The sequence below is a fragment of the Triturus cristatus genome, chromosome 4_1, assembly GCF_964204655.1.
Source record: "Triturus cristatus chromosome 4_1, aTriCri1.1, whole genome shotgun sequence".
In the NCBI taxonomy this organism is placed as follows: Eukaryota; Metazoa; Chordata; class Amphibia; order Caudata; family Salamandridae; genus Triturus; species Triturus cristatus.
Genome location: NC_140585.1, coordinates 526,290,527 through 526,434,705, shown reverse-complemented (window position 1 = coordinate 526,434,705; position 144,179 = coordinate 526,290,527). Strand labels below are relative to the sequence as shown.

Sequence of the window (144,179 nt, the reverse complement as noted above, 5' to 3'; positions counted from 1 at the left end):
CGATGCTACAGCGGCGACACACTTTACGAGATGCGACGGCAACAGCTCTGACGGCGGCACGCTTCTCCTTCTTGAGTCGCGCTTTCAGCTCCTTGCGACACGCAGTCCCTCAGAAGGCCCAACAGCAGCAGGCACTTCCAAAGAACTCTGGGGAGCTGGGGGGTGAAGTCTGTTGAAACTTCAGCAGGAGGCAAGCTCTCTTCCAAGCCCTTGGAGATCCTGCACAAGTTGAGCAAAAGTAAACACAAAGTTCCTTTCTCCTCTCTTTGGCAGTAAGGCAACCACTGCAGCCCAATACCCCAGGTTCAGGGATAGTTTCCTCCTCAGCTTCTTCTGGTTCCTCCCTCAGCAGAGGTTCTTCTTGTTTTCCCAAAGTGATCTAAATTCTTGGGATCAGGGTCCCAATACTTATACCCCAAAATCATTTGTCCTCGGAGGGCAGAGGGGCCTTTGCCCAGTCCAAACCAGTTCCTGAGCACTCTGTTTACCAGACTTCTCCTTTCCTTTCACAGTGTAGGGCAGAAACATCAGACGCCCCACAGGAGGTGGAGTGAGCATTGTGGAAGGCAAGTACAGCCCTGGAGCACTTTGTTGACAGGATTCCTTCTCTTCATTCTCTGTGCAGGGCAGAGACATCAGCCGCTCCACAGGAGGTGGAGCCAGCATTGTGGAGGGAAGGCACAGCCCTATTCAGGTCCCAGGGGCAACTCCCATCTAGATGCAGATCTCTCTGTTCACCACTGGGCTGACTCATCCTGTCTCTTGGAATTCCCCAGCCTTGTCACGCACAGAAACCAGACAAAGGAATACACAACCTAGCAGAGGCAGGTTTGAATGGTTAGACAAGAAAATACCTACTTTCTAAAAGTGGTATTTTCAAACACAGAATGTTAAAACCAACTTCACTAAAAGATGTATTTTATCATTTGGAGTTCAGGCATACTAAATTCTAATTTCTACCATGTTCCCTGAGTCAGTTAAGATTATAAGATGTAATAACCAAACTGCCCATTCTGGCCTATGGAGAACAGGTAGCCTTGCAATAGTGAAAAACGAAAATGGCTGTAATTCACTATTAGAACATGCCACACACACCAGGGCATGTCCTACCTTATCCTGACAATGCACCCTGCCCTTGGGCCTACCATAGGGGTGTCTGATATGAAGAAAAGGGAAGGTTTAGGGACTGGCAAGTGTGTGCACTTGCCCAGTCAGCATGACAGTACCAGACTGCACGCAGGCTCTGCAATGGCAGACCTTAGACACATGTTTACAGGCTGCTTCTGTGGGTAGCACAACCAGTCCTGCAAGCCCACCAGCAGTATTTGGATTACAAGCCCTGGGCACTCCTGGTGCACTGTACTAGGGTCTGATAGGTAAACCAAACCAATCAATCATGGAATCACAAATCACATATCAATTTACAATAGGGAGCACCTGCACTGTGGCACTGGACCGCAGTGGCACAGTGCCCTGAGCAACTAACACCAGCGACAATACATGAGGCAACAGCGAAAAATGTAAGGGAGACCCACGCCAATGTGCCAGGTCTAACAGTGAACCTACAAGTCCTATATATCCCCACAATCAGGAAGGTCCAGCGGATATAACAGTATATTGCTTTCATAGAGGTGTCATAATTAGAAGAAGTTACATGTAAAAACGTTGACACAAAAGGCAGTTTTTTTCAACTAATTTTCAATTTTTCCTATATTCAACTGTTAGTTTCTATAACGAAACCTTGAAGGATCTACGCAAATGACCCCTTGCTGAAATCAGAATTTTGTCTACTTTTCCAAAATATATAGCTTTCCTGGATCCATTATTGCTTTCATACCCATTTCTACCATTAACTGAAAGGAGGTTGAAAGCACAAAAAATAGCAAAAATAGTGAATGTACCAGAAAAATGCCAAAACTGTGTAAAACAATTTGGTTTTCTGACAAAAGTCTGCTTGTCCCTGAAAGCTGGGAAGATGGTGATTTCGGCACCACAACCCCTTTTTTGATACCATTTGCAGGGAAAAACCCAGACGCTTTCATTTGCAGCCCTTTTTTCCCCATTTTTCCCCAAAAAAACAAAATTTTGCTGTACTTTGGCTAATTTCTGGAATCCCTCCAGGGGAATCCACAAACCCTGGGAACCTTTAAAATCCTGATGAGGTTGAAAGAAAAGGACGCGAATTGGGCGTGGATACCTTATGTGGCCAAAATGTTACAAGGGCCTAAGCGCGCACTACCCCAAATAGCGAAAACAAGGCTTAGCGGGGGGGAAGGCCTAGCAGCTAAGGGGTTAACTTTGTGATGCTTTCTTCCTCAGTTCACATTACCAAATGGTATGCTATATGAACTCTATCTTCATGGTGATTCTGATGTCCCTCCTTCACAACAGGGCACCAGCATTATATGAATGACTGGAAAAAGGTTTCCAGAAGAGGTAGTCACAGAAAAGGGGCCAAACCATAAGTATTTCCTTTTAATGCATTAGACTCACCCCCTGGCCCAAAAAGATTTTTGCCAGATTTTATTTGCTGTAACCTTGCAGGGAAACAGCAAAGGGTACTCAATTTGCACGTGTAAGAGGACATGCGAAATTATTATTATTGTAAAACGCATCAGCAATCTAGAATGGTGTCCTGGCACTGTAACAGCACTTTAGTCACAGAGCTGAATTCAGCTAACTGATCAGTGTCCTAACAGTTGGGTATACAGCCAGGGCTTGAGTGTCTTCTGGAAGTGAGATAGAACAGAGAGAGTGAAGAGATTTAGGCAGGCTGTTCGAAATAGGAGTCTTGCACGGAGAACGCCTTGCCCCATGAGTTTGAATTTGCACAGTATGAGAAAACTGGCGTCCATAGAAAGCAATTGGAGAGCCGGATGATAGCGCCAACATTTTTTCTGCAGCTACACAGGTCCAACTTGATTGATAGCTCTGTGCACTGTGCATAGAGAGTTAAAGGAAATCCTTTTAGGCAGAGGAAGAAAATGGAGTTTGTCCAGGGTGAAGTAGCCGACAAATGTTGGGAAGGAGGTAAGGCAAATTGAGCTGCTGCCGCTTGAGTTCTGTACAAGCGCTTGATGATATAGTGGGGATACCTTAAGAAAATAGAATTTCCGTAGTCTAGCCAACTCAAGATAGTAGCTTGGACCACCAAAGGACAATGGTGCGATGGAAGTAGTGGTAACATTTCCTGCAACATTTTCAGTAGTGAAAAACATGTGGAGGTCAACTCATTGAGGATAAAGACAAATCACAAACCTATTTGAAGCCTAAGACTGCTGTGGCAAACGTGGGGGGAAACTCTGCAGGGGATGGTCAGAGGTCAGCTAGGAGTGGGTGAAGTATCTTATTATTGGATTTTCAGTCTTGTTCCCATTAAACTTGAGGGAATGAAGCATCACTCAGTTGGTAATTTTGAGCGGTCAGTGATGAAAATTTTCATAGGGGGCATGCACTGAATGATCCACCGAAATAATAAGCTGGTTGTCATTGGCATAATTCATGAAGGTAACACCATGGTCATGAATCAGCGGAGGTAGGGGGCCTGGTGTAAATGCTAAAAAGGGTAAGGCTTAATGATGAGCCTTGAGGGACCCCATGCCCGATGTGCCTGAACTCCGTTTGGAATGGTGGAAGAGGAGTTGCTTGGGCTCTCTTGTTAAGATATGAGCTACACCATCTAAGTACAGAACAACCAATGCCGATGTCTGGAGATCATGAATCTCACTGAGAAAGTATCAAAAGCTACCGAAAGGTCTACTAACACCAGGACACCTCTCTGCTGTCATTCGAAGATCATCCAGTATTGAGACAAGGGCGGATTCTGTTCTGTGTAGAGGTTGAATGCCTGACTGAACCGGCTCCATAAGTTCATTGCTCTGTAGATGGGTAGAAAGAATTTTGTTCACAAAGTTTTTCGTAATTTTTATTGGCAAAGGAAGGAGTGATCTCGGCCAAAAATTGCTGAGGATGGTAGGGTTGGTTGGGTGTTTTTTAACTCACGACACAACCCAAACTTTCTGCCACTCCGAAGGCACTACACCAGTGAAAACTGCTAATTGTTTGAAGATCTGATAGAGCGGCTGCTGTAAGTAAGTAGTAGGGTACGCAGAGGAAATGTAATCTCCTTTTGGAAACTGTGGGATGTGAGCTGCCCAAAGCCCCTGAGGGATGACGACATAACACTAACTTCAGAAGAGGCGATCAGATCTGCAGAACCCCGATCAGTGTACCAGCTAAAAGAGAGTAGGGTTGCACACTTTTCATTATTCTAATCATATCCTCAAAATAACTGGCAAGCTTATCACAGAGAAATGGACAATGATTCAAATCCTGTGTTACACAGGTCAGGGCGTTCAAAGAGCATAGACTAGAGAACACCTTTTCTGCCGGATTAGATGCCTCAAGTATTTCCTTAGAACAGAAGTCAGCTTTGGTATTCAGAATAAGCTTTTTATAGATTTGATTTAGAGAGGTTTTTTTTAGTTGGATTTTGCCACAGGCGTGTATCTTGTTTGCTACTAATTTTACCTCAATGCACCATATCCTTGTACTACAGAGTGGTAGGACATTTGTGTAGATGGAAGCACACTCTGCGTGCTATGGGTGCCTCAGTCTTCTACCCAGTACTCCCCTCCGCTAGTTCACTCATCTGACCGTGCCACCTTCTGCATTCTTATCTCTGTCATTCACCTCAAGTCTCAGATATGTTTGATACGATCCCTAAATGTTTTTTGGTTGGCTTTGAATCGGCATGAGATCATGGTGCGCAGTGGACTGGGTGTTACAATATGCCATATCAGTGTGCCATTCTAGTACCATTGGGAGCAGTCCCTTTGCCCAGCGCACTGCTATTTTACGCTTCGCCAGCAGCAGATCTAATGTCACCAAACATCACACAGACTTTGGGAGATCCTTATAGTAGTCCAGTAGTGCTAAAAGGGGAAATGGATCTATATGCTCCCCCATTATTTTGCACAGATGCCCTAATATTGCACCACAATAGCGCTGTATACCAGGGCAAGCCCATGCCACATGTGCAAAGCTTTCTTCCTCCTCACCACATATAGTGCCTCTCGAGTTGTCCCGCAGACCCTAGCCAAACAAGCGAATAGGTGTCTAATACATTCTGTTGATAATTTAAACCGTATCAGACTATGTTGACTGTAGGGGGGGATGCGCAGTACCTGATTTCAAAACATATTATGTAGCAGCCCAATTACAATGGCTCACGCAGAACATAGCGGGTCGGATGCGGGGAACTGCAGAACAAAGAGATAGAGCCCCAGGGCTTCAAATACTTTCTCAAATTGTGCTGAACCTCCCCATCCCCGTTGGTGGCCTCCCAGGGGACTTTAAAACAGCACGACAGTGTTGGAAAAGGAGCTTGAAAAGGGCAAAGATTGACGTTCCGTATGCACCTGATATCCCATTATCATTGTGCAAGGTATTACTTCACGGCGGGACCAGGAGGAGACTGGCTGGTTGGCAGGAGAAGGGCCTGTCTACTATCGGTGATTTGTACGAGGATGGTGTGCTACTTCCCTTTGATGAATAACAGAAGCAATCTGGTCTATTAGTGGGCGACTTTTTATTACACGCAGCTCTCACTATGGCTATTCGTAAACACTGGAAGGAGGGTCTCATCGAACCGAAAAAGAGCCTGGGGTGTCAATACATAGTAACGGCGGCAGGAACGTTCAAAGCGGTTACATGCCTATACCGCCGCATGACGCAAGAGATGCTGGTGCCTCTGACAGGACAGCGGCGTAAATGGGAGCTAGACGTGGGGGGAGGAGATCCCGGACAGGGCATTGAACGATGTTGTAGAACAGGCATGGAAGAGCACTAGGAATGCACGCTTTCAATTAGTGCACTTTCACATCTTACACAGAGCATACCTCACCCCGGCAAAACTTCATAAATATTTTGATACTGGCTCGGATGTGTGCCCACGTTGCCGAGGGAAGGGAGCGGACTTCCACCACATGTTCTGGGGATGCCCGCAATTGGAGCACAGTAGTGACTGTACTGAACGAACTTACGAACAGGGACTTGACGCCAGCTATGGGACCTTGTATACTACATTGATTTCCCCACACGGCTAAGAATAAGATCACTAGCAAATTTATAGATATGGGACTCTTTTTAGCTAAGCGCGAAATCACTCTACATTGGAAATCACAAAGGGGTCCCACTACAGATAGATGGAAGAAAGAATTCATCAAATGGGCGGAATGTGATGGAATGGTTAGGATACAATTGGCGATGAGAGCGGGAACTGAGAAGGCGCTAGATGCGACTAAAGCATGGGACACATTAGTGGTGCTCGTGAAGATTCCAGACAGTGATAGCGATGAGGATCCCGTGAGTAACGCTCCTGGTGAGGAAGACTAGGCACAATACCCCAGAAACTACTTATGTGAAGACTTTAAGACCTATAAGCAACATGTCATCACATCCACTGTGAATTACCCATTGCGTGGTTCCCATTGCCCACACTCCAGCACAACAAACTCACACTGCAACATTTTAGAAGAACTGAGAGTGACATGCCTGGGGGGAGGGGGGGAGTTATAAGGGATTAGATTAGCACTAACTTTCGCAGTATAGTTGGAACAAATGTTCGTCAATTGCAACACATTTCCAGAATAGTTGGTTTTTTTGCTGTTCATTTTAGAGGGCGGAGGAAGGGACCTGGCAAGAGTAGGAACTTACCATAACAATGTTATCCATGGCTCTCTTACTGATCCTTCTTTTGTAGGTTGACACCCACACAGTTTTACACATCTGTGTTTGTATCGATTTGTCAAAAACAATAAAATTAGTTTAAAAAAAAAAATCAGACTGTTGACTGTTCAGGGATATTTTCTTGACAACTGAACAGCAATAGGTCCATTGCTGGTCACTAATAACTACCTCCAGCTCTTTCCACCATTCATACGATCCATGGTGACTCCCAGCTGTCTCAAGTCTTGCGAGCTATCATACAATTTTGTGCTGAGAAGTTACAGTCTGCAGCAAATAAGTCAGAGCAGACAGCTTTAGAGGCTCCTTTAGTCCCTCGTCTAATAGGTCACACAACACGTGGCGCGCCCTGAAGTACTGAAACATAGCCAGCATGTTGTGGGAGTCACTGCGCGCACACCTGTTCCCAGCTACTCAACAATCCATCCTGGAAGAAGTCATCCATACATCGCAATTGCAAGCCCTGTAATACACTCGCCTTCCCCATCTCTTGCCCCACAGGGAGCCACATGGACCAATTCAGCGGCAACATTGGCGAATAGAGAAGATGCTTATTCTGAAGCTCGGAGAGGCGTTTCCAAGAATATGCCGTAGTGTTTATCAGGTCAAAGGTATTGTAGTGCATTGTAGGCTTATCAAACAAATTATTTGGAAGTGAAAGGAGGCCGGCTGCATCCTTTTCTATCCATAAATGGGGAAGACCACATGGGACATATAGCCAAGTAAGCAAATACACACTGTGCCACCCTGTCATAAGATTTCAGGTCATAAGGGAGAGTCAAGGTGTTCCAGCTTACACGCAGCTGCTTCAGTCCATGATTGTAAGCTGCCACTAAACCATCAACCGAGGGGTCAGGTGTAGCCCTTGTCCAGTCTTCACAAGTATATTGGTTAATACTTCGACATCTAGCCAGGCCATGGGTACCAGTGTAAAAAGAGATTTTAAGTTGTCTACAAAAGAGTGTTGACCTGGCACACAAATTCGGACAGTTATCAGTCCTAACTCGCGGGGTGAGGTACATAGGAATGACCAGGTCTTCAAGGCAAAAAATTAAGTTAAGCGTATGCCTCCCCACCCCTCCTCGTGCGCAGGGTCAGTAACAAATAGATTAATCCCAACGCCACTAATGAGTTGATTACATTTGTGCTGTGGGAGTTGACATCCATCTCAGCTCATGTAATGAAGCCGCCCAAGAAAAGAAAAGCAGAATGTGATAGGAGCAGAGGCAAAATGAACTCCATTAGGGCTTCCGCAAAATGTTTGGTTACTCCAGGAGGATGGATATAAATTATGCTAGCTAGGGTGCAGGAGCCAGACAGCTGTAAGGAAAGTCTTAAAAACGCAGCCTTCCGAAGGTCCTTCAAGTGTAAAGTCTTGAGGCTCCAATGGTCTTTAAAAAGTAACACTAGAGGAGGAGCCTAGCGCGCAACCAAGATGGCCGCGTAGGTGCGAGGCTCCCGAGGACCTCCGCAACCTCCTACGACTATCCTGATTTTATCCTGTCTCGGACGAGGGGAATGTGTTGGTGAGCCTGAGCTGAGGTGGCACCCGTTTCCCGTTGTCAAATCGGACCTCGGACACCGGAGTGAGCACCGATTGAAGTCTGCGGCCTTCTCCTTCCCAGACCCCGGATTTGCGCTGAGGGGTGACCCAGTGACAAAGTGAACAACAGCGGCGGGCCGGGCCTGGCGAGTCGCGTACCCCGCACTTTCGCTTTCACTTTCGCACCCCCTTGCTGTCTCTGCGGGTTTGGGTCGCGGGGCTCTTTGTGTTGGTGTGGTCTCGCGGGGAGACTCGGCCTGCCCGCCGGCTGTGACCCACCCCGCCGATCTGAGGTGGCCCCCCCCCGGAGCTTGTGGCCCTGATTGCCTGCTCTTCACGTCGTGGCTGGTGCGATCCGGGGACTGGTGGCCATGGCCACGAAACAAGATGGAGACCGGGCAAAGACCAAATCGACCCGGCGTGGCACCACCCATCAGGCCAACAGTATGGACCGCTATACCCTCCAGAAGGGATCTCCTGGCGGACCGCACAAATCCCCTGAGGGCCCTCCTGATGCCCCGGACCTGCCCACGGATCTGACTCTGCGTGATGTCATGGGCGCCATTGCCGAGATGAAGGCCTCGGTGGGCCAGCGGTTCGACACACTGGCACAGAAGATTGACTCGGTCCTCGTGGATGTTGGCCTGGTGAGGGCTGATCTTTCCAAGACCAACGACCGAGTTGATTCTTTGGCCCACACCGCATCGGGCCTTACTACTGAGGTGGCGGCACTACAAAAGGAGGTGCGCCGGCTTAGTCAGGCGAGCGCCCTCATGGATCGGCGCCTGGAGGACTCCGAGAGTCGGGCCCGGAGGAACAACATTCGCATCATCGGGGTGCCCGAGGGACGGGAGGAAGCGGCGGCGGACCTATTTGTGGAGGACCTGATCGCTACCCATCTCCAGCCACGGGGGCTGAGTAAATTCTTTGCGGTGGAGCGGGCCCACAGGGTTCCCGGGGGAGGGCCGAAGGTCGGAGCCCCTCCGCGGCCTCTCATTGCCCGGATTTTCAACTTTCGGGACAGAGACGCTATCCTGCAAGCCTCCAGACTGCATGGGCCGGTTAAACTTGACAACATGGAGGTGAACTTTAATCCTGATTTCACCCCAGCGGTCCAGAAGCAGAGACTGAGCTTCCAAGGCGTCAAGCGCCGTCTTCGGGACCTGAACCTTAAATACGCTATGCTCTTCCCAGCCAAGCTGCGAGTGGAGGTAGAGGGTCGCACGCACTTTTTTGACCGTCCCGAAGCGGCCGGAGACTGGCTGGACACTCTGTCTGAGGATCGTGATCTGGGGGGCGGGGGGGGGGGGCAGCAGGGGGGGGGGCGGCGGGGGAGACGGCACACTGGATCGGGACTGAGGGGGTAATATTCTGCTTCACTCTGGACAAAAATGATGCCGCTCTCGGTTAAGCGTTTGTCTGTATAATTTCCCCTCCTATGGAGGTTGTGTGGGGTCTACTGGGGGTTCTCCTTCCTCCTCTAGGGGGTTTAGCTAGTTTTTTACTACATATATGGGGCGACAGGCACACTGCACGTTGGGGGGGCTGTTCGGGCTCATGCAGGGGTGCAGGGAGGGGGGAGTTTTGTTGGGGCGGGTGGGCAGGGATGGGGGGGTGTTGTTCGTTTTTACCACAAGGCAAACATATTATTGTGCTGGCTCTATAGTGCTCTCCGGGGGACAAATGGTGGCTTCTGTCTACGATGGGGGGTAGGGAACTAACTTTGTTGTCCTGGAACGTGAATGGACTGGGGGACAGGATAAAACGAGGTGTGGTCCTGCAGTTCTTGAAGCGAATCTCGCCCGATGTAGTTTTTCTGCAGGAGACACACCTCATTGGCAACTCCTACTGCGCCATGAATCGGCGTGGCTATCGCCTAGTGGCCCATTCGGGCTTCACTTCTGGCTCAAGGGGTGTGGGCATCATGGTTAAGAACTCGCTCCCATTGGAGATTGATGAGGTGCTCCATGACGACAGGGGACGTTATGCGGTCTTGGTGGGAAGGATGGAGGGCAAAGTGGTCGTTTTTGTATCAGTATATGTCCCGCCGGGGCTGCAGTCGACTACCTTTGCGGACCTGGGGCGCCTCCTCCTTGACCTTCCGGGGGGGATTCTGGTGGTGGGGGGGGATTTCAATGCGGTGGTTTCCGGGACTCTGGATCGTCACCCCCCTAGGGACCTCCCCCGGGCTCAAGCGTGGCTGTCGGGTTTATTGGACACCTTGGGATTGGTGGATTGCTGGCGTTTAAAACATCCCACGCAGTTACAGTATACCTTCCATTCGGGGGCCCATGGTAGTCTCTCACGACTAGATTATATCCTGGTCCCGGCGGCATATGTTGGGAGGGTGGGAGAGGTGCGTCATTTGGCACGGGGTATCTCGGACCATTCCCCGCTCCTGTTACACCTGGATCTTTTTCCGAGGGGTGAGGGTAGGGTGGTCCCGATAAATCCCTGGTACCTGCGCGACCCCACCATTCGCGCTGAATTGATTAAATCCCTCCAGCGCTATTTTGACGAGAATGTGGGGTCCGTGCCGTCTGCTGTCTCACTGTGGGAGGCATTCAAGACAGTACTACGAGGAGAGGCCCTGTCCCTCATTTCCCACACCCGGAGGCGCGAGCGGGAGGAGGTGACCCGGGTGGAAGCTGAGATAGCCGAGTTGGAGGGTGACCTAGAATGTGGGGTGACGGATGCCGTATTACATGTCCTCCAACTCAAGCAAGCGGCCTATAGGGCCCTCGTCACGGAGGCGGCCAGGGGCCTCAGTAGAGAGCAACAGGGGAGACTGTATGATGTGGGTGATAAGGCTGGTAAATTGATTGCGTGGCTGGACAAAAGGGAGAGAGCGAGTCGTGTAGTCCCGCTGATTGAGAAAACAGATGGTGTGTGTGTTACTGAGCCGGAAGAAATTGTCTCCTGCTTCGCGGACTATTTCCGTGGGGTGTATTCCCCGGTGTCTTCCCGCTCTGAAGAGGATTCCAGTGCCCTGCTCAGGGATATCGCGCTGCCTTCCCTTTCGGAGGAGGACAGAGTGTCGTTGGACGCCGCTCCAACCTCCGACGAAATCGCCCTCGCCATACGTTCGGTCGCTTCCGGCAAGGCCATGGGTCCTAATGGTCTCCCCATCGAGTTGTACAAGTTGCGACCGGATACGCTGGCTCCACATCTCCGATCGATGTTCCTGGAGGCTCATTCGGTGGGCTCCCTCCCGCTGGACCAGCGTCTGGCTACAATCGTGGTTATCCACAAGGAGGGGAGACCTCGGGACCGGGTTACATCCTATCGGCCCATTTCGCTACTTAACGCGGAGCCCAAAATTCTCGCCAAGGTCCTGGCCAATAGGCTGGTCAGAATGGGGGGCGAACTGGTCCACCAGGATCAGTCCGGCTTTATCCCCCATCGTAGCACGGCCCTTAACTTGCGGCGTTTGCATGGGGTGCTCGCACGTGTTCAGTACATCCGGGAGCCGGCCATTTTGGCGTCCTTGGACGCCACCATGGCGTTTGACACGCTTGAATGGCCATACATCTGGGCGATGCTTGCGAAGTTTGGCTTTGGCGCTGGGTTCATCAGTTGGGTCAAATTGCTGTATTCGGGCCCATTGGCGCAGGTGGTGGTGAACGGTAGAGTATCGGCTCTGTTCGAGCTTGGCCGGGGCACGAGGCAGGGTTGCCCCTTATCGCCGCTCCTTTTTGCGCTTGCCTTGGAGCCCCTGGCGGAGTGGCTGCGGTGGGAGCCCTCCATCCGTGGTCTCCGTTGGTCCCCCGAGTATGAGGACCGCGTATCCCTATACGCTGATGACATCCTTCTGTACCTAGCTTCCCCACGTAAATCATTGATAGTACTGGTTGATGTTTTGCATTCATTTGGTCGTAACTCCGGCCTTGTCATCAACTGGGCTAAATCGTGTGTGTATGTTCTCTCTGGGGAGGCTCCTATTCTCCCGCGGGGCTGTCCGATCCAGATCGCCCCGCAGGGATTTCGGTACCTGGGTGTCTTCATTACTCTGGACCCGGAGGCCCGGTATGATCGGAACTTGCTTCCCCCCCTCCTGCGCCTGAAGGAAGATGTCACGCGCTGGCGGCGCTTGCCGCTCTCGCCGCTCGGCCGGGCGGCATTGTTTAAGATGATGTCTCTGCCGCGTTTCCTATACGCCTTGCAGAACACCATGGACCTCGTCCCAGCGCGCTATTTCCGTGAGGTGGAGAGTTTGCAGCGCCGCCTGTTCTGGGACGGGAGGCCGCGTATCGCGCTTGCGAAGCTGACGCTCCCATGGTATGACGGAGGGGTCGCCCTCCCGGATATCAAACGGTACTATTGGGCCTCCCAGCTGGCTGCTATTAATCACGGCCTGTACGGGCCCGCCTTAAACCCGGCATTCGCAATGGACAAGATGCTACTCCCGGGTGGGGACTATAATCGAGCGCTCTACTCCAGCGCGCCCGACGCTCGGCTGACCGGCCCCACGCGTGTCATGGTACGTGTGTGGCACGCGCCCAATGTGGCGATGGGGTGGAAGGACCGTTTGACCCGGGCATCGCCACTATACGCGTCCGAGCAGTTGGGCTCCCTGTGGACCTCGAAGGGCTTTGGGATGTGGGACATGATAGGCATCAGCAAAGTGGGGGATCTCTGGACGAGGGGAGGATTTAAAACGTTCGAGATGCTGCAGACGGAATTCCAGTTGCATGACAGGGAGTACTTTCGGTATTTGCAGATCCGTCATGCACTGGGCTCCGTCTTTCCGGACGTTGCATCCATCCCGGAGTATTCCCCCCTGGAGGATAGAGTGCTGGATGGACACGTTCCAGACAGCACGATCTCACTGATCTACAAAAAACTGATCAATGACCGCTCGGGATTGCTGACTGCCCTTCGTGAGGCTTGGGTTGCCGATGGACTGGAGCTGGACGACGAGGACTGAACCTCTGTGGTGGCCTCCCCGAAAGAGGTGGCCATACCGGCCCGCCTTCGCTTCGTCCAGCTCAAGATACTCCACAGAGTCTACATGACGGGGCCAAGGCTCCTGCGTATGGGTTATGCTGTGGACGGATTGTGTAAGCGTGGGTGTGGCGCTTTGGGGACCTTTCTACATATACTGTGGGAATGCCCGGAGGTGGAGCGATTCTGGCGTGGTGTGCATGAGGTCTTGCGTGTGGTTACGCATGTGGTGCTGCTACCCGAAGCGAGGAGATGCCTGTTGAATGTGTGGGAACCTGCTGACTACTCGGCGCCACAGACGTGGTGGGTGACTCTGGGATATATGGTGGCCAAGCGTGATATTGCTCAACTGTGGGGATCCCAGAGGTCCCCGACTGTCTCGGCCTGGAAGGAACATATGGATTGGTGCATGTTTCGGGAAAAGGTGGTGTATGTGGCGAGAGGTAAGCCTGGGACATGGGTGAAAGTATGGGGCCCCTGGAACGCCTACCGAGGGGGAATTTGTGCTCCGCCGTTATTGCCCGATCCGTCGCCTGCCCCATCCCCTTAGCCGACCCATCTTCCTTGTTCCGGGCATTGAGTTTACCCAGCCCTAGTCCTGATCTCTTCCCCTTCTTGATACTCCTATGGACTGGTAGGGTCCCCCTCTCAGGGGAGCACATGCTGCTATTTCGGATTGTGGATTGCCTTGTGGGTTTGTTTTTCTGGTTGTTTTTTCAGTTTAAAATGAAACCGTACAGTGGGGTCCGGATGGTGTGGCTCTCAACGCTGCTAACTCCTGTGCATTTTCCTCGGCCGCAACGCACGCTCTACAATGTGTATCATATGCTCCTTTTGTCTACTAGCGGCCGGCCGGAAGGTTGTAGGCCCATCTTTGTATATTTTTTGAGTTTTGTAATAAACGGTTTCAAAAAAAAAAAAAAAAAAAAGTAACACTAATCTTCCAACCCTGCAGCCAAGACGTGGGAGATAGATCGCTTTAAAGTCCTCCTGGCAGGCCCTTTCTAAATCTGGATTAGTGTCCATAGTAGTTCAGAATTCAGTTATAAACAGAAGGTCGAGGTTAGCTTTGAAGAACAGATCGTGAATTTCAACTGCATGCTAGGAGTTAATGTGCATTTATGTAAACACAGGGCAGTTCTGTGGTACTAATGGAAGGAATTAACAGGGGGTTAAGTGGCTAAAGTTGCCCTGCTGTTTCTTCTGTAAAATTACAATTTTAGGGGTGAAAGATGCACGGTGCAGATTCAGAAGAAAAAGACCTTGCATGTCAGGGGGGGGAAGGGGGAGTGCGTGTGTGTTTTCCCCCCGCCCCCAGGGCCAGTAGTAACATGACGGGCCTCCGCTAAATTCAATAGAAATTCTCTTGTATGCCTTATAGGTGTCATTGGGATCCCCTCAATCGTACCCAGTTGATGGCTAGAAGAGCCTGCCAACTCATGAAAGCTGCCGGGCTGACCAAGAGTGTACTCGGATGATCAGCAATTGAAGTTGGTTGTTTGAATCCAAAACCATCTTCCAGGATTCCCAGGGAAGAAGTCCCAAATTGTAATAATATTGGGGCTAGTGGAGAAATTCTGCAGTATACCTTTTTATGTTTTTTCCTTCAACTCTCTCTCCTTGGTCTTTTGCTACTCCGGACCATATAAAAAAGGAACATTTAAAAATGGATATGGCACAGCAACCTAAACTAGCGAAAGGACTGGATTATTTTCAGGTTAGAAATTGCAGCTACTCTAAACCTAGTAACACAGGTACCAAAGTACTGGGACTCTGGGAGAAGAGTATTTCAAACTCACAGGAATGAAGTCACAATGTTGATAGTTTCCTGAGGCACTAGATCGGTCTCTAATATTGATAGACATGCATCCTCAGTAACCAGGGCTTGAGGCCCGAAATAAAAAAAAACTCAACCAATGCAAGATGTGTAAGCCTGATCATCAGACATCACACAATGTGTGTTTCTTGAAGCAAGCATTCAATGGCATGCAAAGAAAACGGAGACATATTTGTATTTGGTTTTTAGCCAATAGGAAGGCAAAAAAACAAAAACAAAACTCTACTGAGAAGTTAGACATCAAAAACTAAACATGTACAGCTGTTCATTGAGTTTTCACTAAGTTCCCACTCTATAAATACCATATAGATACATTATGGAGACAAGATCCAAAAAAAGTGGTACATCAGGAGAAGCTGTTTTTCATAAACTGCTACTAGGTGGAAACAAGCATTGGCATAGCCAATAGGTCACGCTTTTGGGACCTTATAAGTATTTAGTTATGCAACTGTTGCATGGCTAAACACTTATAAGGTCCCAAAGGCGAGACCTATTGGCTATGCCAATGCTTGTCTACTAAAGGGTCTTAAAAGGCCTTAGAAATGAAGAGGTTACATGTGGAGACACATCCTTCGGCATTGTGAACTCATGCAGATTTCCCACTTAGGTGAATATCTGCATGAGTAAATGTTACTCAGTAGTAGTCCTACTTGACATTAAGTGGGATATTCACAAAGGTAAAGTAAGTAAAAAAAACATAGGTTCATGGCCAAAATTACGTTTTTTATAACTATTACAAATTGACAGAAGGATTCCTTTTGGCATAAATAGATTTAAGTGTGTAAAAATAAATTTATATTTAGGAGGAGTCATACATCTATGCAGGTACTATTCCATTCATTTTTGTGAATCTGGCATTTTGTCTGTCATAGATTTGCGTGAGTGCTCATGTGATTTGTGGATCCCCAGAAAGTTTGAAATATATTTCACATGTAGGAATAAACTTACAGAAGTAGATTTCTATCTTGGCGATTCAGAGCCAATATGCCTGTAGTACATAACCCCACAATTTTAATGTCAAAGTATGCTATCTTGTATTCCATTTAGCATCCCAAATGGCAGCTTATTTACAAGGATCTTCAAAGCTACAGTTGTGACTACATATAGAGCACTGCCATTAATCCAGGTCAAAGCTGGAATGGCTACATTTTGTCCACGGTGTGATGCGGCGGATGGAATGCCAGAGACAGGATCAATTCTCATTTTCTAAATGGAAACGACGAGCGCTGCAACAACAAGGCCATCATTAATAACTAAGAGCCAGGAGCCCTTCTAAAATTAGTTAACAGGGAACAGCATATTGCCTTCTAAACAAAAAGTAAATGCAAGAGGCGCACTTCCTTTTTGACGTGGCAAGAGTTGACATTGCAGATAATCTCTTCCAAGGGCGATAGCTGGCATTTTCATCAACAGAACATGGCCACTCATTGGCAGTCCATGTCCCCGTAATCACTGACGTCACAAACAGCTCACCGCATCCGTTCGGGTGCGACAAATACAAACACTTCTGCTTATTAAGAGGATTGACTGGCATGACTGAATATGAAGTTTACATACTTCAGTGCTCTGCAGTAAAGGATGTGGGACTGATTGCTAGTCCAGAATCTACATATAATCACATACCAATGTGCATATCTAATGTAGCAGAATATAAAATGTCCTTGTTGAGCTTCGAGCACAGTATTAGAAAATCCATCAGAATTAGGCCGCGATCAAATATTTTCTTTGAACAACTGATATATTGTGCATACCTACTTGTGCATGCCAAATAACTAGGGCAGAATAAAAAAAGGTATTTGGCAAAACCAACAGGTCTCTGCTTTCGTACCTACTAGTGTTTCCAATTGTTTTTGCCAATGCTGTGCACCATGGCTAAAGAAAAAAAAAGTGCAATGACACAGTTGTGTCACTCTGCAGCCGAGCGCATGCACATGCCTACAAAATGATGCAGGCGCCTTTTGTGTTTTTATTGAGCAAACCAGATTGGATAGGTAAACTTTAACCCCTTGAGTGCCCCGCCCTTTCCACGCCCTGTGCCGGGCGTTTCATTCGCGGGCGGGTCTCATGACGAGATAGTCTCGTCATGGGCTCAGCGCAACCGCGGCCCATGATGAGACCATCTCGTCATGGGCACTCAAGAGGTTAAAAAACCGAGCGCAAAAGTTTTTTGTTGTTGTTAAATCTGTCACTGGAGGAGCGTTTGAGGGGAAAGACCAAGGGGGAAGCAACACAGAGAGCGATGGGAAGCAACAAGGATGGTGGCGGGAGAAGGGCACAAGGGTGAACAAAGGGCAAAGGAGAAGCACACGAATGAGAGCAACACCGACGGGCGGGGCAGCAGAGAGGCACACCGGTGAAATAGAGCAACAAGTGCGCCGGAGGGAGAGAAGCTCACGTGCTACTGAGTAACTTGGAGCACACGGGGAGAGAAGCACTTGAGAGCGAGAGCCGAAGACAAATGTGCTGACAAGGACAGCGCATTGATGCAGCAACACTGTCCACCAAGTAAGGTCGACCACAAGGGCTTATGGGTTTTATTTTCATTATTTTAGGTTTCACATCAATCATTTAGGCAAGACCACACTAAAAACAAGGAAGACAAAAGACGCTGCGCGCGTGTCTTCCCGTGGTTTCGAGCTATTGAAGTGTCACTTTAATCTCGCTAAACGCGGGCTTTGAAGCGGCAAGGGGCGGGGGAGCGCTTTCCAGGCGGGGGAGCGGACCCTTTGAAGTATGATGCCGAGGGCGCCAGTGGGCTGAAGCGCTTCCCCAAACGGATTGCATGGTGGCACGATGCACGTGATTGTGCGCGTGCTCACCATGCAATCCACTTTTGGGAGCACTTTGATATGCCCCTCTTACTAGTCTCTCCTAGCAATTGCGTAAACACAATAGCTAGGCGAGACCTAAAAAATAGTAAGGGGACAGATTGTGGCGAATATACAAGTAGGGGACAAAGGCAGTACACTAGAAGAGACTCTTGCATCTGGCCCCTTTACAAAAGTCTTGAAGTGACTGTTTTTGGGGAAGATAATGCAGTAATTCGCCACAGCTGGGATGAAAGGTAGGGCACCCGAACAAAATAGAATTTCAGTTGACAACTTCTGGCTCCAGCTGGCACTCTCCCCCACAGCACACATGTGGATATCTAATAACTACTAAACAATTCCTTACAGAACACAATATTGAGATACATAGTCATGAGACTCTAAGGGACAGCCTAAAACTATTAAAAGATGGATACCACTCTGGCATAGCAGTCACTGTGAACGAAATGATGACAAATATGCGTTAGCTAACCAGGAGAAGCGCCACAAAGAGTCAGTTAAACGTTGGCTATGATTGATAGCAGTGACAGGCAAATCAACACCTTAGTGTGTCTTTTATGGGTCATCTGAGAATGCAGGGTGTAGGATAAGGTCATCCACCTATGATGGTGGAGACCTTGGGATGTATCCTCTGTTGTTAGTGTATATATTAAAACTAAAACCGCCATCTTAGTTGGGTGACAAATGTATGCCACGATATAGGGAGTAAAAGACACACAACTGATGGACGGAATGCAGAACAAATCAAAACATTCACCCCCAGTCAAGAGATCTGGGTTAAATCCATCATTCTTTTGCTCACCATGCTACCCCAGTTTAGACCTGCAAATCAGTCTTGACTCAGTGCCTCATCGGAACAGTCCAGCCCACACTGCCAAGCCAGGTCCTCCCTGGACCGGAAAAAAGCATCCTAGGACCGGTTTCAGGGTTTCACCCCTCTTCAGCCAGGATAGCTTGATTCCAGTTGCACAGTGAGGCCAGGACCCATGTCTGGGCCTACCTGGCGCACTTAGGGCGAGAAAGCAAAAGACACACAATTGTTGGACGGAATGCAGAACAAATCAAAACATTTACCCCCAGTCAAGAGATCTGGGTTAAATCCATCATTCTTTTGCTCACCATGCCACCCCAGTTTAGACCTGGCCATATGCAAATCAGTCTTGACCCTGTGCCTCACGGGAACAGTCCAGCCCGAACTGCCAAGCCAGATCCTCCCTGGACCAGAAACAAGCATCCTAGGACCGGTTTCGGGCTTTCACCTCTCTTCAGCCAGCATAGCTTGATCCGAGGGAAGACATCGCTTGGCAGTTAGGGCTGGACTGTTCCCAAGAGGGACAGGGTCAGGCTGATTTGCATATGGCCATGTCTGAACTGGGGTGGCAGAGTGAGCTAAAGAAAGATGATGGATTAAACCCAGATCAGTTGACTGGGGGTTTGTGCTTGCAATGGTCAACACTCCATCCATCATCCCCTTTGGTTTTGCACAATATAGGAAGTGCCTTTATTTGCTGTTCAAAATGAATGTGTCGTGCGGACGTCCACTTCACCCAGTGAAGGAGATTAAAGTTGAATAAAGCTGATCTATAAATGTGTCTACTAATGGAAGTCTTTTCACTTACCCTTCATTGTAGACGTGTCAAAAAGGTCAGCGTGTACCTGAGCTGTGAAGGAGGATGCACTTCTATGAGAAAAGTAAACACAAAGTAGAAGGGGTGTGTTTTTTCCTTTGAATAAGAAGGTGCGATTTTATGGCCTTTTAAACAAGAAACTTTCATACATTGTAAGGTGAAGCACTTCACAAAACATTAATATTTTACAGACACCTCGAAGAGGTGTTAAATGATTCCCCAAGAGACCCCTTCCCCTTTCAGAATGACAAAAACAAATACTTTTTAAGAACAGCTAGCGGTCCACCGGACCATTGCCTACTCTAAATTTTTTTAATTTTTTTATCTTAAATGTTTAATTTTCTTTTCTTCTTTAAACACATTCAATTTGGAAAACGGACTGCATTTTTACAAAATCTGCTTTATTTAAAAGAAATCACAGACATGGCAGAAATTCCTAATGGATTACAAATTGCGACCTAACTCCGTAATACTTGTGAAGTAGGTCAATTTGCAACCCCACTAGGAATCGCTATTTATAAATATAATCCCCAGTAAATTAGGAATTGTTATTTCCTAATTGCGATTTGCCAGGAATCGCAATTTGGAAATTGCAATTCCTAATTTTGCACATATGGCCCATAAAGAGAGGCACTACCAGACAAGGTGTCCAATGGCGTATCTTCTTCAAGTGAGAAGTTCACAGCTTTGATGAATGTTGGCCTCGATCAGACTTTTGAATGAATACCTTTAGAGAAAGACTATTTGTAAAATTGTCCTGGTGGGCAAAAAAAAAAATAGAGATGAAACCATTGTCACCTATTTGTTCTTGCTTATTTACATTGGTTTTAGATTTCAACTATTAGTTTCTTTGGGAAAACCATGAAGGATCTACGCAAATGAACCTTTACCTGATTACAATATGGTCAACTTTTCAGAAGTGTGTAGCTTTCCAGTTTCACACCTGTTTCTACCACAAACTGCAAGTAGGTAGAAACCACAACAACTGGAAAAATTGACAACTTCGAAAACTGCAAAAACTGTGGTATTTTTCTTACAGCTTTGACTGTTCCTGATAGCTGGTAAATGGGTATTCTTAGCACAACTAACCTTATGTTGTCATTCTTGGGGGGGGAAAACACATACTTTCTTGCACAGCACATTTTTCCCCACAAGATATTTTTCTTTGCAGCATGCTTGGTTTCCTCCAGGTGAATCCACAGAGCCCGGGTACCTTTAGAATCTGCAACACATGGGAAATGAACACTGGCAAATACAATAGGTCTGGCTTTGGTGCTGATATTTATTGGTTTTGACAGTGCTTCTATACATTGCACTCGTTTAGAAAGTGTCATGTCTGCCAACATCCACGCAGAGCACCTCTATTTTCTGTTTATGTTGCAGGCAGCTGCTGTTCTGCTGGTCCCTTTGCCATTTTAAAAAGAAATACTTTTGACTTTTGAAGACAAGCAAATTACGGGAGGTTCCGTTGTAACACAGCATGATTTAAGTTTCAATCCTTTTGCATGATCGATTGCCGCCGGTGCGAAGACCCGGCAGCAGTGCTACTGGATCCTTGTAAAATAAAAATAATTTAAGGGAAAAACATTTGTCCACAAGGAGTCCTTGATACAGAAGGGAAACTACTTTTAGGCACAATCTCCTAGGTGCAGCAGCCGGAGGGAACAATGATGGAGGCTCTCAAACCGGTGATGCTCTTGGGAAAGCAATGGCTTCTGTAGGTGTCAACATCATTGATTTGAATATTCATGTTACCTTTAAGCTGGCTTCGGTTTCTTTTTCAATGACAATGAATAGCATCTCCGTTTATCATGCCTCCTGCCACATGATATGGTCTGCATCACCAGAACTAGTTACATAAGCGATTTACAATTAGATAGTCCTTGATGCATAAAGATACCCCAGTGTGGCATTCATTTACCTGGTTGACCTAACAGTACACTTCTATTGTATTGCAAACAAGTTTGTGAGAGTCCAATATTCCCATAAAAATGACAAAACCTTGACAACTACTATAAATGCAACGAACGTACATTCATTAATAAACAAGCACACACTAGATAAATTAAGGTAAACATACTTTTGGAGAGGTAATGGGGGGCAAATTGAAGTTCCTGTATGAATGAACACTTCAGTACAGTGAAGAGTTTTGCTCTTTATTTGACACTGTTGTATTTGCTGTATTGTAAAACTGTGGCGGAGTGTGGGTACATCACTAAAAATCAAAGGGAAGATTTTCACCTTTAATATGACCACAAAGCGGTTTGCCACCATGGGCACCCAACTGCTACGTGGCGGGATCACATGTCACCAACAGGCCAATGAAGATCTTCTTAAAGTTGAACCCAGCGACCTCAAATACAGCAATGTCCCGCACATAACACTTGACCCATCATGCAGCAGGACTGGTAAGGAGTCAAGAGTAGGTGATAAGGGAAGAGGGGCATGGCGGGCTGGGTCACTCTGCATTTCTCGCTTCATTTTCATTTCTATGGGACTTGCATATAGTGTTCAGTATATATACAAGTCACAAATAATCTTTGTTGGGATTTAGTACATGTAAAAGGTGTTTGGTCGAAAAATGGATGCTACAGTCCCCCACAGCAGTGCCAGCTTCACACACAGCCCAACAGTATACATCAGAGTTTCTCAAGAGAGGCAGTGAAAAAGGAAGGCCCTTTCTCTAGTCTGTTCTTTGCATCTCTGTGGAGACTACCAAACCTGTTACAATATATTGGGGTTTTCTGCAGAAGATGTAATGCAATATGAAGGGGGGAGTTAAGGTTACGGTTACGTATGATTGCTATCCAACCAAAATCAACCAGCTACTCGAAGGAAAAGCCAAACTCGTATTTAGAGCTATACAACCAAGTTTGTGCGTCTCCCTTTGTGTGGTGCAAAGATGTGTACAATACTATAACAGTCACTGTTGCTTGTGGAATCTTACAACATGGCCTCCATCTCAGCTGGAACTCCTGCTAGGGCTGCAGTTTTTCTACTTCAGCTGAACAAAGAAAACTGAATGAGAGGTAAGCACAGAGAGTTATGTTTCAAGAGTAACTGTACTCCATGTTTGCACATATTTTAAACTGCAGACAGGCAAATCTTAGGAAATGGTATGCGATCCAGTCATGGACTCCTAGTTCAAAGTGAAGAGGGATTTAATTGATTTTAAACGAGGAGAACGAGTGATGCAAGTAAAAGGTCTGTGCCAGTGATCTACAGTCATTTGCAACCAATAACAAAACTCTCTTTGCACGGCTGTCTTCCCTAACTTTGAGAATACACCTGGTTTGTAACCCCTTCTTCAGTACATGCAAGCGCTCTACTGTAGCCAGAATCAAGCATGGTTCCTCACAAGGGCCTTGTGGCATCAGGCACGGTTCTCAGAGCAGGCGAAGAAGCCTGGTGATGATAGTATTTGAAGCAATGTGCACAAGGGGTACTGCATCAGGGTTTTGCTTCCCTACAGTTTTGTATGATGCTTAGTGCAGGAATGTTTTCAGTTGCTATGCCACCCCTAGAGGGCTCTCCCTCTGTATTAACCCTCAGTTATCACTCTCATTCAGGAAGTCATGTTTGACATTTATAGCTCAACCATTACAGCCTTTAAAAAGTTTGTCTTCCCATTGTTACATACCACATCCCCAGCCTGACCTTGGTTTTGGCAGTAGTAGGGCAGTAATAGAGCAAGACATTCCGAAAAGTACATTTTGGCTGATGTTCCTACCAGTTTCACTGGCGGAGAATAGGTCGGTAAACATCTTCTGAAACTCTGAGCACAAGAAAACATCTCAAGATACCAATACTCTGCAGACCTAGACAATGGATCTCTTGATCCTTAAAAGTGCTCTTGATCCATCACTCCTTCATATAACCATCTACAACCAGACCCGTTATTTGGTGCAATTGAGTTTATTAAAGAACGCCCTGGACCACCACCAATACGCGTTTCGACCTACGGGAGGCCTTGATCACATGATATCTTTGTGCGCAACAACATGGTCAATGTTTTTAACCATGAGCCTGGACTACCAGTATCGATTATATATACGATTATGGTCTTGTCACACATTCTCATTTTGTTTGAGTTTATAGACACACCTTTCACATGATCATGATTGATTTGTCATATAGTTGTGTGTGCTATGTGGTTTAGAAACCATGATAGTTATATTTGACACGGTTGCTGTCTTTTCTATGTTCATGTGGTCATATCAGTGGAGTTATTTTCCTTATGTATTTAGAATTTCTTAGCCTAGACAAAAAATGCAATATGCAGATATATATGCTGTAGATATTCTTTTTACTTTACTGGGTTCATCCAGAGAATTACCTCCTTTAAGCATTACAATGGCGTTTTATGTTACAAAGACTCATTCTGCTAGTCTGTTTATAATGTCTACTATTCATCCGTGGCTCAGAAACATGCGACTTCACTACCTGGGGCTAAGTCAAAATGCGCTCTGTGTTGAAGTAATGTAAAAGAAATTAAAAAGTGATGTAAAAATTGTAAAAAATTCTCACCTGGATAAAAAAACGTGATTTTCACGTAGCGCGTTATGTGATCAAGGCAGCAGGTTGGCAGCCGAAATGCGTCATATGGACTATGCTTGCTTAAAATAAAGCCACACATCAACTGGGGTCTGTGCCTGTGTTGTTTTTCCGAATCAGAGAACTTGGGAATTATGTGTGTATATATATATATTTATGTGTGTGTGTGTATGTATGTATATATGCCGCGTGTGGCCTCTTCAATGTTGGGAGCTTTTTCGATTGGTATATATGGCGGCATGCCCAGGTCGCAAGGAGGTCCCCTTGCTGATGAGCGGGTCCAGCGCTGTCACGAGCACGACGCAAGCGGAACGGCGTGTGTATTTGTGGGGAAATTAATCAGCAGGACATCAACTCAATGGTGCACAGGAACCCACTGTGGACATAGTAACTTTAAAGGAGACCGCAACGGCATCCACTTAAGGATTTTATTTTAACAAAGACTCAATGAACCACAATGCACTGAGCTGCCATGCCCACTGGGTGGGACTATCAAGCACCTATCAGTACAAGACTCTTCACTGCTTTTCCGTTTATGCAATTCCTGAGATTAAGCGCGAAAGGACGTCCAAAACGCGTATGGATTATTGGCGGAATTACCTGTGGTCGCTGAGTTGTTTTGAATGTTCCCTTATGAATAAAGAATTCACACTTGCCGCGTGTGGCATCTTCAATGTTGTGAGCTTTTTCATATATATGTATATATATATATAGGCTTTCCTCAGCCAGCAGGACTGGGAAGCCACTTGGTGCCGAGTGAACAATCATTGTATTTTTACTCGCTGCGGAGAGCATGAAAAACTGGCAAGGAATGGAAGCAGAGCGACAGTGACTGCAGAGGCTGGGCTAATAACATCCACCAACCAGCAGTGTACTCTAATCTTTTAAACCGGCCCCCAGGTGGAAGCACATCATTGATGGAACAGGCACTGAGGAAAGCCAACAGGCTGAAATGCGTCTGCCTTGTGTTTCATTTTTCAACTTTTTGCTTTGCGCTTTGATTATGGAATAAATCCTGTTGCTAGCATTGAGCATGTGTCGGACCAGTTTTACTTTAAAAATGGGATTGGACTGAATGTTTGACCGGTTAGCAGGCACCGGTATCCGGCACGCCCTCTCGTTCTGGAGCTTCGCGCTTTGCTTGCAGCTTTGGTGTTGTATGTAACTACAACACGGCACCCCCCCCCCTCCCCCTCCCCCTCCCCCCCACCCAAATGGAGAAGATACACACCTGGGTTTGGATGCCATTCGGGGAGAGAGGATGCAGCAGAATGCTGCATTAAGGTGCTGACTATGTATGGATTCTCCATTACTCACTCCCTTACATATTGCTGGGAAAGTGCAAACCGCAGCCAGCAGGACTGGGAAGCCACTTGGTGCCGAGTGAGCAATCACTGTATTTTTACTCGCTCCGGAGAGCATGAAAACCTGGCAAGGAATGGGAGAAGCACGACAGTGACTGCAGAGGCTGGGCTAGTAACATCCACCAATCAGGAGTGTACTATGATCTTTTAAACCGGCCCCCAGGTAGAAGCACATTGTTGATGGAACAGACACTGAGGAAAGCCGAGAGGCTGAAACGAGTCAGCCTTGCGTTTCATTTTTCATCTTTTTGCTTTGATTATGGAATAAATCCTGTTGCCAGCATTGAGCATGTGTCGGACCCATTTTTCTTTAAAAATGGGATTGGACTATATATATATATATATATAAATATATATAGACAGATTTTTCTATGCTCAACATGTTTATAAATCACTGCATAGTTTTTATATGTTATTTAATTAGATGCTATGGGTCTCTTATTTATCTATCACAATATGTAAATATTATCATAACTTATCTACAAGTGATTCACTATTAAAAAACTGAGGAAAAGATCAAAATAAAATAAAAACATGGAGTCAAACATACACAAAGAAATTAGCTTTAAGTACAGCAATACTTGAAAGTCTGAGTTTACACAATACAACTTTAAATCTAGATATATTATCTTCCTTATACAGGTATACCCTTTCTATGTCGTTATTTATCTATATATTTATTACTTGACTCATGTAGAAGAACGAAAGAAAAGAAAAAAAACGTTTACTCTCTCCAATGCACTACTCTGTCTCCCCCGTACCTCTCTCAATATCTCCGCTACCTCCACTTTCCGACTCATTCCAAACCTCATTCTACATTTAGTCTCCAAAATAACCCTTTCTAGACCCTTACCTCTTTGACTTACCCTACACCGCAATTTGCTACTACTATGATCTCCCAAACAACCCTTTGAAAATTCTTCCCTCATGAATCTCTCCTTTGGCTCATTCCAAACCTCATTTTACTAAAATGATCTCCTTAATCCCCTTCTAGAGACTCTTCCCTTCTCCATCTTTTCTTTTACTCATTCCAAACCTCCTCTTACTACTATGATCTCCCAACTAACACTCTCTAGACTCTTCCCTCTTCTATACTTCCATTCACATATTCAATACAGCTAACACACTTGCATGTCCACCGCTCAAATTAACTACTCCTATTTCCGTATAGTAATTCACCACTAATACTTTTGGGTTCGGGAGTAGCGGGCAACTTGCCAGAAAGCACTTTGATAGCTCATCAGGGGTAGTAAGCGCTATATAAATAAAATTACATGGAATACTGGGCACCAGCAAAATCCCTTTACTCACAGTAGAGGAAGTCAGTGGCTGAAATTGATGGACCCATTGTGCCCAACCAGTTTGCAGTGCCGGGCAGAAGTAAAATGTGAATGAAACGCCAACAAACCAATGGATGAAGAGGGACGACTGAAAGTCCCAGTATGAATGTACTGTTTTTAAGAACTTTTACGAAAACTAAAAGGGCTTGGCTAATGCCGGACTTAATAAAAACATGACTTGGAGATACAAACAAAATTCTTATAAAAGCTCTCCCAGCTCATGGTGCATTACAAACATGGAAAAACGAGTCTTCAATGTTTCCTGATCTTTCATTGTCACAGTAAGGACATCCTGCATGTCCTGCCGCTGTTTTAAAAGAAAAAAGAAAAAAAAAAAAAAAGAGTGGTCTGGCGGCCATCAATACAGACTAGAAGCGGTCAGATGCCTCCTGCAAAGTGACGCTATCATTCCCTGGCAGCGTCATACGACTTTAATCTAAATCAAATGGAAGCCTACTACAACAGGAGCAACTTTGTCACTGGTCAATAAATACCCGTAGTTTTTATATAGTTTTTTATTGTGCACTTCCGTTTCTAGAGCACTTTAAAACAGCTATTACAATGACTGTTTACTGGCCTCACAAGAATCGGCGGCAAAGTCAGCCTTGCCAGAAATCACATTGGAGGCCTGAAGATCCCCCCGCATCTTACAGGGGCGAGCACCATCTCCCTGTTCATACAGAAACAGTTCAAGTTTCCCTGACATGCAGCCATCTATCAGGCTTCTGCCAAGCTAGAGGTAAGAGGGTCAGAACTGTAAGTTTATCACAGCACACTACCGTTGTCTAAAAGTGTGGACCACGAATGAGTAACTATTATTGCATGTAATAATACTTGATGGAGCGAAATAAAACCTGCTCTGATCAAACTTCTCACTGTGTGGATCATTAACAAAAGTTGTGTGAAAATTAACAGTGAAACATTAAAAACAGGGAGAACATGAAATTGTGCAAATGTGTGCTGGAGATCAGTATTTCCAGTTCTTTTCTAGTAGGCCACCGTCGTGAATGATTAATGCAGAAATAACAGCCAAAAGAAAATAATGATAGAAGTCATGAGTTTTAAAAGACATTTTCTTTGCACTAACTGTCCAAACTGTGTACATAACATGTAGAGAAATGCAAAGCATTCATAATGAAGTTTTGTTGTGACATGAGAATTGTGCATTTGTTTTTCCTAGAGAAAAAGCACACTTTACTGTTCTACAGAGGCCTCAAAAGTCTTTAGGTTTAATTTGCTTTCTAAAATGTACGCTGCTAAGAAATGTATTTTGTCCTTCAAGAGTTCCTGATGAGGGCCATGGTTGTGCGGAGGAAGTAATGAATGTTATTAATGGAATGTCCTTGCCGACCGGAGAAAGTGTTCTTGTGGGCAATTGTGCTGAAAGTTTTGTTACAATGCTACTGAGCGCCATGTGCAAGCTGCGGAAGAGATTATCGGAGTTTCCTCTGCTGAAGGACGATGATGATGGTTTTCTAAATACAAAGGAACTGTTGAGTCAGGTGCACTGGAAGTGGAGTGATCGGACACCCCCTGGCCTAGTCCAATTGGAATCGTGGATTTTTGTGTTTTGATACAGGGGGGGTTGGATCTTTAGTGAATCGGGGTATAATTACTAGTGTTAGAATTTATAGTGAGGCAGGCTTGAGGGAGAGACTTTGACTTTGCGAAAGGAGAGGGCCGTGTTGCTGTTCTGCTGATCTGGACTCTTTAACTTTGCTCCTCATACCTTCGTGAGGTTGCCCCAGCTTACTCTTCTGGTCGGAGGCTAGCTCTTCTGACTATTAGCATTTTGTGCTATAGTTGTTATTAGGTTCGTATGATATTCTGAATTTGCAATGATTTTATTTGCAAATGCTCATTTGTCTCTTCACCTATCCACTCACAGCTCGTTGAGAGATGTTATTATGAATTACTGTATTGAAGTTTCTCTTGTGTGATGATCTATGATTCAAGCTGTATTGTACTTGATGAGCATTGACAATTTCTTAAACATTTGCTAAAATCAATTTGATAAGTAACCAGAGTTTGTCATTATTAATGTCATTTTGGTTATAGTATTTGAATTATTTCCTTAATTAGGTCCTCATAAGGTTATGATTCTGCCTATCGTTTGCCAATCCTTGTCTACTCTAAAAGGTCCAACGGAGAGAGAGAGAGAGAGAGAAGCACATAAATAATAATATTGGTAACCTGTTTTGGTATCCTGTTTAAAATTAGGCAGCGGAAGGAACTGGTAGGTGTTGAAATTGGTTTCTGATAGTAAAATTTGGCAAAGCCCCTTTCCGCTGCATCATACTCAAAGTAGAACTTCAGTGCGACTCCATATGGAGTCAGTCCCATCAGTTTTTTTTGGTGAGGTGGGCAGAGATGTAGCATGCAATGATATCAGAACATTACCTGACAGAGGCCAAGCAGAAGAGGTTTTATACACAGTAAACCAAGACCTCACGCTGCTGACAAACACATGGACAGAGAGGGCTCAAGGCTACCTAGGTAAATCAACATACTGAAAATATCTGGTGTTCATATTTCACAAAGCATGCAACTTTGCCTTACAGAGAAATCATAGGAAGCAGATATAAAGTCATACAAACTGGTATGCATCGGAAAAGTTTTTTGAAAAAAAAAAAGAAATCAATTATAAAACCTATTTGCTATATTTTCGAACAGTGAGCTCCCGATAATTTGCGGGATCGTGCGCAATAATGTAGCTTTTGTGCTGCACAAATTTAGCCACACTTAAAACAAAAAGACAGCCTGATTTTGGGTTTGGCGGACAGGTTATTCCATCACAACGTGAAGCATCCCGTTTGACTTACTGCGAGTTCATTCTATCCTACGGCGCTTGTCAGGGGCGTAACAATGGCCCCTGCGGTGCGGGTGCCCCCAAGCTTACCCATACTTGAGGGGGCCCTTCAATATATACTGCAGGGGGGCCCACTCACGTTTTGTTACACCACTGGTGCTTGTGATAAGGCAGATGGGCTATTCGTCATTTGTGACAGAGAAACTATTGGCCAAACTCAGCCCCAAGATGTCAATATCAGCAACAGAACTGCCCGCCTGCTTGGCAAGCAACGGATTGTATTCAGTTGGTACTGTCGTTTATAGAATATTCTCTGAGCCAACCAGGCAGCTGCAGTCACGATGCCCTGCAGAGGGCACTTGTTCTCAAACTGACCCCACATCCAGTAAACGTGGCACAGGTGGCAGCATTAACTCTCGACAATGCAAACATAGGATCAGTTTGCGGATATCTTTACTTGCCAACCTGCTGACGAGTAGTGAAGCCGGACTTACAGCTGGGTAGCTCTATAACAGTCTGAACTAGGCGCGCCGCTCAAATAGCTGGATTCCTGTCTCTGCACTTGCTGCACAAGTTATAGCTACGTCCACATAGTTGACCGGCAATTTGCATTAAAGTGGCCCACTGCTTTTAAAGCAGGAGTAAGGCAGCGCTTGCCAGTGGTGCTGAGTGAGCTCATGGTACCCCACAAGCAGTCTGAGGACTGTGGACTTAACTAGCACAGCACCTATGGACTGTAAATTAGGGGAGGCCTTGGGGTGTCCATGTCAGCATGGCAGAGGATTGCTGGAGTGTACCACGAAAGTCCAGGATGACATTAAATAGGCCTGATTTTCAAACAGTTTTTTTAAAAGCTTTTTTTTTTGTTTTGTTTTTTTTAAACGTGAAGCAGTGGGGATCGCCTGAAAGTCTAGCACGGATCCTGTGTTCCTGGACCTACCCTGGGAACACCGGAGCTGGAGAATGGTTGGAACAGCACAACGCTTCCTGCTCCTTGTTGCACTGTGAAAGCCACAGAGTGCATGTAAAGTGTCCTTTCTTTAACTATAATGCTATCTCGATTATTTAATCCCATCGCGACAAAATGTGATAAAATAAACAAGGGAACGTTGTATGCAATTATAGAAAAAAGCAGCTAGGTTATGCGTGAATGCACAGCTTGGACCTGTCACTGAACAGTAGTGAAAGTATTGCCCACCTCAAATGGCCAGCTGCTTAAACGGCCATGGATAAGACATATGTTCACACAGATATGAGAGGTAACACAAAAACAGATTCACTGTGTTAATACAGTTGAGCACTGGTTGTTGAGTCCACACAAAATGTATATAAGATTCAAGTGTTCTTTATTCCACACTTCGGCACAGTTATATTCACAGCCAACGCGTTTCGCCCAAACATGGGCTTCTTCAAGGCTGTTAGGAATCATACAAAGATATTGGTTGTATCATTGATTCGTACACATAAAACTTAATTTACAAAAATAATGAAAAAGAAAAGTAAAGAAAGAAGAAAATCAAAAAACGGCGAAAAAGAAGAATCAGCATAGTGTGAAGGGAACGTCGTAGTTAAAAAAGAAATTAAAAAAAAAAAAGGATTAGGACACATGGCTTTCCAGTCATGCATACATATGACATTCCTTAATGACTGCTCTTAGGCCAAGGAAAACAGAGTTGGAGGCTCCTGCCTGATAATGCACTCAGTTTTCACGACACCCCAGCTCACTGTGTTTGTGCTCTACAGTGCATGGTGGCAGAGCCACAGGGCCTAGTCTGACAGATCAGTGTGGGTCTGATTTATGGCCAGGTGTTTACAGATGATTTCTCTAGTATTACAACAACATTGCCTGCAGGAAGCACAAAGGCTGTAGTCTGCGATACCTTGCAAAACACCTTCCACGGCGGTCTTTACAAATTCAAACTATGGGCCACTTGTTTAGTAATCTGATTGGCTAGTGTGGGCCACTTCGGTTTTGGGGCCCTGTCTTATTTTTGTGCCAGTCCTAACTTGTTCGTGCTGGTCCCATTACTCGCCACTGCTCTGCTGGTTAGCAAGAACAACGTTGTTTTGCAGACAACCTCAATTGAACATTTTGGAGTGAACGGATATACCTCGAAAAGAGGGTCTGAATATCTGCAGACGTCCCGTCTTATAAATGAAGGCGCCATCTTTAAATGTCAGTACTACAGGCAGAGTGCATACGGCGCTGGTTGCCCACCACCCGGACACTGAAAAACCAACTAGGCTATCTCCTCTGTTAATCCTTTGTTGGCTTTTGGGATATTGAATATTAAATGAGCAGTACGGAGTTCAATCCCTCTTTCTTATTTAGTATTTAATATCCCAGAAGCCCCTGAATGAAAAACAACTCCTCAGAAGAGCTGCGAGCTGACAATAGAGTTAATTACGGCTGGGAGTCAGAAACCTAAAAATAATTTAAAAAAATAAGTATATATATATATATATATATATATATATATATATATATATATATATATATATATATATATATATATATATATATATATATATATATATATATATATATATATATATATATATATATATATATATATATATATATATATATATACTTATTTTTTTAAATTATTTTTAGGTTTCTGACTCCCAGCCGAATATTCGTCCTTTCTTTCTTTTTGACAGAATCTGTGTTAAAAATGAGATGTATTGTTAACCATATTTAATCCATGATACAGGATATATTTGTGTTTTCGATTGTTAATCTTTTTTATCAATCTCCCTGCTGAACGTATGTTTGAGGCTCTGATTTAAACTGAGCTCTAATGTGGAATTATACATTATAAGATGGCCGCCGTTTTTCACAAGGTCAAGGGCATGTTCACCGTTTGTTTTTATGTTTTACACTGCATTTAAATAATGTGCAAAAAAACGCCAGTCACTCAGCGTGATCAAGGCGTAAGCTGAAACGCGTTGCTGTGCAGCCAGAAATAAAACTTTTTTTGCTGCAACTACCTTTGTGTCCGTGATATTTCCAGAATTGGAAATGGTGGTGGAGTAATATATATATATATATATATATATATATATATATATATATAACATTCGGGGAGGTTCGTGGAGCAATAGATGGGGGCGCAGAGTTAAGGAGGGTAAGGTTAATCATTATTTTTTTTTTAAAAATAAGCAAGTGGGGGTGGGAAGCAACGGTCGAGATAGGAGGGCATGGATAAGCAATACAAGAGCAAGATGGAGAAAAGTGGAGGAGGAAGCAGCACATCCGGGAGTTTACAAGAACCACACGCATTTCCGTGGAGAGATGAAAGACAAGTATTTTGCAAAACTGTACAAGGAGACAAACTTTGTGTGCCCTAATTCACAGAGAGGTAAGCATGTGGCCAAGTGGGCTGACCCGGTGCCCCACGCTGTTGTGGGCATAACAAAATGTCAATGACAGACTGATGGCTGAACAGAGCCGTCTGAAAGTCCGTATAATTACGAATATATATTTTCATAAAATCAAAAGGTCTTTGCTAATGGTAGACCTAAAAATAAGGACATACATTTGGCCTGGAAACTTGGGGGGGGGGGGGGGGGGGGAGAGGAGGAAGGAGGGGGGAGAGGAGGAAGGAGGGGGGAGCGGCGTTTTGAAGGCTTAAGTAGGAACTATCCCAAACATCTAAAAAACGGCACATGGGTGAGGGTGGATTGCCTCGGCACATAAGCAGTTAAAAAAAAAAAAAAAAGTACGCAAAACAAAACCATACAACTGAAATTGTATTTTTACGATGAAATCCACCTCTGAAAATTGACAGCGAACATAAATACAGTAAGTATAATTAATGTTTCAAGGTATCTTACAAATGACTTGTAAATGCAGATTTTACAGGGCTAATTGAAAGATCGAAGATAAAAGTACACACTCGAGCACAGAAGTATGCATCCCCGTTCTACAGAATATAGAAAACGCAGATCAAAACTGACCAAATGCAAGGATGTACCAGTACACCGTACGCATTAGCTTGGATGAGTGAAATTGTCGATGTGGCACACCATTACTTTGGGCTGCAGGTACTTGATGTTTGACCTACAATCTAGAGCCGTAAACAATTATCAGCGTAGTCCGGTGCTGCCCCCTGCTGCTAGGACTCGGGAACAGGCTGCGTTTGTAGTCCACTTCGAGTTTTCAACTGTGACTGTGCGATGTCGGCCAGCGCGCTCTGTATCTTTTCCAGCAGCATGTCACCGCGATAAACCACCTCTTCAAGGCGCGAGGCTGCCTCGTGGTTCTCCTCCTCGAGCTGGTACAAGCTTGCGGCCTATGACAAATGTAACAGATGGAAATAATGCATTAACAGACGTCTGCTGCACGACATTTCTGCAAGAGAAGTATTGCTTGTTAAACATATAACCAAGATGCAGGAGACAAATATCGTTCAAAATAACTAAATGCGCCTCACCAATTCTTCAAAATTTCTTCACAGTTTTCCTTCCGTTTAAAAACCTAAACCGGACGTTTGAAAATTAACTTTATCAGGCTTGAAAAAGGCTTTTTCACAGGGGAATTTAAAGTGTCTCCGGGCCATACAATGTGCACTATACCTGCCACCACTTAAAACTATTTAAAACAAGCATTGGCATAGCCAATAGGTCTCGCCTTTGGGCCCTTATGTGTTCAGCCAGAGCTTTTGGCTTTGCCAATGTCTTTAAGCTATGCTGCTGTGCAGCATGTTGAAAAGTTATAATAAAAAAAAGTGTTATAAGCTTTTTTGTTACCTTATATATAACCAAGACATTATGTACAACTTGAACTACCCTATTCAAAAAAAGAATTAACATAACAAATTTCTTCTAGTTTTTTTTTCTCCTAGCAATGCTGTTAACTTTTGTTTGCCTGTTATTGCCTTTTTTTGTTATGTAGCGTGGGCATAAAAAACGGGAGGGTGTAGAATGGGAAATAGTACCTGAATTACAACAGGAACAGTGGACGGACACTAGTGAAGAATCCACAGATGCCAGATTTCGATAGCAGACTGCACTTATGGCAATGGACCTCATTAGAAACTGTGTGGACAGCGTCAGAAATCAGTATAATATATATAGAAGCATTGAAGTCAGAGAAAGAGAATGAAACATGGAGGTAAGAGGGTGTGTGTAGGGGGTAGAAATAAACATATGAGAAAGACAGAGTTAGTTAGTATGAGGACAGCAATAGAATAGAGAGAATGATACCCAGAGGAAGGACAAAGGGTGATAGAAAAAGAGAAACAAGAGAGAGAGAGAAAGAAACGAGAGAGAGAGCAAGAAATTATGTATGTGCTTGAGAGAGAGATCGAGGAAGCGAGAGAGAGAATGAGCGAAATAGAGGGGGAACAGATAGTGCGTGTCAGAATGAGACTGACTACAGGAGAGGTTTAAAAAAAAAACAGAGGATGAGTGCCTGGGTGATGGTCGGACAGAGAAAGAGCTTCAGCAATTATGTACATAATGCATGTGACGCAACGAGTTCCAGGGCCTGTGTTTTTACTCTTTTAATGCAAACCTCCCATGAAACAAATAGAAACCGTATTAAACTGTAGTGCGGTTATATATTTTGACAATTTTTACATTGCGACAGACCCTCTAACCTCTGAAATTTTACACTCTGCAATTCTGCCTCAATTACCTGCCCTCTTCAATCCCCCAATGCAGACACACATTACAGTTCCTTACTGGCCACAGGCTAGCGCTCTAAAGGCACAGGCACCACAACTGCGTCTCACCTAGCCACTCGTGCTGCCAGGTGTGAAATCTCTCACACACACACCACACACACACCACACACACCACACACACACACACACACCACACACACACCCCACCCCCTTGAAAAGAAGTCCAAAACAAGAGCAAACCCTACCAAAAGAAATACAAAACAAACCAGCCCACAAAAAGGCTTAAATGAGGATAGAGAACGTTAAAGTCTGATAAAACCAAAAATAATGTCTTGCTATTTTTATCACAAAGACTCTTGAAACTATAATTAGAAAGCATTAAAAGCTCAAACATTCTCCATTCTTAGTTAAATGTGATGAATTCAATCAGTAATTTGTAGAGCGCACTAATCACCCGTGCGGGTATCAAGGCGCTAAGGGGGTGGGCGTTGCACCTACTGCTCGAACAGCCAGGTCTTGAGAATTCTCCTGAAGGTTAGCAGGTCCTGGGTCTGTCGCAGCTGTGTGGGGAGGGTGTTCCATGTCTTGGCAGCGAGGTAGAAGGATCTTCCGCCAGTAGAGGTCCTGTGGATGCGCGGGACGGTGGCAAGGGCGAGGTCAGCGGAGCGAAGCCGGCAGTTAGGGGTGTAGAAGGTGAGACTTTGTTTAGGTATGCTGGTCCGGCGTTGTGGAGTGCCTTGTGAGCGTGGGTGAGGAGCTTGAAGGTGATCCTCTAGTTGACTGGGAGCCAGTGCAGGTCTTTCAGGTGGGCGGTGATGTGGGAATGGCGGGGTATGTCAAGGATGAGGCGAGCGGAGGTGTTCTGTATGCGTTGGAGTCTTTTCTGGAATTTGGCGGTGGTTCCTGCGTAGAGGGCATTGCCGTAGTAAAGCCTGCTGCTAACAAGGGCATGGGTGATCGTCCTTTTTGTTCCGGTGGGGATCCATCTGTAGACCTTGCGGAGCATGCGGAGAGTGTTGAAGCAGGAGGAGGAGACGACGTTGACTTGCTGGGTCATTGAGAGCGATGAGTCCAGGATGAACCCCAGGTTGCGTGCGTGGCTGGTGGGTGTGGGTGCAGCTCCCAGGGTGGTTGGCAAACCAAGAGTCGTCCCAGGCGGAGGGGGTGGAGCCTAGGATGAAAACCTCGGTTTTGTCCGAGTTGAGTTTCAGGCGGCTGTTTTGCATCCAGTGGGCGACGGCCTTCATTCCTTCGTGGAGGTTGGTTTTGGCAGTGGCGGGGTTCTTGGTGAGTGAGAGGATCAGCTGAGTGGCGTAGGAGACAATGTTGAGGTTGTGTGCGCAGACGATATTGGCGAGCGGTGCCATGTAGACGTTGAAAAGGGTAGGGCTGAGGGATGATCCTTGGGGAACACCGCAGATGATTTTGGTGGCTTCGGAACGGAAAGGGGGAGGCAAATCCTCTGGGTTCTGTCGGTGAGGAAGGCGGTGGTCCAGTCCAGGGCTTTGTCACGTATTCCTGCGTCGTGTAGGCGTGTACGTAGGGTGTTGTGGCAGACAGTGTCGAAGGCGGCATAGAGGTCCAGGAGGATGAGGGCCACGGTTTCGCCGTTGTCCAGTAGTGTCCTGATGTCATCTGTGGCAGCGATGAGGGCTGTTTCGGTACTGTGATTGCTGCGGAATCCAGATTGGGACGGGTCCAGGATGTTGTTCTCTTCGAGGAAGTGGGTCAGTTGCCTGTTGACGATCTTTTTGATGACTTTTGCCGGGAACGGAAGCAGGGAGATGGGCCGGAAGTTCTTGAGGTCCTTCGGGTCCGCTGTGGGTTTTTTGAGTAGTGTGTTGATCTCTGCGTGCTTCCAGCTTTCCTGGAAGGTGGCGGTCTCGAAGGAGCCGTTGATGATCTTCCGGAGTTGAGGTGCGATGATGCTATTTGCCTTGTTGAAGACGTGGTGGGGCAAGGGCCGGATGGTGAGCCGGAGTGGATGGTGTTCATGGTCTTGATGGTGTCATAGTCGTTGACGTGGGTCAGGAGGTCAGGCGGTTGGTGATGCTGGGTGGTGGTGGGTCTGTGGTGTCGGCATTTGTAGGGAGGGTCTGGCCGTCGTGGATGTCTGCAATGTTGCGGTAAAAGTAGGTCGCTAGAGAGTCGCATAGGTCCTGCGACTGCGAGATGTCGTTGGCGCTGGAGCTGGGGTTGGAGAGTTTCTTCACGGTGTTGAAGAGCTCTTTGCTGTTGTGAGCGTTGTTGTCGATGCGTTCCTTGAAGGTGGTCATTTTGGTGGCTCGGATGAGTTGGTGGTGCTTGTGGCTGGCATTCTTTAGGGCTGCTTGGGTGTCCGGGGTCTGATCATGGCGCCACTTTCATTTGAGTCTTCTGCAGGTCCGCTTTGACTCCTGGAGGTCAGTGGTGAACCAGCTGGCCTTTCTGTCGGTGCATCTGTTTGAGGGTTTTTTTTTGATCGGTGCAAGGGTGTTGGCGCAGTCATCAATCTATTGCCTGAGGTTGCGGGCGGCTGTGTCGGTGGTGTCTGTCGGTGGGTGTCGGGCGAGGTTGTGACGAGCTGGTCTTCGGTGACCTTGTTCCAGCTGCGGTAGGGGATCCGTTGCGGGTGGTGATGCGAGGTGCGTTTCTTGAAGGTGAAGTGGACGCAGCGATGGTTGATCCAGTGGAGTTCGGTGGTGTGGCTGAAGGAGACGTGGTTGCTGGCGGAGAGGATGGGGTCAAGCGTGTGTCCGGCGGTGTGGGTGGTGGTCGTGACGGGCTGTTTGAGTCCAAGGTTGGCGAGGTTGTCGAGTAGAGCGATGGAGTTGCTGTCGTCGGCGTTCGAGGCGGAAATTCAAGTCGCCGAGGAGGATGTAGTCTGTGGAGGCAAGAGAGTGCGTGCTGACGATGTCGGAGATGGCGTCTATGAACTGTGGCCAGGGTCCGGGGGGTCTGTACACAAGTGTACCTCTGAGGGTGGTGTTGGGGTCTGTGCGGATCTGGAAGTGCAGGTGTTCGGTGGTGCTGGAGGTGTCTGCCGTGCTGGTCAAGACCCTATGGGTGTTTCTGTAGACGATGGAGATTCCTCCACCTGGTTTGTTGGTGCGGTCCCTTCTGGTGATCTTGTAGCCATCTGAGATGGCTACTGCGATGTCGGGTGACGAGGAGGGGCTCATCCAGGTCTCTGTTAGGAAGGCGACATCCAGGGAGGCTGAGTTGAGTAGGTCCCAGAGTTCGATGGCATGCTTGTGGACGGAGCGGGTGTTGAGTAGTATACATCTGAGGAGGTTCTGTTCTGACGGGTGTGGTAGGGCATGCTGGGGTTCGGCGGCTGGTGTAGCTACAGCAGGTGAAGGGTCCGTTGGTGAGTTTCGGGCTGGCTTGGAAACAGTTCGAAGAACGGCCGGTGTTGAGTTCACGGAGGGTGTTCGCGTCGTAGCAGAGATGGACGGTGTGGCGCTCGCGGGGGCCAGGGGTTCTGGCGCTGGGCGCGGTCCAGGCGCAGACAGGCTTGCCTTAGGCGCGCCTTTGGCGCACCAGCTGCGCACGACCACACAGCGGTCGCCATATGTAGGGGAGGGGGGCGGGAGCAGAGGCGGGAGCGGCTGGGTAGGGGTCGGGGCCACAGGGGCAGCAGCAGCGGGAGACAAGGGGACGGAAACAGCGGAACAAGCTACAGAACTTACTGTTACAGATCACAAAAAACCAACAGAAGCAGTCAGCAAGGGAGCGGGAAAATACAATGCAGCGGGAAAACACAATGCAAAACGGAGTACTGGACGAGTACCGGAGGGTGCCTACATGGACCTGAGGAGCGGGCTGCTGGCTCGAACCCTGCACTGGAGGAGGCTTAGTGCTATCTCGGTCAGGCGGAGCTGCTGGGGAAGAATACTGGCCTTGGCCCAAAGGTCAAGGTTTCACGCGCGCTTCCCCCGCAGCGGTCGCCACATGGAGGGGAGCAGAGGCGGGAGTGGCTGGGTAGGGGGGTGGGGCCACAGGGGCAGCGGGAGACAAGGGGCGGAAACAGCGGAACAAGCTACAGAACTTACTGTTACAGATCACAAAAAACCAACAGAAGCAGTCAGCAAGGGAGCGGGAAAACACAATGCAGTTGGAAAACACAATGCAAAACGGAGCACTGGACGAGTACCGGAGGGTGCCTACGTGGACCTGAGAAGCGGGCTGCTGGCTCGAACCATGCACTGGAGGAGGCTCAGTGCTGTCTCAGTCAGGCGATCAGGCGGAGCTGCTGAGGAGAGTGCTGGCCTTGGCAGCAGCAGCAGCAAAGGAAAAAGTATATTCGTACACATTGATATTCTAAGCAAGTGTGGCAGGAGATGAGGGAGGAACAGTGTGAGGAAGCCAGACATATGGTAAGAGAAATAAAATAAGTTTGGCAGGGGGCAGGAATGGACAGGGATGCTGGGCAGTGGAGAATAGTTTCTTTGGGTGCAGACTCTTTGCTGGGTAGTGGAGTGAACTATCTAAGGGATGGGAGAAGAGATTTTAAGTGGAGGGCGGTGTCTAAGAGACACAGTGACTGGGTTGCTAGCAGTGTCTGGAGGAGGGACAGTAAAGGTTGGAGAGGCAAAGGAGACAAGTGGTTTGGTGTAGGTTGGTGTGCCACAGTGTGTGGCTGAGGGAAAATCCGATTTCACTGGTTGGGAGACCATAATAAGGTGGAAGACTGACGCACTAGTTACAGGGGCCTGGGACTTAACAGCTGGGTGAAGGACAGTTTGCAGCAGGTATGAGGAGAGCAGGCATAGATGAGCTGTGCATGCCAGACAGTGCGCCCACCTGAAGAAACTAAATGTCGAGTGCAGACATTGCCACCTCCTACCACCACTAACCAGTACTTCTCCACTGAGCCATCCTTCCAGTTTGCCATGTAGTAGGGAAGCCATCCTGGCGCTGCCACAGGGGCTACAGTGCAGAGGGATAGAGGGACAATTCCCAAAGCCAAATCGGGCTTATTTCTGGGCTGCCTCCACCTGTGTTTGGCAGGCTAGGACTTTGTGTCTGGACCTACACACTCAGCCCCCTCCGCACACCTTCAATCCCGGCACTGCTCTTGTTACTGCAGAGATAGAATTGCAGTGAAGAGCCAGTGGTTTCATCTTAGCGGAAACCAAAAGTAGTGAATCACACAGTAGAAAATGCAGTCCTTGGGGAGGTGGAAACCCTGCAATTTGCCAATACACCTAGACATTGAGGACTACATATAAAACAGCCATCGACGAAGTCACTGTTGAAAAGTTTACCTTAAATAAGCCCTGTTACTTCGGGTTCATGCAGCAACTCATACTAAAATTGTAAATTGGTGCTTAATTAAACGGCAAGCAGCCATGAGAGTGCGGCGATTGAAAAGAAGAGTAGCAACAATTGTGCAGTGAGGCTGGGAGCACAAACTGGTGTTTGCAGTAGGAAAGGCGTGGGGATAGTGTGGGAAGGCAGACTCACACGGGATTAGTGGGCGATTCAACTATACGAAGAGAAGTACAGTAATTAAACAGTAGCTGTAGTAAAAAAAAAATATACAGAATCCGTCTCTCAGTAGCTTCCAACAGCTGCTGCAGAGGCTTGCAGATATTCCAGAAGTAGTTCCAAAAGAGGGCGTTCCTGCTGAAGGAGCCGGCGAGTCACTTCTGCTTTGCCTTCTCGGGTTCTTCCATCTCCGTTGCAATGCTGAAGATAGCCCCACGTGCACCAACACAAACCACTTCCGGGTAACAGTTATGGAAATTGAAAGGAGAGTATTGAAAAGCAGGGAAGCAGATGAAGGACGGAACACTGACTCAGTTTCCACAACACTAACTAAAGCGGTCGTCTTAGACGCGCTATTTTTAGTTACAGGACACAGATTTACAATTATAATGTGCGGTGTGAATGGAAAAGATTTTTGACTTCCCGAATGCAGGGAAAGGGTACTGACGAGCAGAGGCAAAGGCAGGTATTAACTGTTATACATAAGCATTTTGTATTTTATCTCCGACCGAATAGCTGCCAAGGTTTCAGATTTCTATGTGTGACATTTTCATGATTTCAATGTAATTATATGGGACATTTCAATGACTAGGAGTGACACTTTCTTACAAAACAACTTTGCACTGCAATTTCAAAGTGCAGTGGGATTTCAAAAGAGAAGGAAGGCGGGTTGGGGTGAACGGGGATTTATAGTTTATAGGGGGCGCCGCGTGCAGGGTGCAAGTTGCCAAAATGCCTGCCGGTCCGGAAGACAAAAAGAAACACTTCACTTACTTGGTCATGTCAGACCGACCCCATTGACGGTACAGGTGCGACGATTGCCCTGGCTCCACAGACAGTCCCGGGCAGCGCAGCGGCCACAGTCTGGATCAGACCCGGACTCCTGCGTCTCCGACCGACTGGACTTCAAGCAGCAGCTAAGGCAGTAGTCATCATGCTCATGCACCACCACCAGCACAGTCGAACCATTACGCCGGCCGGGCCAGCGGCCGCATTTAGAGAGCTGCAGCGGCAGGCCCAAAGCCTGCTGGCTGTGAAAGAAGTGAAACTATGCCGCGCAGCTGCGCCCACCCATGGCGCCTACAGACCAGGAAATAGCTTTAGCGTTCTTGAAGGGGAAAGGACAACCGAGGGTCGATAAGGCACAGACATTGGGAGGGGGGGGATAAAGCACGCTGCGTGTAAACAAAAAGGAGAGTGGTGCAGGGGAGGAGGCACTGCAGCTGCCAGCCTGTGCGCAGTATTATCTTCAACAAGTGCTTTTATTTTGAAAGAAAGGGAGAGGCTGAGGATAAGTAGGGGTCGCGGGAGAGAGCAAGTGTAACGCTGCGCGCTCGCTCCCGAGACACATAGGCTAGGGGAGTAAACATTTAAAGACAAGCGCGGAGCACGCGCACTGCCAGGAGTGCAAGGTATGCAGCTGGCACCCGGCTGCGCTGCTGCTCGCTCCCGAGCACCCTAGGCCAGGGGACTGAGAAGGCAGGACATGCACCCACCTTGGGCCAATTGGTGCTGCCTTTCTTAGAAAGACGCACGCAAAGGCCAATAGCGAGAGATAAAAAAAAAAAAGTACACGCGTGTGTTCAGAGATCAAAAGCCCTTAATAAATGCCTCGCAGAGCAGCGCATGCGCGCTGGCTCAGGCGAGACCTAAAAAGGCAGAAGTGATCGTGATGTAGGCTTTAACTTTCACACATTAAAACAGTAAACACAAGATCCAGGGACAGCCATGCAGGGCTTTAAGTGGGCCAGGTCTGGCCGGTTCTGAGCACCGGCAGTTATTTTCAGGGGGCCTCGAAACAGGTCTCTATCGAGCTCTATTTTCAGGCCTCTCAAAGGTAGTCAGTTTTCTTTTTTTTTTTTATTGGACTGCAGTGAGAGCTTGCACATCGCTCACTACTGAGAAGTGGAGAAGTCATGCCAGGTGAGCCGTGTTGTAAGGGAAGGGAAATCCTGTAAAGACAGCCATTTTCTCTCAGGATTTCCCTTCTTGCAGCGCAGGAGCAACATCATTATGGGATGATTAGAAGAGAGACGACCAGGCGCGCAACACCCATTGCCCTGGGCTGAGACAGCTTCCCGGGTGCACACACACAGCCGCACCAGAGTACTTCACAGGTCTTTAAAAGACCATTTGCTTGTAAATGAGGCTCTGTTGTTTTTCACCCCTTTTTAGAGCCCCTGCATCCGCTTCGCCTATTGCTGGAAAAATTAGCCTCCCCCGAAATTTGGCTCTAGTTGTGCCTCTGGAGACAACCACAGGCAGCCAACTCCAGCATGACCCTGGTCCGACCTTTCACAGTGTTTTGTTTTAGTGCTACGAAAACACACGCTTTGCCTGGCTCACTTAGTTCTCACAACCCCTCTTTAATATGCAGATAGTGGCGTTGGAATTACCTTTATATTCCTATACTGCGCTTCACATGGAACTATAGAAGGGCAGGTTCTCCCCACCCCAAATTAGCTGTTTGGTATACTCTCTCAAATGTAAGAACTGCGGGTATTCAGTATCTGTCAGTCACTGCCAATTTAAAGCAGTGTTCCTATACAGAAATGGACAAAAAGGTTAAGTTTCTGAATTAGCATCTTACTCTGAGAAGCTGGTTTACATTTCTTTCGCTGGATCAAACCTTTGTTTAATACACCACCAGAGAAGGGTGGTGAACTATGGTCCACAAAGAGCAACTGAAAGCTTTCTTGTTCTTTATCAGAAACATCTGCCTGTCAATGGTTATCATCAGCCTTTTCGGCCTATTAAGAGGCTGGGCGGATGAGTATAATACGGGGTGTTTAGGATCTGGGGCAGAGGGTGCACGGAAAGAAGGACGGATAGGTGAATAAAGGGCGGATGGATGGATGGATGGATGGATGGATGGACCAGTACTTAGGATAGGCGGGTGGGCTGATAGATGCTTAGGATAGGTTCTGGGACAGATGTATGTATGGACGGATGGATGGATGGATGGATGGCTGGCTGGCACAGTGCTTAGGATAGGCAGGTGGGCTGATAGATGCTTAGGATAGGTCCAGGGACACATGTATAGATGGATGGATGGCTGGATGAATGAATTGATTGATTGCTGGATGAATGGATGGGTGGATGTATGGACCAGTACTTAGGATAGGCGGGTGGGCTTATACATGCTTAGGATAGGTGCAGGGACAGATGTATGTATGTAGGTAAGAATGTATGGATGGATTGAAGGTTGAATGGTGCAGTGCTTAGGATGGATGGACGCAGGGCTTTAAGTGGGCCGGGTCTGAGCACCGGCAGTTATTTTCAGGGGGCCTCGAAATGGGTCTCTATCCGGCTCTATTGTCAGGCCTCGCAAAGGTAGTCCATTTTATTTTTTTTATTTTTTATTGGACTGCTGTGAGCATGCACATCGATGTGCGCATGCTCATTTTGCTCACTACTGAGAAGTGGAAACGTCATGCTAGGTAAACAGCATTGTAGGAGGAAGGGAAATCCTTTAACCCCTTGTGTGCCACGCCCTTTCCCCGCCCTGTGCCGGGCGTTGCATTAGCGGGCAGGGTTCATGACGAGCTGGACTCGTCATGGGCACAGCCCAACCGTGGCCCATGACGAGTCCAGCTCGTCATGGGCACACAAGGGGTTAAAGAGAGTGTTTTCCGAAGGCAGGATAATTGGAGCTGATTTTCTTAAGGACACAATGCTAGTTATCTTGATTTAGACCACGCTCCTACTTGGATACACCACACCCCTTTAAGGGGTTTGCCCCGCCCCTTTTAGAGCCCCCCCCCAGTTTTTTCCCCCCACTTAACGCGCTGCAGCCATGTATTTTATGTAAACACAGAGCGGCTCAGCAAAAAAAAGTCAATCTTCTGCCTGACTCTCCTCGATCATGGCGCCCTCTGTTCCCTTATTTCATGGAGCACATTGGAGGCAGCTGTAGGTCAGCCAGGATGTGAACCAGATAACCCCACTGCCCACTTAGCTAGCTGCGGCGCGGAGCCTTGCTGTGTGCTTGGAGGCGTGTCGGTATAGTTTGGTATGGGTTTATCAGGCGTCTCGTATAAGGGCGTGGCAGAAGTGTCAAACTCCATAGGTCTGGGATGCAGGATCGGTCCTGTGACCGCGTTCAACATCCCTGCACGTTTGGACTTCCGTTCATAGTGAACACCTTGATTAAAAGTTCAGGCCTTTTTTTCCAAAGGACTAGATAGTATATATTTGCAACCTTGATTCAGGGTATGCTGTCTGACCACATCTGCTTGGTTGGCACATAATAAAGGCCAGCTCCTGTATGGCACCCACCTAGTGCTTGGCGCACAGGATCTTTGTTTGGTTTCTACACTCTACTGGGAGCCAGCACTGACTGTTGGAACACACTTTGGGAGATCAGAGCTCACCCTAGACACCAAGTTTTGCAGAGGCAAAAAAAAATATGTATAAAAAGAGTGCGCCCCTCCAGGCAAGCAAAACTGCATGTTTTAATGGGGCCAACACTAGTCTAAACGGACCATTTGATAACATTTTGGTCTCGCATTGCAAAAAAACTCAGTGCAAAACACAGTCGACGGTATTAATCCACGGAGCTGAACTCAACAGTTTTAAACTGGCTGCTCTTTGAACTAACTCATAACTCATGTATTTTACGCCCATCGCATTGCAACGAACTGTACATTCATACGTCTGAATTTGACAATATCTTAACCTTTTTTATATATTTATATCTTTTAAACAATGTACTTTTATGCAATGGTTTTTATTAACTAAGCATATAATATACATTTGAATTGATTTCTCTCTATCTTGCCTACATTAGCAATTTTATTTCCGACAGTATCTATAAATAAGTTTAGCTAAAATCAATTTGCTTTCATTTTGAACCATCAACCGTGCGTTCGGGGATCCAACACTAAATAAAAGTCTGCTTGCAGAATACATAAATGTCTGATCATTTAAAATCTGAAAAGGTTCAAACGCTAAGAAGTCTATTACGTACTTATAATGTTAAGTCACTGAAAAAGTCATATGCAGATTCCAAAGGCACATGTAGTTAACGTGTCCAAAATTCTTGTGATTGCATGCTGTTGGATGTATTATTTAAATCTATAGGTAATACGTCTTTAATAGTAAACGTACCTGCAAAGCAGCTGTTGATTCTTCACTTGGCAGAGAATCGATCAAAACATCAATATCCTTGGCAGTTCGGGCAATCAGTGCTGCAAAAAGCTGTGCATATTCTACAACGAAGACAGAGTCAAGCAATGCACTATTAATGCAAAGTTTATAGTTCATGCTTCTCATGAACACTGGACACTATTCTGCTTCATAGTGTCTGTAAAACTGCAGTGCTCATAACTAGTCCTTACGCAAATAAAGCACCCAACAAACATTAATGACAAGCGGCTTCTCATACAATGAAGCCAAAAGCTTCCATTACTAATCAGTCACCAATCGATGATAAACAGGTGTTTCATGCTCCTTATTCATCAAACTCAATACATTTTAATCTCTCTCCTCCCTAACGATCATGCGGCTTCACATCAACCCCTACTCATCACTTGCTTTACATGAAGTTAATCTTCCATTGTGATGCAACTTTAAATAAATGAGAAAGCAAAAGGAGTTTCCAGTCATTTACATTTTTTGTTACATAGAACCAAAGAAACATTGCATTTAAGTATTACCACATTGAACTAACAGACAACATTTCTTAAAGTACTCCAAGTACTTGCTAACTGATAGAACAACACTTCTGGTGTTCCAGTTCGCTCAGACTTTATGCACTCTTTCGGGAAATCGTCCATATTGCATATTTCCACATGTGCATCTTTCAAGTATTGGCAGTGTAGCATTAGATGAAGATAAATGTCAATTTCCACCATGTCCCAAAATCTAGTTTCTTCATATAAATGAGCTTCTACCTATCTATTTAAACGTTGTTACTAGACCTAGTCTTACCCATATTCATCCGGATCTAATCTAGGTCTTAACTTAGTCAAAAGATATCAAATGCGATGTGGCAGCATTTTGATTAAGATGCTTGCATTTCATCAAGAAACGTCCATCTTTTTTACAAGTCCGTGGTTCCAAGAGTGTTTCAAAGTGAAAGCCCGCTCTAATTCAATTCATTATCTCATGTTCCTCAAACATTTTATATATGTCCATCCGACCAAAACATGTTTCATCCATCATGCTGGTATGCCGGTGAGTACCTTAAGGCGCAAATAATATTTGCAGTATATGGTGGATAAACATTCCAGCTAATACACTGGATCCGCGTGTTGTACCCTCAATATGCTATATGGAGTTCTACCAGGTGATAATTTCAAGTATGAGCAATGGCAGTGGTATCTCATGCACGTCCACAGAGTTTATCAATACATGTAATGGTGTCATGAGACTCTTGGGGTAAAAAATGCCTGTTCATGACACTGGTTCCATGGTATACAACCAGTCACTCTGCTATAGTGTCTTGTTTGAAGCAGCTCTTGCAGGTGGTGTGGAAAGGCTGCACAATCATAGTTTTGCATGTGCTGCATAAACAGTCTACCAAACTAAAATCCAAAGACCCTGGGTTTAGCGAGGGTGGGCAGCAGAATGTTCCATTTTTAAAACACTGAGTGTGAGAAAGTGGCTCTGTATATACTGTTCCCTAATAGGTACAGGGTGTACAGAGTCCACAGTCCCCCAGAGGCTGATAGAGGTCAAAGTTAGGTATGACCTTACTCTCAAAAGTGGTAGCTTGGTCGAGCAGTAAGGCAGTACCAGAGGACAGTGTAAAGCATTTATTGTACACACTCAGTCAGCAAATGGTTTCACACACTCAATAACTGAACTCTAGGCCAATGGTTTATATATATAAAATATATGCTTGTTTTATTTTTAGAACCACAAAGGGGATAAAAATATACTTTCTCAGAATGAGAGGTTGAATATAAATACTTTTGTCTTAAGCAATACATTTTTGTAAACAGTCACAGTTGGTTGCAATAAACAATCCTATTTCCTAAACATTACAATGCATTGAGCTCAATGGTAAATTCAGGTTATTTGTAATAAATTGCATTTCAGATTACTTTTGGAATTCCAGGTCTGGCTCCTAGATCCAGCCAGTATTCAGAATCAAGTGATGAAAGTCGACGTAATAACTGTAATGATTTTTAAATACTATTTAGCTATTTCAAAAGTTAGCACTTAGAAAATATTTCAAAGAAAACATTCAATGGACCTCTATGGCAAGAAATTCAAATTGCAGGTAGAGTACTTTATCGTTACTTGGTTTAATAAAACCTGTAGGGAAGCAAAGACACTGCTCTTGATAACCCTCAAGAATGGCAATTCGCTGGAAATTAAGGAAGCGAGGGCCTTCTTTAAGAAAATGACGCATGATGCGAAGCAAGAGTGGGAAATTACTAGATGGGAGGAGATCTACTCTGCACTAAAGAATAGGGATTTTAAATCCTTCTGGAACTTGGTTAAGACAGGTTCATCTGCCCCCACGCAAGCACTCCAACCTAACCTTAGTGAAGAAATCTGGCGTAAACATTTTAAAAATCTATACGCCTCTAACGTACCCATCGAAAATAACCATTCCATTAGCCCTTACGCCAGCCCCCACACTTTTCCGGGGCAGGCTGACATGTGCACCTTCAGCGAAATCAGAGTGGCTCTTAGCAAAGTACTTCCTAATAAAGCCCCCGGCCTAGACAAGATCCCAGGAGATCTTTTTAAAAGTGAGCCTGATATCTGGGTCCCATACCTCCATGGCCTCTATAATGCAATCCTACGAGGAATGCCATTACCATCCACATGGGTTGGAGCCGAGATAATACCAATCCACAAAAAGGGCTCCCCACTAGATCCGGCTAATTATAGGCCTATTAGCCTCATCGATGTAGCACAGAAGATCTTCGCCCGCATCCTCCTAGGGAGACTTCAGACCTGGATGGAGGACTCCAATATTTTAACTCCCCTACAGGTGGGATTTAGAGCTAAGATGTCAACTGTGGATCAATTGTTTAGGTTGCAATTGATCCACTGGAAAACCATCATTCTCGAAGGGGGCAGCCTTTACCTCACGTTCGTTGATCTAAAGTCTGCCTTCGATATGGTGGACCGCAGACAGCTCTGGGAGCTATTAAAGGAGATGGGTGTACCCCTATATCTTTGTGACTTACTAGAGCGACTCCATAAAGACACCTTTGCCAGGGTCAGGTTTGGATTAAACGGTGAACTCACACTCCCATTTGGGGTAGAAAAGGGGGTGAGACAGGGGTGTGTCCTTGCGCCAACTCTCTTTGCCTTATTTCTAAACGGGCTGGTTGAGGAAATTCTGAGCCTAAGAGATATCGATGCCCCCAAGTTGGCGGGAAGGAAAATCCCTACATTAATGTTTGCTGATGACACCCTGCTTCTCTCCCGTACTCCTATGGGGATGGGAAGAATCCTGGATGGCTTTGCATCCTTTTGTAGAAAAAGGAACTTAGTCATCAATGTAAGCAAAACCAAATACATGGTGTTCCATGCAGACACTACTAATCACCCTATACCCAAACTTGATGGCCAGTCTCTAGAACAAGTCACCACTTTCGATTATTTGGGTCTGACCCTTAACAATAAAATGACTTGGGGACCCCAGATCTCTAAAGTAAACTTGAAACTTGTCCAAATAACTGGGGGCATCACCAAGATGCTTAAAAATAGCCACCTTAAATTGATCAGCCCACTTGTCGAGATTTATAAATCTCAGGGACGGGGTGTTGTAGCCTATGGAGCCGAACTATGGGGCCATATCCCCTCCCCAATTTTACTTAAGTCAGAAAACAAATTTTTTAGAAATATTCTTGCTCTTCCAATGAGCACTCCTATGCAGCCACTTAGGATGGATTTAGGCCTTCAACCGATTACGGACATGGTTGCTTCCAGACCAGTAATGTATTGGCGCCGCCTATGGAGCACCCCTGAATTGATAAATTTTCAGGAGGAACTGAAGTCTATTTTGTTGATTCCAACGGCTGGCGCCATCCCTTGGCTAGCTTATATTAAGAAATCACTAAGGGAGATAGGGAGAGAAGATCTCTGGAATTCGCCAGAGTATGCATGTTCTTCTCTTCCAAAGAGATCCCTGGCCAAAATTCTGGAGGAAAGATATTTGACCGATCTGATTTGTACTGCCTCCACTACAAATTTGACCTCTGTATATTTAGAGGCCAAAATTAGCTACAAATTTGAGTCCGTAATAGACCTGATTCAACCAATCATGGCCAAAAAGTTATACCTACAGTTCAGGCACGGTTCCCTCCCGCTTTTTTCAAGAACAAATAAGTGGTTGGGCTCAGTCCAGCAATCCTGTCCTGGCTGTGGTACCCTGGAAGAAACTGAGGTACACGTTGTTTTTTTCTGTCCGGCTTATATTTTCCCGCGCAGAAAATGGATCATCCAATTGGCCAAGAATATAGGGGCTAGACATTGTATGGATCTCCACAGGTTGTTAAAGTATGATACCTCTCCCCTATATGCTACTGTGATTGCAAAATTTCTTTTTTCAATGTGGCTAATTAGAAGAAAACTGCTACCTCATCAAGGTTAATTTGATTTTATTATTCGTCTTTTTATTATCTGTTTTCATTCATTGATATGATGAAAGAGTGTCACTAGATTATTGTTGTATTAATTTTAATAATATTATGTCTTTTATGCACTTTTATGGCTAAAGCCGAAATAAAGTTTTTCTGACTGACTGTTACTTTAGTAATCCAGGACTGGGTACCTAGACCCAGGACTGGGGTCCTTATCAAAAACAGGTAAGTAATTTTGTTTGCAGAAATGGTACGATTTTAAAAGAATATTTCAAATTTGCAAAAATAGACACTTAGAAGAAATTTCACAGAAAAGCAGACAATGGTTTCCTATGGGAGAAAAATGAGTTAGAGGTAAGTATAGTTGTGGACACTTTTCAGAGTCAGGGCTGGGCACCAAGATCCAGCACTGGGAGTTCACCTAGGAGCAGGTGAGTAAATTCGTTTTTGTCACTTGGCTGATTTTTGGTGAATATTTGCAGTTTTGAAAAGTTCACACTTAGAAGATTTTTGAAGAAAAAGCCAGCCAATGTTACCCTATGAGGAAAATGAAGTTAGCGGTTTAAGGGTAAGTACTCGACTGGCAGAGTTGAAATTCCGTGCATAGACTCAGGGGTCCCCCAGTGTCAGGTAGGTACAGTTGGTTCACCCTCAGCGGTTTCAGGACGGCCGGGTGCAGAGAGAGTTAGGCCCAATGTTATCCTATGAGGGATAGGGGGGCCTTGGTTGGTGGCTGCTGTCTGGCAAGCCACGCGGCTGTGGGAGCTGGGCTCCTGGTCACTTACTCAGCGCAAGTGGGGAAGTAAGTTAGTGTAGAGAGTGCACTGCCAGGGCCACTCGGGCGGCTGGGTGCAGGGTGCTTTTGAGCCTTCGGGCGCTCAATGGAAATCAATGGGAATGTTCCGGTTTGGAAAAAGGCTGCAAGCTCGGGGACGAGGATGCTTCAGGTGCCACCACCACTTCGAGAGGTAAGTTGGGTAGTTGTAGGTTAGGTGGGTACCCCGGGATTGGGCACAGGGGGGCGCCGGGTGCAGGGGTGCCTTTTGATGTTGGAAATCTTACCCTCTTGTTGATCGCGGTTGGGGTGGCACTCTGTTCTGAGGCTGCAGGCTTCTTCCGGAATGTCGAGGGGGGTCCTTGGGTGCCGGACTCGGGGTCACAGTCGCCGTGGGGTCGTCCTCAGGGTCTTTGTCCACTCCGGCACTGGCCAGGCTTGGCTGGTGCAGAGTGTGTTGGGTCCGCGGTTCCGGGCCGCTGCCAGGGGTTAAAAATAGGTTTCTTGAGTAGAGCCTCTACTCATGGGAGTCCCAGGGGCTTAGAGCCAAAAGGTAGCCAGGTCCTCCGGGGTTGGTGAGGTTGCTGGCCACGAGAGATGCCACGCTGGTGCAGGTTCGAGAGTCGACAGGCCGGTAGGGCTGGGGCCAAAGCAATTGGTGTCTTCTTCTCTTTTTAGCAGCTGCAGGGCAGGTCCTTGTTCTTCTTGCTCTTCTTGTAGTTTTCTATCTGGAATCTGAGGAAGGAAGGTTCAGGGTGCCCCTAAATACTAGATTTAGGGGCGTTACAGGTAGGTGAAGGCCAGGGACCAATGGGTCCTTGTCCTGGGGTGGGTACACCCCCTATCCTGCCTCTCTCCTGTGGGAGGGGGGCAGTAGCCTAATCCTGATAGGGTAGGGCCTCCCATCTTCAAGATGGCGAGAGCCCGGAGATGTGCTTCACCTCGCCTCCCCCACCTGAGGGGTGGGGTGGGCAGGCTGGCACATCCCCTGTCCTTGTATGGGGTTTCCGGCCAAGCTTCCCGCCAGAGTGGGGGGTTGCAGTGGCCTGGGGTAACTCCAAATGGCGGCATGCCTTTGAAGCTTCCCTTTGCTCGTCCTGGGGGAGGAGATTTCTCACCTCACCCAGGATGTGCATTGTTGCAGGCCCGGGAGAGCAGGAGCTCTCCCACCCAGGGGTCCAGCAACGTGTCTGCTGTGTGGCAGCCTGGGCAGCCTCAGAGCAGACGTGAATTGTAAGTTAGCTGTAAGGGGGCATCTCTAAGATGCCCTCTGGGGTGCTTAGTACAATAAATACCACACTGGCATCAGTGTGGGTTCAATGTGCTGAGAAGTTTGATACCAAACTTCCCAGTCTTCAGTATTGCCATTATGGTGCTGTGGAGCTCGTGTTTGACGCGCTCTCAGCACCATGTACTCTTAAATGACAGCACTGCACTTACAGTGCCCAGGAATGGACCCGGGTACTGTAGGGGCACAGGGCTCCTGCTCCTGTGCCCACACCATAGGCGTAATGCACCCAGCTAGAGAGGTGGCTGACATATGCCTTGGCAGTGTAGGTGATGGGCATGGTACACAGTGATGTGTGCCATGTCGACTCTTTGTTTTGTCCTGCACCCAGACACTCAGCCTGCAAGGGCAGTGTGTGTGTGTAAGGGTACAGGGCCTCTGAGGGTGGCACAATGAGTGCTGCAGCCCTTAGAGGCCTTCCCTGGCCACAAGGCCCTGGGTACCTAGGGTACCATTTACTAGGGGCTGACATGTAGCTAGGGTTTGCCAATTTGGAGTTTGTGTGGTTTAAGGAAGGAACATAGGCCCTGGGCACCTGATTGGCAGGAACCCAGGGTACACTCAATCAAAGTACATTCAGCAATTTAGTAAAAAGTGGGGGCATACCATGCAAGAAAGATGGCACTTTCTCACACTGAGGCCAACCATTGAGGGCCTCATTCCTGCTGGCACCTCACAGCGGACGTGCACGTTCTACTATACTGGAAGATAACGCCCAATGAGCTGCCTGTGGCTTCTTCTGCATGGCCTATTGAAAAACATAGTCACGGAGGGTGGCGGGGCAATGCTATTCCTGCAATTTGTTACTGATCCACAGCCAACTGCTCGGAGTGAAAACTCGAATGCACCAATGGCATGGTCCTTAGTGAGCGAACCCAGGTGGCTGACATTTTCCATGGGCAAAATAATGTGGAAAAAATGTTTTAAAAAAAAATTATTATAATTAATTTTTACAAATGTATTTAGGGTAATCATGACCTAATGGGGGTGCCTTCCAAAACTCCAGCCTGAGGTGCAAACATTTTTTTCTTCTATTTCTTGAGTACTGTTTGTATGGAGTGACGGCCAGCGCCCAGGAGGGCAGACTGCCGCTAAAATGCAAGTGTGAACGGTAAGATCTGTGTGAGAATACGGTGTCGTGAGGGGTGTGAAGGCAGTACCCTTTATAACTAGTGAACAACTGTGACGTCAAATCCCATCAGTTGGTAGCGTCATTAGTGCTGGGGAAGCATCGGGGAGGGAGGTTTAAAGAGCGAGCAGTCATCGTTGGCAAAGTAGCGTGTGAGTGAGAAAGGACATGCAAAATCTACCATGGAGGGCTGAATACAAAAGAAATGAAAGTTCCCTCAGGTGAGCAGTGTAAGGACAAAACTCATCCAATCAACACACCGCGAGAGCAAAAATCTCCTGGGTGGGTCAAACACAAGAATAGGGAGGAGTGCACTGAATCAAAAGCAGAAAACCGAGATAGAAAGGGATTCAATCATGAACAAAGGCAGGCTCAAAGCCCAAGCTAAGTATGGGTAATGTACAACAGGTCTGACAACAGAGAACTAAAGCTACATTTAGCAGAGATTTAAAACAACAACATGATTAGATAACTAAATTTCTGCCACTCAGGCGTGAGATTACTTTCTATCAATTTCGTTGATCGTGTCTCCCCTTTGAAGGTTTGGGGAATAAAAAATAGGGCGATACCAAATCCCTCAAACATAATGCAATACATTCTGGTAAGAAGAAAGTGGAATGTTGAATGGACTTCCATTTAAGGTGGTAAGCAGTCCAGACAAACCCATCAATCTATCAACACCACAGTTTTGTCCACTCTAACATCGATATTCAGGAAAGGTATGTAGCAATGGTTTAATGCAGTAGTTAAACAGAAAACGTGAGCTCTACCATTTCAGGTAAAGCATAAAACCAGGGGTGTCTAACGTAGATCCAGGAAGCTAGGTTCTAAAGACCTGTTGCGTGCTATACCAATGTCAAATAATACCAGATTACATTTGCATAATATTAATTTACATATGTTTCGTTTAAATGGAAATCATTTACAGTCACCAGTTAACCTGGTAATGGTAATCTGACTCCTGGTTATTCCTCCCTTCTTACACCGTTTGGGTGAGTAAAATAATATCTATGCCCATCTGAAACAGATACACACAAAACAACCTGTTCTTTTTACTTCCTTTTCTAGTTATTTATCACATTTGTTTTTTAAAAGGACAGGGTACGTAAAATGTCAATAATCCATAAATTTAATAAAGGACCAGGAATAAATGAGCGATCAGTCTTTAAAAGTGCAGCTACATCTCCAGAAGTCCTTAGTCTGTGGGAAAGAGGGAGAGAGTTCAAGTGTTGCACACTAGTACAGTGGGTGTGCTGTGATCATGAAAGAAAATAATTCAAGGCATCCCATATGCACGTTCACACCTTGTTAGAGATGGGGGGTCTCTAGTTGGCAGGTTGTTACACTGTCTAAGCAGGGACCCTTCTTCCTAGTCAGGATAAGGGAAATGCACTACTGAAATACCCCCTTCTCACCCCCTTGGTAGCTTGGCACGAGCAGTCAGGTTTATCTCAGAGGCAGTGTGTAAAGCATTTTCACATAACATACAGTAATATAGTGAAAACACTACAAATGGATACCACACCCGTCTAGAAAAATATCCAATATTTTTCTGTGTAAAACAAGACCAAAACAATAAAAGTCCAACATACAATAATCATAAATCTGTACTTGCAAGAACAACCTTAAAAATGCAGTTCCTTGAAGTTGGAAGCTCCGTCTGGTGCTACAGTGGTGCTGAAAACAACCAAATCCAACAGTCGACCGAGTCACATCGGTGTCAAGACCACTTGTGAACAGTACGTTTTGTTCCAGCTGACTGCAGAGGTGTGTTAAGGCGACGGTCATCTAGGCTGTGTTGTGAAGTGGAGTGGTACAGTGTGCAGGGCCCTCGGGTTGCGGTTCGGTGGCAGTCGTGCAGCGGTGCCCTCTGTGGTGCCTTCATGTCCTGGATCCGCTGGCGGTCTCGGCGACTGGTTGCGATTTCCCTCTGTGGCAATGGAGACACGCGGTTCTAGAGGCAGTACCCAAAGGAAGGTGAAGTCTTTACTGTTCCTGAGACTTCTTGAACAGGGGGCAAGCTCTACCTCAAGCCCTTGGAGAAACTCAAACAAAAAAGCTGCAGAAAGTCCAGTCCAGTCCTTTCTCTGCCCAAGACAGAAGCAGCGACTGCAGGTCAACACAGCAAAGTGGTAGTTCCTCCTCACAGCTTCGCCAGCATTTCTTCTTGGCAGGTTTCAGAGTTCAAAAGAGTTCTAAAGATTTGGTGTGTGGACCCCAATTCTTATATAGCCTTTTCCTTTGTTCTTTTGTGGCAGAGTCTCTGTGCTTAGTCACAACCAGTTCTGTCCTCTCTTGCCCAGCTTCCTGGCAGGAGGTGGAGAAAGCATGGTGTAAGGCAGACCCGGCCTATTCAGGTGCAAGGGAATCTCTTCCCACTACTCTAAATGCAGCCCAGGTCTATTCGGAACAGCACGACTCATCCAGGGAAGGTAGGACACACCTCAACCCGCCCAGTGGCCGTCAGTGAATGCACATCCCCAGCCCCTGTCACACCAAAGCCAGCCTGTCGATCCACAACCCAGCAGAGGCACACAGGATGGTTAAGCAAGAAAATGCATCTTTTCTAAAAGTGGCATTTTCAACCACACAATATAAAAATCATCTTTACTAAAAGATGCATTTGTACATTCTGAGTTCAGGCACACTAAACTCAATTTCTCCATCTGGTCCCCATGGGAAGTTATACTTGCAAGATGTTACAACGTATCTCCCATCCTATGGGACAGATCGCCTTTCAATAATGAAAACCGAATTACACTGTATTCCACTATCAGGACATGTCCTACTTTTCACATTCACTGCACACTGGCCATAGGATTACCATGAGCCTACCTTAGGGGTGACCTACATGTAATAAAAGGGAAGGTTAGGACTTGGCAATTGGGTGCACCTGCCAAGTTAACATGGCAGTAAAACTGCGCGCAGACACTGCAGTGGCAGGTCTGAGTGCACCTTACTAGGAAACTACCAGTAAATCAAACATGGCAATCATGGAAACACCAATTCATTACATACAGTAGGAGCACTTGCACTTTAACACTGAACAGCAGTGAGAAAGTTTGCAGAGATGCCAAACCAGCAAAACAGAGTCAAAACCAGGAGCTCAGAAAGCAAAAAGACTGGGGAAACACACCAAAAGATGCCAGGTCTAACACACCTTCTCCAAGGGTAAGGGATGATATTGATCCATTATCTTCTACCACCGCAATAAATTAGAGGCCATACACAAAACCTTGCTTCAGTAATTTGCCTGCCTATGCAAGAGCCACCCGAAGGATTTAAACTGTACAGTTCAGAAGATACTACTTGGTTAAAGATCTAAAGATAATGGAAAGAGTAACTGTGTACATGAAGGGACATGACAATTTCAGTTATATTCTACGTCACCTGCAATGCAAACCCTTCATGTAAAGGGTTGAAAACCAATGACAGGGTTTTTAAAGACTTTCTTTCAACTTTAAAAGCCTGTCACATATATACTGTGCACAGTTTATAAACTGAAGAGGAGATAGAGATGTGTGAATTTCAGTGGCATTCCGTATTCTCTGAAAGAGGTCAAACATAATACTTGCTACGAATTCCGCTAGAGAACGAAGGAAGCAAGCCTGACTTCTTGCTTCCTTCATTCACCTTCATAGGGGTGGAAGGAGGAGGTGGGGAGGGTTCTCCTTTCACAATCTCCTTCAAATGTATTTATTTTTTTAATGCTGGGTTAAGTAGTGCCTTTTAAAGCACACGTTTCACATAAATAGACTCAAAAGCCATATGCTTTGAAAAAAAGAGTCTCAAACCTTATTCTTAACTCAAAATTAGATATCCTTTCCTGAAGTAATCCTGACTCCAGGGGTGGTCCAACCCTACTCTATGTTTACAATACCTCCTGGGTCTAATATATTAGATAGTATTGCTGTAAAGGAAGGGCAGGGACTGGGTCTGCCTTGCGATTATTTGTAGGGAGTTTTTAGCAATAACAGATCTCCCTTAGAAGACTTTATATCAGCAGAACTCCTGGTCAACAAAGTTATTCTATCATTGTTTTCCACACACAAAATTGTTACAGGAAATACATTACATAGAGTGAACAGGAATTTATTAGTCAATTCACTGTATTTTTATCTCGCATTGTTTTAAATTAATCTAATTTATCAGTTTTAGGTGATATTAATTGCTGGGTAGACTGCCCATCCCATGGAGGTTCTGTACAGTTTTTAGAAGCATGCTTAGCCCTAGAACTTAAACAATTTATCTCTGACCCCACTCTTGTTAAGGGCTACTCTTTCATATTTGTTATCAAACCAAATGGAATGTAAGACAGACCAAGTGTATTGCTCTACCTTGACAGATCACACATTAATTACCCTTTTCTAGGATGTAGTTGTACATTAAAGAATTTTCTAGGCTACTGAAAAAGAAATGTGCTGAACACAAAACCTCTGCAGATGCTTGGGACGCTACTTGGAAGAGACAGCCAAACAGTTCGATTTTGAGAAAGATGATGTGGATGTATTAAATGATTCAGTGAAAAAGTGGATCACCGCAACAATGCAACCCCAGTAAAGAGCCGGGATGCCCCAGAACAAATCATCATTGCCTTTGCTTTCAGAGGAACAATGCCAAGCCAAACAGTACTGTAAGAAATTAGAAAGAACGCGGCGTGGTACTATGCATCAGAGAAAAGATTCTAATAGAGTGGCTCTTTTTAGACAGAAAAAATTATTTCAGCCGGTAAATAAAAAAAAAAAAAAGTGTATTCCATGGACCATATTGCACTCTCTCCCAATTCAACTATGGAGTTATTTAAAATTATCAACACCCATATTAACCCTAGTTATGTATGTTTAAGCATCCAGAATGCACAAGAGGGGCATGATAGGTCTGCAACTTTCTTTCATTCTAAAATTAAGACCCGCGATACATTCATTCCTGTAAAGGCCCAGAAGACAAATGGAGCTTAGACATCGATACAATATTCAATCAGGTAGATGAGTAAAGTTCTGAATATGTTGGAGGATTTATTGCTTCTGGTGAAGCCCAGATCTCCTGAGGACCCTAGCCCTGCACAACGTTTGCATCTAGGTGGTACTTATCTTTGGACCAATCCGGATGAAACTTTGTAATAGCTCATAAACCTCTGAAGTGGTCTCTGAGCTCGAAGAAGATTGTTAGTACCCCATCTTAATGAAACCTACATCAAACTCAGCTGTCCCTGCTAATTACCGACCAGTATTCTTGCTCCTGACACAGGTGAAGCAGTTAGAAATATAAGTAAACTCCACTCTTTCCACTTATATACACACACGACTATAACATACTAGACGCTACTGTCTAATTTGTAGTGAGAGCTATGCAAAGCACTGAATCTCCTCATGTATCATTGGTGGATGTGATTAGATGGATAATGAATCAATGTGGTAATGCAGCTCGGATATCACTGGATCTCTGGGCTCTTTCAACGCCATCTCTCATAGGATCCTACTTCATAGGCTCCTTGAGAAGGTTGTCAGAGGGCAGGTCCTATTTTGGTTAACATTCTATCTTCAGAGGCACATGCAAAGAGTGAATTAATTCAACTATGTCTGAATTACTTCTAGTTTAACACAACATCTTTTTAGGGGGTCTTGATTAAGTCCGACCCTTTTTTTAATGTGTATGTCACCCCGGTGGTACAACGGATTAGGTCTTTTGGATAGATTTGCAAATGTACACGAATACACAGTTTAATCTTAGATTGGATGGTGACGAGATGCTAAATGCCATGCAATTTAAGAACGTTCTTGCCACCGCAGCTAACTGGATGCATAACCATGCCTTGAAATGCAACTCAGGCAAGAATTAAGTCCAAGACTTTGGCCCGAATATGGCTATCTGGCCAGATTATTGGTGGGCCAGGGAGTTGGAAATTCCACAGGCACTGCAATCAGTAGTAAATACCCTTGGGGATTATTTAGATCAGGCGCAAGCTTTTGAGTCCAGGTAAAAAAAAAAGAAAATCACATCACCATGATTCTTTCATCTTAAGAGGCTGAAGAAGATTGCTCAGTTCTGGACTATCAACTCTTAAGAGTGGGAAATTAGCTGCACAAATACTCATTCTGTCAAGACAGGATTATTGCAATAGGTTCTATCTTGACATTTTCAAAGGCTGGGTTCTCCCATCTACAGGTACCACAGAATTCAGTTGTCATTTGATATTTGGATTTAGGAGACAGAAGACAATGTTTGTTTTCAGACTGGCTGTCTATGCAGAAAAGGATCCTATTTAAGCCTTTTTGCCTGGTGCATCATTCAGTCCATGTAAGAGGGACGCTCTACCCACAGGCCAAGTTTCAGTGGTATAAATTCTTAGCCTACTCTGCTCGACCAGTTCTCAATGTTGTGCTCACCAAGATGAAGAAGAGTAAAATGGTAGGTCGTGCTTGCAGCTATTTAGCAGCTAGAATATGGAAATCTTTATTAGTAGAATAAAGGAGAACTCTCAACACGTTTCCTTTAGAAAGGCTTTGAAAACCTTGATTTAAGAATAATCCAGAGATGTGACATGTGCAACGTTGCCTCTAAGCCAGCACCAGGATGCTCTTTTTGAGTAATAGTTTGCGCTTAATAAGAATCATTATAGAAACATAAACAAGGTGGGCCTAGACTATGAAGCTAGACATATAACTATCTTATAATATCTCGGAAACGAGTGGGGGTCAAAGGGAAAAAGTTTACAGACTCTAATAGTTGTGAAATCCCCAAATCAACATTATAATATACTAGAACAACTATGAGTCTCATACAATTGAAGACCTTGACACAAGAATAAAGGTGATGCTGAAAACTAGTAAAGCTGTGAATTCAAGTATGCATATGTGTATGTATGCATAGGTGTAAAAATTCCCATCATCAACCTCAACAAGGCACTAAACACATTTTATTAAATCGCTACCTTGTTGGCAAGATATAAAAACAGTGCTATAACAGTTTCAATAATATAATAACTGTGATGGAGAAAAGAGGTCTACATGTTTCTGCTATCGGGTGGGATTCACCCAAGCATTCGTCAGGACCAATTTAGCTACTGCAAAGATGAAACAGTGCTCAAACCTGGACCCAATCGAAGGGCCTAGAGGCTCTGTGGGAAGTACTTCCCACAGAGCCTCTAGGCCCTTCGATTGGGTCCAGGTTGTATTAATCACTTCACTGCTCATTTGAGCACTGTTTCATCTTTGCAGTAGCTAAATTGGTCCTGACGAATGCTTGGGTGAATCCCACCCGATAGCAGAAACATGTAGACCTCTTTTCTCCATCACAGTTATTATATTATTGAAACTGTTATAGCACTGTTTTTATATCTTGCCAACAAGGTAGCGATTTAATAAAATGTGTTTAGTGCCTTGTTAGACAATTTTTATCCAGCACTCTTACACCATCACGTTTCACGAGCACTGCAACTATCACACTTTTCCATCATCCAACAACAACAATATACCAGCTACTGGTTTGGGACACATAAGAGACCAAGATCTACAAATTGCCAAGTAGAAGATGGTACTCTTTTAAGTCCTTCACTCCCAGATGATGAAGCTAACCTCTTGAGGTTGATGATGGGAATTTTTACACCTATGCATACATACACATATGCATACTTGAATTCACAGCTTTACTAGTTTTCAGCATCACCTTTATTCTTGTGTCAAGGTCTTCAATTGTATGAGACTCATAGTTGTTCTAGTATATTATATGAAGCTAGACACTCAAGAAGTTGACCCAATTTTATGAAAAATGTGCAGTGGGTTCCCCTCCATTGTGCCATTGCAAGTGTTTTATCTTGGGCACCTCCTTGTGTCAATAATGACATACAATATACCAGTGCCTCAATTTTGCCATGAATGCCATCTGTAGAACACAGTTGATCCAAATGTCAAATAGTGACTCTAGTATGTTAGGGGGCCACATTTTGTCATTGGTGCCTATACTCTTACCACCCCACCACATATGCCATGGCTCCCTTCCTGAAGGGAGATTAACAGACCGTGCCAGCATACCACTATAGGCATCACTACAGCACTTCACAAATGGGATGGCGTCTTAAGTGTGCCGGACCCCAGACGCTAGGGATGGGACTTCACCAGCCCTGGAGAATCTGTATGATGGCTGGCATGAGTGTCTCCAGCCATCACACAGATTCACTGCCTAAGGCTACTGCTCAACCCTCACTCGCAGTGATGGTTGGCACTTTCTTATCACACTTGTAGTTAATAATATCGTATTAGTCACTATTGGTATAATGAAAAATGGGGCAGAAGAGTCACCACACCCAATTCAAGGTATATAAAAATGCTCTTCCATCTGCCAAAGTCATGTTCGCATGTTGTTAAATTCGAAAGAGGCACAGACAGAATACTTTACACTTTGCAATATTTAAGATACCCCAAACTTTACCTCAGGCAGTTTTGCTCTAAGTTGATCTGGTCTTTAAAAAAATAAAAAAAAGGCACTCTCCCCAACATGAATTTAGTAGAGTAGCAAAATAAATCATTGTGACCGCTCAATACACGAGTTCTGTATCAGAGGACAGAAGGGTTTTATTACAAAATTCTCAAAATCAAGCAGTACAGAATAAATGCCATGAAGGCTTAAGTGCAGAGTTATATAGAGTACTCAAAATCTGAAATAATTCTAAGTACCAAGTGAGCATCAAATACCAAGAAAGAAATGAAAATCACCCCTAGTAGGAAAATCAAAGCCTCCTAAAACCGGTCAGATGTACAAAGAAAGAACAAAGAAATTGGACAGCATCTCTAGTGTATACGTAAATCTAAAATAATCTCCTTAGTCCCCCAAACTCGTGTTTTTTTTTTTTATACGCAATCCTTGCATATCAAATTAGTAAAACAACCAACTCATTGTGGCATGATTGCAAGTAACTTCTGTCTCGGCAAATCAGAATGGTATACATCATTACTTAAGTTCATAAGAACTGTCCCAATTTTAAGAAAGCATCCAGCAACTTCCATGTTATTGCTATCCAGAGGTGTTTAAATTAATTTGAAACATTCAGACAATGAACCTTAAGACAAATGAATAAGACAAGGCTCAGCAACTGAACTACAGTGGAAAGGCCAGAAAACTACATCAACTTGTCTTCGTTCTGTGGAGCGGAGGGGAGAGAAGACGCACAGAGGGAGCAGATGGGAGGGGGGTGAATACAGGAGAGTAAACAGCACCAGAACAGCATCCATTTTATCCAAGATGGAGTTTCATGTAAACCTGTGGCATAACTAAATTACTTTACTAAACACACTTCTATACGTCCTATTAAACTTGTTTTAACTACAATCATTAATTCAGCATTTATTTATTGGATCTCACATAAACATTATTCACCATTATCATTTTTCCATGAAAATATAAACCCAGAAAAAGCTACTTTTTGCAAGCACAGAACATACATTTTTTTTTTAAACTATTTTTTGTTAACCTAGAACAAATTACTTCCTTACTGATACAATACATTTTCATTTTACAATTGTATTGTATTAGAAAAGAGTAGCGGAGGGATAGAAGAGTGAAAAAGGTTTGCATTTATATAGCGCTTACCACCCCTGACGCGGCGTCAAAGCACTTTTTCAGCAAGTAGCACGCTACTCCAGAACCCATTAAGAATTAGTGTTGAATTAGTATTGTGAAATATGAAAGTAATTTGAATGGTGGATAGGTTAGTCAGTTATTTGGATTCAGAAGGATAGCGGAGGGATAAAAGAGGGAAAAAGGTTTGCATTTATATAGCGCTTGTTACCCCTGATGGGGTGTTGAAGTGCTTCTTTGGCGAGTAGCACGCTACTCCAGAACCCATAAAAGATTCGTTTTAAATTAGTATAATGAAATCTGAAAGTCATTCGAGTGGTGGATATGTTAGTAAATATTTGGATTGGGTAGGGAAGGGATAGAAGAGGAAAAAGGGTTTACATTTATATAGCACTTGTTACCTCGATGGGGTGTTGAAGCGCTTTTTTGGCGAGTAGCTTGCTACTCTGGAACCCAAAAAGGATTACTGGTGAATTAGTATAGTGAAATATGAAATTTGAGAAGAGGACGTTAGTCTGTTATTTTGATTGAAAAGGATAGTGGAGGGATAGAAGAGTGAAGGATTTAAACTTTGTTTGTTTTGGAGGTCATAGCAGTAGTGGGAGGCTTGGGATGAGTAAAAAGGGATGTGGAGTGGTAGAGTCAGAGGGAAATCGGTATAGTAAAAGAGGTGTCAGATGATGCAAGGAATGCTAGAGTAGGGGAGAGTGTAGAACGGGTTATTTTGGGGATCATAGTAGTGGTATGGGGTTTGGGATGAAAGAGTGGATGTAGAGGATATATTGATAGAGGAATAGTGTGAGAAACAGGATAGTGCATTGAAAGAGTAGTAGAAAGAGGTTTGAGATGAGTCAGAGTTGAGGTAGAAGATATATTGAGAGAGGCATAGGGTGAGAAATAGGGTAGTGTATTGGATATGCTGAATTAGAAGTAATAAATATATAGATCCACAAGTACATGGAAAGATGCATAAAGGAAGTGAGTATAGGTAAATTAAAGATACTGGTTGAGGTATAGGGTGAGAAATAGGGTAGTGCATTGAAAATGTTTTTTTTTTTTTTTTTTAGGGAAAACGTAATAAATATATAGATCCAAGAACATGGAAGGTATATAGATGCATAAAGGAAGGAAGTAAAAGTAGATTAAAGATGCATTAGATAAACTCTGCTTTTCAATTGTTGTACTTAAAAATGTTTTTTTTTTTAAACAATTATTCTACATGTTTATACAAAGCAATACACATATATAGGTACATATCTATAGTACAAATAAATGCTTATATACAGAGGGATATGCTGTATATTTCTGTTTGCGTATGGTGCTTATGTGGGGAAGTGCTAATTCTAGAGTAGTTTTCTGAAGATAAGGTGGTTGTCCGTGGATCTTATGTTGGGTGGTAAAGAGTTCCATAGTTTGGCTGCTTGAAGAGAGAAAGATGTGCCACCTATGGTTATTTGCTTGTATCTTGGGGCTTTGAAGGGAGTTGCCACTCTATAGTGGAGGTTCCTTTGTTGAATATGTTTGGTGATTTTATTCCTGATGAAGAGGGGTCCAATTTCATGTATTGCTTTGTGGGTGATACAAAGCAGCTTGAATGTGGATCTTCTGGCAACCAGTAACCAATGCAGGGCTTTCAAGACTGAGGTCTTGTGGTTTGATATGCAAGAGTAGTCTGGCAGCCGAGTACAATACTTCCTTCAGGACGTTCTTCCAGCTATCATTTGAGCCTTAATTACTCTTACTTCTTCCCTTTTCTCCTCCCCCTTTAACAGTGCTTCTGGGAACTCTACCTTTGGACATCATAACCATCTACTGATCCACTCCATCCATGGATTGCTTCGGTGAACCCAAGTTATGGCACTTTGTTACTTAGCTCTCCCACGCTAACCTACTGGGTTTTTTCCAGCCACCCCAGATTTCTTTAAACTTCCCTGGGAAACCTCTTCCAATCTAGACCACTCTTTCTGCTACCATGGCAATGTCTCTTTTGTCTACCATGAAGCCCAAGTTATAAAATAACAGATTAGACCATGTAATGACGACATCGCATAGATTAGCTAACAAGAAAAATGGAGGTGCTAACTGGATATCTATATCCATTATTGCTTCTAGCTCCTTGGGAATGATGCTCCAATACTTACAAATTGGGGTGGGGGGGGGGGGGGGGGGGGGATTGGAGGGTTTCGTTTTTTTTTTTTAACTCCAATATTATGATGAATGTGCCCTCAGCTGCATTACATCTCAGACAGACAAAGCTCCAAGCCCTGCCCATTTTAAATAGCCTATTCTTGTTGTATAAATACTATGTAGGATTTTTCATTGAACTAACCTCAGTCTGGACTTGATCGCTACCGCTCTACTGTACATCCCAATCAACATCTTCCAGGGGCCAAATTCTCTCTTCCATGCCTCTGTGTTTTTGAGTGTATCAGGTTTATCGTTAATGATGGTGATATATATTTATTACACTACCCTAAAAGTGGGCTCCTTTTATAGCAATCTACTCTCTAGAGAACTGCAATCCACGACCTCTTCCCAGTCGAACTTCAAAACTCGTAGTGCATGTTGCAACTGTATGTACATATATTTCTGAGCCGGTCTCAGTTCAGATTTTTATTGTTGGATCTCAAAAGATTTTATCCTCTCTGTGAACATCACTTACCCCATTGTGGAGATGTTTTTATCATCCGATTGGTGGAACCCAGACAAATTTCAGAATTTTTTCCAATGTGTGTCCCTTCCACAATGGTGTTCACTTTATCACCTTTCCCTGCCAAACCAGATATTTAGTGGCTTTGTCCCATGAATCCAAGGTCACTTGAGTGGGCTCTAGCAGGCATCATCTCCTATAGAGCTTACCGTAGAGATAATGAATGCAGGTGTGGTTTTCTAGTCTCATTTAGTTATTTATTTTATAAAGTTTTGTTTAGCGCGAACAAGACCACAGAGGGTATCAGAGCGCTTCACATTATAGGGTAGGTAGGATACAGTTGTAAGAAAAGACATTTGTTACATATATGGGAATAGCATGGCATAGCTGGAGTTCATGGTTGCACATCAATGTAGTGGTCATTCAAGGTAAGTAAGTAAACAATAGAACCTAAAGTATCTTAGGGCGGAAACTTGTTCATTATTGTTGTTTTCACGTCATTTTTTAATGAAACGGTAGATATTTGACGGCCATCCGGTGGCAGAGAGTTCCAGATCTTCGGGGCGATGCCCGAAAAGGATCGGTAGCTCGTTCTCCTTCTGTGGAAATTCAGTGGTTTCAGTAGCAGTGAACTTGCACTTCGTGATGGTCTGCTTCCGCCTGAGATCACTAGCCTTTGTGCCAGATATATGGGGGTCTTGAAATGTAGGGCTTTATGAGTCATGCAAGCAATCTTTAGCTGTATTCTTGCTTCGTACGGCAGCCAGTTCAGGGTTTTTAGGGATGGCGATCTGTGATTATTTCTTTTTGTGCCGGTTATCAGTCCGGCCGTGGCATTAAAGGAGGCCGTTAGCGGGGCTAAATTGTATTTAGGTAGACCACAAAGAGTGGAGATTCAGTAGTCTAGCCTCGGCAATACAAGAGCTTGGACTGCCAGCTTAAAGTCATCCTGTCGTACGAAGGGTTTGAGTTTCCTTAGTATACTTGTCTGGTATTTAGCTCCCTTGGTGGCATTGCTGATAAGATTCTGCATATCCAAGTATTTGTCTAGTGTGATTCCAAGGGATTTAGCGGACTCAATGTGAGGAGAACAGTTAAAGGCTGTGAGATGCTTCATCCAGAAGTCAATCTTGGGAGTGTGATTAGGAGGAGCGATGAGGAAGGATTCTGTTTTGGAAGTGTTGAGCATGAGATGGTTATCAGTGAGCCAGTTTTGAGTGTTCAGCAAGGTAGAGTTGAGTGAAATGAAGTCTTCTGGGGAGGAGATTTTCAGATACAATTGTTCTTTCCAAACTTGATGTGGAGTCCTCTCCCAAAGAAAAACCCCTTTCATTAACAGTTAGTAGCCAAAAAGTCCACCAGTACACCCTGATATTCGGGACTGCTATCCGCCACTGTATACCGACCTCCATAGCGATTGCAGCGCAATTTGGGACACGCTCCCATCCCATAACATGGAACGGGTAATCCTGTCAATCTTATCAAAGTATGGATATGGCATTATAAATGGAGTATTTTTTAATAAATACTGCACTTCTGGTAATGTGACTATTTTAAATATTGCTATTCTACCCATTAGGAACAACAGACACTTTCTTTGCTTCTCTACGTCCGTCTGATGATACTCTCGAAGGACCACCTCAAAGTTACGCTCTAAGAATTGCAGTGAGTTGGGCGTTACATGAATCCCTAAATATTGGAATTCATCCCTTGTGACTGTAATAAGTGTCGCTCAGCTGCTCCCAGGTGCCCAGCACACATAATAACGATGTATTCCGATTTATCCCTAATCCCAAGTATTTCTAAAAAGGCAGGAGTACAGCGAAAGCCAATGGAATGGCTACAGCTTAGTTTGTATGATACTGGGTCTGGTGGCTTAGTGGATTAATGCGTCCACTGTAGGGGTCCAGCATTTGACAAAGGTCAGTTTAAATCCCTGTGGGTCCACTCATCCTTTCATACTTCTGAGGTAGATAAAATGTGTAGCATTGAGTTGGGTAACAATAAACATCTATTATTCAGCACTAAAATACCCTTCTGGGTGAATGTGTCCTTTACAAATACACATATTATGTACCATTTTAAGGTGCAGCAGAAGGTCATCCACATAGAGTGAGGTTTTTTCAGGTTGACCACTAATGTCAGGGAATCCAGTTACATCTGCATGTAGTAGGACTCAACATGCCAAGAGCTCAATGCATAGGGCTGTTTGCACTGTTGGGAGAGGTGTTATAGCTCCGGGGGGCTGTAAACTATATTTCACGGGAACCTTAGGCTCAGGTCAGAGATATAGGCACGGACGCTTACGCGCATGCCCGACTTGAAAAGGTGCGGATGACGCGACTGCACAGCGGACATGCCGCTGGCGCACCGCTGGCGTGCCTAAGGCAAGCCCGCCTGCGTCAGTCCGCGCCCGACCGGGACCAGGGGCTAGAACCCCTGCTGGTTCTGTAAGGGAAAATTACTCGTATACCACAGATCAGCTCAACCATCTCAGAGGGGTAATTAGGAGTAAGTGTGCTCATTGAATTATCCGACAGCAATATCAATCATTGCTCATTCTGTTTTTTCAAACTTTGAACCGCTATCAAAACTCCCACAGTTATACTCTCTCAGACTGTTCTTAAAATGTTTTTACTTAACTGGCGATCGATCTCTAAGCATTCCACAGAAATTAATTTACTATTGGAAGAAGAGGACCCTGACGTGCCATTTTTAACAGAAACATGGCTTAATAGTGAGGCTGATCCTGCTATTGTTCAAGCTCTCCCCTCTGGTTACGCTATTCAGAGGCCTGACCGGGAGCCAGGCAGAGGAGGAGGCATAGCAATTATTGCGAGTCTTAATTTCGCAATCGGTTTATCCCATGTCTGTACTCTCTCTGGGATCTTAATATATCACCCTCCAGGCGCCCTTGGTCAATTTTGTAAGGATCCGTCTGATATAGCAGCCAATCTTGCCAGCCCCCTCCCTAATTTTACCCTATTAGGGGATTTTAACCTTCATTTTGATGACATCTCACACCCTGCCACGTGTGAGCTGGTTGATGGTCTGGGGGCGTTTCAACTTAATCAAAAAGTTGATGGTCCCACTCACTCCAAAGGCCACTGTCTTGACCCCATCTTTTCGAACATCGAAAATCTTCTTGACGGGGACCCCATTCCGGTGCCATGGTCTGACCATTTCTTGATTCCGTTTACCTGGGTTTCTCAGGTCGCTATCACGCCGGCTGTGGAAACCAAAAGACAGGTTCGCACAAGGTCAGAACTTCCAATAGAGTCTTGGGTGTCAACTCTTCAAAATACTAGACCAATACCTGATTCAAACCCCACCACTGCGAATGATAAATTTAATGAATGGCTGGAGTCATCACTGGACACTTCCCCCTAAAAAATGGATTTGCAATAAGGTAGGAGCCAATCGAACTGCTTGGTACTCTCCCAAGCTTCGTGCGGTAAGCACTCCTGCAAAAGACTTGAGAGAAGATGGAGAAAGGATTTCTCTGCAATTAACAAAGATAAATATAGGGAGGCTATAAAAATCTATAAAGTAGAAATAAAATCTGATCAGGCTCTCTATTATGAAGAAAGAATTACATCGGCCTCCAACTCTCCACGCGAAATATTTCGCATTGCGAAATCTCTCCTCATAACCCCTTCCCCTCCCATTGTATCTGATGATACTTTATCTCACTGCAATCAAATGGCAGAGTTTTTCTTTCACAGAATACAATATATACACATATACATCTTTTCCCCAGACTATAGCCCAATTTCCTCCCTAAAACATTCTCTGAGTTGGGACCCGTTATCCATAGGTAGTGCGTTTTGCACGACCTATGGATAACAGGTCCCAACTCAGAGAATGTTTTTGGGAAGAAATTCCTCCTCTGAACCGGATGCCTCTGCAAGGTATTCTTAGCCAATTAAAATTGGGCTCTCCTATAGATTCTGCCCCTCCCATCATTTGAAATCTTGTCATTGATACCGTGTCCTCAGTTATCCTGGACTTGATTACTGCCTCATTTCTGACGGGACTGATTCCCCCCTCTTGGAAACGGTGAATGGTCAAAGCACTTAAAAAAAAAAAAAACTAATATGGACCCTGAGGTGTTGGGGAATTACCGCCCCATCTCATTACTGCCAGGAATCAGCAAAATTGCAGAGAAGCATGTTAATTCTGCTCTTCCTGCTTTTTTGGCAAGTAACAACTGCCTGCATCCTTCACAGACTGGATTTAGACCTCAACAAGGTACAGAGACCGCTCTTCTGGCAGTAGCAGAACAATCTTAGAAAAATCGTAGATGGCGGAGGCTGTGCTGCTATTATTCTTTTAGATCTCAGTGCAGCCTTCGACACGGTTAACCATCAGCGGTTGATCCAGAGACTTAGGGATGTGGGAGTGGTCGGGACATCTCTGAAGTGGTTGCAGTCCTTTCTGGAAGACAGGTGTTTTGAAGTTTTTGAAGATGAAATCACCTCCGAACGGAAGCCCCTTAGATGTGGGGTCCCTCAGGGATCCTCCTTGAGCCCCACTCTATTTAATGTTTATATGAGTTCCCTGGCAGAAGTAGTGCAACCTTTTGGAGTCCAGATTGTTACCTACGGTGAGAACACTCAGCTGGTTGTCTCTTTCAATTAGCAGGACAATACCGGGCCTGGTCTAACCTTGTGTCTGGAAAAGGTATCAATCTGGATGGAATGCTCATACCTGAAAATCAAGAGGGCGAAGACGGAGCTGATGCTCCTTGGGAAATCTGCTACTTTGAACGTAGAATCATTCTGGCCCAGCTGTCTGGGCCCCCCCAAAGAACAGATTAAGAGCTTGGCCATCTGGCTTGACCGCAATCTTGATTTTAAGGAGCCAGCACGGAAGGTTGCAGCCAGTGGTTATGGGATTCTGAGGATGATACGAAAAATCCTCCCTCTGTTACCTTTTCCTGCTAGAAGACTGATGGTTCAAGAATTGATCTTTTCCCGGCTTGATTATGCCAATGCCATTTATCTAAGAGCCCCATGCTTCACCACCAAAAAACGACAGATTGTACAAAATTGCGCAGCACGCTTTCTCCTGACATCCCCCATCGCCTATCGGCAAAGCCTGCCCTTGCCACTCTTCACTGGCTTCCCATTCATGAGAGAATCCAGTTTAAGGTACTGTGCCTTGCACACAAGGCACTGTCAGGCAAGGGATCGCCCATCATTCTTTCCATCATCCTGCCCTACTGTCCAAACAGGGCCTTGCGGTCGGATAACAAACTTCTAGCAGCAGTTTCCTTTTTTTGTTTCCCTACTGCTCGGAGTTTATGACTGCACTGCTATCAGCGCTGGGATGCCCTCGGGTAACCACACGCTTTAGAAATGCTGATCCATTCATAGGGCAAAGAGAATAGGGGCGAGCAGACATCCCATGACTAGTACCCAACCCCAGAGAGGGTTGACATGACTCCGCTGACCATTACTGCAGCCGCTGGTGCCTTGTACAACAGCGCCACCCATTTTCAAGAAAGTTGGGTTTGACTCTAAACGCCCTGCGTGTCTGGCAGAGATAAACCCAGTCAAATGAATCAAACACTTTTTCTGTGTCCTGTGAAAAAGTATTGCCATCAGCTCAAGCATGTTACACCTCATCCAGCCAGTTACGCAATATCCAAAGGTTTAATATGGTCACCATTGTTTCAAACGGCATAGTCTTGTTCTGCATTTGCTCAATCCTTCTGTATTTGTGAAAACTGAAGATTCGAGGTACATGGTAACAGCTCATTCCTTTTGCTCATTTTCAAGTAAGATAGAATAGTTTCACTGGACCTCTTCTTCATGAACTGTTGGATGCACAGAAAAATACTTCAATGATCTAAGAACTTTGCTTGCCTGGTAATGAGCGAACCCCCATCTCTAAAGTGAGACAGTTTTCACTCTAAATGCCCCGTCTAGCCTACGGACATCAAGGTTCTCATTAAGACAACATCCACATGAGGATTTAGTTTCAGCCCGTTACTGCTTACCAACGAACAAATATTCAAAGATGGGGCCGGCTCTAGGACGGTGCGATCGGTGCCACCGCACCGGGCGCTGACTTAGGGTGGGGGCGTCATTTTTGCAAGTATATTCTCATTTTAAAAGCACCTGCCGCTGCGTTCCTGGCCATCAGCAATTTTCAGGCATCAATTAAAATGTCAAGATAACTCCGGTGATTATTCGTCTACCTGGAAAGAGAGGGAGGTTTGTCTAGACAGTGGAAGTTTTGACTCATCCAAAGGTAGCGCAGAGAGTTAAAACGCCTGCTGCTAAGAACGTGTACCATGCAGATAACAAAGTGCATATAATGTAAATAGGTCAGTGGGTTACTACTTCTGTAAGAGAGCTCCTTTAGTTACTTGTGTCTTATAAGTCAAAATCCTAATACAGAACATTGAGCTGTTAACTGTCATCAAAGAGCTACATGCAAACTGCAAGGTATATGTTAGAGCGCTATTTTTTTTGCCCAGTCTTTCATTATCCTATTCTTGCCAAAAGTGTTCATTTGGATAGAAAACAATTCTTATTATTAAAGAGAACCCCTAAAAATGATGTTACCTTTTAAAATTCAGAATTTGTGCATTTCCAGAATAAGGACTCAAACTATATTGCCTACCAGTATCGATGACCTATCACTCCTATACTGCACCTTGTAGTCCTATCTGATGTAACAATTCCTATACACGGATTACACACGATTGTCTCTGTGCAATGTGTGTGTGATATAAAGCGCTCTGACAACTCACACTAGTATGAGTGGTGCTATAAAACTAAATGAATCTGAGAGGCAGTGGTTATGGAGAATTTAGAGGCACTGTTAAAGGGTGCTAGTGAGAGAATCAGCGGCAGAGGTGGTCATGGGGTGTGGGGGCGCCAACAAACAGTCACTTTGTTTAAGCCGGCCGGCCCTGTTCATAGAAGCGAAATCTATAAGAACCATAACAAAGGTGATGATCCAAATGGAGGACCAGCCATGATTCTTCAGCAAACATCAAAAACCTACCCAAAACATCTTCCACTGCATAAACATCTTCCATTTCAAATTGCTAAAAGTAAAACAGTAAATTAAGTAAAAGAGTTTATCACACGGGGGACTGAAGTTCTGGAAATCTGTAGGAAAAGCCCCCAAACAACGTATGCGTGGTAAGGATGGGTCAACATAGGCAACCTTCTCTTTCACCAAATTCGAAGAGTCTGTGTACTATATTAAATTTCACAAGTAAAAATATGTTTACAGAAATAAGTTCACAAGAGATATATTTCTTTTATACATATTTGCGTGCAATACTTTGCAATCGGTATTCCATCTTTTAATCTTAGAACTACAAATTAACAATTAGATTGCAAATATTTATGCTAGTAATGACAGCATGATGCTGCAACCTGTCAGTCTACATTAACTGTCTCAGTTAAATGCTCTGACGTAGAATTACCTAGGACACACAGTTCTACAGAATATCAAGCTGGCCTGCTTACCTTCCGTTGGATTCGGAGGTTGGTCTTTATTAATCGCCGTCTGAATGTTGGTGAATGAAGCAGGTGGTGCGCACTGCTGTAGCACTCCAATTGCATTACAAAACTGATCTGCAAGCTACCGAAATACAAAAGCAGCAAAAAATAAAAAACAGGCATTAGACAGAGGCTTTGTTAGACTGCTGAGAAATTTTCACTATAAAATAGCATTTCAGATTTTGATTAACAACTTTTCATGCAAGTAAAAAAAGAAGAAAAATAACATTGACAGAACAAAAACGTGCAAGTGGCGTCTTTCATTAAAATTGCGCTTTAAATGCCTGTAGTTCTAAAAGAAGTGTCACATGGAGCAACAGAGTAGAATACAAAATAAACACTGGCAAATGCTATAGGATTTACCTTTTTGTGCCTTGCTACAGACAGCTTTAGCTGCCTGGTGAGAGCTCATTGAAAGAAAGAAAGACACAAAGAAAGACAGGCACTGACTTTTGGACAGACCCTTTCAATTATGGACATCTGTAGTCCAGCTGGCTTTATGCATTGTGTTAGAACTGGGAGTCTCTAGTTGGCCGAGGTAGGTACCTTAGTCCAAATAGAGACACTTGCTTCTAAGTCAGGGAAAGGAAGGACAACTTCTCAGATAGCCCCTGCTTACCCTGTTGGTAGCTTGGCATGAGCAGCCAGGCTTATCTCTAAGGCAAATGTGTAAAGTATTTGCAACCACGCTCTCAGTAACCCAATGGTAACACCACAAATGAGCTCCAGACGAGTTTCATAAAAACAATTATATGTTTATATAAAAAGATATACAATGAGACCACACAATAAAAATCCAACATATGCGTATTTGTAATATTTCACCTTGCTGGTTATTAGGCCAGCAAGCCCTGGTAGGTTCTTGCAGTATTAATGAGCAATTATCGTTGATCCAATGCAGTCCTAATGCAATGCTATGCAGTTCGTAATGCAAGAATGAGGCACTTCGTAATGTAAAAATAATGCAGTTCGTTATGCAACAATCAGGCAGTTCGTAATGTCAAAATAATGCAATTCGTAATGCAACAGTCAGGCAGTTCGTTATGCAAAATTAATGCAATGTGTAATGCAACAATCGGGCAGTTCGTAATGCAAAAAAAATGCAATGCGTAATGCAACAATCAGGCAGTTCGTAATGCCAACAATAATGTACTCCGGCACCGTTCGCGGTGCTCTGGATGGACTCTATGCCACTCGTACTGACTCGCGATCAGTTACTGCCAAAATAGAACCCCAACACGGGTATGGTGTAAAACAAAGTGCAGCTCCATACTCCAGCCCCGGTACTGCCACTTCTCGGCAAGTACAGGCCACGATACTAACTTGAGCGGAGGCTCGCACTGCAAAGATGGGAAAGGCCAAGAGCGTTTCTCTCGGAGACCGCACCCCGCCCCTGGCGGCGACACATGCACGCTCACTGAGCATTACCTAGGGGTGCGATCTCATTCTCCTCTTCTCACGGCTTGGGCCTACGGTGCGACTTCGTTGATCTTGGGCAGTGGAATACAGACCCTCGATGTGATGGTTCGAGGTCTCTCCTTGGCAAAGGCAAGCTCCTTCTGGAGATGCCGGTCCGGGCCAAAGGCAATGACGATCGCAGCACTTCTGGTCATGCTGTCGACCAACTCAGAGAACACGACTGCTCCGGGACACACAGTCACGTGGCAATTTCTCACTAAGGTCTCAGGCTGCAACAAGGCACACAGCATCGCGGAGACTCACTTAAGCTCCGGGTGCACACGATCACAGGACAATACTCATTAAGGCCTCAGGCTGCACGAAGCACACAGCGTCGCCGAGACTCCCTTGGACTCCGGGTGCACACGATCGCAGGACAATCCTCACAAAGGTCTCAGGCTGCACAAAGTACATGCGCACAGCATCAGTGAGACTCACTTGGATTCCGGGTGCACATGATCTCGGGACAGTTCTTACGAAGGTCTCAGGCTGCAAAAAGCACACACACACAGCGTCGCTGAGACTCTTCTGGAAACTTTTATGTTCCTGAGTTTCCACAACAGGGAGCCAGCTCTCCTCGGGCCCTTGGGGACAAGTTACTTCAGGACACAGCAAAGTCCTTTCAAGCAGGGGGACACAGCAAAGTCCCTTAGCCTCTCCTTGGTTAAATTGGCAAACTGCATGCCATCCCCAGAACACACAGCAAGGGTCAGTCCTTTCCTTCTGTCTCTTCAGCTGTTTCTTCCTTGACAGAGGTTCCTCTTGACCACAAAGTAGTTTCAATCCTTTTCAGTCTTGGTCAGTTCCAACTTTCAGGGGTGTCAGCTCTCATAGTTATACCCCTAAATGTCTTGGAAGTATTTGTGTTCAGGGGGGCACTGACTCCTGTTCAAACCAGTTGTGGGTGTCTCCCTGCCAGTGACACCTTCTTCCTTTGATAGTGGGGGTCTGGATCCTTAATCACTCAGCTGGGGATGGAGCCATTGTTTTATGACAGCAGCCCAGGTCTCTTCACCTCCAGGGGCTACTCCTCCCCCTACACTCCAGATGCAGTTCAGCCTGTTGCTGTCTCACCTCCTCCCCAGGGTCAAGACATTCCCCAGATTCTATCGCTTTCAGATCCAGACAGTCAATCGACAACCAGGCAGACACACACAGATTTGTTAGAACACAAAAAACCAGCCACTTCTAAAAGTGTGGTTTCTAAACACACAATGCAAAAACCACCTTCACAAAAAGATGTATTATTAAATTGTGAGTTCAGGCACACTAAACTTCACCTCTCCATCTTAAGCCTATGGATATATAGGCTGGAAACATTACACAGCCTGCCCATTCTGTCTATGGGCAAGATGGCCTTTCAACAGTGAAAAACAAGAGTATTTCACTGTTAGAACATGGTACACACCTCAGTACATGTCCTACCTTTCACAGACACTGCACCCTGCCCTTTTTTCCAAACCACCCTGCCCAGGGGGCACCTTGGGCCTACCATAGGGGTGTCTGATGTGCATAGAAAGGGAAGGGTAAGGCCTGGCAAGTGGGTGCACTTGTCAGGACAACAAGGCAGTTTAACAAACTGTGCACAGGCACGGCAGTGGTAGGCCTGAGTTCTCTCTTTAGAGCTACTTGTGTGGGTGGCACAATTAGTGCTGCAGGCCCACTAATAGCATTTGCATTACCAGCCCTGGCACACACAGTGCACTTTACTAGGGACTTTACTAGTAAGGCAAACATACCAATCATGGGCAACCAATTACCATTACACAGGGAGCACTTGCACTTTCACACTGATCAGCAGTGGCAAAGTGCCCAAAGCATCTAAGTTGGCAACACCATGTCAGAAAAAAGGTCTAAGGAAGAAGGCTAAAAGTTTAGGGAACTTTGGCCAAGTCCAACACCTTGGCTGAGAGGGTAATCCATCAGCATTGATGTTAATAATTTGCTTTTTATTGAGAGGGCCTCCGCTGCCTGTTTGTGTTTCAAATCCCCCCACCACCACACAACCCCTTTCTCATAAGTTTCCTATTAGCAGTCCCCGATCGGTCACAGTCCCATGTTAATCATCTTAATTTTCAAATTTCCTTTAATTCTGAGGGCCAGATGAAAAGTTTAACAGGCTATGCTGTTCCTACAGACCGGTTTAGCTGTCTGTTGTCGAAAGACTGCTGTGCACAATAGTAACAGTGGGCTTTCGGTCAGTCCATTGCGGATCACTGGTTGGCTTTCTTGTCACTCATTTGTTTGTTTGCGTCTTATTTGATGGCCTTCTTTCCTAAAGAGTTTCTCTCGCCTAGAACACAGCTTCTTTTCCATCCTTCTGACTGTAAGAGTTATATTCTTCCACTGCTTATATTCAGAAATAACTTTTTTTTCCTTTTAGCCCTCAAAGGTATTGCATGTGTTTTCTTTCTCTCCGGTGTGCTGCTTCCCCCTTACATAACCACCCCTGCCCTCTGAGATGCAGCAGCACATTCCAACTTAACCGTTGCTTCCCCTGTCTCTTCCAGTCCTGTGTTACTTTTTCTAGTGTTTTCTCCCAACAACCCTGCTCCTCTTCACCGATGAATGTCTTTCCCAGCTTTTGCCTAGCTTCTTTTCATTTAATTGATAAGGTTTTCTTTTTCGGACTGCGATGCAGTTACAATTTGTTACTGGGCCTCACCTTTCTCAAAAAGAGCTTTTGTGCATGTTTTTTTTCAAGATGGGCATCCACCATCATGGAATAGTAACATATTTATATATTTTTTTTTAAGATGGATGCCACAGTGCCTGGACTCGTGCACATATGCATCATAACACTGGGGCTCACCATAAAGTTAAAAAAAGAAGAAAATAAAGACCTCCATGGGGTCATGACGCATACACGTCAAAGGTAGACTAGCCCATTTTTGTTTTCTTTTTGTTTATACTGTTAATAAATGGCAACGAGCATTTACAGAGCCAAAAGGTTTGCTGATGCTTGTTTATATTTAGGTTAGCGTACCAACATGCCATTGTCCTACTGTTGCAACAATAGGCAAAAATAAAAGACAGCTAAAGTGGCCGGTGGAGCATCACAACACATGACCTTGCTTGTGTGCCCACAGTGGCCATCTTGGAATGACAGGAGTCGTGATGCACCACCAGCACCAATTCAAACTAGCAGTGGCATAGGCAATATGTCACGACGAAGGTGAGACCTGTTTGGCATTGCTAGTGCTACATTGCAGTTCCGGGGTCTCACCTGGGAGAATCAACGGTGGGCAGTATCACTTGTGCAAGCAGTTGCATGTGTTTTTCAACAGTGCTCTTTTTTGGAGATCAATACTTATTTTTCATCATCAGATAAGGACCCACAACAAGGGAGAACAGATATTGGTATTGCCAATAGGCCTCGCTTTTATCCATGCTACACCATCATGGCTGCTGGGCAGCATGACTCAAAAAAGAAAAAAGCTTTTTTTAAATGTTACGCAAATTTGCTTGTTTAAAAAAACAAAAACAAAAAAATGATGCACAGGTTGTGGGGAGGAAGTGAGTGCGAAGTAGCACGGTAGGTGGAGAAGCAACATGAGACAGAGAGCACGAGGCAAAGGTACAAATGGGCGAAAGAGCAACGTGGACACTAAGGCAGGGACAAGCAAACGGGTGAAACCGGAACACAAAAGTGTGCATGGGTGGAAAGGAGCAAATGGGTGAGAGAGAAAGGTGGAGGGAGAGGGGGGGGGGGGGAAGCACCCGAGGGGGACAGCTGGAAAACATGCACTCTCATGGAGTGTTTTAAAAAAGAAAAAAATAGTTCCCTAAAAGCAAGCAGTGAAAGTGTAGAAACCAACCATTGAGTGAGATGGTAAAGAAGTTAATTTAATGTCCACGCCAGGGACAAACACAAGACGGACCAGCTGAAACAAAAAAAGTTATTGAAGAAAGAGCAAATTCAATCTTGGGCCAGATGTTTTGGATCAAAAATGCTGTATAACATCTTTATCCCCCAAAGTACATAGGCAATCATGGGACAGATGTGCGACCTATTTACAGCGAGAGACTTTGGTTGCAAAATTTCCTAATCATAAAAGAGCCCATAAGAGAGAGAGAGACACAATTAGTACACGTGGGTGGTAGAAAATCCAAGAGGTGGAATTAAAACTAGCCGGACTTTGTATTCAGCAACACTGTTCTTTAACAGTGGGCTACTGTACATATTTATGTATTTAATCACATTTTGCAATGGCAGCAGGAGTCACGGTTCATGTTAAATTAGAACGGGAAGACAGACCTGGAAACTGCTAATGTGTACTAGTGCAGCTTTTCCCAAACTAAAGGTTGCGGCCCACAAGTGGGTTGCCAGGCAATTTCTGGCGGATGGCAAAAGAACAATAAATAAAGAGGCCTTTATTTACATTTTGTCAAATTTGCTGTCCTTCCAAGACAGAGGCCAAATGTCAGGCTATGTCTTCTAACAAACTGCTGCTTATTCTTTTAACATGGAGAATGGGGTTTACTTATTATTCGCGGACTGCAAAATGTGTATAGTTTGTAAAGTGAACTATGTGGCAATCTTGCTGGGGTACACGGAGTATCAAAGGAAAGGCTGTAGGACAACACAAAATGTAAATACCTGTAAATGTACAATACAGATATTTCAGAATATATCAGTAATCAGGAAAGTAAAAATTAAGTAAGTTTTGTTGAAATTTTGAAGTGTGATGGAAGCATTTTAATAGGAGCAGAACAAATCAAGATGCTTCACTTGGTGATGTGGAAATGATAAATAGTCACTGAAACCTGATTGCCACACATTATCATTTGCATGCAATATACTTTTATCTGGAACACTTTATGTTTGTGCAAAATTAGTGGCCATTTCAATGGAAATAGTGTTGTCTGTAAGTGACAGTGTACTACTGCACGGTCCTTTAGTAATATGTTTGCGACGGTGTGCTAAAGAATGCACCACCAGCTACATACTACCCACTTACCTCTCTCCTGCTGAATATATTTGCTACACTTCGCGAAAAGCTAGGATACTTAAGTGCTGTAATATTGGTGTACCCACCCCTACTCTGAAAACCGTTCTAAAACCACTGGTGCAAAGGTGCTGTACAATGTCCTTAAATCCAGTTTTCAAACAGACAATAGTAAGTATTCCTAAGCAACACCCAGGGTGAATTTTCCAGTATTTATGCTGCTGTGTTTTTTACTTCCTAAAGCAATTTCAACAAAGAATGTGCTCACTATACGTGATCATACAAAATCATCACACTTGTGAATGACTTTCACACACAAATTGAGAAATATGGATGTGGCCCAACAGCTAGAGCTGCCGACTTTAGATCTGGGAAACCAAATTTGAGTCCCGGAGTTAGCTTTGGGCAAATCACATAACCTCCAGTGTTTAACATAAAATACATCTGACCATATGTAATGTAATCTGTTGCTCATACAAAGCGCTCCAATGCCCTTCGGCTGTGTTCACACTATACAAAACCACAATGCACCATTCGGCCTCGTTTTAGCACAGAAGTGGATAGGAGGCCATACTCCGCTGCTGAAGGGGGATTTCAAATTTGCTAGCATCAACACCAAGAGTTTTCAGAAGCCTTGTGATTTTAGAGAACAGGTGCCACATCCCAGCACCCCATTCTGAAAAGTTTTCCAGTTCCAGTGCAGTTCACCATCTGCAAATCAATATCTTGGCCATAGTCCGATAAAGACATATCAAAGGGCGTGGTCAAGGTGGTGACATTAACAAACAACTGCTGTTAGCATGGAACACAAAATAAATTGTAAAAAGATAATTTTAGTAATTCACAGCATTTTTAAAGCGTGTGTACTATTACATAAAAAGATTGTTGCTGCCTCATGTCCATTGAAGCTAGGTGGGTCCCAAAGGTTTGTTGTTATAAAAAGTGGGTCGTGTTCTAAAACATTTGGGAACCACTGTACTAGTGTAAAGTGAAAATTGAATGAAGCCAAGCTGTATGGGAGAGAATGTTTTTCCTGCTTCTTTTCCCCAGGAAGCCAAACCCCCTTGATTGTTCAAAATATGCCCAAAATCTTCTAGAACAAAAAAAACCTCTTTCTATATACTGTACTGTCAATAACAAATATACTGAATGCCTTTGAACAAATGCACAGCCCCACCATATTGGCGTTTCTGGATTGCAAAAACACCTACAACTTAACACTTTCATATATGAAAAATACTTATACCTTTACTTGCATATATACTTTAGTATGTATGGTGAAATTTGATTGAGCATCCATAGTTATTGGCTGGCAAAATTTGCTTTTTAACCTTAACTAGGGGGGGAGGAGCTTTTGATCACCCACTGAAGTCAAAAGAACATATTTATTTCACACTGTTCAGAAATATCTTCTCTGCAGGAATCCAGCCTGATTAGGTTACACATCTATATCAAGACCGGAAGCTCAGATTATGCTTTCTCACTTGTGGAGAAGTGTGGCTCAATGGTTAGAGCGGCAGAGTGGAGAAGTGTGGCTCAATGGTTAGAGCGGCAGAACCTGATGCAGAGGTCTAGCCCGGGACCAGGGTTCAATTCCCCGCCTCGGCGGGTCTTGGGCTCAAAAATTCCACGGACCTGATAATTCTCGCCTCGGTGCCCTTCCAATCATGGAGACCCACTCTGCAACTCTGGGCAATAGCTTGCTTAATCTCCACAACGGCCCCCACAACGCTAAGGATGCCTGGCATCCACCTTGGGGGTGCCCAGGAGTGGACGCCTCACAGGGAAAGCCAGGATGGGTTCCACAGCGGTCTTCGTACAAGCGCCTTGAGACCCTTACGGGTGAGTAGTGCGTAATACAAGTATCAATTTACATTTTACTTTGCTTTATTTTCTCCAGCAGCTTCAAAGCAATATCATGTTAACGAGCTACCAGTACCATGAACACTAGGGACAGTGGCAGGTTAAAAGAACCAACCAGAACATAAGCTGACTCCACACTACTGTGAAGCAATCATATCTCCCTCGCTTCATTTGCTGCTCCAGCTGCCAGTGTACATGGTCTCCTCGCTATCGGTACTAGAACTGTGTTTTCTTTTTTTTTTACTATGAATTTGTAAAGCTTTGTGTCTGTAGATGCACTGAGCGATCACTGTGTGGAGTGGCCTCCACAGGCTGGTTTATTAAACCTGGGTCCTATTGCCCAGCGCCTATGTGGTATGAGGCATCTCGACAACCACCCGGCACGTGGATGCCTCCGGCCATGAGTCTCCTGCACTGTTCAATTGCCGTTCCACGACCGATGCTGGAACGATGGGTGCGGCAACTCTGGAGAGGTTAATTCAGTTTCCAGAGGTCTTCGCACGCATCAAAAGCCTCGGTCGTGGGTGTCCGCATATTCTTCAATAAAGCTTCATGAAAACTCACCTGCCTCTCTGGAGACGCATTATTTAACAGCTTGGCAACGACCCGTTCTCCACGCTCATCGGACACACACTGACCCACATCCACCTCCAGTCGCTGCTCCCTGCGGCCTGCCGCCACCACTGCGTGCCGCACCCCGGCTCAATTGCCTGCATTGTGCTCAACTGCCTGCTTGGTCTCGACGGCAACCCCTCAACAAAATTTGGGGACCCGCAGACCTATCAGAAGCGGAGCAGCTGTCTGACGTCACCACTTTCAATGTGCGGCCATCTTGGATTGGGTTCACATCGTAGGCCCAAACAGGTGAGTGACGTCAGCGCATTGAACATGCAGCCATCTTGGATTGGGCTGGCATTGTAGGCCCCAACACAGCTCCTGCTGTTCTGCCGTCTCTGTTTTTACCAGACCTTGGGCAGGATTGTATCTGCCTGCACCTACGGTGACAGGCACACCTTACTTTTTAAATACTTTAAAGATTCAGTTTTAGGATAATCTTCAATGCATTTGTTTGGAGCCTTCACTCTCGGTGATAGGCTTACCTCAAAGTTTTAAAAAGTACAAGCACTATACAAGTTATCTTACTAACTTCAGCCTTAAAAGTGCTATATTGTTTTAACTATTCAAAGCTCTATTAACCCCTTGTGTGCCACGCCCTTTCCCCGCCCTGTGCCGGGCGTTGCATTAGCGGGCGGGGTTCATGACGAGCTGGACTCGTCATGGGCACAGCGCAACCGCGGCCCATGACGAGTCCAGCTCGTCATGGGCACAGAAGGGGTTAAATAATAGATTACCTACTGACTATCTGGCTATACTTACATCATGGCTACTTCGCAACAGTTTGCCCAACCTCCCCCATTTTTCCAACATCCAGAGAAACCAAATATTGGGTGGCGACAATGGATAAAGATTTTTGAAAAACATTTGGTTGCAATCGATGCCGTTAAATTTTCACCTGCCCGCAAAGTTGCAGTATTGTATGGTTGTCTTGGCCTTGCAGCACAGCAAGTTTTTGAAAACTTGTCTTCCATTCCTCCTCCTCATGGAAGTTCTGGCAATAGTGAGCACTGGGATGCCTACAAAGAGGCATTGGCTCGCTTGGCTAAACAATACGACCAGGAGCCAGGTATAATGCTTGAGAGACATCATTTTTTTTAGGGGGAAACAGAGTGCTGATGAAAGCGATCAGCTTTACATGTTCTGGCATCTACTTGCGAATTTGAGGCTCACACTGACATTTATATTTGCGATCAATTTGTCTTTGCTTGTTTCTCAAAGAAAATCCAAGAACGCTTAGTAGCAGGAAACCTTCTCTCTTGGAAACAATTGACATTGCAAAGAGCATTCAGCGCTCAATGATTACTTCAAAAGCACTTCTCAATGAACAATCTGTAAATGCAGTGAAGTTCCCTGTGAATGCAGTACCAGATTGTGTGAATGTTGTGAATGTACCTAGGCATGTTAAGCAACCTCCTATAAGAAGTAATACCAGTTGTTTTAGGTGTGGGTCAAAGTCTGATTCAAGCAATAACCCCATTTGCCCTGCCCTAGGCAAGAAGTGCATGCTTTGCAAAAAAAAAATATAGGCCTCTTTCTAGGGATCTGTAGGTCAGGAAGAGTCACTACAAGAGTAAACAGTGTTGAAGTTGCTGAAGCGGTTGAAAAGTGCACAGAACAACTACATGATGTTTTATTAACAGTAGAATGCAATATGATTCAGGACAGCAAAAAGTTCAAAGGACCTTGGTGTAATGCATTGTTTGGCAGAATTGAAGTTGCATTGTTTGGCAGAATTGAAGTTCCCATTATGGCACATTTGGGTTCACCTATCCCAATTTTATCAGAACCTTTATTTTTAGACAAGTGAAAGGGTTCTGTTACTTTAATGAACATTGATGTCAATCCAAAAGCCTTTGGCGAATTCAATATAGATATGTTAGGTTATTTCATGTCCAGGGTGGATTGTTTGGGAAGGTCGATTCGCACGAAGGTTTACGTCAAAGGACGCAACATAATTGGCTTGCAAAATCAAGCAAGAATGGGTTTACATTTAATTTCGAGTTCAGACAATCCCATTATTTTAGGAGAATTACCTGAAGGTTATGGTGAGTCGGATTTGATGATGAAGAAATTCAAGTGGGTTGTTTAGGAGTGGAAGAGCGCACTATGGATGTAAAAAGTGTCTTGGGCCGTTTTCCAAGCTTGTTTGCTGATAAGCTTGGAACAGTCAAAGGTTTTCAACATCAGAATAAACTCAAAACTGATGCCCAACCCATTGTTCAGAAGGTACGTCCCCTTCCCCTAAGTGCCAGGAGTGAACTTAAGGCACTTCTTAAGTCTTCGTGTGAGGATGGTGTTATTGCACCTTGTGACTCCTCGGAGTGGGTTTCCCCCCATTGTAGTAGTCAGGAAGAAGTCAGGAGAGGTCAGATTATGCGCTGACTTGCGCTCACTGAATAAGAACATTCTCATTGTTACACACTCCCTAAAATACAGGAGCTCCTTGCTAGTCTTGGGTGCCCCAATTTATTTCTGTAATTGACTTATGTTCAGCATATCATCAAATACCCTTATCAGAAGACTCTCGGGAGCTCACCACATTTGTCACTCCTTTTGGAGTGTACAAATATCTCAGATTACCTTTTGGCCTGGCCTCCGCAGCCAGTGTCTTCCAGAAGTTAATTGATATTCATTTTGGAAACATTCCGGGGGTCCAGGCCTACCAGGATGACATCTTGGTGTTTGCGAGCGATTGGGAATCACATCTGGTTAATCTGAGCAAAGTTTTGGGTGAGCTGGCCAAAACAGGTATGACCATCAGAATTGACAAGTTTGGCACTCAAAAATTGGACTATTTGGGTCACACAGTATCTGCAGAGGGCATAAAACCCAAGTTGTCCTTAGTTTAGGCAACTGTCAAGGTCGATTGTCCCAAGGATAAAGATGCTCTGCTATCCTTTTTAGGATTGGCAGAGTACAATGCATGATTTGTAAAAGGTTATGCTCAGGCGGTTGAGCCTTTGCGTGCCCTTTTACGAAAAGTTCAAAATTTGCCTGGACAGATGAAATTTCAACAACTTTTAACCAAATTAACATTTTTATTGTTAAAGCACCCTCGCTACATGCTTTTTAAGATGACAGTAAATGTTTTCTCATGGTAGACGCAGTTCTAACTGGGTTTAGATGCAATCCTGGGACAGTGGGTTGCTGGTAAGGAGCACACAATAGCTTTCCCTCCAGAATGCTGAAATTATCTGAAACGCATTATAGCACAATTGAACCCGAAGCCCTGGCTTGTGTGTGGGCAATTCACAGTCAAGAACTACAATTGGGGGCGCGAATTTGAAATATTCACAGAACACAAACCTCTCATGCACATACTTGATGGTACTTGATCAGGAAAAGCTTTGGCTAGGTTGGTGAAATGGTTGTCTAAATTACAAGAATTTCATTTTTCTATAAAGCACATTCCAGGAGGAAAAAATTTCAGGGCCGACTGCCTATCACGGATGGCCTTGCCAGATGAATCGGACCATGGTGATGGTGTGGACAATGAATGTGTTTTAGTGGCTTTAGATGAGGTCAAGGTGTGTTCTCTTATATTGGAACAATCTTGGCTGATAGCTTATGACAAAGACAACAATTTAAAACAAGTCCAGGAATTCATCGTAAAGGGTTGGCCGGAAGGTAGAAGGCTTACTGGCGAATTAAAAGCTTTTGCTATAGTTGCCTCCGAGTGGTCACTTGACAATTATATGGTCATGCGTCATGACTTGGTTGTCTATCCAGAAAGTCTTAGGGGAGACATTATCAAGTCAGCACATCGTGGCCATCTGAGTATCTCTAAAACGTCCCTACTCATCAAATCCTATTATTGGTGGCCCTCTTTAGAAGCTCATGTTACATTTTGGATAGATTCCTGTGCAGAATGTCTTCTTTCTGATAAAAAGTGGAAATTGATGGATACACCCTTGCATTTTGTTCCTTTTCCAGTCAAAACTTGGGTCAAGGTTGATCTGGATTTTTCAGGCCTTTAGGATGTTTTGCCTAGCAACATCAGGTTCCAAATTTTGATGATTGATTATCATTCAAAATGCATATATCATATGTTTTGTGACGCACCTAGTACGGATAATGCAGTCAAGTTTATTAAAAGGGTTTTCGTTATTGAAGGATCACCCTCCATTATGGTTACTGATAACGGCACACATTTTGTGTCTCACAAAACGGGCACATTCCGGACAAGCAACGACGCAAGGCACTTCAAAGTTGCTTTATATTCTCCATCTTTTTTATGGATTAGTCGAGAGGGAAAACAGACTAGTGAAGGAAGATATTCAAGCAGCTCTATCATCTTGCCAGGATGTTCAAGATTTTGTTGATACCAAAGAGTGGTCGTATAACATTTCACCTCACAATACCACAGATGTTTCACCTTTTTCTCTCTTAAGAGGAAAGAAAGTACATACAGCTTTGTGCCCAAAATGGCTTCTGAACAAACAGTGTGTCAAAAAAGCAGGTAATGAAGGTAACTGTCTTACGACTCATGTTAAACAAAAGCAGCAGACCATGAACTTTAGGCAGGATGATAGGAAAAGTTTTAAAAATACGGATTTGAATGTAAATGACTGGGTCGTTATTAAAAACCCCAGGAAGGTCGCTCAAGGACTGTCACAGTTTTCCTCACCAGTTCAAGTAACAAATGTAAGCAAAGGCTACGCCCTACTTGGCAAAAGAGGTTGGTGGAACAAGAGGACGTTGGTTCGCCTCTCAGATACTCAAACTTGCTCTTTGATGAAACTTAATAAAGGAGAGGTTGATACATGTGACTGGTCTAGTTGGTTGCAGGATACAACCTCAGTGGTTTCTCAGCCATTGAATAAAAGTGGCAATATAGTGATTACAGATGGTCAGTGCAATATTTCACCTGGGCAACTCTATTATATTCCTGTTGTTGAGAGGTCTGCTCAAAAGGTTCACACATCTCCCAGGAGTGTTTATTTAAAAAATGATGGTGTGAGCAGTCGTCTAAGGAGAATGCCTTCTAAGTTTAATGATTACGTTTTAGGTTAAAAAAAATGTAATCCTGGAGTTATTTCATTGTTACTTTGTATTTCTTCATTTTGTTATTTGTGTTTTTCACTCTCTAAAGGAGGGAAAAGTTGTGGTATGAGGTATCCCGTGCCAACCCGGCGCTTGTCTCGAGTCTCCTGCATTGTTCAATTGCCGTTCCACGACCGATGCTGGAACGATGGGTGCGGGAACTCTGGAGACGTTAATTAATTTTCCAGAGGTCTTTGCACACATAGGGAGCCTCAGTCATGGGTGTCCACATATTCTTCAATAAAGCTTCATGAAAACTCACCTGCCTCTCTGGAGACTCATCATTTAACAGCCTAATTGCTGCGATGGGTCCTCGAACATTGAGGTGGCCCGGTGTGGCGTATTCTGCAAAGTTCTTTTCACTCAGCACTCATCATATACAGTTGGGTCCTTCACCTCCCAGGTGGTGCTGCAACTTGCGCTGTCAGTGTGGACAGTACCCCCACGGGAAGCAATCTTCTTTGAACTTGACAGGAGGCGCAGAGCTCAGGGGAAACTTGCTGAGAGCTGAATAATTGGAGTGTTCTGCTCCTTGCCCAGAAGCGAAAACCCTGTGATTGGGAACCGTACTTGCACTGCTCAGAACTGCTTTCAGTGGTGAAGAGCTATTATCCAGGGACACTTGTAAGCAAAGTACCTAAAGAAGCAAGTGGGTGCTTGTCCCTGGGCCCTCCTCCTGCATTAAATTCACCCAGGTCTGCCTTCATTGTAAATTCATAAAACTCAACCATCAGTGACATAGGATACATTAGATAATTGAGCTCTGTTTTCTACTATGCACAGAGCCATCGAAGAAAAGGAAGAGGTAGAGAAATTGATCCCCTTGGTTAGGCTGCGGGGGCAGTATATCAGAGGTGGTTGACGCCTCAGTACAGTGGTTGCCTCACCACTGCCCGACAACCAACCCATCTAGAAGCAACTATTGTTCTTGGCCGCTCGCCAGCCTGATCTTCTCCCTCGGAGGGAAGACCCTGCTTCTTCTTTTGGAATACGCTAAGAGACATTGTTGTATGTTGCAGATGTTCGCCCTAGTCTCTTTAGGGTTTATAGGCCACCTCCTGTAGTCCGACACCGCTCTTCTTTTGGACTAGCTGAGCCCCGGGGACAAAAGGGTCAGAGTAAAGCCAAGGTGAAAGTCCAAACAAACTGGGAGCCGCCCTCATTAGTAGACACCTTTGGTTTGCTTTTAAGCCTTACTTTCATAGTCCAAGTCAACTCATGAGGATAAGAATGACATGTCCATGATTTCCCTGGAATCCACTGATCAACCCGACAGACTCCGATACATTAGACCTTGTGGGGCATAACTACTGGGAGGAGGAAGAGTCCCCTAGGCTTTCAGACGATGTGCAGCATATTGGAAAACCTTGGAGGCTGGCTCTCAACCCAAAATCCCTAAAACCTGAAGGACCAACCACTTCAGTTGAACCCCCAAATTAATGGTGGAACCGGAAAACATTTTCCACCCCCGGTCCTCAGAGTGGATCCCAGCAGATAAAGCAGCACAATATGTTGTTCCATCACAAAGACCCTTAGAATCGGAGTTCCGGTACTGCCTTAGGGTGGAATACCCCATTCCTACGAAAGATGGCCATGGATCCAAAAAAAAGGGGTTAGATAGAGCCTGGTCAAATCATCAGAATAAGTTACTCAATTCTGCTGGTCCCCTTTACAAGGATCCTCGACATCGCTGAAAATGCCAGGGAGTCAGGCTTCCTCATTCACCCCAATGTTTGCCTGGCTGGGCCCAATGGGCTATTGTTTTTCTTGGAAATGTAAACTATGCAATTTCCACAGAACTAAGGAGTTCCCGCCTCATAAAAGTGGACCACAAGCTAGGCAACCTATCCTCCTCGGAGGCAGAATCAGAGAACCAGGAGGGTGCAGGGGCTCTTTGGGGATCCATTCTTTGAAGAACTGAGAAAATACACATCAGGTTTTGGTTACATGAACAAAAAGCGAGATTTGATTAAGAAAATATTTAGGAAAGAGGTTTTGGTGGGAATGGGAGAGGCAGAGGACACTCTCCCGGCCGCTTCTACAACTAAGGTTCTCTACGTGCCAAGGATACCAACGAGGTCAGTGGAAAAAAACAATCATTTTGAAAGCGGTTTCCCCTCTTGTGAGGCGAACAAGGGTTGTGGGAACCTGAGATCCTTTGGCGAATCACACAACATGGCAGCAGATTTCTTAGATGATTCCAATATCTAACAGAAGTTCAGATCAGAATATTGGGTTTTATTTTGGCAAGTTCAGTCACAAATGGAGGGAGTTATCCAACAACGCCTGGATCCTCCAGACAGTCTCATGTTTCCGCACAGAATTTTACGTGCAGCCCAGGGAATGGCAGAAACCGAAGCAGATTACCTTTATGGCCAGCGACCGCAAACTCATAGATCAAGAGATAAGCGCCTTACTCGCCATGAGCTACTGTCCTGGCACAACTGCACCCAGAAGTGAGTGCCTCAGCAACATTTTTCACGAGACAAAAAAAGGACTTAGGACACCGTCTGTTAACCTCTGGTAGTTCAACGAACGTATGACCTTCGTTCACTACAAATTGGAGGGAACCCATCTGCTCAGGCGTGTGCTTCTTCCTCAGGACTGGATGGCAAAGCTAGGTCTCAAGGAAGCCTCCCTTTGCAGTTCCTAGCTTTGCCCCTATCACTGAGTACTAAAGTTTATTTGGAGGCACCAGGTGTTTAGATTTGCTGCTCTTACCTTCAGACTGTAATCAGCACACTGGTGCTTTATGAAACTCCAGCAGCCTGTAATGAAACATTTCAGGGCATGGGAACAAAACTCTGGCCATGGAAAGGTCCAAGGAGCAATATTGGGAGACAGTAGAGATGATTATTTCCCTTCTTCAGGATTCCTAACCAACTGGGACAAATCCCAAATGAACAGTCTCGTCAGAAAACATTCTTGGTTTTCATAATAGACTCAGTACAGGCACGTTTGAAATGTTCCAACAAGATGAACAACTTTAAGAGAGAACTGAGGAAAGGCTTGGACAGTCCCTGGATATCACCATGACAGCTAGCCCGCCTAGTCAGACTACTTTCAGTGTCGATTCAGGCAATCTTTCTGGGCCCACGGCACTACCGGGCCCTTCAAAGGCTAATGATATCCCCTCTCCAGAAAAGTCTCACCTACTTGCAACAGATCGACCTCAACCTGGAAGAGAAGATCTCCTCATGGTTGCGACACATGGAAGCATGGAATGCAAGAGCAATCTTCGTCTCTATCCTGGACCTCAACATGGAATCAAGACGCCCGTAGATCCAGCTGGGGGTCCAGATGCAGAGAGTTCTCCACAGGAGGGAAGTGGTTGGAACAGGAACCGGCCCTGCACAGCAATTGCCTGAACTTTGAGAGAGTTCCTTCACACTCAAATGCTGGTCGAAAAGACAAAGTGAGCTGTTTTGTGTCAATGGAGATGAACAATGCATCACTGATGAGTTACATCAACCAACTGGGTGGCACATGATCAAAAGCCTCAGCAGATCTTGCAAAGGACTCCTTGCACTTTTGCCTTGAGAACCAGAGTGCCAGTCACAGCGGAGTACCTGCCGAGGGAGCAGAACTTGACAGCAGACTGGCAATCCAAAACATTCAGGGATTCCAGTGCGTGGAAGCTTCCCACAAAGATGTTTCAGGCTATCTCAAGACGTTTAGGTCCATGCCAGACAGATTTGCTTGTTTCATGGTTTAACTACCCGATACCCCGCTACTTCAGCTGGAGACCAGAACCTGGGGCAGATGCAACAGACACATTCCTCCACCACTGGGGAACAAAAACCATGTGTGCCTTTCCCCCATTCTCTATGATCACCGTAGTAGTGACTCAGATAAGGCGGCAAGGAGCGGCACTAGTACTGACCACTGCAATCTGGAAGTCACAGGTGTGAGTGATTTCTGCTACTGATGGAACTATTCTCAAATGTAATGATCAGTTTCACCCCTTCTTCAGAACATTCTGCTGGATACACTAGGTCAATGGTTCTTAACCTTTTAACTTCTGTGAAGCCCCACTTCATCAATACAGGAACCCAGGCACCCACACTGAATTATTACTGAATCCGGGGACCCCCACCTAGTAGTTACTGGAAGCCATGGACACTGGCCTAAGCATTTTTTATGATCTGGGCTGCAAAATATTACACACAAAAAAATGCAGAAACAAGCATTCATTAAAAAAAATAGACAAATGTTGAAACCTTTTAATTCGCAAACAAATAATTAAAAAAAAATTATAGGAATTTTGGAACTCTTCTAAATTCAACTGAGGCCACTCATCGTCCATACTATATGATATTTGATTTTCTTGCACTACTCCCACAAGTCAATCTGAGGATACAGATTTAAATGTTAGCCTCCAATTTTAAATTCCTTCATATTTACAGAAACCTTGAAGTTTTTCAAATTTAAATTTTGCTTTTTTATTTACATACACCTTTTCAATCTGTTAATATTTAATTTTCTTAAGTCGTCGCGGATCCCCTTAGTAGGCTTTGGGGACCCCCAAGGGTTACCTGGACCACAGGTTAAGAACCACTTCGCTAGGTCAACCTCACTACCTGCTGGAGAAAGGCTCATTGAAGCTTATGGTATGGAGAATTACAGGGAAAGCTGAACAATCCCTGGCCTTTTTAAGTATGGTCAGGAGCTGACCAAATGACAGCACTTTCAGGCAATACAGATCGGCTTGGAGTCAATGGGCATCTTAGTGTTTGGAACAGGATCTCGATCCCGTGGACACTGACCATGTGAAGTTGCGACATTTTCAATCTGAAGAGTCATAAGCAGGTAGAGCTTACAAGTTGGTAAACTCATTTCTATCGGCCATCCCAGCAGGCCATGTACCCTTCGATGGTGTAGTGATGGATGAACCACAATTGGCATGCAGACTCATCAAGGGAGTAAGGCTGTCTGTAGCCCCACTTCTGAGAGGATGTGGGACTGTGGGGTGGTAATAGGCTACTGAATTTATTTCAGTCAAGGGAAAATAACCAATACCCTTTTCGCAAGGAATTGTCAAGTAAGCTCGCAATGCTGTTGTGTCTAATTTAATGCAAGATGGTATCAGGACATCAAGGTGATGGAGTCACTCTTGCTATTTCCAGACGTACCCAAGGAAATACCAAAGTTGTGTCATATGCAGAATTCAAGGACACTCCTAAGCTATGTGTGGTACAATGCTTGAAAGATTATGAACGCATGACAGAAGAGTCCAGGCCAGCTGGAATGAGGCAATTGCTGATCACCATAAAGAAATTATTCAGGGCTTTTTCTATCCCAACTGATGCTAGATAGGTTAAATGGGTTACGCAGGAAGCAGGCATTGACACCTCCATTTTGAGGGCTCATTTTGCAAGGGGTGCAATGGCCTCTGAAAAGTTTTCAATGGGAGCTTACTGGGAAGATCGGAGGGCAGCTGACCGATACTCTCAATCCACTTTCAAGCATTTTTATTTTAAACTAATGAATAACATGGCTTCTCTAGTCATGGGTAAGCTTCGGACCAGCATAATATGAGCCTCTGGACCTGACATAGAATACATTTCCTAGCTATTGTGAAGGAAAGTTTCAATTCTATTAAGGACATGGAGGGAAGGATTATTCCCCAAACTCCAGGGGGATTTTTTAAAACAGATTATGGAAGATAGTGACCCAGATACATACTGGGAGTATTAGTAGGAGTATTATTCTTAAAATTACCAATAGATACCTTGTTATATTGTATTTGATGTATTAATTGGCTGCATTTGATTGTATTAGCAGTAATGAAAGATTGCGTATGCATTGTGAAGTCTTAATAGGGAAGTTTACTTAAGCTGCTTAGTTTTGTTTTAATGCAAGAAATGATAAGAAACTAGAATAACGGAAGATGTCACAGCCAACTACCTGATGTCACACACAAAAAGACGGGGAGATATAGTTTTAATACAGTTTTATTAATTTATGTTGTGTTCTGATTGGTTCGGTTAAACTAACACTATCCCTTGTGTTCGTGGGACTGGTAGTTCGCTAACATGATATTGCTTTGAAGCTGCTGGAGAAAATAAAACAAAGTGAGAAAGCACTATTCCCGCCACTGTATCCTTAACAGAATTGAAACTTTCCTTCATAATAGCTAGCAAGTGTTTTATTATACATTGCAGTTCATGTGTGAACACATCAAATTATATTTCTGAGTCAGCACATTTTTTTGCCATAATGAACACAAAATTATATTATGGGTTAAAAGGGAACATGTTTTTCATCCCAGGATTCGGAGTTAAATGATAGACAACTCGAGATTTGCTCTTGTTGTCTTTTTCATGTCAAGCAAAACCCCTTGGTTAAAAACAGGTGTTATTCACTGTTACCCATCTAGAATTATATAGATTATATTTACAACCCATTTTTTGCATGCTTAGGTATTTTCCTTCACTTTGCATCCAAAAGCTTATGTGAACTACATATTGATTCCAAGCTGCATTTCTTACACCCCTGCCTTCCAACCCATAGAAATTCAGCTAATTTCTACAAAGCTGCAAGCCGTCTCATGCCATGTGCAATCCGTTAATTGAACCACATCCTTTGAGCCAACATCGCTTTTCATTCCTGCTATACAAGTATGTGCCTATGAGCTCTTGAACAAAGAGTGCTAGTTCTCTAGCCTTTGCTGGTTAGAGCTAATTACACTTCTAGTTGTCTGGCAAGTAGCTTGCTAAAAGTTGGGAGAAATTGACTAGCCACCAGGCATCCCTCTAGGCCTACACTTAAGTGCCACCGCTAGATGAATTTGAAAATAGGATATATTCTGGGAAGTTGCACATGTTTTACCAGTAGCTGAGATGCCAACATGTTCGGTTATCTGTTTTAAAACATAAATGGAGAAGTTTATTTAGAGAGAAAAAAAAAAAGAGAAAATCTTACAAGGTAATATCTCCTCTCCCAAGGAAGGTTAAATGTAGATTTAGTATTTAAACGTCCTGCTCCTAATACAGAATGGAAAGCCTGGATATTCAGTTAAGATGAACTAATCATCTGATGAGATTTTCAGAGAAGATACTAAGGCGTGTGAGGAAAGAATCAAGCTGTGAGGTTGACACTCATCAGGATCTTTGCACAGTCAGAGACAGATACATTTAGAAAACAAGGCAGCAATGTAAAAAAAGATTTCCAGAGTTTCATATAGCGCAAACTTGACCCGAAGGTAGGGGGTATCAGAGCACTTCACATAGCACCAGTTGCGTTACATGAAGACACATTCATTTTTGTTAGGCACGGGGTGATTAAGTGATTTGCCCAGAATCACAGGATGTTCAGCGTCATTGCCGAGACTCGAACCCGGTTCCCCAGATTCGAGGTCGACCGCCCTAGCCGTTAGACCAACTCCTCTCCCATGTAATGCTAATAACAGAGGATGGCGACAACCAGCAGAAAGAATACAACACCGTAAAGGGGCCTCCTTGAATGCTTACCATGCAAACATTCAGAGGCCACATTACCGATTTGTTTTTGCCAAATATATTTTTCAAAATTTCTCTTTTCTTCTCCCTAAGGATCCTTAATTCGAGTAGAGGGCTAAGACCAAACAAAGTTCTACCTCTCTCAGCAATTAAGACTCCCTCTTAGCGAGGGAGAGTGGTGTGTGTGTGTGGAAGGGGGGGGGGGGGGAGGGGGTTCACATTTGTCTTAAGCATTGACACTGTGAAAACAAAACTTAGCGCAAAATTATGTATGAAGTCTTTTTTCATGTGCATGATGACCCATTAAGAAAAGTGAGGTACATCAACATTTAACAAAAGGTTTCCCAATGACCTGGTTGATACAGCATGGATAAAAAAAGTAGGAAGGTCTGATGCTAGTGTTATGTCAGGGCGTGAAGTGTGTGTGAACAAACCGAAAAAGGTGATAAGAAATAGGAAGGAACATTTTGACAGAAGAATGGCAGCAAAGGAAACTAAGATGAAAATTGGCGATTAGGTCAGAATAAAAAAACCCTAGAATTGGTGATCTGTTGGGAAAGTTTTCACAACCTATAAGGGTAATAAAACTCTTTCGAAATGCAATAAAAACTGATGATCACCAGATTTGGATTTTGGGCAGGGTTGCTGTGTGGAAAGGCGTGGGCCAGGGAGTTTGGTCAACTGACTGCCATTCTATCACTGGGGATGCTGCTTTCTCTACTACCTCTGATGGTGTTTCTCAAGACCAAGTTAAAAAAAGCATTAGCATAGCCAATAGGTCTCGCCTTTGGTAGGTGTAAGTCGTTTTGCTGTGTCTGAGGTCTATGTGCAAGTCTATTCGTTCTCCTATGTGCGTGTGTTGCACTTGTTTTGATAGCCAGAGACTAGGTTCACAGAGCAAAAACAGCCAATATAAACATTGGTTGAGTTGTGTAATTGCTGAAACACTTGCTTTTAGACATCGGCTTCCTACAAAGTATTTTTTTCAACGGCATGATGATAATTTTAGTGGAAGATCTTATTGGAAGGAGCCACTTGCCCACAACAAACCATGTCACCCAAATCTAAGAGCTCCTTCCTGTTCTTTCTACTGTCACTTTGACGGAAATACAGAGACACCCGCTGACAGACCACAGCGAAACATGGATACAATATTTCACAGCGGCAGTCAGTATGAATGCAGGCTTGGTGAGTTCACCTGCTAATTTGTGCAACTTTCCCTGAATGGCAGCTCCCTGTTCCGATTATTCAAACCTAGGTAAACTTTACGAGAAGGTTGGGGCCCAAGTCATTCACTTCAGAGGCATGAAACGTAAAAATTACAAATTAACCAGCACAGGTAAGGTAAGGAAAATACTGTAATCGTTATTCTTCCAATATTGTTGGTCTAGCACTACGTAAATTTAGAGACCTAGAGGAGTGCATAATACATTGGCCCCTTTCTCGGACAGTGGCCCCGCCCCTTCCCCTGTCGCTCCTCCCGTGAAGCTCGCGTGCTCTTTCCAGGGTGGACTCGCCTTTTAGAGGCAGGAGGGCGCCTTGAACGCGTGCTTGAAGAGACATAAAGACTACAGATGTTACAAGGAATGGAAACTGCCCCAGATTACAGGAGCAGACTAGGCGCATGCTCGAGTTAAGGCTCCACCAAAGAAGGAGGATGGGGTTTTACTCACCAAAGAAGTAACATTTGTAGTAAATTGACCTGAACGAGCATTATTTGCAATTGCTAAAAACACTAAAATTCATGAAAGCTTTAGACAACTTAGTCTGTAACCCTTTCATTCTTTGATTCCTTGACGTTACTTTTGGTGTAGCTAGATGCGATTTACTTCTCAAGCTAGCGCTACAAATTAACAAGGAAAACATTGATCGGCAGCCCGACAAGACACTTAAAGGGGGGCGAGCCTCATATGTTACTGGCTCGTATGCTAATTGTGGTGAACAGTATTAAAATGTATTGTGACATTGCAAATTTGTATACAGGGTCACGACGCGCATCATTAGGTTTCTAATGTAGCAAACAACTTGTATCCCGACACAGAACCACTAAGGTGCACTCATGACTGCCACCCCAGTGCCGACTCACGAGCCTCGAAGCGCCAGGTGCAGTCTAGGCCCCCGCAGCGCTGCTGGAGCAGTGCCACCGAGGCCCAGGGATGTAATGGCCCGATGCAGTCCCAATTACCCAAGGAAAGTGTCCTGTGTAGCTTCTCACACTCGTGAGCAGAGTCGAAACCGAGTAAATCTATTGGACTGGGACGTGTGACTGAGCAAAGGTGAGACAGGGCAACAATGTGACAGCAGGATGCACACACAAGCGTGAAAGGAAATAGCCCTAGATGATACCAGTGTCTTCATCTCCGCCCTTGAAACGGATTGGCCTCAAAAGCTGGGAAGCCAGACGTCACTCGAAGAACATTCTGGAAGTCCCATTGTTGTAGACCGCTGCAGGTACTATGTGAAAAGAACTTGCATTTTAATTTGTACCGCGTGCTACTGGGTGCCCCTTTAAGGTCGCATGCCAATCTGCAAAAATGTAAATGAGTTTTGAGTACTCAACTGTCTAAAACTATTATTTTTCCGCTCACCAGCCTGCTTTTCTGCGATACATCTGTTATGGAAAGCAGTGCATATATTTTTTAAATTACAGTAACAACTGAACAACCTTTGGCGTGTACACGAGTACTTGGTAAGTGCTCGATTCATCCAATGGTTGGCGCACGCTGCCTCGAGTACAGACAGAAACAACTACCTGCCACGCCCGCATCCTGCCCCAAGTGCGCGAGTATTGTTCATTCACTGCCAGGCAACAAGCATCCACACAACCATGTATAGATTCTGAAACTCACACATTCAAGTGATGTTCGTAATAAATGCATATATACATGTTACAAAGGCAGACAACGGGTTGCTTGAAGGGCGTTTAGAAAACAAATCTTATTTGTCCCTCTTTCAGTCAGAAATGCATTCTCTGCGCACTGATGCCACTTATAGCGCTGTTTAGCGTGAATATTAATATCTGTGCTATAACTATACAGTGGGACACAATCTCAATGCAAGACGTGACTGACTATAGGCACAATGAAATAGGCCACGCAAGTGTTTTTCTATGACGTGCTTAATGCCTCATGTTCATTGGAATTGAGCTTCTGTGGCATGCAGAAGGCATGCACTCGGTTTTAAGTCAACAAATGTAACAAGGACAGACTAGCCAAGGGGCATATTATCAAGAAACAGAGTTAAAATTATCGCTGCTTTATCGGCAAAAAACTGCAGCTAAAGCGGCGATAATGGGCTTGATAATTTGCCCTTGAGAATTCCCATAGAAGCCCATTGAAGTATTCCTCTTTAAATGAATCCAGTACTCAGGTATACAAGTGCAAGATGTTTATTCCATAAGAGAAGATCCCATCCATCAGCCAGCAGTCATTCCTGTAACTGAACATTTACAGAACTTTTCTATATACAACAATCCATGACATCAGGAGATTCTAACATGACATAGTCTTTGCACATAGCAACATACCCCAGTGTGGAATACCACATATCACCCTTCCTTAAAAGAAAACATATTTGTAAGTATAAAATCAAACAATAACTTCAACAAAATCAGCAAGATAACTTGGTCTTTTAACCCATGTTTTGGTGACAATATGGGCTTCTATTGGATTTCTCTGCGGCATATTATCAAGCCCATTATCGCCGCTTTAGCTGCAGTTTTCTGCCGCTAGAGCAGCGATAATTTTAACTCCATGCTTGATAATATGCCCCCAAGAGATTTCGTCCCCCTACACGGTGTGCTGCGCTAGCCCCATAAAAGGAAGCTCTGAATTACATTTGAAGGCTGATGGTACAGACATTTCTTTATTGCTCTGCTGTTAGCTCATTGTTGTGATACTGTATTTGTGCGGCCCTTCACGGTTGTTCAGGTCCGTCATAAAAGGATACGCGGGGCAGGGGGTGATAAAGGCAGCTGATTAGAGTAGCGGTATGAATAGGTATGTTTGTTTGAGTTTTACTACAGCACGAACATGCTGGTTCACAGCTGCTGCGCGGTGCCATCAGACATAGCTGACAAAACGATAAGCGAGGCAGCCGCAACGGACAGAGTGAGCAACAGGCATCAGAGGCTGCAAGCAGGGCACCGCCAGGACTCAGGAGGACATGGAACCGGGCAGTGACGTTAGGGCATGCGCGAGCAGGAGGCTTAGAGGATGCGAAACGGTCGGTCAGTGATGTGTGTGAGGGCACTCTAGTGGGGCCGTGATATGATGGCTTGTGACCAGGACAGTGAACTGAGGGCCTTGAGTCAGGCAGTTGAATTGAGGACTCGTAAGGTGAGGGCACGTGAGAGCAGCAGGCATTAGAGGGTGCTAGATAGGCAGAGGCAGTGGTGTGACAGCGTGTAAGCTGTCCGTGGTGTGAGGGCATGAACGAGATAGGGAGTGATTTGAGAACACGCGCAGTCTTGGACATGATGTGAGGGCGCCTGCGAGCAACACCCGTCAAATATTGATCTGAGGGCATCCGTGAGCCAGACAGTGATGTGAGGGCACTAGTTAGGAGGGGGCGAGAGCCGGGCATTGATGAAGGGCACACGAGTGCCTGGCAGCGGTGTGAGGGCTCGCACCTCGGTTTAAAGAAAAGTCTAAATATTGCAGTTGTGCAAATTAGTCACGAGGTTGCGACGCCACTTAGCGGTAACGTGTTTCGTTCCTGTGTCTCTGCTCACATCACCCTAATGCTCTGAAGGCCCGCAAAGCAGCTGCCAGCCTGGATCATAGGAGTGCATAATACATTGGTGAGCAAACGCTTTGGAAGAAAGCCAACAACCAACCCAAAGAACGAAGCTGCTGCTGTGAGTGCACGAGCAAAAAGAAGACAGAGAGGGCGGAACGAGGGAGTGGCCGGGAAGTGTGGACGAGGAGAGAGGCGCTCGCGAGAGCAGTATGCTCATTTTCAAGCACTGCACTCGTGCTTGTGGCACGCCGCTGCCTGCTCCCGAAAGGAGGATGCTGCCACAAGCACGAGTGTGTGCTTGAAAATGAGCAAAGCGATGGCTAAAGGCCCTCCTATTCAGCGCATGCGAGCCCTAAAAGACTAAGGCCATATCTTGTCCCTTGGATTACAGTGCTACTGGCGCCTTGCAAGCAAGCGCAAGGAAAAGTTTAAGCATAATAAGTAAGAAGCCTGCACATCTTCAAGATTTTGAGTGGTTTTAGATCGTACTGTTGGGATTTCTAATTTATTTTAGTTATAGCATGTACTAGCTTTATTTACATCAGGGGTGTGGAATGTAATAAAATATCTACTTGTCCATGGGGCAGGTTGTTTCATAAATCTACTTGTCCTTTAACAAAATCCACCTGTCCCTTTTGTGCATTGTAATGCGGTGACAAATTATGGCAGCAATCTCAATATATAGGAGCTCTGAAATAGCCTCTCTGATTATGCCAGGGCTCCTTCCATAGCAGGGGTTCGAATACTAGCAATTCCCTTATGTTGCCACGTTTCCACAGATCTACATACTGGGTCTGAAGGTAAGCGACAGTTCCAGGGTTTGAATGCCCTTTTGAGTCTGTGGAAACCTACTAACTTGCATGTTTTAAGGGTTTTCACTAACTCTTTTCTAATCTTTTCCCATACGGAGAGAGGTTAAATATGTACTCCTCACAATCAGGGGCGGCTGGTGACATTTGAAAATGGCGGGGCGTAAAAGTGCCCCGTAACAAAGTCGCGTCAAAACGCACTCTCAAACTAGGACCAAAACACCCCTTCCCCTCCATGGATTTTCTTCAAAACACTTGCAATCAAAATTAGACCTTCCCAACTCTGATCCCAGCTAAGTACATATCCCGCCATTTACAAATGTCACCAGCCGCCCCCATGCGTCATAAAATAACGCGCGACCAGAGGACCCTCCAACTAAAGTAAATAACTGTATTACAAAAGAACTTACACGCTAGCAATGCACAGTGCACAGGTACATCATAGACAAATCATAAGAAAGCCAGTAAACAGAGCTCTCTGCTATGACAATGTACAGGTACATCATAAAAGAACAAACAGACAGCAAGCACAAGAATGATAAACTCCAGATGCATCATAAAATAACCCACAAGTAGAGCACCCTGCCATACATAGGAATCGAAGAATCATGAAATAAACCACACAGCACCCTGCAATACACTGTAAAAGCACATCACCAGACAACTCATAGGCAGCAAGCAGAACACAGTACAATAACACTGTACCCGACAAACTGCCATAGCAGCGTTCTCTGTTGCTGCCTGCTGCAATAGCGACCTCTCCTGAGCAGCCCCCTTGTCTTCAAAATTATACTCTCAATGTAACCCTCCACAGTTTATTTGCGTCTGACCCGCTAAACTCCGCTAGTAATAATGTAAATACTTTCCCTCACTCCTTATGTCAGGGAACAATGCCTGGGAGCGCTCCCTTCCAGCCCCGCGTGGCTGGGTGCAGCTTCCTGACAAGCAGGTACAAAGGGCACGGGATTGACTCTGTCACTCACGGCGCCCAATGAAGATGGCATCATTACTTAACAAAACTGATTAGCAAAAAATTCATTTCACCCCAAGATGCTTTCCGGCATTCTCGCTGATTAGTAAGACCCGTAGGGCACTGAACAAACATTTTCAAGAAAATAAACTATACCCAGAGGCCACCCGGCATCTCATGGTCAGAGAAAAATATTCACTAATATTGAAAAAGGATTCGAGCAGAAAAAAGAGTAAAAGCTGCACTTCATGTATTATTAAAAATTAAAAAACACTTACCTGACCGCCTCTTCTCCTGGTCCGCGTTTGGCGCCTCTCTCTGCCCCTTCAAACGGTCCAAAACACCACGTCCACGTGACGTGACGCAAGTGACTGTAACCCGGCCCTCAGCCAATCCTGGCGCTGCAGCAGCGCCAGGATTGGCTGACGGCACCGCCTACTCCTCGCCCGCCGCCTGCCCATTAGGAGACCGAGGGGCTCCTAATGGGCATGCGCAAGACAGCAAAAATACAAGTACGCATGACTGGGCACGGAGTAAAAATTAAGCTCCATGCCCACTCATGCGCACTTGTGCTGACTTTCCCAAATGCCTCTGACAATGATGTCAGTCAACATGACGCCGGACCGCCCACGGTCCGACGTCATGCTGACTGCCATTCACAGAGGGAGCTAGGAGGGAGCTGCGGGCGCGCGGGCGGGGGGGCTACGCCCCCACGCCCCTATGGACGCACCGCGCCTGCTCACAATGACACACATAAAACTTCTTCCTGGGTTGGGAAAAAAGTGGTTTGAGGGGGGGAAGTAAACTTGCAAACACTCAGATTTTCGCATGAGCAAATCTACACCTCCATATTTGCTCATGCTAAATTGCAGTTCACAAATATTTTCTAGGATTACTATTTCTTGGCCTACTTCTGTGAAAGTATTAAAGTCGTATAGCTGCACTCAATTCAAGGACATGGATTTAATTAATTATTGGGCCCCTAATTAGGTCTGGCGTTAACCATGACTTTTTGTGTTTATTAAAATGTTGTTTCTTTCTCTATCTGTATCAGCTAGCTTCACTGTGAGTGACATCATTCTGTTCTTACACAAGGAGCATATCACCACACAGTTGTTTTGTTCAGTGCCAGGAACTACAGCACAATGTGTGCCTTTTGAGACCAAAACAATTTTTGCTTTTGCCAGTGTTTGTTCTAATTATGAGGGCCCGGCAGCTCCCACATCAATAAGGTTTCACAAAACCATGCTAGTGACGCACTGACAAAACCCAAAGGCTGAGCAACAATTTCAGACCTACTGGCTTTACCAATGCTGGTTTCTTTTTATGTTTCCCATAATCTTATTAAAACTTGTTACGCTGATTTTCCATTATGAATATTTTTGGGAAAAACTAGCGTACATCAACACATTTTACTAAATGATGCTGCAAAGAATTGGTACCTAAACATTTTCAGTAGTTTAGTGAAATGTTTTAGCATTTTTTTTGTGAACATTTCATTTTGAAAGTAAAGAATCAATCTTGCTTTCAAGCTTCTGCAAATATTAGCATCTAATCAGAGAGCATTATGAGAGCAGTATACATAGCCTCATATTGCTAAAAATTGAAAATGTGTGTACATATTTTTATACCTTAACCACTGTCAGTGCAGTCTAAACTTACATTTACTTAGAGCGCTCGCCCTAATAATAAAGCCTTTGCATTAATGAACCATATATACAAGTTTGAACAGCATTAACACATGGATATAAATATTACCTTAACTGCAGGAAATGCCTTTCCCTGATTCATATTAGGTTACTGTAAACTGGCAGCCAAAGGGTTTATGCTGTAGGGGGCTGGGCCAAGGACAAAATACACATGAAAACTTGTTGCCCTTGACCCCAAACAATATATCCCGGGCGTCGAGCTATAGGAATTCCACATCCCTGTACACAGATGCCTGTCCATAAGTTTTAATCGGTCATTATTGTAAGGGGGAGGGGAGGTGTGTGGTATGTTGCACCTAGTCCTGTCAAGAACCCTGCGAGGTTTTAGAAAGATTAGGCATGGAAAGCTCCAAGGGGGAATGTTTCCATTCAAACCAGGCGGTAGTTGAGCTGAAGACGCTGGTGATGTTAATGTTGGACTTAATAAATACGTGTTGAATCTTATCTTTGGTCCATGGTACTTCACATAGCCTGCCATGCTACACAACACAAAGACCGTACAATTAGATACATAAAAGGCTAAATGCAGGAGCGGTCCTGAAAGAGCAGCAACATTGGTATGCCTTACTGTTATGCTGCAAGAGACCCGCCACCCGAGGCTTAGGCCAACGTAAATATGCACGCTGCCTCTAAGTTTGCGAGGAAGGTCGAGTTGAACGCTGACACCTAAGGAGAACGTCTGCACTGGGGACAATAGAAATTACACAAGTGGGTTGCCTTACACACCCAGTGTCTAACAACGTACTATATGGCGTAACACGTTACAACCTACAAATGTAATCAACGGTGTGTTTAACATAAATAATATAAAGTTGTTCCTCGAAATTGTGTGTCGTAATTTAGGGTTTTAAGTTTTGTTTTCTTGGAATACGAGGGGCGAGCTACGCTTCCTAGGATCCGAGAAGCACTACGCTTTTCCACTTTAAGCAACCGGTGAAGGTAATATCGTCTTCCTCTGCCCCTTGCATGAAACCGAGACACCATATGACACTGTTAGTCCAGATAATTGTTGAGGGGGTGAAATGACGAAGCGACACCAGAGATATGTACATAACTGATATGCCATAAAGACTATAACTCACACAGTAAACCACTTACCGAGTTCACTGCATCCTGCAGCTGTGTCAGCCGGTCCGCCATGACCCTAGCTTCGCTGTGTAATAATATTCGCAACCAGACTAGTGGCGCTCACACCGTAACAGCCACAGTGCACTACGTGAGCCAACGAACACACTGCAACGAGCTGCCATCTTTAAAGAGTACACGTTTCCTTGTTCTACAAGAAGATTAAAAAAACACACTTTTCCAACTAACTTTTGTAATTGAAAAGGTACTTGATTTAGAATATTATAAATAAATAATGATTTTCTATCACTATTCACATCATAAATACATTGTACTCAATAAAAATAAGAATGTGGTCTTTATTTTACGTTCCTGGTGTATTCATAGTTCTATGAATAGTAGGGGAAAAACTACAAAATGGCCGCTGCACTACTATCAAGGGTCGCGGAGCTTCCCAGTTCTTTTGCTTTCAGCAGTGCCCTCGAGGCAGCACGTTTTTCATTGGTTCACATAAAGCTAGCCCTCATTGGCTAAAGGCTCGAAGAGGGAAAACGGAAGCTTGAATGCTGTGTTTCGAAAAGAACAGAGGGACAATTTGCCTGTTACAAATGCTTCTTTGTAATTTTTCACAAATTCTATGTCAGGACAGGAAGCTCCGATTATGCTTTCTCATTTCTTTATTAGAAATGCTCAGCAGCCAATTAGAAAACATTAGATAAAAAGAAACTACAGTACCCATGAACACCAGGGTAGCAACAACCATAGAGACCACATTATAAAAGGTCATGTAGATACTCTTTCTTTGCTGCTCCGCAGCCAGTTAAGTGCTTCTTTACCTTTATTTACTTGTACTTTGACATTTGCGTGATGCTTCTTTGTATTCCTTATGTACATGGCTAATTAGCGCTGGCTCTCGTTGTATCCCTCGCGCCCCTTGCAGGTATCGGTTGCTTGTTTATGCGAGGTTCGCCGCTTCTGTGTCATGTTGAAGGGAGCGTGTGTTCACCTCCCTGTGTCCGGGCGAAGCACCCGTGTCTATGAAATATTTAAGTGGAGTGGGAGAACGGGGACTGGAGGACTCGCGCGCTATGCTCGTGACCTCCTATTTTTTGTTTACGGAGGCGGCCGTTACTGCGCCTGCGCGGCGGCCATTTTGAGTTATTCTTCCGTGTTTTCTCATGGAGATTTTGCTACCGAAGGTTGTTTTCAACAACGCTTGCCCACAGCCTCGTATTCTCAGCCCCAATTACGCCTTTTTGCTCTTTTCAAAGCATTGGGCTGTATAACAAAGCATAGGCTCTGCCTAGAGTGTATATATTTTTTACAGCAAGCCCTCCCCCCACATTTAATTATTTGCAGTGTGTGCAGGTTCTACCTGTCCTGCTGGCTTGCTGTGGGGTTGTTCACTTGATGGAGCAGGAAAAATAAGATTTTTAGTATACCCAATCCATTTATATAAGTTTATATTAAAACGACTAAATAATTAATTCTAATAATTAATTGACTGATGTGATGGTACTAACCAACCTGATTAACCAAGAGAATACACGTGGGAATGCATTTGCACGGCTCAAATTAATAAGTGAACTAAGTTGTATGCATATTAAAACGATAAGTGTTGCTTAAGCAGTGTTAATGTGATTTACGCTTAAATAAACCAGCAATAATGGCTTTAAATGTCGCATATGGCTAGATAAATGCATACACATAAGGGTATTAGTAAGGGAATAACACTGTTTGAGTCATTTCCATGTATTAATTACGATTCTTGTGTCTCTTTACTTAAGTTAACTATTTCGGCCTACTAGAAGATGGCTGCTGACAGAATCCTAACTAAAGTACATGACATCACGAAATTAGCAATGGAGGAAGACGCCTGTACTGACTACGTCGTGTCCTCTCCTTGAACCTCTGAACCAGGTCTATGAAGACTACTCTGGGTGAGATGCCGATGTCCCTGAACTTGAACCAAATGTTGCCATCCGGGAACCAAAAGTCATCTACGAACAATAGACTGATACTTTCCCGACCTGGGAACATCCTTTCCCATGCGCCTAGTTTATTCATCATCCGTATGTGAAATTTAGAAGATGTTTTTTAATGTATTTAGACGTGACTGAATTCATCCAATCAATGACCTGGAAATATTGAAATTGTTACATGTATATGTAAATTTTGGTATAAATATTAGTAGTCTAGAGAGGGAAATTAGGTTACCACCCAAAGAGCTTGAGACGCACCCTGATCGATGCTACTCTATGCGGCACTCCATGCTGACAGCAGAGGACGGGACGGTAGAACTCTGATGAATTTCTGAGGACCAGTTTTCTGACTTAGAGAACGACGATTAGCCAGAATAGGTAACTATGACAAAAGATAATATTTCATTGTTAGGATTTAACTGAAAATTTAATTAGATAAAGAAAAATCATTGTTTGAAGAACTGTGTCGGGTGGTTATTTCTGGTAATGTTTATTTGCGTTAAATGAATGTTAAAGTGATTTCCATCAAAACATATCTTAACTAAATGATCTAGTCGACCACTGGATGGAGGAACTAGTAGGGTAAAATCGATAGATGTGGTTCTCCTCTATCCAGAGTGTAGAAGGTGTAGTTCGTAGGAGATTGAAAATCTCCTCTGTTAGGCACGGATAGTGTGATGAGAATGAATGTTGGTGTTATGGGCCCCACCAGCGTGTGATGTGTGTATGTGCGTGTGACTGAAATCATTCTGTCCGTGGAAGCAGGGGAACATTTTATGTTCAGAACTGCACCAGTTTCTTTCTGGTAGCAAGAGGATGTTTTTTATTATTTAGGTTTGATGATTCATGTGTATATATCTATCAGTATTTTTTTGGTAGCTAGAAATGAGTTTTATTGTGTTGGATTGATGATATTGGCATGTATATAGCTTATCGATTATTGAATGGTATTGATATATGTACTAACACTATATGTTGAAGTCGTATTGAGTTTTATGTCGTCTGTACGGCTTCTGGGATGTAAGAAGTCGGTGACAGTTCCGTAGTAGGGCAGAGGTAAGTGCTGCTCTTGAGAAAGACGGAATTGTGGTTGCCCGTAGGTACACGGGAAAGAACGTGTGACAATTAAAGTTGCGCGTCACATTGTCTGGGTTCGATTTGGTGACATCGTCGTGTGTTGCCGTCAGGGACATTCTTTCTGTGTGAGAGAAGTACGTATGATAGCAAATGGGTTACCTGTGAAATTTTGGTCTTAGGTACCAGGAAACCAAATTGGTATGCCAATAACGCTTATCACTGAAAAGGTAGCAGGTGTTCTCTGAGCTTGTAAGAAGGACAAAGTAGAGGTAAGCGCTGCTTTGTTAACGTATGTTATAATTCTGTAGTAGGACAGACTGTTCGCTGTTCGCGGAAAGGCAGGATTCTGTGTGAATGAACAGCATTTCCTTGTGTGAAAGTGCGTGAATGAAAATAGCATTTGGATTAATTGTGGAACTCTGGTTTTATCTCTCAGGAGCATTGCGTTTCCACCTATGTGTTTTAAATCCGGAGAAAACAGTTAATTGATGCTTGATAGAAGGGTGAAGTAGAGGGATGTGCTACTTTACTAATGGATGTAATTATTCTGTAGTAGGGCAGAGGTAAGCGCTGTTCTCGGGAAGCAGAATTCTCGTGGGAAAGGTCTTTTTGCTATTCTGTGGTTAGCGGAGCAGACAATGGAGATGTTTATATGTTGTAACTAACAAGTATCGTAAAAATTGAAACAAAAGTCTACAGAGTAGTTTTGTAAAGGAGGGGTAGACTGGAGACAGGAGTCAGGAGCAAGAGCAGCTGCAGCGACTGTTGACGTCAGTAGGACCGCGCTCGGATTGGACAGCTAGTCAGTGACGTAAACGCTCCAGGATTGGTGCATTGGTGTGAGTCGCGCAGGGATTGGAAATTGTGCTAGCGACGTAAACGCTCCAGGATTGGTGCGTTGGTGTGAGTCGCGCAGGGATTGGAGATCGTGACAGTGATGTAGCGACGCTAGGATTGGTGCGCGAGTAAGAGTCACGTTGCTATTGGACTAAAGATCGTACCGTGCAGGAAAGACTAAAAGGGTTTACGAAAGAAAGGAGAATGTATTATCATTCACCTGAAAAGAAGAAAAAATCTTTATTTGGGAAGATGAAGAGGTGGTTTGTGAAAGACAAAAAGATTGTGACTAGGGAAGGACAGTTACTTCCCCCAGCGAAAACCACTGCATCCTTTATGGCTGCGAAGTATGGGTATCATACTTGCATTTGGTTAGACAACTAGGCAAAATATACAAAGGAAGATGGAGTTCTAGCGTTTCCAGAGGATGGGTCCTTTAATTTGGCAATCTTGAGGAACTTACGGGAAAAGATGATGAGCTTGGATCCGCGACCTAGGCCTACGCAGTTTGAGGCATTAACAGAGTGGGAGGATGAGATGCATGAGCGAGAGAAGCAGAGAAATGGCAGCCGTTATAGGTACATGTTTGGACGGCCAAACGATCGTGAAACTCATAGTGATCGGATGAGAAGGTGGCGAGATGCTAGTATGACTGAAGGATTGTTTCCCCTTAGAACAGATGGAGAAAGTGAAGGAAGAAAATGCCTAGAAAAGAGAAATCATGTAGATACCCGGAGGTATGGGGCTAATGAGACAGATGATGATGTCCTAGATGATATGTTTTACAAAAATCCACCTCCATACAGGCAGGAACCAGAAACGCCAACCTCAGGTACACCAGTGAGGGAAACTCTGAGAATCATTAAGACAGAAGTTGTGACCCCAGAAGTAAGAAGAAGAAATTCTCTTAAGGAAAGGGGAAAGGAAAATAGAGCTGAGAGTGAAAATTCCAAGGAACTAGCAAAAACCACATTAGAACTGACAGAGAAAATAAGAGAATTGACAATAAATCTAGAAGCAGTCACAGTCCCTGTGACCATAGGTCCTGTTATGCCTATTTTTGAGAAGCAGAAAGGCAGTAAACACGGACTAACAGTTCCATATGTGAATCCAAGACAGGCAGAACAGCCCCTGATGAGAGCGAAAGAGAGTTCCTGGGAACATACTATGGGTAAAGGTGAATTACATGTGTCAAATAATCCATTTTATTGTCCAGACACTGATGAGAGAAGCAGAATGGTAGAAGGATCGATGTTAGAACCACAGCGACTGACAGAACCAGGGAATGTAGAGAAGTCAGTGAGCATAACTACTGTAGACTTGAATGACTGGTTAAAAGTTCTGCAGGATAAGGAAAAGGAATCTCATACTGTTGATGTAGCGAGATTACGGATGATGTTAGAAGAGTTGATTGTAGGGACTATTCCCACAGAAAAACTGAAAAACTTCCAAGATGAGGAACTACTGTTCCTCTGTAAGAGTGTCACTTGGAGAGCAAGGAATTTACATGACAGACTAGCGGAAATAGCGAGTGAAATGGGAATTGACATGGACAAAGTAAAAGCTTTACAAAAACCATACCGAGTGGACTTCACAGAAAAAGACATTGAGAATCTGAACGCTGCAGGGCGAATAGGGCAGATTAGGGACATAATCACGGTATTGAGGAAATGGGGAGATGTGGACAAGTGGAAGAGTAGGTGGTATAGGAAGCGGGATGACACTTCAGACAGAACATTTTCAGCATTTCCTGTGAGAGAAAAGGAAAAGGTGGTGATGGAGTTCCCTATGAGAGAGATTCCAGGAGGGGGATATGTGCATGTCCCATGGACTAGACAGGACATCTTGTCATTTACCAATGACTTCCCTCGATTACGGGAAAAAACGGTCGAGTGGTATAGACAAGTAGACAGATTTGTAAAATTGTCAAAAGTGCTGTGGATCGATTTGAATAGTCTGTTTGATATAATTGTGCCAGCAGACTTGTGGGCAGAATGTAAAATAGTCATAGATTGGCCTACCAAAGAATACCCAAGAGATCCCAAAACAGGAGCCCCAGATCCCGAAGTTATGAAATAGTACGAGCAGGTCATGGTGTTCTTGAAAAACAAAGTGCCTCCAAAAGAAACTGACTGGGTTAAAATAGATCGAACACATCAAGAAGCGAAGGAGTCAGTCCACGCATACTATGAAAGACTAATTCTAGCTTTCAAACAGTTCAGTGGGGATGACAGTCTGGGAGAAAAGGACCTGAGTCATTTTGTGTATAGATTTGTGTATGGTCTGCGTCCCGAGATTGGGGACATGATCAAGCAACACACTGTGGACTGGCAGAGCAAGAAAATAGATGAGATTTTGAGACATGCTAAATACTTCAGTGATGAGATTGAGGCAAAACAGCAAAAATTAAAGGAAAAGGCAATGTGGGCTCAAGTGAAGGTTGCAGAGAGACAGGAAGCTCAGCTGGTGGAACAAGCTAATAATCCAGGTATTAAATCAAGATTTGGCCCAGGAAAAGGAAAGGGTAATATAGAAGAGGCAAAGAAGAAGTTTCCTTGTCACAATTGCGGAAGATTAGGGCACTGGAAATCCGAGTGTAAATATCCACCAGGTACTAATAATGAAAATCCATCATTGAATCCACAGGTGCAGTGTGAGGAGAGTGGCCCACCGCCGCAACAGCAGAAGGCTGTTAGTCCGCAGAATCAGGTGCCAAAACCACCCTTACCACAGAGCCGGAGTGTACAAAGATATAGCAAGGAAGCGGGATTCTACAATGAGGAACAGGTAAACAAACCGACCCGCGCGAGCGCTGTGTCACAATATTGGCTGCAAAATGATGAAAGTGAGCCAGAGGAGTTTTATTGACGGTGCCGAAAAGAGGAAGCAGGGTGCGTACTTGGCGCATCTTTAGAAATAGATCAGACAGGACCATTTGTGGATGGAAAAGTTAATGATGAAAACATTACTTTTCTAGTAGACACTGGAGCTACACGATCCACTGTCAGATCAGCAGATGTGAAGAATCTTCCTCATTCGGATGAAACAATCCAAGTAGTTGGTGTATCAAACACCCAGATTAAAACGTACCTTACTGAACCGGTAAAGGTCAGAATAGGGAAATTTTCCGACATGCACCGATTTGTGGTGTGTGACACCAGTCCTGTGAATTTACTAGGTAGGGATTTGTTGTGCAAAATGAATTGTACCATATTCTGTACACCAGATGGTATAGCTTTTGAAACACCAGATGAAGATGTTCTGTATAAAATGACCATAGCTAACCGAGAATGTGAGGTTGCTGGAACCTATGCAGTATTCAATCCAGATGAATTGCCCCCAGCATTAAAACAGACAGTGGAGGCAGCAGTCTGGGATTTCACTGGCGAAGATGTAGGCCTGATGAGAAATGTAGACCCAGTAAGAATAGCTGTAAAAGAAGGAGCAGCCTATCCGAATATTCCACAATACAGACTGACACCTGAAATAATAGCAGGAGTAACCCCTCTGATTGAGAAAATGATTCAGCAGGGAGTGTTAAGGGAAATAATGAGCAGCCCATGTAATTCGCCAATAATGGGACTGAAGAAGCCAAGTGGGAAATTCAGGATTGTGCAAGATTTGAGAAAGATTAACAAGATCGTTGTCTCATGTTGTCCAATTGTTCCAAATCCATCAGTGATTTTATATCATATCCCACAGGATGCAGAATGGTACACAGTAATTGATTTGTGTCACGCTTTCTTTTCAATTCCGTTACATCATGACAGCCAGCCACTTTTTGCATTTCGGTTTGGAAACAGTATTTTGGCATGGTGCCGAATCCCACAGGGGTACACAGAGAGCCCCTCCATCTTCAACCAGTTGTTGAAGAAATCTCTGGAAAGTCTTACTATGCCAGAGAGTTCAGTTTTAGTCCAGTATATTGACGACCTATTGGTGGCGTCAAAGACACGTGAGGCCTGTGAAACAGATACCATAGCATTGTTAAATCATTTGGCAGATGGAGGACTTAAGGTATCTCCAACAAAATTGCAATACTGTAAGAAAGAAGTGACATATTTGGGTCATAATATTGAGAAAGGCATGAGAAAAGGGACCATAGACAGAATCAGAATCATTAAAGGAATGAGAGCGCCAATGACCCAGAGAGAAGTGAGAATGTTCTTAGGAATGGTTGGCTACTGTCGTCAGTGGATAATTAATTTTTCCCTGATTGCCAAACCATTGGTGAAACTGACAAAAAGTGAGGTAAAAGACCCCCTTGAGCTGAACAAAGAAGAATTGGCAGCTTTTAAACAGTTGAAGAACAGTCTGTGTGAAGCCCCTGCACTGGGTATGCCAGACTATGAAAAGGAGTTTGAGCTATACTGTAGTGAACGAAATGGATGTGCACTCTCAGTGTTAATACAGAAACATGGAAGACAAAGGAGACCAGTGGCCTATTTTTCGTCAATGCTAGATCCAGTGGCGATAGGTCTGCCAGGATGTTTGAAAGCTGTTGCGGCTACATGTCGAAGTCTGGAGCAGAGTGAGGGAATTGTGATGGGATATCCAGTAAGAGTGTTTGTACCTCACAGTGTGGCGATCCTTTTAACAAGGAGTCAAACACGGTTCATGTCACATAGTCGGCTGACTAAGTATGAAAAGGTCATTCTAGGTGCAAACAATGTGAGTCTGGAAAGATGTGTGAATGTGAATCCAGCTACACTTTTGCCTGATGCAGAGAGAGTGGAGATAAGAAAAGAGGTTGATCATGATTGTCTGGATGTGCTTGATTACTGCACAAAACCTCGACCTGATATAAGAGATCTGCCACTGCCAGAAAGTGATCATGTGTTTTTTGTGGATGGATCCTGTTTGAGAACGGATGAAGGAGTGTTGAGTGCAGCCTATGCAGTATGTACAGTTTCAGCAGTTATAGAGGCATCACCCTTGAAAGGAGTTAGATCCGCTCAAGTAGCAGAAATAGTGGCATTAACCAAGGCCTGCAAGATTGGGAGAAATGCGAGAGTAACTGTGATAACTGATAGCCAGTATGGCTTCGGAGTTGTCCACGATTTCGGCCAACTATGGCTGCAAAGAGGTTTCCTGACCTCAAGTGGAACTCCCATAAGGAATGCAGAAGTGGTTGGAAAATTGCTTGAGGCAATACAAATGCCCAAAGAATTGGCTGTTGTGAAATGTGCTGCTCATGGACAGGGTAGTGATTACATCACTACCGGCAACCGTTTTGCCAATGACATGGCTCAGTATTGTGCCCGAAATAAATATTCAATTAATCGGTCAAAAGAAAAGGAAATGTCTTCTTGCTCCATATTGTTTACTAACGTTGTGGGGACATGGGATGAAGTGAGGCAGTTGCAGGATGAGGCAGTTGATGAGGAAATGAGGCAGTGGGTAAAAGCAGGATGTGCACCTAGGGAAAAGGATCATGTGTGGGTCTATCGGGATGGAAGACCAGTAATGCCTGATAGCATGATGTCAACCATGGCACGGATGTATCATGGCCAAGGACATCTGGGAAGAGATGCCATGATAAGGGCTTTTAAGCAGACCTGGTACAATCCAAAATTTAGGTTGATCGCAGAAAGTCTCTGTCAGAGATGCCTGACATGTCAACAGTACAATCCTGGAAGGAAAACTGTGGTGAGTCTAGGCACCATAGGCCGGGAGGGAGGACCTTTCATCAGGATGCAGATAGATTTCATTGAAATGCCTCCTTATAACAAGCTGAGGTATGTTCTAGTGGTAGTTTGTCTGTTCTCTCGATGGGTTGAGGCATATCCAACCAGAAGAAATGATGGAATCACAGTGGCCAAGCTATTGTTGAGGGAATTCATCCCAAGGTACGGGTTCCCAATAACCATAGAATCAGACAGAGGAGGACATTTCTACAATGAGATCATGAAACTAATTTGTGAAGCATTGGATGTACAACAGAAACTGCATTGTGCCTACCGACCAGAGGCTTCTGGTGTGGTTGAGCAAATGAATGGCACTATCAAGAATAGAATAGGCAAAATGTGTTTGGCCACAGGTTTGAAATGGCCTGATGTCTTGCCTCTGGTTTTGATGACCATTAGGTCTACTCCAGACAGAACTACAGGTTTAAGTCCACACGAGATCATCATGGGACGCGCCATGAGACATGTGTTTGTACCAGTCAACAAGCTGATGACTATAACTGATGACATGATTTTGGATTACTGTAAAGGCCTGGCTGACGCAGTTCATTCTGTGTTTCACCAGGTTGGAGCGGATGCCACCACACTTGAAAAGAAACCAGCCCATGATTTAAGCCCAGGAGATTGGGTGAGGATAAAAGTCCACAGAAGAAGAAATTGCCTGGTTCCAAGGTGGGGAAGGCCAAGACAGGTCATCTTGACCACAACAACTGCTGTGAAGTGTGCTGGACTGAAAAATTGGATACATGCAAGTCACACTCTGAGAGTTCCAAATCCAGCCGACGGCATTGGAAAAGAATACTTTGACGAATCAGAATCAAGTGATGAGTCAAGTTCTGAGAATATAGGTTCAAAAGAAAATCCTGAAAGGGGGAAAATGAGCCAAGACTAGTACAGACCCCCAGAGGAGAAATTCTGAGGAAAAGATTGCAAATTTCCGATGGTTCAGATTCTGGAGATGAGCAAAACGCTAATGGTGAACACAGAAAGAATAAAAGAAAAGAAAAGAACATCCAGTCAGAAGTAACTCCTACACCAGATGAGAGAATAGAAGAAATTCCAGCTGAGAAAATACTGGAAGATACACCAGATGAGAGAATAGGAGAAATTTCACCTGAGACAATACTGGAAGAAGAAGAAGGGACAGTCATAGAAAGAGAGGGACAGATTGCGGAAAAACCCCGAGGAGGTGTAGGGAACTGCAACACACAGCTAGGTAAAGGGACAAATAGTCAGCAGGAAGATTGCGTGCCGGAGATCCGAGGAGGGATAGAAGTAGGGCCAACTCAAGAGGTGGAAAAAGAGACTTCTGAAAAGGAAAAATCAAATGAGACAGAATCTGAGGACAGTGAAACTGAAATACCAGAGGGTCGAGTTCTGAGAAAGAGAACTTGGATTGAGGAAAGAAACGGCAAACCAAGAAGAAATGCTAAAGGTGATCTTTGGCCAAACAAAATTAAGAAGCTGAGATATCGATTGATACGAGCTAAACCCTTAGAGGCTGAACAAGTGAATGAAGTAACTAGTCAGCATCCAGAGAAAGAGGGAGAAGCAGAAGTATCAGAAGCAAACAAACGAACAAGAAAACCAAACCAGAAGTATAAGTCACCTGAATGGACGTACGTGGCACTGCCTGAACAAAGGGAAGAGGCAGAAGAGGCAGATAGTCAAGGAAATCCAGAGGAGACTTTGCTGAGATTTATAAAGGAAGAAGAAACAGGGGAGATCCTGAGAGTTATCTTATCCGACATCGGAGAAGAAGCGGAAGATCAGGAAATCCTGCATGTGGATGACGAAAAAGAAGTGAAAAACGACAAAAGGCCGAGCTGAGTGAATTAAATCGATCCTTGTAGGAATACACAGGATTGAATAAGAAAATTGAAATAGTTGAATTACCTGATAAGATCTTAAATCTTGTAGGAAAGCTACAAGAGGTGGAGTAGAAGAGGTTTAGTCAAAAGACACGGTTATTGCTAACAAAATGGCTAACATAGATGATAACAAGAATAGATGTACCTTCATGAGAAGATGGTGCAAGACATGCTGCTGTTGTACAGGACTATTAATGCTTCTTTGGAGCATACTTGCTCTTTTGATCTCTTTCAAAGTAACTTTAGATACACTAGCAGGACATACTGAGAATATAACTAATATAGTGAAAAACTCACAAAAGGTAATACCGGTTAGAACAAGCACAGAGCATGTGCATCAAGATAGGTCAATAAATGATTTTTCTAGCAATGTGTTTTCAAAATTGTTGTATGAATATGTTAAAACGATGGAAGTAAGGGATTGCTATGTCTGCATGCAATTACCTGCATCTGTTTCAGAAGGGGTGACTTATCATCACCTCCCAGCGACTTATGGAATAACATGTAGCGTTTTAACTAGTATACTTTATCAAGTAGGAAAATTAGAATATAATTTGTCTAATATAGATAATATTCTTGGACGATTGCCCATGAATAAAGAATTAAATCCAGCTAAAGAAGCTAATGTGTTAGGAGAAATTTTTATAGAAACTAAAGGACTAACTCTAGAATATATTTTTAAGAACAATTTAACTTGTAATTTAAAACCAGAAGAGAAAACATTCCAGCTCCTCTGTCTTTGTGCCCGCTCGAGGATTACCATTGTGTCATTTACACTGACGGGTCTGCGCAACCCGCAACTGGATCAAAGCACGCCTATTCAGCGGCTTGCGCAATTGTGGTTGGTACATTCGTAAATGGTGATTTCCAATCCGATGTAGTACATACACAGTCATTGGGTGATTGTACCGCACAGTTGGCGGAGCTTCGTGCTCTGGTGCTTGCACTGGAGTTTGCTGATCCTCGAGTCACTACTCTTATAGTGAGTGACTCGTTTTATTGTGTACAAGCATACAACGACAATCTACATTTTTGGTCTCAAAATGACTATCGTGATTCCAAAGGTAGCACAGTTAAGCATAAAACGCTTTGGGATCGAGTGGCAGATCTTAAAGAACGTCTGCCTCTCGTGAATGTAATTCACACAAGTTCGTGTGGACCCCCGTTTTGAATCTTCTCACACTGTAACTACCTACTCCGTGGGGAAGTTATGCCAATCTTGGCTGCAACATTCTACCTTAGCATCTGTTAAACTTCATTTATCAAAATTAAACAACAAAATAGATTTGAATGATTTTGTTAAGGGTCCTGCGATGGGCAGGTCCAAAAGATGGGTCTATGCTGTTTACAACAAAGTTTGGAAGCTGTCACAGATTGAGGCTGCGTCCAGACTACGAGCTATTGACCAAGCCAATATGGAGAAAGTATTGGCTGTAATAGATAATAGCATTAACACCCTGTATTCCAGAATTTATACCTTAGATAATATTGTATCATCTGTGTTAGACATTGTGCAGGATGATTTGTCTGTATTGTATCATGGTCAAAATCAATTGCGTTCTATTATGCAGTTTGCATGGACGTTACAAACGTTAAAGGCAGGGAAAGTCCCTTGGGATTACATGAATGTTTCATCTTTGTTCCTCCCTTTTAATTTAACTGCGAAACAACAGTTCATGTCCATGAAAGATGCTACATACTCACTGCTGCACATTGAGAAATTAGAACCTTTACCTTTCTCTGTTGCTGAATTAAATTCTGCTGTGTGGCTTATTCACGGGTTGATCACGTTACTGTTCCCCCTGTTTAAGTTCAGTTCGTGCATGAAACATTATGCCCTTGGCAGATATGAACAACTTGGTACTGCCTTCCTGCACGAAGTTTGGTCACTCCCATTCACGTATAGATGTGTGAGAGATGGTACGGGGGTTTATTTGAAAGGTGAAGAGTGTACTTCCACTCCGGATCACTCTGTAGTGTGTAGGCATATTCAGTTACATGGTGCTTGTAATATACACGCTCCTAATTTAGCTTGCATCCTGAAAGGGATTCCGGTGCCAGTTATAACACCGTCTTTTACGCTGCTTGCTAACGGTAGTTATTTGCTATTAAATAATGAAGCTTGCTGTGGGATGTTAGTGGGAATTTCTTACATAGTAACTGTATCACAGCGAGTAGTTTGCTGCAATAACGTCCTTTTCCCACCCCCGCATGGCCGGCTCGATGTATCCATCTGGCCTTCTATTCCAACCTTGAAAGCAGAGTTCAACAAGATGAGCAGAATAAGGGCTCTATTGTCTCAAAAAGAAGTCGCGTTGACTTCATCCCGTGAAACATTTGTCCTTCACGTAGCTAACACATGCACGGAAGTACAGGCTCTTTTGAATACTGATTTCCCACTTCATTTTGGGACCCTGATTCAGACTATCTTTAATGCCTCATCAACAAGTGGCCTGGTTCATTTTTTTAAAATTGTGGGCTCCGGCCTCGTGACCTCCTTTCAAACTATTTTTGGTGTGATCCCCGCATTTTTTCATTTTATTTTTTCCAGCGTCTTCGGAGGTCTCCCTTTGCTTCTCGCCCTCGTAGCTGAGGTACTTCTATTGATTTGCATACTACGCAATGGCTGCGCAACTTGTGTTCCAAGGCAGCATGCCCCGGCTGCTCCATCTGCGTAACCGAATGCTTGACTACTATGGCACTTTACCATTGGCGACCTTAAGCAGCGCCTATGGATTGTCCTTCCGGTTTCCCTTCTTTACTTGCGTGCAACCTGTCTTTCATTGCCTAGATTGTCCGTTCCAATGGGCTCTGGATTTGTGCTTGTCGACCTCGGTGTCTCCTGCCCCGGATTATGATCAGCTAATGAGCCCCTTAGTGATTCATGAGTTGGACTGTTCTGGAATCAGGATTATGGCCTGTGCGGCTGCACATGGAGTCGTTGGGAATTGGGACATCGGAACGGCAGCTGCTGACTTCTTGGAAAGGAGTTATCGTGAAGAACCCGCCTGCTGTCCAAGTATGGTGCTTGAGTCTCCATTAATCGAGGAACACGTGTGTTCCTTCCCCTTGCTGGATTGGATGGCTGATAATTTTGCGGAACGTTCCAATGATTTCCTCTTGGAAGCTGTTGCAACTTATTGTGCTTACACCTTGATGGATTGACTGTTTGCCCTTTTTCATTTCATGGTGCATCCATCGATGTTATATTTGTTTCCCTTTTTAATGGTTTTTTCCTACAACATCAATTTTCTTTTTATTTTTTTTCTCTTCGAACTTTTTCACTTACCTTATATGGACTTACAGGTCATGCCCTTGGTTCCGTTCTATCGGACTTGAACTCTGCGTTCTTGAAAGTGCGCCCCTAGTGGTTAGTGGTCCGATCAAGGGGGGGTGTAGTGATGATACCTATCTCCCTATGTACAATGCTAAGTTAGCACAACCGCGTTAGATGTTAGAAAGCCATCTTGCCGCTTTTGCACGCGGCACTGTTGTTGCATGTTATTATTTGAGAAATGCTTACTCGACTTTGCTTCACATGAGAACTGTCTGTTGTTAACATCCTTAACAGTAAGTAGCGACCTTGGTCTGTACATTGTGTAAAGAAACAGTCTGGGTCACTAGACGGTGCATGTTGTTGAGTGCAGGTTGATTGGCCCACTTCTTAGCCATAACATGCACGCAGCTGCAGATACCTGAAAGACGAGTGCTTTTAATATTGAAGTGCAGCATGTTTTAGATTCATTCGGCAGAAGAGCGCTCCCAGGAGAGAGCCTAGCTGATCCTGTGATGTGATTCCACTAAGCTGATCTATACGGTATGGGGTTCCCCATTCAAGCCTATAGACCTTCTATTAGTCTAATAATAATACTATTAGTTTACTGGCGAAAGGAAGGTGGCTGAATTCCACTGTCATTTTATTATGATTGCTCCTTTCATTTTCTATGGTATTGTAACAATGCTGATGGTTCTGATCTTGACCATTTGTCTGCTTATGTTAGCCAAAATACTGCATCTTAGGACATGAGGTTTATAAATTAAACTCTTTAAACTTTAACCGTGTCTCTGTTTATTCTGTTGTGGACTGATATGAGAATAATAACAAAAAGGTATTTCTGATTCCCACCATTCCTGAGAATATTCTACGTCGCTTGTTCTGGGTTGTCTATACATTGGGACCGCCGAGCTAGATCTCGATAACGAATGGGACACTAAGCTAGTCGGATAAGGGGTTCTGGGTTCTGTGGGAGTTTTTGGTACACCACAATTCTCTGAGGTCCTGGGTTCCTGCACATAGTTCTGTGCATAAGCAGAATCCCTGCAACAGAACTTACGAATTTTGTAGCAACTTTCAGTGGCCTTGACAAAGCTCAAGCTTCGCTGCCGCGAGCGCTTCGTCCAGTTTTTGCCAGGGCCGGACGACATAGGGGACGCTCGTTTGGCCGTGGCTCTCAACAAATCTCCCAGAGGGGATTCCAGTCCCAAAGGGGCGGCGGTCAAGATACAGGCTACAACTCCCGTTCCCACTTCTATCCCTCTCGCAAAGGGAGAGGGCAATTTCGAAAGGGACGTTCCGGCGGAAATCAAAGTGGCTACCAGGATTCCAACACTTCAGGTGAGCTTGATTCCGGTTTCCGATGTGGTTCTGGGGGGCAGAATCCGATTTTCTCTGCACAATTGGCGTCTAATCTCCAAAGATGCTTGGGTGCTGCAAACTGTTCAGGGTTACAAAATAGAGTTTTATCAGCCCCAAAATCAAACCCACCCTCCCAGTCCTCTGTTTTTCTCTCTTCAAGACCAAGAGTTCATTTCGGCAGAGATCGAGTCTCTTCTACAAAAAGGGGCAATAATTCAGACTGTTCGCCATCCCCATGGGTTCATCAGCACGATTTTTCTGGTACAGAAGAAAGGGGGCGGTTCCCGCCTGGTTCTCAATCTGAAGGACTTCAACGGAGGTGTAGTTTACAGACACTTCAAGATGGAGGGGATTCATCTGTTGCGCGATCTTCTTCGCGAGGGGGATTGGATGGTTCGCCTCGACCTCAAAGATGCGTACTTGTCGATTCCCATCTTCGAGCCACATCGTCGGTTCCTGCAATTCCATTGGCAGGGGACTTGCTACGAGTACAAAGTTCTCCCGTTCGGCCTCTCGACAGCACCTTGATGCTTCACGAAACTTCTGAGGCCCGTCGTGGAATGTTTGCGCATTCGGGGTGTTCGTTTAATAATATACCTGGACGACATTCTAATCATGGCAGACTGTCCCCTCACAGTCTTGACACAGCTGGAGTGGTCTATCGACCTTTTACAATCTCTGGGATTTCTGGTGAATCCACAGAAATCAGTCTTGATTCCATCACAGGTGATAGATTTTCTGGGCTTCCAGGTCAAGGACTTCGGTTATTTCCAGACAGACTGTGTCATTGAGATCGTTAGCACGAGTTGTCGGTCTGTTGGCGTCCTCCATTCAGGCGATTTTCCCGGGTCCTCTGCATTACAGGGCACTTCAACGTTTGAAGATCCGCCATCTCCAGAAAGGTCTTCGCTATTCCGATCTAATTCCTCTTTCAGAGGAAGCGAGAAGGGAGATGCAATGGTGGTTAGACCACATACATGCCTGGAATGGGCGAGCCCTGTTCGGCTCATCTCCGGATCTGGTGATAGAGTCCGATGCCAGTCTGTGGGGTTGGGGAGCCCGGTGCGGTCCCGTCTCGACGGGGGGTCAGTGGTCCTCCCAGGAGTTGTCTCTCCATATAAATTGCCTGGAACTCCTGGCGGGATCATTTGCGGTCCGGTGTTTCTCTCCTCTTCGATCCAATTGTTGCATTCTTCTCCGCATGGACAATATTTCGGCGGTCTGGTATGTCAACAAGTTAGGCGGAACGAAATCCAAGATATTGGCCGAGATCGCCAAAGATTTTTGGCACTTTTGTCTGCAACAGAAGATCACTGTTATTGCCGAATATCTTCCCGGTCGCCACAATCAGATTGCGGACTGGAACTCTCGCTACCTTCGCGACTTCAGCGACTGGCGGCTTCATCCTCGCATTTTCCGTTCTCTCCTTCGGATCTGGGGTCAGTGTCACTTAGACCTGTTCGCCTCTCGCCGGAACACTCAACTTCCTCTGTTTTTCAGCTGGAGGCCGGATCTGAAAGCCCTGGCCACGGATGCGTTTCTACAGACTTGGCCGTCGGTTCTGTGCTACGCTTTTCCCCCGTTCATGATGATTCCCAGGGTCTTGGCTTGCACAAAACGTTATCAAACAGACTTAATTCTGATTGCTCCTCTGTGGAGGGCTCAGGCGTGCTTCCCGGTTCTCCTGGAGATGTGTTGTGCAGTGCCGCTCCTTCTCCCCCAGAAGTGGAATCTCTTGCTGGATCCACTCGGCAATCCGCATCCCCTGATTCTATCAGGCAATCTCCTTCTGCTAGCGTGGCGAATGTCGGGGAATCGCTGGTCGGTCCCAGGCCTTTCACGTGACTTTTCCAAGTTTATCAGTGAAGCCTGGTCTCCCAGTACTCATAAACGATACAGAGGATCATGGCAACAATGGTGTGACTGGTGTGTTCAACGGGAGGTTGATCCCACTTCAGCGGATGTCTCCCTGATCATTAATTTTCTAGCCTCTCTCGCTTCGTCGGTTTGGCTTATCGCACTGTCAACAACTTTCGTTCTGCCATTTCGGCGGCTCATCTTCATATTGATGGTAAACCTGCGGGTGAGCATCCTTTGATTGCCAAATTGCTTAAGGGTATTCGTCTGTCGAATCCTCCATGTCCTAAGTATGTCTCTCTTTGGGATGTATCCATTGTTTTGAAGCTTTTGGAGGCCTGGCCTTCCAATTCTTTGCTTTCCCGTAAGCAACTGTCAGCCAAACTGACTATGTTGTTGTGCCTTGTTTCTTGCAAGCGGGTGTCTGATGTTCGTTCGTTGGACTTGGCCGGTCGCAGTTTTACACCTGAGGGTGTCTCATTTCTTCTTTCCAAACGCACCAAAACGAATACTACCTCGATTACCTCCTTCCTTTCCTAATCATCCCAACCTTTGCGTTGTTCAATGTGTCAAGGGTTATGAGGTATGTACTGCTCCTTTACGTTCAGATATGCATGGTCAATTATTGATTGCTTTGCAGAAGCCTTTTCGCCCTGTTACCCCAGCTACTTTGGCTCACTGGGTTAGATGGCTCATGTCTGAAGCTGGCATTGATGTTTCCATTTTTGGTGCTTATTCGGCACGTGGGGCTATGGCTTCTAAGGCATTCTCGATGGGTGTTACGTTATTTGACCTCATGAAGGCCGCAGATTGGTCTTCTGACTCAGTGTTCAAAACCTTTTATTACAAACCAATTGATCATATTAATTCTGTGTTGGTGGATCAGCTTTGAACAAGCATAATCGGAGCATCCTGTCCTGACATAGAATTCAAAATTTGCGAACATACGTGACAAGAATTTTCAATTCTATTAAGGACAAGGAGGCGAGGATTATCCCACCCATTGTTATTGTTTATGCACATGTTCTGCATTTATACTGTTATTTTTGCATATGAATCATGTTTAGTGCAATTCCTTGTTTTCTCTACCCCCCCTATTTTTGTCTTCATTCTATTTACTGGATGTGTATTACGGCTGCATGTCTCTTTTCAGGTTCTGACCCGAAGTAGAGGTTTTTCTGTTCCATCTGTCTTATCCTGTTTTCGATGGTCCTCTGTTTCCAGTGATCTACTGATGCCGGGTCCTTTGTTCTTCGAAGTGGACTACTGCTGTTGCTGATGGTCTTCCTCTCCCTAACGTTCATCGTTTTAATTGGACTTCCTGTTTTAATTTGAACTGTTTCCTCACCAAAGAAAGAGGATGTAATACTATCTACATGACCTTTTATATTGTGGTCTCTATGGTTGGTCACGTGTTACCCTGGTGTTCATGGGTACTGTAGTTTCTTTTTTATCTAATGTTTTCTAATTGGCTACTGAGCATTTCTAATAAAGAAATGAGAAAGCATAATCCTCGCCTCCTTGTCCTTAATAGAATTGAAAATTCTTGTCACGTATGTTCGCAAATTTGGAATTGTTTTTCACATATATTAGCTCTAGTAAGTTCACAAAATGGCAAAACGAAGAAATCACCGGTATTTTTTCCTAAGAAAGGTGTAGTATCGTGTAGTACTTTGTAAGTTGTATTGTATCTGGTAAGTTGTATTTAATTGCACTGCTTAGAGCCATAGCTGCCAAGGTTTCTGATTGCTATGTGTGACATTTTTATAATTTCTGTGAGATCATGAGTGACATTTCAACCACTATGAGTGACAGACACTTTTCTAGCAAGCAAAATCAAGCAGTAACGACAAGGGAAATTTATATAAAGATTAGAAATTACACCCATTTGCGCAGCAATAAACTAAGAAAATCTTAAAACTGCTGCAAATGACAGAAATGGAAGGGCACTAACCACGTGGCCTTGTAAACTATCGTAGTTTTGGGAATATGCAATGCATCATTGGTATATTAGAGTTCTTTCAACAGGGATATTTAGCCCCTCCTTTGTGCAAAATAACTGTGGTAGCGTTAATTTTATAGTAAAGTGACAACACTACACTGGTGCACCTAAGTGGGGAAAAATAACAAAAAAATGCAGCTGCCTTTGAGAAGGGTCTCTGTGAGTCTATGACAGCCACACTCACTGGCTCAGCCAGCTGTATACACTGGTCTCTCAGCTGCTGTACAGTAAAGAAAGTCAGTATGTCCCCAGTCATGATGCAGGTGAGCAGCCCCCCTCCCACCAAGAGCTCTCAATGCAGAACTGGTGACAATGGCACTGCTTGGCTAATATGAGAGGTGTGCCTGCCCTTTACACCACCTGCTCAGCCTCTCCCAGACTCAGAGCAGAGTTCTAGTGTTGCTAGGAGAGCCGACAGCAACAATCAAAGGGGGCACAGGCTGAGGGAGTAAATAAACATCGGAAAGCACTAGTACCTAGGTCTACACTAACCTCGTCACATAGCTCAGTTCCATCACATTAATCTATACATGGCAGCTATGGTGAAGTATTTAAAAATATGTAATTGATCATTCCAGTTAATAGATTACCTGCTCTCTCAGGCACTTACGGCTCTGAAAATTGTAACTGAATGCTGCAGCGGCCTTAATTATAATGGCCTACAGCAGAGTGTGGCCGCGCCATCAAGTGCAAGCAACGGCGCTGCCCCATAATTATTTGCGGCCGCCTTGGCACCTTCCTGAATAATAAACTCCCAGCCCTCGGAGCCAGCAGGATGTGACATACCCACGTGGAGCCCTAGCTTGAAAAGCGGACGTGACGTCATGCAGGCTGACACAGAGCCGCGCGGCACCGTGGCCGCGGGTGATACATTGTAGTAGAGAACCTGGGACTGGCAGGCGCCTAGCTTGGATCACTGCCTCAAGAAGACCACGGAATCAGCGCACCAGCGCAGGCAGACCACAGGCAGTGCCTGCAGCCAGCTGCCACACTCACGTTTGCAGCCATCAGAAAATGTACACCTGAGACTGCCACTATGCATTATGCGCGACAATGCATTTCAGTGCGGTGATGCGGAGCACCACACTGAAATGAGTTAGTGTCACATCTGATGCGTAATAATTGGCAGGACTGTAGAATTTTCTTGTAGATTTTGGAAGTCAGAATTTCCACACTATGGTTCTATGTTCTCCATATATTAATGTGTGTGTAGAATGTTAGGGTCAGCTGTTACGCTCTCTTTGAGAGTCATGCTGCTGCCCTGCGGGTTGACCATAAAGAAGATGACTCTACTTTGATTACCTTCTGTGTATTATTTACATACTGATGCTACAGAAAATTGGCGACGAGCTGGGATCGTACTGCTCCTGACTCATTTCATCGTTTGGACATCGTTTTACCGTTCACCACCCCTGCTGCGTGTTTTACCCTTTACGATTATTTGGTGCCGTTAAAATTACACCGTTAGCTTACCGCTTCATTTGAACAGCGCTCCCATATTCTCCTGTCTCGCTCCGCTGTTCGTCTCTTCGTTCTTTCTGTGAGTGTTCCGACATCTTCATTCTGATCAGCCTGACGCCTTCTCACTAACTTTCCTGTGGTGCATTCTGGGATTCCTACGCAGGTCACGTTGCGTGACCTTTGCGTGACGCCATTTTTTTTTTTAAACACCGTCAGTATTTCTCCTGCTGTCGAAGTGGTAGAAGATTTAGAGGCTTTATGCCGAGATATCCATTTGAGAGGCGAGAAGAACAAATGAAAGATGGAAAAGAGCTGTAGTGACCGAGGGTCTATATCCAGTTTTGACAGTAGGGAGTCAGACAGGTACAAAGTGTAAGGAGAAGAAGAAAAATATAGAAACGGCGGGAGAAGATTTGGATGAATCTGATGATGAATTGTTGGAAGATATGATGACTAAAAGACCTCCACCATAAGAAAACATTTCAGGGGAGGTGATTCCAAGTGCCCCACAAATAGTAACTCCGTTGACTACCCAAGTTACCGAAATAGCTAGAATAGTGCGAGAAAATGAAGTGAGTTTGTTAAATAAAGCTAGAATGGAACAGTTCCAGAAAATAAATCAGCTAAATCTGAATGCAGAAGCTTTGACGGTGCCAGTGACAATTGGTCCTGTGGTCCCATTATTTGGAGAACAATCGACATTGCCAAAAGTGCACACATTGCTAGTTCCTAGAAGTAGTGTAAGGAATGAACTAGTGTCGGTAACAAATAAAAATAGACAAGATGATCAAAATAACACACTGTTAGACCTACCAGTTGGTGACTTATTAACAGAAACCCTGAGAAGAGGAATTCAACTAGACCCAAGAAAAATAGGCCTGAATTTCACTCCAATAGCAGGGAGGTCTGCAGGTCCCTCCCCAGAAGATTTAACTAATTGGATAAAAGAAATGACCAAGCCAAAAGCTCAACCACAGAGTTTAAATGTGAGCCAGTTGAAAGTAGATTTAGAGGAGATGATTACTGGAACGGTAAGTCCAGATACACTAGGGACATACAGTGATGAAGAGTTACAGTTTTTGTGTAAAAGTATTACTTGGAGAGCGAAGAATTTTCATGAAAAACTATCGGAAGTTGCTAGTGAGTTTGGTCTAGATATGGAAAAACGGAAAATGTTGCAGAAAATGTACAGAATGGCTGTCACGATGGCCGGGGAATTCTCTCCTCAGGATGACGCTGAAGATAATGGGGTCCACCTCCCATCCGTCCCCAGTCCGGAGAACGTGTAACACACACGGACTATGGAGACAGGTGGGCGAGGGAAGGAAGGGAAGGAGCAGCTGGGAGAGGGATCTGGAACGAAACAAGCACACCGTCAGACACCCGTCAATAGTGACCCACGTGTTGCCTCCCCCCTCCCGCTTTGCAGTGGTTTCTCACCTGTCACCTTCCAACCCGGGGTTTTGAGGGTTTTCAGGCCTGGCCTGCGTGACGCTCAGTTGAGGTTAGCACTGACGAGTCACCGCAGAGCCTGGGCGGACCCGTGGGATCGAATCCGGAAGGGCAGAGGGACGCTGCCCACTGGGAGCAAAAGCCAGCACTTGGATGTCAGTGCTTGATGCCCCCCAGAGCGCGTCCTGGATCAGGGTCACTCCTAAAAGAACGAGGAAAGCGCCTCCCTGAAGGCTAAAGGAAAGAACAGTACTCACAGTTGTGTAGTGCTGAAAAAAGGAACGGGCGCTGCTACTCTAAGCCCGGAACTCCATGGGCCGAGGAGCGCCCCAGTTCGCGCTTCCACTCTGGACCCGGTTCTCCGAGGGCAGAGGAGCGCACCAGTCCGCGCTACCACTCTGTACCCGGAACTCCTTGGGCAGAGGAGCGCGTGGAATGGACGAGGGAAGAAAACAGGAACGTGGAAGGCTGTTCCGACGCGTACCAGCGTCGGGGCTCACCGGCGAGGTTTTCACCTTCGCGCTACCCCTCTGGACCCGGTAATCCTTGGGCAGAGGAGCGCTGATGGAGTTTTCCTGGAGTCTGGATACAAGGACGAGGGCAAGGCCGAGGACGCAGGGCTGGAACGTTGTTTCCGGAACAAGAATGCGAACAGGACTGGCGGGAATCATCGGCACCGCTTGGTGTTTGTTGGCGGTTTTAACCGCTGTCGCGCTCGGCGCCGAACACGTGGGGCGTGTTCTGCCGGGCGTCCTGGGAAACGTAGTTCCCGCACGTGGCGGGGATGCAAGCGGTGTACTACCGGTTCTCGCCACCTGACAGTACACCCCCCTACCCACCGAGTCAAGCGCCACGAGGAGCTCCGGGCTTCCCGGGGCAGCGGCGGTGGAAGGCAGCCACCAGGCGGGGGGCGCGGATCGCCGATGCCGGCTCCCAGGAATGCTCCTCCGGCCCATACCCCTTCCACGCCAGGAGGTACCACACCCTGCCCCGCACCAGCTTGGAGTCCAGCACCTTCTCCACCACGTACTCCCGCTCATGCTGTACCCAAACCGGAGGAGGGACACGTTTCACAGGACACAATGAGGGTTTGAGCAACGAGACGTGGAACACGGGGTGTATGTGCATGTGAGGTGGGAGACGGAGCTGTACGGCCACGGGGTTGACGTGGCGAACCACCGCATAGGGGCCTATAAACTTGGGATTGAACACACTGGGTTTCTTGAAGGAAATGTGTTTTGTGGACAACCATACTTTATCCCCCTTACGGTACACGGGATTGGGCCTACGGTGCTTGTCGGCCTGCGCCTTGTACCTGTCCTTTGCTATGCGGAGGTTTACGCGGGCCGTTGTGAGGGTCGAGCGTATCTGCGCGAGTCGGTGTTGGAGATCGGGCAGAGTGACGCCAGAGCGTGGGAGCAAAAAAGGGGTGAAACGAGGGTGAAACCCAGAGGAGAGGTAGAACGGAGTGTGTTTTGTGGAGGCATGAACGGTGCTGTTATAAGCTATCTCTGCCACCCATAACCACTCCACCCAGGCTTCCGAGGCTTTGTTCACATAGCAACGGAGGTACTGCTTCAGGGTTTGGTTGAGGCGCTCGGTTTGGCCATCGGATTGGGGATGGAAGCTGGTGGACAGGGATGATTGAATCCCCAGCTCGGTGCACCAGACCTTCCAAAAGCGGGCTGTGAATTGGGACCCCCTGTCTGACACGATCTCCAACGGAAGGCCGTGGAGCCGTACGATGTCCTTCAACATGAGTTTCGCTAAGGCCCCCGCTGTGGGTATCTGCCTGCACGGGATGAAATGTCCCATTTTGGTGAGGTAATCGATGACGACCACAATAGCCGTGCAGTTCTGATCTTTCGGCAGTCCCACTATGAAATCGACGGAGATCTTTTCCCACGGAGTCATAGGGGTCGGTAGTGGACGCAGGAGGCCTTGTTGCTTGCAGTGGTCGGTCTTCATCTGAGCGCAGACGATGCAGTGCTTGACCCATCGTAGGACATCCGGTCGAACCGACGGCCACCAGAACTGTCGCAGTACTTTTTCCAGGGTCTTGGATCCGCCCATGTGACCGGCGCTGGGGGCGTCGTGGCACCAGCTGAACACGAGCTTTCGGAGGCGGAGTGTAGGGACCAGAACTCGGGAGCCACACAAGGGGATGCCTTGCAACAAACGCCACTCCTTGTGGCTGCGCAACCAGGACGACCAGGCGAACGATTTGATACCCCGTTTCACTCCGTCGAGGAACGATCCGGTTTCCACTCTCCCCACCACGTTGTCGGGGGTAATGATGGCTCGTTCGGCGTCTGCCAAGGGGAGACAGGTCATCCCCTGGCGGGATAAGGTATCCGCCTTTTGGTTCTGGGTTCCTGGTCGGAACGTGACGAGGAAGTGGTTCTCCGCGAAGAAGAGCATCCACCGTTGTTGTCTGGGGGTGAAATGCCTCGCAGACCGCAAAAACTGGAGGTTGCGATGGTCGGTATAGACCGTGACCTGGTGTTGTGCCCCCTTCAGCCAGTGTCTCCATTCCAGGAAGGCTTCCCGAATCGCTAGCAGTTCCTTCTCGGCGATCGTGTAGTTCTTTTCGGCGGGGTTGAGTTTCCTGGACAAGTAGGCCACTGGATGGAGGTGGCCGGTGTCTGGATGCCTCTGTGACAGAACCGCCCCGACTGCGATGTCCGACGCGTCTGCCTCCACTATGAACGGGAGTTCAGGTTTGGCATGGCGTAGGACCGGAGCGGTGGTGAAAGCGGTCTTGAGCTGCTCGAACGCTCTCTGTGTCTCGGGTTGCCAGGAAAACGGAACGCCTTTGCGAGTCAGTTTCGTAAGAGGTGCCACCAGTTGGGAGAAATGATGGATGAAGCGCCGGTAGAAGTTGGAGAAGCCGAGGAAGCTTTGCACTTCCTTGACAGTTGTAGGTGGCGGCCACTTCACCACTGCTTGCACCTTCCGATCCGACATGACTTGTCCGGCGGGAGTCAGGAGAACACCCAGGAATTCCACTGTCGTCACGTGGAATTCACACTTCGTGAGCTTGCAGTATAAACGGTGCGCGCGGAGGGCTTGCAAGACCTGTCTCACGTGGACGACGTGCTCCTTCGCGTTGGCCGAATAGATAAGGATGTCGTCGATGTAGACTATGACGGACTTATCCAGGTAGTCTCTTAAGGCCTCGTTGAGGAAGAACTGGAAGGCGGCAGGGGCGTTGCAGAGCCCAAAGGGCATCACGAGGTACTCGAATAACCCATACCGCGTCTTGAATGCCGTCTTCCATTCGTCCCCTTCTCTCATTCGAACCAGGTGGTATGCCCCACGGAGGTCCAGCTTGGTGTACAGGGCTGCTTCCCTGACCTGCTCGAGCAGCACCGGGATCAACGGCAAGGGGTATTGGTTCTTTACTGTCACTGCGTTGAGCGCACGATAGTCAATGCAGCAACGCAACTCACCGTTGGCCTTTGGGATGAAGAAGAGCGGAGAGGCTGCGGGCGATCGAGAGGGGCGAATGAAACCCAACGCGAGGTATGTGTCCAGATACTCTCGGAGGTGGCTCGTTTCGGGTCCTGTGAGAGCATAGACACGGCAACAGGGGATGACAGCTCCAGGTTCCAGGTCGATGCGGCAGTCATATGCCCGATGGGGTGGCAGCTCTTCGGCCTTCCATTTGTCGAAGACGTCCGCATAGGCGCTATACCAAGCCGGGAGCACTACGTCTTTCTCCGCCGCCGTGGCGATATGTTGCTGAGAGACCAACGGAGGGGGTGGAGGCGAGTCAGGCGCCGTACAGTGTTGACGGCAAAAGGTGGAGCAAAAGGAAATGGTGTTCGCGGACCACTCTATGGTAGGTTCGTGTTTCCTTAACCAGGGTAGCCCCAGAATGAGTTTGCACCGGGGAGCCTTGATGATGTTTAAGGCCAACCATTCGCCGTGGGTCTTCCCGATGGTCATCCAGAGGGCTGGGGTGACATAACGGATAGGCCCCGAGTCCAACTCTTTCCCATCTACAGCATAAACGAGTTGAGGTGTGTGTTTGGGGAGAAGAGTAACCCCCAGCTTCTGTGCTTCGGTCTCGTCCAGAAAGCATCCTGTTATGTTATGTTATGTTATGTTATTTATTCATTTCTATAGCGCACGGCTACTCAAAAAGAGTGTCCCGGCGCTTTAATGGAGAAAGAGATAATACTGCAACATAAAAAACATAACACCAATTAAAACTAACAAAAGAATGGGCCAAAGATTCACGGAGAACCAGCTACTGAGAAAACAACCAGGTTTTAAGGCCTTTCCTAAAAGCTAATAGGCTGCTGGCTCCCCGCAGGGCCAGTGGTAAAGAATTCCACCGCTGAGAAGCCAGCAATCCAAACGAGCGGCCTCCGAGGCGCGCTTTATTAACCCGGGGGACGACAGCAAAATGCAGGGCTTCCGACCTCAGGGACCTGGTTGGATGGTAAAAAACCAGTCTCTTTTGGCCCCAGAATCAATCATGGCCCGAATGGTCCGAGTGGTATGGTCTATCACAACTTGAAGCGTGAGGAAGAAGTGGTCCGGCTCTGCCTCAGCATCGGCTTCTACCGAAGGGATAGAGTGGTAGCTTGAAGGCTTCCCTTCGAGGTCCTTCAAGCCTGGGCGTTTCCCGCCTCCCCTTCTCCCGTCACTGCCGCGGCTTGGCCTGCGCGAGGCCTCCCGACCTTAGGACGGACGGGACATTCTCTGAGGTAATGGCCTTTCTTGCCGCAGTACAGACAGAGGCCCTGCTTCCGGCGGTAATCCTTCTCGCTCGAGGTGAGGGACGCTCTCACTGCCCCTATCTCCATGGGTTCGGGCCGGGCCGGCCCGTGATCCGGTGCTCGTGCCAGATCCGAGGACGGAGGGGGTCTTTCCTTTCCCCTATGGTCTCCTTTCCTTTCTCGAAGACGGTATTCCAACCGCGAGGCAAGTTCCATCATCGCGGCACAGGAGCGTGGTTGGGGATCTATTTGTGCTATGACGTCTTTCAAGTCTTCCATCAACCCCCTGTAAAAGATGGCTGACTGTTTTGCTTCAGGCCAGTCAGTTTCCGCTACCAGCCTCCTGAAACTGTTGAGGTATCCGAGAAAATCGGAACTGCTTTGTTTGAGGTCGAGAAGATCGCGATCCGCGGAGAAGGTATCGGCTCTTCGGTCGAAGGTTTTCTCGAACTCCTCGCGGAACGTATCCCAATCATAGAGCAGGGCGTCGTCCCTCCTGACGATAGGCACCGCCCATTGGGCCGCTTCTCCTGACAGGTACGAGATGAGGAACGCTACCCTAGCCTGGTTAGTAGCGAACAGCTTGGGTTTACAATGGAAGTTGAGGAGGACCTGAGTCATGAAGACCTGTACTTTCTGCATATCCCCATGGAACCGTTCAGGAGGGGCCAGGGGAACATGCGCGGGCATCTCTACCACTACCTGGGGCGTGGAGGCTGGGCCGATACTCCCGGCATCAAAGGGATTCCGTTGGATACGGTCCATCCGGGAGTGTAGGGCAGCGGTTTCTTGACGTGAGGCGGCTAGTTCCCCCTGGACAAGAGCCAGGGCTGCCACCACGTCCTCTAAGGTGGTCATCCCCTATGACAGCGTGATCGGGAGGAGCGATAATTCGTGGGCCGATGATTCTGTCACGATGGCCGGGGAATTCTCTCCTCAGGATGACGCTGAAGATAATGGGGTCCACCTCCCATCCGTCCCCAGTCCGGAGAACGTGTAACACACACGGACTATGGAGACAGGTGGGCGAGGGAAGGAAGGGAAGGAGCAGCTGGGAGAGGGATCTGGAACGAAACAAGCACACCGTCAGACACCCGTCAATAGTGACCCACGTGTTGCCTCCCCCCTCCCGCTTTGCAGTGGTTTCTCACCTGTCACCTTCCAACCCGGGGTTTTGAGGGTTCTCTGGCCTGGCCTGTGTGACGCTCAGTTGAGGTTAGCACTGACGAGTCACCGCAGAGCCTGGGCGGACCCGTGGGATCGAATCCGGAAGGGCAGAGGGACGCTGCCCACTGGGAGCAAAAGCCAGCACTTGGATGTCAGTGCTTGATGCCCCCCAGAGCGCGTCCTGGATCAGGGTCACTCCTAAAAGAACGAGGAAAGCGCCTCCCTGAAGGCTAAAGGAAAGAACAGTACTCACAGTTGTGTAGTGCTGAAAAAAGGAACGGGCGCTGCTACTCAAAGCCCGGAACTCCATGGGCCGAGGAGCGCCCCAGTTCGCCTTCCACTCTGGACCCGGTTCTCCGAGGGCAGAGGAGCGCACCAGTCCGCGCTACCACTCTGTACCCGGAACTCCATGGGCAGAGGAGCGCGTGGAATGGAGGAGGGAAGAAAACAGGAACGTGGAAGGCTGTTCCGACGCGTACCAGCGTCGGGGCTCACCGGCGAGGTTTTCACCTTCGCGCTACCACTCTGGACCCGGTAATCCTTGGGCAGAGGAGCGCTGATGGAGTTTTCCTGGAGTCTGGATACAAGGACGAGGGCAAGGCCGAGGACGCAGGGCTGGAACGTTGTTTCCGGAACAAGAATGCGAACAGGACTGGCGGGAATCATCGGCACCGCTTGGTGTTTGTTGGCGGTTTTAACCGCTGTCGCGCTCGGCGCCGAACACGTGGGGCGTGTTCTGCCGGGCGTCCTGGGAAACGTAGTTCCCCCCCGTGGCGGGGATCCGAGCGGTGTACTACCGGTTCTCGCCACCTGACAATGGCTTTTACTGACAAGGATTTATAGGGTTTGAATACGTCAGGGGGAAGATTGCAGATAATGGAATTAATTAATATTTTGAAGAAATTTGGAACAATAGAGCGATGAAGGAGTAAATGGATGAAAAAGAAAGAAGAGACTACTGGTAAAGGAACTTCCATGATTCCGTTAAAGGAAACCGAGCAAGTTGAAAGGGCATGTCCCATGAGAAAGGTTCCAGGTGGTGGATATGTTCATGTACCTTGGACTAGACAGGATATATTGTCATTCACAAATGATTTTCCCAGATTACGAGAGAAGCCTGTTGAATGGCATAAACAAGTGGACAGATTTGTAAAAGTTTCAAAGATGTTGTTGAAAGATTTAGATGGTCGTTTTGAAATAGCGGTTCCGAGTGATTTGTGGACAGAATGTAATATTACTGTCAACTGGCCGAAAGATGAATATCCCAGGGATGAAAAAACAGGTGCACTATCTGAAGAGGTAACAAAAAAGTACCATAAGGTCGTTGCTTTTTTTAAAGGAAAGATCTCCCCATAAGAAACGGTTTGGGTTAAGATTGACAGGACGACCCAAGAGCCTAAAGAGTCAGTGCACGCATATTACGAGAGATTGCTACAGGTGTTTAAGTAATACAGTGGGTTTGAGAATATTGGAGATAAAGATATGGGACATTTTGTGTATCAATTCGTATACGGATTGAAACCAGAGATTAGTGCAATGATACAGCAGCATAGGCTATGCTGGCAAAGTAAGTCAATAGACGTAATTTTGAGGTATGCAAAATACTGTAGTGATGACATCGAGTCAAGGCTTGAAAAGTTAAAGGAGAAAATGATGTGGGCACAAGTGAAGATGGCAGAGCAGCAGCAGGAAAATAGAAATGTACAACAAAGTCAGAATTAGGCTGGACAGGTAAACAGTGGAGGTAAGAGAAAATTTAAAATGAGTAAGGAGGAAGCTAAAAAGAAATTTCCTTTTCATGCGTGCGGAAAGTTTGGCCATTGGAAGAACGAGTGTAGATCTGGACAAAATGCTAATGAAATAAATAAAAATGTAAATCCACAGATGCAGAATGAGGTGGTTGGGAATCAACAGCAGCAGCAGCATGTAGTTACTCCACAGTTACAGGTGCCACAAACTCCTATACCCTGTAATGTGAATGCTCATATGCAGATGTACAGTGCAAGTTCTGGATTCCGAGGAGAAGAGCAGTTTGGTAAGAATCCACTAGTCTCACGGTATTTGGTGCGTTGCAATTAGAGTGATTCCGATTCATCCCAATGACGGTGCCTGAGGGGGAGGAATAATAATAATAATCCACATTTGTAAAGCGCGAACAATCACCCGTAAGGGTCTCTAAGCGCTGGGGGCTGTCGGGAAGATTAAGCAAGCTATTGCCCAGATTCACATTGTGCTGGGCTAATCTGCCGCCGGCGCCGGGGATTGAACCGTGATCCCCAGGTTCCGGAGTCAGTCGCCCTGGCCGTGGCACCACACCTCTTCGCGTACTTGGCGCATCTTTAGCGGTAGATCAGTCGGGTCCATTTGTTGATGGAAAGATAGAAGGTTAAGATATCACCTTCTTGTTGGACAATGGTGCTACCCATTCCACTGTGAGAGCAGCAAACATTTCACACCTACCCCTTTTGGGAGAAGCTATCCAAGTTGTAGGTGTTGAAAATAAACATATCAGAACTCCTGTCACAGCCCCGAAAGAAGTTCACATTGGAAACTTCAAAGACATGCATCGGTTTGTGGTAAGCGATACCAGTCCAATTAATCTCCTGGGCAGAGATTTGTTGTGCAAAATGAATTGCACTATTTATTGTACACCAGGATGGTGTTGCATTTATGACACCTGATGAGGATGTTGAATACAAAGTCATGATGGCCCAACGAGAGTTAGAAGTGGGTGAGTTATATTCACTGCTCACTGAGGAAGATTTGCCTGAAGAGTTAAAAAGTATAGTGAGATCACTACCACTGTCCTGATGAAGACCCCGGCGTAAGGGATTCACTTACCTACAATCCTATAGGGGTTGAAACATCGACATCTGATATACTAGCCAGTTACAACAAAAGCGATGAATCACTGTGTTTTGTGTTATCTGATCATGGCTATTTGAATTATGGATATTGTGTGAATAACCTGGCTTATATTTGAGCCTTCCTGTTGTGTAAATAATATACTGTATGATTCACACTTCCGTACATTCCCTCCCTCATACTCACCCTAATCACAACACCACCGCCTTCACTCTCCCCTCCTGGGGCACTGTTTTTTAACACTGTTAACAAATGTATGAATCAATATGAGTTCAGTGTGATTAAATAACACTGTACACTAAGGGGCCGATTCCAATCCGGGTCGGAAAGCACTCCGACCTAGTCGGATCCGGAGTGTTTTCCGACCGAGCCGGACCCCTACAGTCTGACCGAGCGAGTACGATGCGCACGTATGCTGTCAGACTCGGTTCGGTCGGACTCCCATAGAAGTCAATGGGAGCCAGTTGTACGACGCGTACATGGGCTCCCATTGACTGAAAGGGTACGTCTCGCACAAGGGCGCCCCCAACAGTGGGTACGCGTCGGTGCCATCAGCGCCGTACATGCCTGTGTGGGGGAGACCCATGTGTCTCCCCCTGTGTGCGAGTCATACGGCTGCGGGTGTCGGGGGGTCTGACGCGGACCCCCGAATTCTGGCCCCGGGAGCTTTTGTGAGCCGGACACTCCGGCTCGCATAGGCTGTCTGACGCGTGCATCGTACTGGCTCGGTCGTGAAACGCATCCATTGCATGCCACGGTTAGCTTACGACTGAGACGTACGCGAGCGGTTCGGACCCGGAAATGACTCGGCCGGTGAATTTCATGTAGCTCGCATCGTACTGGCTCGCTCGTACAGCTGTGTGAGTCGGGCGGAAAACACGCATACGGCTCGTAGTTTTTCCGTCCGGATCGCGTTCGGTTCCCTTGCGACCCGGATCGGAATCGGCCCCCTAGTGCGAAACATTTTTTTATTTCTTTCTGTAAAATAATGTTTCTTTTCATGTATATGAAACTATCCACTGGGACCACTGTTCCTATGTACTGTCTGATACCCAGGTCCCAGTGACTGCTTTTTGCTTCTAGGTAACTACCCTGGACTCAGTGGTTGCAGCATTACCAGGCTGCTTAATAGCAGTAGCCGCCACTTCTGTAAGTCTGGAACAGAGTGAAGCAATTGTGATGGGTTACCCAGTAAAGGTATATGTACCGCACTCTGTTGAGATCTTTTTAACTCGCACTCGGACTCAACACATTAACCACTAATCGGCTGACTAAATATGAAAGAGTGATTCTTGGTGCTGAAAATGTGACAGTGGTGAGGTGCACTACTGTGAACCCTGCTACTTTGTTACCAAATTCAAGATGTGAGGAAGTGAGAGAGGAAGCAGAACATGATTGTCTGGAAGTGACAGAACTCTGTACTAAGCCCCGTCCTGATATAGAAGATAAACCTTTGGGAGAACCAGATTGTGAACTGTTTGTGGATGGATCTTGTTTGAGAAATTAAAGGGTGAATTGTGTACTGGTTATGCTGTCCGCATTTTAGCAGGAGCACTAGAGGTATCCTGTTCGAAGGGGGTCAACTCCGCTCAGGTTGCAGAATTGATTGCTCTGACCAGAGCATGTAAATTTGCAAAAGGTCTAAAAGTAACAATTTACACCGACAGTCAGTACGGATTTGGTGTTGTACATGACTTCGGTCAGCTATGGATGCAAAGAGGATCTTGACTTCCTCAGGGTCCCAAATTTGGAATGGGAAAACTGTAAAGGAATTATTGGAAGCTGTGCAGTTGCCAAAAAGAATTGCAGTTGTAAAATGTGCTGCACATCAATCAGGAGATGATAATGTGACAAAAGGCAACAGATACGTGGATCAATTAGCGCGTTTCTGTAAACAAAATAAGATGGCCATAAACAGATCAATTGAAAGAGGAAATACCAAATGCCACCTTATGCTCACAACCACATTTGAGACTTGGGATGAAATAAGGCAAATGCAGGAAGAGGCCACTGATAAGGAGAAAGAAGAGTGGAGTAGCTCAGGTTGTAGGAAAAATGCAGATGACGAGGTATGAGTTTACTTTGATGGAAGACCAGTATTACCAGATTCTTTACTTTCTCACATGGCCAGGATGTACCATGGGTTGACACATGTTGGAAGAGAGGCCATGGTAAGACTGTTCAAGCAGACATGGTACAATCCAAAGTTCAGGGTCATCGCAGAAAATCCAGGAAGAAAGACAGTTGTAAGTTGGGGTGTAATTGGGAAAGCAGGAGGTCCTTTTAACTGACTTCAAATTGACTTTATAGAGTTGCCACCTTGTAATGGGCTGAAGTACGTCCTTTTCATTGTTTGTTTTCTCGCTGGGTAGAGGCCTATTCGACGAGAAGGAATAACAGTCCCCCATGGCTAAGCTGTTGTTGAGAGAACTGATCCCTAGATTTGGTTTTCCAATCAGTTTAGAATCAGATTGAGGATTGCATTTTAATAATGAAATAATTCAGATAATTTGTGCAGCATTACAAATTGAACAGAAGCTGCATTGTGCCTATCGACCAGAGGCATCTGGTATTGTTGAGCAGATAAATGGTACAATAAAATCAAGATTAGGGAAGGTATGTGCATCCACAACACTGAAGTGGTCTGATGCTTTATCCCTTGTACTGATGAGTCCTAGAAGCATTCCTGACAAAAACATTGGATTAAGCCCCCATGTAGTACTAATGGGAAGAGCCATGAGACAAGCATACATACCCGCGAACAAACTGATGAATATGTCTGATGATCATGTGCTAGATTATTGTTAGGGACTGGCTAACCTGGTGCATTCTGTGTCTCGCCAGGTTGGAGAAGATTCCACACCGACACAGCAGAACCAAGCACATGATTTGAATCCTGGTGAGTGGGTTCTAGTCAAGAAGCACATGAGAAAAGCGTGCCTAGAACCCTGTTGGAGCGGCCCTTACCAGATCATATTGGTGATGACCACAGCAGTGAAGTGTTTTGGCTTGCCAAAATGGATACATGCAAGTCATACCAGACTAGTCCCAAGGCCAATTGAAAGACATGAAGAGCAGTAACTGGTACACAAAAATCAAGAACCGGCAGCTGAAGTGTGCGAAGACGAAGAGTCTGGAGTGACAGATTCTGATGAACATTTTGACAATGAACAGCCAAGCACTAGTCGAGTAGAATGGGCACCAGATACTGGCACTGAAAAAACTGCTGTTGAGTCAGAAGAAGGTGAGGTTGCCGTTGAGCCAGAGGAAAGTGAAGCAGCTGTCGAGACAGAAGAAAGAGAAACAGCTGATGAAACAGAAGCAGGACCAGAGGATAGTGAAGCCACAAAGGAACTAGAAGAAGACGAACTCACTGACGAATCAGAAAAGAGTGTAGAACCTACAGAAACAGAAATACAAGAAAATAGAGGAAAACAGATAAAAAGGAGATTAAATAAAGGAAATGGTGAACAAAACACAGAAGGTGAAAGTGTAGTACAAAAAAAGAGACCTAAAAAAGGAGACAATTGGCCAAATGGAGCAAGAAGACTAAAATATAAGATAGTAAGGAGAAGATTGAGGAAAAGACCAGAACAAAGTAACGAAGTCTCAAGTCAAACAGAGCAAGAAAACACGAGAAGAAAAACAACTCAAAAATCAATAAGAACAAGAATTCCATGTAGAAAATACAAAGCTCCAGAATGGACCTACATCAGCAGCACACAGCGGAAGTGATACTGAAAAAAAGATGAGAACAAACTGAGACCACCTTAAAAGGAACTGTAAAGAGATTAAGGTAAAAATTTGTCAAATGAATTTGAACCAAAGACCCAAGAGAGACCAAAAGGACTGAAAATAAAAGAAAGGGGTGAAGAAGAAAGTCAAAAGGTGTAGGATTACACAAAATCTATCTTTTTAGATTTTTTTCTATTTTTTAGAATAGAGTTCATATAGATTTTTCTGATTTTTAGATTATAGACTAAGAGATTGTTAGATTTTTGTATTTTTGTAGTATATTAAAATGGCAGAAACAGAAGTGACTGAACAACCAAAATCTAGTCTAAAACGTAGATGTGTTAAAACCTGCTTATGTAGTGTTTTTTTATTAACAATTATATGTGTCCTGATAATTGTTGTCATACCAACTTTTAATGTGAATAACGTTGGAAATAATACCAATGATGTGTCAATTCAAGGAATGAAAGATGTTTCTAAAAAACTTATGCATAGTGTTGTAATCTCAGTTATGATCATAGTTGGTATGCTCCGCACACCCCTCTGCCATAGCCATGTTGGTATGACCCTTGAGAGGTGACAGTAGAATGTTGAGGAGAACTCTCCAGTTCAGGAGAGCGGATGACAGGAAATAAAGGTTGTACTTACCTCGTCTTCATGGCTTCATGACTATTCTTCAAACTACAACACTGGCGACGTCTCTGCGCAGGGGGCAGCCTGTCATCTCCCCTTTCGTTACATTCTCTCCTGGTTTTGCTGTCAAGTACGAGTGGAGCAATTTTGAAGTAATTTTGATTCATCTACGATGTAAACACGAGGAAAGGGAGCTACGAGATCATTACACATTGTCCTCGTGGTGATTTAGTAAGGAGGCGCTTATATCTTGTGGCGCGGTGAACCTGCAAAACGTGAGCCGAGGAAAAGCAGTCAGATGACAGCCTGTCATCGTTCGAAGGAAGTGCACAAAGTATATTCTGTGGTGTCTGATAACCTCCGTTGAACTTCTGTGATCCCCATCGGCCAGCCTGACGGGACGAGAGGAGTGTGCGTACCTTGTTGTTTTCCTCAGTCAGCAGGCAGGCTCCGTCCCTTCAGCTGGGGAAAGAACACGCCCTCGCCTAATTCTTGCCAGCGGCTGTGTGCTCGACACGCCTCCTGTCAATTCTCCGGCGCATCAGCCATCCAGAGCCGGTACTACGCCAGGTTCGGCGAAGCTGAAAGTCGACACGCCTCCTGTCTGTTCACCGACGCCCCACTCAACAAGAGCCGGTTCAACTCCAGGTTCGGCGTAAGTGTTCCTGCCTCCATTTGGGGTTGAAAGGTCACCGATCATCGCTGTTCCTGCGCAGCGATCTGCCAGCAAAGGCAAAAGGTCGTCTTCCAAAGTAAGAATTTTCCATTTCTTTGTTGTTTACCACTGTGATAGGCACATAGAGGAAGATAGTATTCCTTTGTCTCTTCTACTGCAGTGCGTTTCTTTTCTGTGATGCGCACACACTGTGAGCTACGCCACTAAGTTACCCTCTGTTTCCTCAGCAGGGATTCCCCAGAATCTGGCAAGCAGTCGGTCAGGAAGGGGACGTCTGGCCTTTGATCAATCACCAAAAAGGGTGTCTCACCCTGTTTTACCGTCACAAGGAGACTTGGAAGTTAACAAAGACCTTGATTATCCTTTATGCAAGGCTCAGTTGGAGTGAGTTTCCGCTAGCTTGTGGTTGTCCTTAGGGCGTATCCTCATACCATTCAGGCCAGTTACGTCAGCCAAGTACCCTCTGTCTTACACAAGATGGGTACGCCTGGAATGAGCCAACCGCCATCATTTTTAAATGACTGTGGCGATCCAGATATTCATTGGAAGGACTGGAAAAAGTTGTTCAAATCCTATTTGATTGCGATGGGTGGAGAAAGGTTTTCTCCGTTGCGTAAACAACACATATAACTGCATAATTTGGGGGTGCATGGTCGTAAAGTTTACGAAACTCTACCCGAGCCTGAATTGGAAGAAGAGGATGATGCAGATGTGTATGACGTAACACTGATGAAATTAGAAATTCATTTTGGTGACAAAGTCAACGTGGTGCTTGAACGCCACAAATTCTTTAGCAGGGTGCAAGGAAAGAGTGAATCCATTAATAATTATATTGCGGCTCTTAGAGGCTTGACGCAATTGTGCGATTTTGGTGAGCTTAATGATTCATTAATAAGAGACCAACTGGTAAGGTGTACTAACAGTGGGAAGGTACAGGAGAAATTACTTGCAAAAAATCTGTCCTAAAGGATGCCATTGCCATTGCCCAATCCATTGAGCACACAGCTACGTGTGTGAGAGAAATGAAAGCAAAAGAAGAAGTGGTCGCCCCTATTCAGTGTGAAGAGTTTGAAGGAGAAGTGTTAAAAGTGCATAATAGGGAAGGTGTGAAGAATCTATCCACCCACAAGGAAAGTCAAAATTTGAAATGTTACAGGTGTGGAAGCAGCAACCACTTAGCGAACAGTCCGTTTTGCCCAGCACGCAGTGTTATGTGTAAAAAATGCAATAGAAGAGGACATTTGGCCAGAGTATGCAGGGAGGGGACGAGTAACACTTCTAGGGTCAGCAATTCCGTTGGAGAAACACAGGCAAGATTCATTTTCCAGGTCAAGGATAGCGACGAAACAACCAAACCCAACTATCCTAAATGTGTTATACACATAGACAACAAAGCCATTGAGGTGTTCGCTGATTCGTGTTCCCCGTATACGCTTATAAATGTAAAGGACTTCGAGGAAATTCTTGGTTGAAGTAAAAATATGCTACATTCTCCTGACATCTCTCCTGAGGGGTACACCAGAGACCCCATTCCCCTGGTGGGGATGTTGAATAGCCACATAGAGTTTAAAGGCAGATCTACGGTGGGTAAAGTGTATGTGGTTGAAAAGGGGGCGAACCTTTTAGGATGGCAGCACCAAAAAGTACTGGGCATTATCCTAGATCCTAATAACAAGGAACAAGTCATCTTGGTAGACACCCCCGATAATAACGATTGCTGTCGCCTACAAAACGCCTTTCCTGACTTATTTACTGAAAAGTTAGGAAAATTGAAAGATTTCCAGCACAAAATCAGAGTTAAGAAAGGCGCAAAACCAGTAGTTCATAGGGCGCGCCCTGTGCCGTTGCGCCTGAGAGAAGTTCTGAAAAACGAACTGGACAAACTGTGTGACATGGGGGTTATACAACCCATAGATGAATCCGAATGGTTGGCCCCCCTGGTTCTAGCGTCTAAGGCCAACGATAAGGGTATCCGCGTTTGTGTTGACTTACGCAGCCTAAACGACAACATTTGGGTGGAGAGGTTTCCTCTGCCAAATATAAATGAAATTTTGAGCACGATGGGTAAAGGGTGTTTTTTCTCAGTCATCGATTTGTCAATGGCCTACCACCAGGTCGAGTTACACCCTGAGTCGAGACCGCTAACGGCGTTTTCTTCGCCGTTTGGTGCTTACATGTTTGTAAGGATGCCGTTTGGTTTAGCCTCGGCGGCATCTATCGTCCAGAAAGTGATGCAACAGGTGTTGGATGGTATCAAGAACACATTGTGTTTCCAAGACGATATTTTGATGTATGGGGCTACGGAAGAAGAACATGATGCAATTTTTAACACGGTGTGTCAAAGGTTAACCAGGGCAGGCATAACCGTGAAACTGGAAAAGTGTAAAATCAAAGTGGACTCAGTTGACTATTTGGGTCATACTATATCTAAAGATGGTTTCAAACCAAAATACAGTTTGGTTCAAGCAGTTATGGACGTCCACGATCCTACCAACAAGGAAGAACTTAAATCATTCCTAGGTCTAGCGGAATATATGTCTAAGTATGTATGGAATTTTGCAGACATGTGTGATGAGTTGCGTGAAATGATAAAAAAGGAAAAGGAATTTCTGTGGGAGGAAAAACACAGCAGGGCGGTAAAGGCAATAAAGGTGAGCATCCTAGAGTCACCTGCGCTGGGCGCATTCAACCCATGCAAGAAAACGGTCTTGACCACAGATGCTTCCAACAAAGGGTTGGGAGCAATGCTATCTCAGCATGAAAAAGGGAAAGTTACCATTATTGCGTTTGCATCACGTTCACTCAACTCTGCGGAGAAGAACTATTCCGTCATTGAGAGGGAGGCTTTGGCGTGTTTCTGGGCAGTGAACCATTTTAAATTTTTCCTGTGGGGGATACAATTTGTTATACACACTGACCACAAGCCTTTGACCTTCATGTTTTCGCCAAAAAATATACACAATAATTCCCCACGCATTGCTAAATGGGTCCTGGGGTTACAAAACTATTGCTTCAAAGTAGAGTATTTGCCAGGTCCAAAGAATGTAATTTGAGATTATTTGTCAAGGTCACCACTCCTGGAGTATGCCAAAGAGGAACATTTGGATGCACCTATTTTTTCCTTGCATCTCTCTTCTTTGTCCAAGGAAGAGTGGGAGAAAAGTGTGAAGGGGGACAAGGAAATGAGCATCCTCAGACAGTTAATTCTCAATGGTTGGCCTGAACACCGTTCTCAAGTTCCAGAAGAAGTAAAGGATTTTTGGGAAGTGAGATATGAATTGTCATTAATGTCGGATATGATACATAGGTGGAAAAGAGTTGTTCCTCCTTGCAGCTTGAGAGACAAGATAATTGACCTGGCCCATGAGGGCCATTTGGGGAGGAGCCTTACCAAATGCAAAGTCAGGAATGATTTCTGGTTTCCAAAGATGGATTCCATGATCGAAATTAAAGTAAAGGAATGCAATAGCTGTGCAAGTAGTGATAAGAGCAAAGTTACACGCAAGACTCCTTTATCCCCTGTAGAAGTGCCAGAAGTTCCTTGGACCAAATTGGCAGTCGACATAATTGGTCCCATGGAAGTTCTAGGTACCCAGAAGAGGTTTATGTTTGTGTTGGTGGACTACACGTCACATT

At 45.2% G+C, this 144,179-nt stretch overlaps 1 protein-coding gene and 1 long non-coding RNA gene across 2 annotated transcripts; one reads left to right on the top strand and one right to left on the bottom strand.

Moving 5' to 3' along the window:
• Positions 1 to 33,337: 33,337 nt before the first annotated feature.
• Positions 33,338 to 104,329, bottom strand: MED21 (mediator complex subunit 21). The gene is made up of 4 exons (XM_085652795.1): positions 103,909 to 104,329; positions 73,159 to 73,273; positions 45,809 to 45,909; positions 33,338 to 33,892 (listed from the first exon to the last, which is right to left on the bottom strand). Exons 1-4 carry the CDS (start codon positions 103,948 to 103,950, stop codon positions 33,716 to 33,718), a joined length of 435 nt encoding a protein of 144 aa, XP_085508921.1. The 5' UTR covers positions 103,951 to 104,329; the 3' UTR covers positions 33,338 to 33,715.
• A 105-nt stretch (positions 104,330 to 104,434) lies between these two features.
• Positions 104,435 to 123,286, top strand: LOC146855179 (uncharacterized). The gene is made up of 3 exons (XR_014980796.1): positions 104,435 to 105,815; positions 110,418 to 110,558; positions 122,976 to 123,286. It is a non-coding gene; the product is annotated as an uncharacterized LOC146855179 (long non-coding RNA).
• The last annotated feature ends 20,893 nt before the right edge of the window (positions 123,287 to 144,179 follow it).

Coding starts and splice junctions, on each gene's coding strand:
- MED21 (XM_085652795.1), bottom strand. CDS start 103,950: ATGGCGGACCGGCTGACACAGCTGCAGGATGCAGTGAACTCG. Junction 45,910..73,158: donor ACCTCCGAATCCAACGGAAG/GTAAGCAGGCCA, acceptor TCTTCGTTGTAG/AATATGCACAGCTTTTTGCA. Junction 33,893..45,808: donor AATCAACAGCTGCTTTGCAG/GTACGTTTACTA, acceptor CATTTGTCATAG/GCCGCAAGCTTGTACCAGCT.